The 134750-nt window shown below is 48.3% G+C and overlaps 3 protein-coding genes and 2 long non-coding RNA genes across 8 annotated transcripts; 3 read left to right on the top strand and 2 right to left on the bottom strand.

The window, feature by feature from the left end:
- The first annotated feature begins 14196 nt into the window (after positions 1–14196).
- On the top strand, positions 14197–86076 carry efcab6 (EF-hand calcium binding domain 6). 2 transcript variants are annotated; one of them, XM_042335109.1, is made up of 28 exons: positions 14197–14544; positions 16508–16728; positions 24703–24797; positions 36250–36304; positions 36623–36759; positions 37523–37647; positions 38196–38326; positions 41050–41198; positions 41965–42072; positions 43956–44079; positions 47626–47786; positions 48997–49149; positions 54753–54924; positions 56027–56141; positions 56523–56656; positions 59272–59498; positions 59675–59771; positions 61329–61447; positions 62609–62788; positions 63292–63447; positions 70758–70941; positions 73059–73250; positions 74599–74817; positions 78399–78578; positions 79528–79708; positions 82995–83179; positions 84394–84543; positions 85744–86076. In XM_042335109.1, exons 1-28 carry the CDS (start codon positions 14397–14399, stop codon positions 85864–85866), a joined length of 4221 nt encoding a protein of 1406 aa, XP_042191043.1. In that variant the 5' UTR covers positions 14197–14396; the 3' UTR covers positions 85867–86076. The 2 variants fall into 2 exon arrangements, with proteins under 2 accessions (XP_042191043.1, XP_042191044.1); XM_042335110.1 differs by lacking the exon at positions 73059–73250.
- On the bottom strand, positions 28807–32141 carry LOC121849185. The gene is made up of 2 exons (XR_006085137.1): positions 31362–32141; positions 28807–28994 (listed from the first exon to the last, which is right to left on the bottom strand). It is a non-coding gene; the product is annotated as an uncharacterized LOC121849185 (long non-coding RNA).
- Positions 86077–96476: 10400 nt separating the features above from the next.
- On the bottom strand, positions 96477–125842 carry pnpla8 (patatin-like phospholipase domain containing 8). Of its 3 annotated transcripts, none has more exons than XM_007905138.2 (10): positions 125684–125842; positions 121754–123009; positions 119920–120069; positions 114681–114832; positions 108443–108537; positions 107098–107269; positions 106002–106059; positions 103966–104160; positions 97151–97346; positions 96477–96938 (listed from the first exon to the last, which is right to left on the bottom strand). In XM_007905138.2, exons 2-10 carry the CDS (start codon positions 122630–122632, stop codon positions 96664–96666), a joined length of 2172 nt encoding a protein of 723 aa, XP_007903329.1. In that variant the 5' UTR covers positions 122633–123009; positions 125684–125842; the 3' UTR covers positions 96477–96663. The 3 variants fall into 3 exon arrangements, with proteins under 3 accessions (XP_007903329.1, XP_007903333.1, XP_007903334.1); XM_007905142.2 differs by having other exon boundaries at positions 121754–122872; XM_007905143.2 differs by having other exon boundaries at positions 121754–122282.
- A 117-nt stretch (positions 125843–125959) lies between these two features.
- LOC103186240 lies at positions 125960–128998 on the top strand. The gene is made up of 3 exons (XR_488724.2): positions 125960–126131; positions 127471–127537; positions 128776–128998. It is a non-coding gene; the product is annotated as an uncharacterized LOC103186240 (long non-coding RNA).
- A 4298-nt stretch (positions 128999–133296) lies between these two features.
- On the top strand, positions 133297–134223 carry LOC103186238 (vasopressin V2 receptor-like). The gene has a single exon (XM_042335870.1). It carries the CDS (start codon positions 133552–133554, stop codon positions 133957–133959), a length of 408 nt encoding a protein of 135 aa, XP_042191804.1. The 5' UTR covers positions 133297–133551; the 3' UTR covers positions 133960–134223.
- Positions 134224–134750: the final 527 nt, after the last annotated feature.

Raw genomic sequence — 134750 nt, 5'->3', positions numbered from 1 at the left:
ACACACACACATTAACCTCCCAGTACACACACACATATCGACACAGCTCCCAGCACATATACACACACTGACCCATCCCAGCACTGATCCCCCCAGGCACACACACTGATCACCCACCAGCATACACACACACACACTGAACCCACCAGCATATACACACACTGACTGCCCCCCCCCCCCCCACAGCACACGCACACACTGACACCCCCAGCATACACACACACAATAACCTCCCAACACACACACACACTGACCCCTGAGCAAACACAGACACCCTCCCCAGCTCACACAAACACACACCCAGCGCACACACTGACCCCCCAGCCCACACAAACACACACTGACACCCCTCCCAACACACATACACACACACACTGACCTTCCCAATACACACTGACCCTCCTGGGGCGCACACACTGACCGCCCCAGCACACTCACACACACTGCCCCCCAGCACACATACTGACTCCCCTCCCAGCATATACACACATACTGACACCCCAGCACACACCCAAACCACCCAGCACGCACACTGAACCCACAACACACACACTGATCCTCCAGCATACATACTGAACCCCCCAGCGCACACACACAGACCCCACCCCAGCACACACACACAGACACCCCCCCAGTAAACACACTGACCCCTTCAGCACGCACACACACACTGACCATCCCCTGCACACATACTGACCTCCCCAGCATACACACTGAACTCCCCAGCACACACTCACACACTGACCCCCACCCAGCACACACAATGTAACAATGTAACACACACTGACCCCTCCGGCACACACACACACACTGACCCCACCCCCCAGCACACACACACACTGACCATCCCCTGCACACACACTGAACTTCCCAGCACACACACACTGATTCCCAGCACACACGCTGACCCCCCGGAACACACACTGAAACCCCCAGCACACACACACAGAACCCCCCCCAGTACACACACTGACCCCACCCCCCAGCACACTCACACTGACCACCCCCAGGACCCACACTGACCACCCCCCAGCACACACACACACTGACCATCCCCTGCACACACACTGACCATTCCCTGCACACACACTGACCCCCCCCAGCATACATACTGAATCCCCAGCACACACTCACACACTGACCCCACCCCCCAGCACACACACACTGACCACCCCCAGGACCCACACTGACCGCCCCAGTACGCACAATGACCCTCCATCAGCACACACACACACACTGACGCCCCAGCACACACACTGAACTCCCCAGCACACACTCACACACTGACCATCCCCTGCACAAACACTGACTCTCCCAGTACACACACTGACCCCTCCGCCACACACTGACCCCACCCCCCAGCACAAACACTGACACCCAAAGTACGCACAATGACCCGCCCTCAGCACACACACTGAACCCACAGCACACAACCTGAAACCCCCAGCACACACACAATGATCCACTCAGTACACACACTAACCCCTCCAGCACACACACACTGACCATCCCCTGCACACACACTGACCGCCCCCCCCCAGCACACACACTGACCCCCCAGCACACACACTGACTCTCCCAGCACACACACACACACACTGACACCCCCAGTACAACAACAACAACAACAAGATTCCATTTATTGAGCGCCTTTCACGTTGGGAGGACGTCCCAAGACGCTGTACAGTTGGGTCAGGACCCGAGCAGGGGGGAAATGGTGAGGGGAGGGAAGGGAGGGAGCGAGGAGGGGGTAGAGAGTTGAGAGGGGAGCTGAAGGCACGGTCAAAGAGAAAGGTCTTGAGACCGGCCTTGAAGGAGGAAAGGGAGGAAGCGGCGAAGGCACTGGGGGATAGAGTTCCAGAGCCTCGGGGCTGAGAGGCTGAAGGCCCGGCCACCGATGGTAGGGCAGTTGGGGCGGGGAATGTGGAGCAGACCGGAGCCAGAGGAACGGAGGGTACGGGCAGGTAAGTAGGGGGATAGTAGGTCAGAGAGGTAGGACGGTGCAAGGCCGTGAATGGCCTTGTAGGTGAGGATCTTGAATTCGATCCTCTGGGGGATGGGGAGCCAGTGGAGGCGAGCGAGGGTGGGAGTGATGTGGTCCCGAAGCCTGGTGCGGGACAGTACACGAGCTGCAGAGTTCTGAATGACCTGCAGCTTGTGGAGGGAGGTGGCGGGAAGGCCGGCGAGGAGAGAGTTCCCATAGTCCAGCCTTGAGGTGATGAAGGCGTGGACCAGAGTTTCAGCAGCGTGAGGGGTGAGGTAGTGCCGTAGTCTGGCGATATTCCGGAGGTGATGGAAGGCAGTGCCAGCTGTGGCACAGATATGAGGGAGAAAGGACAGCTCAGGGTCGAACAGAACCCCGAGGTTCCTGACCGGCTTTGAGAGGTGGAGAGTGCAGCCTTGGATGCTGATGCTGTCAGCGCACAGTGACCCCCCCCAGCACACACACACACACAGACCACCCCCTGCACACACACTGACCCCCCCTCCCCCAGCACACACAAACACTGACCATCTCCTGCACACACACTGATACCCCAGCAAACACACTGAACTCCCCAACACACACACTGACTCTCCCAGTACACACACACTGACTTTCCTAGTACACATATACACAGACCACCCCCAGCACTCGCACTGACCGCCCCCCCAGCACACACACTGACCCCCCCAGCACACACACTGACTCTCCCAGCACACACACACACACACTGACCACCCCCAGCACACACACTGACCCCCCAGCACACATACTGACCCTCCAGCACACACACTGACCCCCCAGCACACACACTGACTCTCCCAGTACACACACACACACACTGACCACCCCCAGTACACACACTGACCCCCCAGCACACATACTGAACCCCCAGCATGCACACTGACCCCTCCGGCACACACTCACACACTGACCCCACCCCCCAGCACACACACACTGACACTCCAAGTACGCACAATGACCCACCCCCAGCACACACACACACACAGACCACCCCCAGGACATACACTGACCCCCCCAGCACACACACACACACAAACACACTGAGCAGCCCCAGCACACACACTGACCCCCCCCCCAGCACACACATTGATCCTCTTCCTAGTACACACACACACATACCACCCCCAGCACACACACTGACCGCCCCCCCAGCACACACACACACACAGCCTGGAATCCCCAGCACACACACTGACTCTCCCAGTACACACACATTAAGCACTCCCAGCACAAACACTGACCACCCCGAGGACACATACTGAACACCCCCAGCACACACACTGAATCCACCAGTACGCACAATGACCCCCCACCACACACACACACACTGCCCATCCCCAGCACACACACTGCCCTCCAAAGCACACACACTGACACCCCCAGCACACATACACACACACATACTGACCATCCCAGCACATAGACTGACCCTCCCCCCAACCCAGCAGACACACTGACAACCCCAGCAGACACACTGATCCCACCCAGCACACACACATAGACTGACCACCCCCAGCACACACTGACCACCCCCTGCACACACACTGACCCCCCAGCACACACACTGACACCTCCAGTATGCACAATGACCCCCCCTAGCACACACACACACACACTGGAACCCCCAGCACACACACTGACATCCCCAGCAGGCACACTGACTCTCCCAGTACACACACACTGATCCTCCAGCACACACACTGACCCCCCAGCATGCACACTGACCCCTCCGGCACACACTCACACACTGACCCCACCCCCCAGCACACACACACTGACATTCCAAGTACGCACAATGACCCACCCCCAGCACACACACACACACAGACCACCCCCAGGACATACACTGACCCCCCCAGCACACATTCACACACTGACCATCCCCTGCACACACACTGATTCTCCCAGTACACACACTGACCCCTCTGGCACACACTCACACACTAACCCCACCCCCCAGCACACACACACTGACCACCTCAGGACACATACTGACCCCCCTCACCGCAGCACACATACTGACCACCCTCCAGCACACATACACAAACTGAACCGTCCAGCACACACACACACACACACTGACTCTCCCAGTACACACACTGAATCCTCCGGCACACATTCAAACACTGACCCCACCACCCAGCACACACACACACACACACACACTGAAACCCCCCAGCAAACACACAATGACCCACCCAGTACACACACTGAACCCCCCTCCCCAGCACACACGCACACACACACTGAAACCCCCAGCAAACACACAATGACCCACCCAGTACACACACGCACACTGACCCCCCCCCCAGCACGCACACACAGACTGACCACCCCCAGCACACACACCGACCGCCCAGTACACACAATGACCACCCCAGCACACACACTGACCATTCCCAGTTCATACAATAACACACATACACATTGACCCCCCCTCAGCACACATACTGACCCCCCCCCTCCAGCACGCACACACTGACTCTCCCAGTACACACACTGAACCCTCCGGCACACACTCAAACACTGACCCCACCACCCAGCACACACACACACGCTGAAACCCCCAGCAAACACACACTGACCCCCCCCAGCACACACACACACAGACTGACCACCCCCAGCACACACACCGACCACCCAGTACACACAATGACCACCCCAGCACACACACTGACCATTCCCAGTACACACAATAACACACACACACACTGACCATCCCCAGCACACACACTGCCCTCCAAAGCACACACACACTGACCCCCACCCCCCCCAGCACACATACACACACACATACTGACCATCCCAGCACACACACTGACCCCCCCCAACCCAGCAGACACACTGACACCCCCAGCAGACACACTGATCCCCCCCAGCACACACACATAGACTGACCACCCCCAGCACACACACTGACACGCCCAGTACGCACAATGACCTCCCCAGCACACACACACTGAAACCCCCAGCACACACACTGACCAGCGCCTGCACACACACTGATCCCCCAGCGCACACATTGAACTCCCCAGCACACACACTGACTATTCCTAGTACACACACGCACACACAGACCACCCCCTGCACACACACTGACCGCCCCCCCAGCACACACACTGACTCTCCCAGTACACACACAGTGACACCCCCAGTACGCACAATGACCCCCACTAGCACACACACACACACACACTGGAACCCCCAGCACACACACTGACATCCCCAGCAGAAACACTGACCCCCCCTCCCCCAGCACACACAAACACTGACCATCTCCTGCACACACACTGATACCCCAGCAAACACACTGAACTCCCCAACACACACACTGACTCTCCCAGTACACACACACTGACTTTCCTAGTACACATATACACAGACCACCCCCAGCACTCGCACTGACCGCCCCCCCCAGCACACACACTGACCCTCCAGCAAACACACTTAACTCCCCAGCACACACACTGACTCTCCCAGTACACACACACTGATCCCCCAGCACACACACACACTGACTTTCCTAGTACACATATACAGAGAACACCCCCAGCACTCACACTGACCGCCCCCCCAGCACACACACTGACCCTCCAGCACACACACTGACTCTCCCAGTACACACACACACACACACACACTGACCACCCCCAGTACACACACTGACCCCCCCAGCACACATACTGAACCCCCAGCATGCACACTGACCCCTCCGGCACACACTCACACACTGACCCCACCCCCCAGCACACACACACTGACACTCCAAGTACGCACAATGACCCACCCCCAGCACACACACACACACAGACCACCCCCAGACATACACTGACCCCCCAGCACACATTCACACACTGACCATCCCCTGCACACACACTGATCTCCCAGTACACACACTGACCCCTCTGGCACACACTCACACACTACCCACCCCCCAGCACACACACACTGACACTCCAAGTACGCACAATGACCCACCCCCAGCACACACACACACACACAGACCACCCCCAGGACATACACTGACCCCCCCCAGCACACACACACACACACACTGACCCCCCACCCCCCCAGCACACACACTGATCCTCTTCCTATTACACACACACACATACCACCCCCAGCACACACACTGACCCCCCAGCACACACTAACCCCCCACCAGCAACACTGACCACCCCCAGTACACACAGACACCCCCAGCACACATACTGACCCCCCCAGCACACACACTAAATTCCCCAGCACACACACTGACTCTACCAGCACACACACACTCACACGCTGACCACCCCCAGCACATAAATTGACCCCCCAGCACACACACTGAAATCCCTAGCACACACTTACACACTGACCCCACCCCCGAGCACACACACACTGACCATCCCCAGCACACATACTGACACCCCCAACACACACACTCACACACTGACCCCCCCTCCAGCACACACACACAAACAACCGGCCAGCACACACACACTGACCCCCCACAGCACACACACTGAACCCTGACTGCTCCCAGCAAATACACACTGACCCGCCCCAGCAGACACACACACGCACACTGACCATCCCAATACACACACTGACCATCCCAGAACACACACTGACCCCTGAGTCCGCACAATGACCCCCACCCCCAGCACACACACACACACTGACCCCCCCCAGCACACACACTGAACCCCCAGCCCACACACACACACTGAAACCCCCAGCACGCACACACTGACCCCCCCCCCTCCCCAGCACACACACACACACTGACCATTCCCTGCACACACACTGACCCACCCCTCCAGCACACACACTGAACTCCCCAGCACACACACTGACTCTCCTAGTACACACACACACAGACAGACCACCCCCGGCACACACACTGACCCCCCCCCCCCCCAGCACACACACTGAACCCCCAGCACACACACTGAAACCCCCAGCACACACACAATGACCCACTCAGTACACACACTAACCCCTCCAGCACACACACACTGACCATCCCCTGCACACATACTGACCCCCCAGCACACATACTGACCCCCCAGCACACACACTGACCCCCCAGCACACACACTGAACTCCCCAGCACACACACTGAACTCCCCAGCACACACTCACACTCTGACCATCCCCCGCACACACACTGCCCTCCAAAGCACACACACTGACCCCTCCAACACACACTCAAACACTGACCCCACACCCCAGCACACAAACACTACCCCCCCCCCAGCACATACACTGAATCGCCCCACCAGTCACATTCACTGACCCCCCCAATGCACATACTGACCCACCCCCCAGCACACACACACACACACACAGAATCCCCCAGTACACACAAACTGACCTCCACCAGCACACACTCACATTGACCCCCTCCCCAGTACACACACTGACCCCTGACTGCACCCAGCAAACAACAACAACAACAAGATTCCATTTATAGAGCGCCTTTCATGTCGGGAGGACGTCCCAAGGCGCTGCACAGTTGGGTCAGGACCCGAGCAGGGGGGAAATGGTCAGGGTGAGGGGAGGGAAGGGAGGGAGCGAGGAGGGGGTAGAGAGTCGAGAGGGGAGCTGAAGGCACGTTCAAAGGGAAAGGTCTTGAGACCGGCCTTGAAGGAGGAGAGGGAGGAAGCGGCGAAGGCACTGGGGGATAGAGTTCCAGAGCCTCGGGGCTGAGAGGCTGAAGGCCCGGCCACCGCTGGTAGGGCGTTTGGGGCGGGGGATGTGGAGCAGACCGGAGCCAGAGGAACGGAGGGTACGGGCGGGTAGGTAGGGGGATAGTAGGTCGGAGAGGTAGGAGGGAACAAGGCCATGAATGGCCTTGTAGGTGAGGATGAGGATCTTGAATTCGATCCTCAGGGGGATGGGGAGCCAGTGGAGGTGAGCGAGGGTGGGAGTGATGTGGAGCGAGGGTGGGAGTGACCCACCCAGCAGACACACACACTGCCCCCCCCCCCCAAACACACACACTGATCCCCTCCCCAGCAGACACACAATGCCCCCCCCAATACACACACTGACCACCCCCCCCCCCTCCCCCCTACCCAGTAGACACACACACACTGATCCCACTTCCAGCAGACTCTGACTCTGGACCCCTACACTGTTCACCTCCATAATGCCATCTGCATCGTTCCTAATTCACCTTTTTCTGTAAAGTGCTTCAAAATCTTTCTTCAACGTGAACTAAGCTTTGTAAATACAAGCTGTTAATGTAAGCGGAAACTTAATGTAGAACATCTTGAAACTGCACCTTCTGCCTCTCTGAGCAAATTGTTACACACTTTCCACTGCCCTGTGGGTCATGTATTTCAATCAAAACTTTCTGTTCCCCATCCCCATGGAGATCACCACTAGGACCATTGGACATAGTGTAACAGCCTGGCGCACTCTTGACTCTGAGGCAGGTTGCGGGTTCAAGCCCCAGGTCTTGGAATCACGTAGTCTCCCCATATAGATACTTGGAATCACAGACACTCTCATGCTAAGATCCCATGGTACTATTCGAAAAGAGAAGGGAGTTTCGTCCAGTGTCCTGCTCAACAAATCTTCCAAATAAAATTTGTCAATACTCCATGGCTGTTTGTGGGACGTTGCTGTGTGCAAATTGGACCCCACATTCGCCTATGAATATAGTCACTACACTTTACAGTGAATCTTGTGATGCGCATGGGACGTCCTCCCAACATAAAAGGCGCTATACCAAATGTAAGGATTATTATTAATAATAATTATTACTATTATAATATTACGTCCAGGTTGCCTGAGCTGATAGAACCAGGATTGAGTAAGATCATTCCTTTTCTTCTAAGTTTCTTCAATCTCTTGTTTGTCTGATCTTGAGTTGTTGGGGATACACCTTCTCTCCACAGCTGGGATGTCCTGATCACTTTGGAGGCCCCATAAATCTACACAGCTCAGTTATGTGTATTGTACTTGAATATTGCCTTTGCTTTTACAACAATTCTTCACTGAGAAGCATGGTGAGAGTGTGGAACGCACTGGCCCAAGAGGTCCTAGAGGCAGAATCATTTGGGATGTCTCACAGGGATACTTTGAGAAGCCACAGGTTTAAGGGGTTTGGAGAAATCAGATTTTCCCTAATTTTTTTTTTGATGTAATTTTCCACAATTGTTGGCGGTGCAATCCTTTATCATTAATTCTCTGTCATTTTTATTGTATTTAATGTAAGGTATTTATGGTTTGCTTCTATGCTTCTCTAATGATCCCTTGTGTGTCAGCCTAGCTCAGTTGGTAGTAACTCACCTTTGACTCAGAAGATTGTGGGCTCAAGCCCTGTGTCAGGACTTGCAATCTATATCGACCAAGCTGGTGCTCCAGTGCAGCTCTGGCGGGAGGGCTGCATTGTCAGAGGTATTGTCCTTCGGATGAGACGTTAAACCGGGGTCCTGTCTGTGTGTGATCAGGTGACACAGATAAACTATTTCCTCTGCTGGAAGAATCCAGAACAAAAGGGCATCATCTTAAAATGAGAGCTAGGCTGTTTAGGAGTGAAATCAGAAAGCATTTTTTTACACAAAAGGTAGTGGAAAAACAATAACAACAACTTGCACTTATATAGCGCCCTTCACGCAGGCTAGCATCTCAGAACACTTAACAGTGACAAGGAGGGATTGAGGGAGAGTGTTCCAGAGTTTTGGGGCATAGTGACTGAAAGCACGTCCTCCTATGGTGGGGCAGAGGGTGCGAGGGACGAGCAGGAGGCCAGTGCCAGTCGAGCGGAGGTCAATTGGGGAGTGAGGAGATCAGAGAGGTAGGGAGGTGCCAGAGAGTGAAGGGATTTGAACACAAGTGCGAGGATCGTGAAGTCAATCCGTTTGGTGATGGGGAGTCAGTGGAGCCTGGTCAGAACTGGTGAGATGTGGGTACGGAGTTTGGCGCTATTGGAAAAGAGAGGGAATTTCTTTCTCCAGGTGTCCTGGCCGATAATTCCCCAATTCGTAATAATAATAGGTAATCCCTCGATAATTGAGTAAAATTGTTCATCAGCTTTTCAAATAAAAAGAGGAAATTTGAGTTTTTACTATTGGCCTTGTCTTTAATGGGCATTTAGGACCAATCCTAGAGAGATGTATTTTACCACAAATATGACAGGTGAGAGATGACCAAATAGATGGTGTGGTTGGAGCAGACTGACTCACCTTCCTCTGTCTAGGTTTCTCTTTTTGCTTGGCAATCCTGTCTTGTTCAAAATCATTAACTCCCTGCCTACAGGTTGCAGTCTGGCGGTTTCTTCCCGTCAATTGGTGTAAAAATCGCATTTCTTCAGGTTTGTTGGGTTCAGGGCAATGAACAGAATAAAACTAAATGCAAAATACTGCAGATGCTGGAAATCTGAAACAAAAACAGAAGGCACTGGCAACACTCAGCAAGTCAGGCAGCATCTATGGAGAAAGGAAAGTGAGTCAACGTTTCAGGTCCACGAGCCTTCGTCAGAACTGGGGCACATTGGGAGGGAGAGGTTTTTAAGGACTAACAGGGAGAGGGGAGGCAAGATAACAACTTGGATATCTATAGCGCCCTCCACGCCGGACGGCGTCTCAGAGCGCTTTACAGTAATGGATCCCGGTGCTGAGTAAGGGGGATGGGGAGGAAGGTGACCAAAGGCGCGGTCGAAGAGAAAGGTCTTCAGCAGAGACCTGAAAATAGGAAGAGAGGGAGAAAGGAGTGAGGTAGGGAGTTCCAGAGCCTTGGGGCATAGTGGCTGAAGGCACGGCCGCCGAGGGTGGAGCGGAGGACTCGGGGGACGAGGAGAAGGCCAGACCTAGAGGAACGAAGGCAATGGGTACTGTTTTGAGGAGAGAGGTCAGAGAGGTAGGGGGTGCAGAGGAGAGGAGGAATTTGAAAAATTGCAACAAAATAGGCAAACTGGAAGCTCAGGGTTGTACTTGTGGACACAACGGAGGTGTTCAGTAAATTGGTGGTCGATGTGGTCTCCTCTACACATCGTAAGCAGCGAATGCAGTAAATTACATTGGTGGTAATACAAGTAAATCACTCTCTCACTTGAAATCTGTCTTTGGGGCCCTGGACAGTGGTATGGGAGAAGGTGAAAAGACAGGTATTGTATCTCCTGCGCTGGCATGGAAAGTTGCCGGTGGGAGGAGAGCAATTGGTGGTGGTGATGGAGGAATGAACCAGGGAGTCACGGAGGGAATGGTCACTTGCTCCATGGCTGTTTGTGGGACATCGCTGTGTACACAATATCTGGTGCTTTCGCACACAAAACACAGTCATTGCATTTTACAGTATATCCTGTGAAGAGCTTTGGGATGCCGTCCTGATGTAAAAGACGCTGCACCAAATACAAAAACACCCTGGACCTCCCGCCCCCGCACCCACCCAGGACCTCCTGCTCCACCACCCCCACCCAGGACCTCCCGCCCTCCGCCCCCACACTGGACCTCCCGCCCCCACACTGGAGCTCATCATTGCAGCACAGCAGCCGGTGGGTGGGATTAGAGTCCGTGGGGCGCGGTCTACGATAGCCAATGACAAGTCGGGTTACTCCCGTGTGGCCTATGTGTCGTCCAATTAGGAGGCAGAATCCGGGATGCCTGGCAACTGCATCAAAACCAGGCTGCAGACCCCGAGCCCCGGACACTGACCCCGAGCCCCGCACACACTGACCCCGAGCCCCGGACACTGACCCCGAGCCCCGGACACACTGACCCCGAGCCCCGGACACTGACCCCGAGCCCCGGACACTGACCCCGAGCCCCGCACACACTGACCCCGAGCCCCGGACACTGACCCCGAGCCCCGCACACACTGACCCCGAGCCCCGGACACTGACCCCGAGCCCCGGACACACTGACCCCGAGCCCCGGACACACTGACCCCGAGCCCCGGACACTGACCCCGAGCCCCGCACACACTGACCCCGAGCCCCGGACACTGACCCGGACACACTGACCCCGAGCCCCGGACACTGACCCCGAGCCCCGCACACACTGACCCCGAGCCCCGGATACACTGACCCCGAGTCCCGCACACACTGACCCCGAGTCCCGGACACTGACCCCGAGCCCCGCACACACTGACCCCGAGCCCCGGACACTGACCCCGAGCCCCGGACACACTGACCCCGAGCCCCGGACACTGACCCCGAGCCCCGGACACACTGACCCCGAGCCCCGGACACTGACCCCGAGCCCCGGACACACTGAGCCCGAGCCCCGGACACACTGAGCCCGAGCCCCGGACACTGACCCCGAGCCCCGCACACACTGACCCCGAGCCCCGGACACTGACCCCGAGCCCCGGACACACTGACCCCGAGCCCCGGACACTGACCCCGAGCCCCGCACACACTGACCCCGAGCCCCGGACACTGACCCCGAGCCCCGGACACACTGACCCCGAGCCCCGCACACACTGACCCCGAGCCCCGCACACACTGACCCCGAGCCCCGGACACTGACCCCGAGCCCCGCACACACTGACCCCGAGCCCCGGACACTGACCCCGAGCCCCGGACACACTGACCCCGAGTCCCGCACACACTGACCCCGAGTCCCGCACACACTGACCCCGAGCCCCGGACACTGACCCCGAGCCCCGGACACACTGACCCCGAGTCCCGCACACACTGACCCCGAGCCCCGGACACTGACCCCGAGCCCCGGACACACTGACCCCGAGTCCCGCACACACTGACCCCGAGTCCCGCACACACTGACCCCGAGCCCCGGACACTGACCCCGAGCCCCGCACACACTGACCCCGAGCCCCGCACACACTGACCCCGAGCCCCGGACACTGACCCCGAGCCCCGGACACACTGACCCCGAGTCCCGCACACACTGACCCCGAGCCCCGGACACTGACCCCGAGCCCCGGACACACTGACCCCGAGCCCCGGACACACTGACCCCGAGCCCCGCACACACTGACCCCGAGCCCCGCACACACTGACCCCGAGCCCCGCACACACTGACCCCGAGCCCCGGACACTGACCCCGAGCCCCGCACACACTGACCCCGAGTCCCGCACACACTGACCCCGAGCCCCGGACACTGACCCCGAGCCCCGCACACACTGACCCCGAGCCCCGCACACACTGACCCCGAGTCCCGGACACTGACCCCGAGCCCCGGACACTGACCCCGAGCCCCGCACACACTGACCCGGAGCCCCGCACACACGGACCCGGAGCTCCGCACACACTGACCCCGAGCCCCGCTCACTGACCCCGAGCCACGCTCACTGACCCCGAGCCACGTACACTGACCCCGAGCCCCGCACACTGACCCTGAGTCCCGCACGCACTGACCCCGAGCCCCGCACAGTGACCACGAGTCCCGCACATATTGACCCCGAGCCCCGCACACACTGACCCCGAGCCCCGCACACACTGACCCGAGCCCCGCACACACTGACCCCGAGCCCCGCACACACGGACCCGGAGCCCCGCACACACTGACCCCGAGCCCCGCACACACTGACCCCGAGCCCCGCACACACTGACCCCGAGCCCCGCACACACTGACCCCGAGCCCCGCACACACTGACCCGGAGCCCCGCACACACTGACCCGGAGCTCCGCACACATGGACCCGGAGCCCCGCACACACTGACCCGGAGCCCCGCACACACTGACCCCGAGCCCCGGACACTGACCCCGAGCCACGCTCACTGACCCCGAGCCCCGCACACTGACCCCGAGTCCCGCACGCACTGACCCCGAGCCCCGCACACTGACCACGAGTCCCACACATATTGACCCCGAGCCCCAGACACACTGACCCCGAGCCCCGGACCCACTGACCCCTTGCCCCGCACACACTGACCCCAAGCACCGCACACTGGCCCCGAGCCCCGCCGACTGGCCCCGAGCCCCGCACACTGACCCCGAGCCCCGCACACTGGCCCCGAGCCCCGCACACTGGCCCCGAGCCCCGCACACTGGCCCCGAGCCCCGCACACTGGCCCCGAGCCCCGCACACTGGCCCCGAGCCCCGCACACTGGCCCCGAGCCCCGCACACTGGCCCCGAGCCCCGCACACTGGCCCCGAGCCCCGCACACTGGCCCCGAGCCCCGCACACTGGCCCCGAGCCCCGCACACTGGCCCCGAGCCCCGCACACTGGCCCCGAGCCCCGCACACTGGCCCCGAGCCCCGCACACTGGCCCCGAGCCCTGCACACTGACCCCGATCCCTGCACACTGACCTTGGCCACAAGCCCTACACACTGACCCCGGCCCCTCACACTGACCCCATCCCCAAGCCGCACACACTGACGCTGAGCTCCGCACACTGACCCCAAGTCCCATGCACTGACCCCGGCCCTGCACACCGACCCAGGCCCAGGTATCTCCGCTGTCCGGTCTTTACTTCCAACCTGCCATGTGTGCTGCGATGGCTGCCAATTCGGAGCCACAGCCGGGGCTGTGCCTAATGGGCCACGGGATGCCCATGTCCTTGCGGCCACAGTCAGCCTTCGCCAGGACCCCATCACGGAAAAGCAGCAGGGAAATGCTCCGACCCACTTCAAGTAAATCAGCAATGCGTCTGGAGAGACGGTCCGGGGCAATGAAGGGTCAGCGAGGGTGTAATCAGCCAGTGTTCCTGCTCCTGGTCCCTCTAGCAGCTGGGCATTGGGCGATTATGGCAGCTGGATGGGGAGAGGTAGCACATTTCAGATAGAATAATGCCTTGTAGCGTTTCACAATGGTGCAGGCAGTTGGAGAATAGAGATAGAGAGGTGCTAGGGATTTATGGATGAAGGCAAGGAATTTTAAATTGGTTTGCTTAGCATTGGCCAGGTGATGGGGTGTGGAGTCTGGTTTGGGCGGCAGAGTTTTGGATGAGTTTGTGGACTGGAGTTAGGACGGTGTTAGAGAAACCTGCAAAAATGTGGGTGAGGATGGCTTTTCTATCTTTTCCACATTCAGTTGCAGGAAATTTTTGATCATCCAGGCCTTCATGTCTGACAGAACATCGGTGGACCTGGAGTCAAGGGTGGGAGAGAAGAAATAGATATTGGTGTGATCCGATTATACGTGGAAGTCAACTTCTTCTCTGTGGATCTCGCCACCAAGAGGGAACATGTGGAAGAGAAAGAGTAGGGGCTGAGGATAGAGCCCTGAGGTACTCACTCCGCAGGATAACATCGGGGACTGGAGTTCACGTCCAGGTGGATGCTCCAATACAGTACTGTGGGGAGCGCTTCATTGCTTGTGTGCCATCCTCTGGATAAGATGTTAACAACAACAACAAGATTAGATTTATGTAGCGCCTTTCACGTCGGGAGGACGTCCCAAGGAGCTGGACAGTTTACAGCATTTCAGACCCGAGCTGGGGTTGTGGGGGAAGGGAGGGAAAGGGGGGTGGCCGATGGCATGGTTGAAGAGGGTTTTGAGGCGGGACTTGAAGGAGGCTAAAGAGGGGGCGAGGCAGAGTGATTGAGGGGTGGAATTCCAGAGATTGGGGGCAGAGTGGCTGAAGGCTCTCCCGCCAATGGTGGGGCGGGTGGGTCGGGGGACGTGGAGCAGGCCGGAGCCAGCTGATCGGAGGGAGCGGGCGGGTTAGTAGGGGGTTAGGAGGTCGCAGAGGTAGGGTGGGGCGAGGCCATGGAGGGCGTTGTAGGTGAGGACCAGGATCTTTAACTGGATCCTCTGAAGGATAGGGAGCCAATGGAGTCGGGCGAGAATGGGGGCGATGGGGTCATGAAGTTTGGTGCGGGAGAGGACACGGGCTGCAGAGTTCTGGATTATCTGCAGCCTGTGGAGGGAGGAGTTGGGAAGCCGACAAGCAGGACATTTGCATAGTCAAGCCTGGAGGTGATGAAGGCATGAACAAGAGTTTCAGCGGCCTTTTCAGAGGTGTTAGGTAGTGGCAGAGTCAGGGGATGGAGGTGAGGGAAGGCAAAGCGGGTTGTTAACAACAGCTTGCATCTATATAGCATCCTTCACGTGTGGTAGCGTCCCAGCCAGTGCAAAACAATCCACAATCCAAAGCAATATCCCATTTGTGTTTGACAGTGGAATCTGTTTGCAATTTGGCTGCCATGTTCACCTACACATGTCCACTTTACATTAAAATTCTGTGAAGTTCTTTGAGATGTTCAGATGAGAGTGCTATACAGTATCAAATGCAGGGATTATTATAGTTAACTCAAATTAATTGGATGCTCATTTCAGTTCATCAGATTTCAGGATTAACTGCGGGCTTGCCTGTGAAATAACATCCACCTTGTTTCTGATTGATTCCATTTTGTAAAATCCTTCTACGTCACTCGTTTCTTTATGTTTGCAGAGGCGATCTATCATTCAAAAGTTTTTATCCAAAACAATCCACAATCCAAACTTTTTTTTTAGATGCTGCACTTTTAATTTTTACCCCTTTGCAACAGATCACAGCATAACATTGCACCGTTTGCCTGAGTTTACATATGGTGCGTCTATTGTTCCTAAACAGAAGCTGCTGAAGAATTTATTAAAGGGTCTCTTTCCTAGGTTTAGGCATGACCTATGCCCATGATTTCAAACAGTCCTTTACAAAATTCGAGCAGGATCTTGGTCAAAAAGTGCGGGAAAGGAACAGTGAACTGAGGAGAATTTTCTGTGCCTACGACCTGAATAAAAAGTTGGCTGTCACCAAAAGCGACTTCCGCAGAGTGATTGAAGATTTCCTGTTGCCTCTGAACTGGAGGCAATTCAACACTCTGCTGGCCAAGGTAACTGAGAAGCGTACTCATCTTCCTCAGCATTCCTCTCCCCTCTGAAAGTGTCTGACCACTTCCAGATCCAAACACAGTCACTGTAAAATCACAGTAACATTCGCGGAAGGGCTTTGTCCTCATGTAAAAGGTGCTGTACCGAATACAATGTGACACGTGGAGTCCTGGTGCTTAGTGGTTAGAGCAAGCAAGGACCTGGGTTCGATTCCAAGGCAGGGCAAAATGTTAGGCAAGATTCCTTACTCCATACACCTCTGTTTACCTAGCAGTAAATAGGAACCTGGTTATTAGTAAATTGGCGGATCGCACTCAATTCCCAACTCTTTGTGGGACACTGCTGTGCACAATTGGCTGCCATGTTTCACCCACAAAATATACAGTCAATTCACTTTACAGTATATTCTGTGAAGTGCTTTGAGATGTCTCAAAGACTCGATAAGGTACCATATCAAATGCAAGAATTATTATTGCAAGATTAATTATTTTTATTTACTGGGTATTGATAAATCCCAAGGATTTATCTCATCACAGGATCACAGTCTGGCAAGCTTTCCCACTGCTTGTCCAGCTAGGACTACCAATTGCAAGGTTAACAGGGGCTGAGTGGGATGATTCCCTATCCTCAGTGATTGGTCTGCCCTTCCAGGTCCCGCCGATGAGTCAGGCTGGCTGTGCTGTCATTAGTAGTGCACTGGACCCGCCAAGCTCAGGAACTGGACTTCTGAGACTGCCACAGAAGGCTCTCTCGATTCTGACATTCTTTTGCCAAGCATGTCACCTTGGAGCCTGTTCAGCTCCAAGGAGACCCCGCTTACCTCCCTGCCCCTAAGGAAGATAGTCAAGGATGGGTTTGAGCCTTCACGAGGTACGTTGCAAGGTAGGTACAAGGAACACCCTGTGACCTCCCCAGCGGGCAGTGCATCTCAGCGTGAAATGTGTGAGAGCATTACCATTGTCTTTCTGTCTGCAGCATAGTCTCTTCTCATTGTGCGATGGTTCCACCAAATTAAAGGTGCAGAGTTTAACCTTTGGCTTATTGTTAGGTTCCCTTGTACCGCTGGTATTTTGTCCTCTTCCTTTACTGTGAAATCAAACAAACCTGCCATTTTGTTATTGTCTGTTATAGTCTCACCTATATCTATATTTAATGAGCCCACTCTCTTTACCACTCTTAATCTTCTTCTGATCTTCTTCTATACTAATAATCTATCTTTATACTAATAAAACGACAATGTCTGTCTGTGCTTAAAGATGGATCTCAATAACTGATTGACCGAGAGACATGATTTTTTACCTCATCGGAAAGATCTTCCATCTAGGAGTGGTATGGGAATATTTGTTTTCAGGTGTATCCTATCGTTCATGAGTTATTTCAGTTTTGTGTTTTTTGCTGTAGTTACACCAGGTGGCCGCCGAGTCGAAGTGGCACTGTGGCATCGTCACAGAGCACCTATGTATGTACAATAACAATAACAAAATTACATTTACAGAGCGCCTTTTATGTCGGGAGGACGTCCCAAGGCGCTGAACAGTCGGGTCAGGACCCGAGCATGGGGGAGGGTGAGGGAAGGCAGAGAGGTGGGAAGTGGCGACTGAAGGCACAATCGAAGAGGAGGATCTTGAGACTGGCCTTGAAGGAGACAAGGGAGGAAGCGAGGCGAAGGACTGTGGGAGGAAGTTCTAGAGTGTGGGGGCAGAGAGCGATGGTAGGGTGGATCGGGTTGGAGACATGGAGCAGGCCAGAGCTGGCTGAACGGAGGGAGCGGGCAGGTTGGTAGAGAGTCAGCAGGTCAGAGAGGTAGGACAGGGCAAGGCAATAGATGGCCTTGAAAGTGAGGACGAGGATCTTGAATTCGATCCTCTGAAGGATGAGGAGCCATTGGAGTCAGGCGATGGTGGGAGTGATGGCGTCACAGAGTCTGGTGCGTGAGAGTACACGAGCTGCAGAGTTTTGGATGATCTGCAGCTTGTGAAGGGAAGAGTTGAGATGGTCGATGAGGAGGGAGTTTCCATCATTGAGCCTTAATGTGACGAATGCGTGGGTGAGGGTTTCAGCAACCTGAGGGGTGAGGCAGTGGCTGAGTCTGGCAATATTGCAGAGGTGGTGGTAGGCAGTGCCGGTCATGGCGCGGATGTGGGGTAGAAGGGTCAAATAAGACACCCAGGTTCCTGACTGGCTTAGTGAGGTTGAGTGTGCAGCCATGGAGGCTGATGTTGCTAGCGCCTGAGGTGTGGAGGCGCTGGCGCGAGCCAATCAGGAGGGTCTCGGTCTTGCTGAAGTTGAATTGGAGAAAGTTGTCCCTCATCCAGGACTTGATGTTGGACAGACAGTCGGTCAGGACGCCAGAAGTCCTGGAGTTGAGGGTGGAGGCAGAGAGATAGAGTTGGGTGTCATCCACATACATGTGGAAATTTACCCCATATCTACGGATGATGTCACCAAGGTGTCATGTAGAGGAGGGGACTGAGGACAGAGCCCTGAGGAACGCCGCAAGAGGTGGTGCGAGGGCTGGAGGAGAAGCCGTTTGCAGAGTTGAAGTGGAGGGAGGCAGTGTGAAAGGTAGGACCTGAACCAGTCAAGGACAGAACCTTGAAGGTTGAGGTGGAAGGAGAGGTGGTGGAGGAGGATTGAGTCGTCCACAGTTTCAAAGGCAGCGGAGAGATCGCGGAGGACAAGGAGACAGAGGGAGCCCTGGTCATACATGGTCAGAATGTCATTTATGACCTTGACCAGAGCAGTTTCCGTGCTGTGGGCAGCACAGAAACCCAATTGGAGGGGCTCATGGAGGGAGTGGGAGGAGAGGAAAGAGGTGATGGCTTTCTCAAGGACCTTAGACAGAAAAGGGAGGTGGGAGATGGGCCAGTAGCTGGATAGCTATGATGGGTCAAGGGAAGGTTCCTTCAACGTGGGGGTGATAGTGGCTGTTTTGAGTGGGGTAGGAACCATGCCAGATGACAGGGAGCGGATGATGTCAGCGAGTAATGGAGCAACGAGGTTGGAGCTGGGATTTAAGGAGAGGGGTGGGGATGCGCTCCAGGGAGCAGCTGGTGAGCTTCATGGAGTACATGGAGGATGTGGATTCCTGAGTCACAGAGCAAGCATGTAGCCAAGCGGCGGGAACAAAATAAAGAACACAGACAAAGCTAAGCTGCAGCAACAACAACAAAATTACATTATTAAAGTGCCGAGTCCTCCCACTGAGTCCTCCCAAAAGAAGTCCTCCCATAGGAGGCCTCTCAGATGAGTGTAGATAAAGATAAAATGTCTGTCCTGTGTGTAATCTACATTCCACATTGGATCCCTTGGCTGCAAGTGAAGCTGCAACAGGTACAGCTAGTATATTTATAAAGACTTTCACTGGTTACCCTTGATATGCTTTGAATGTTTTTTCTCATTCCTTTTTTGCACCTTTTTTTAATCTCTTTGTTGCTTTTTATAAGTCTCCCAGTCTGCTGGATTTCTACTTTTTCTTGCATTAGTGTAAGCCTTTTCTTTTAGTTTCATGCTTCTTATTTGTCGACCATTTTGTGTTTTAGGGGGATGTACTGGTTTTGTATTGTACCAAATTCTTCTTTGAATACTTCCCACTGGCTTACTATGGGCTTACCCATTAACAGTTCAGTCCAGTTTACCATAGTTAATTTATTTTTTATCCCTTCGAAGTTTGCCTTGCCTAAATTTAATATCTTGATTTGCGACTCTCCCATCTCCCTCTCAAACCCTCTTCAAAAGTCAATCATATTATGGTCACTATTTGCAAGATGTTCCCTTACAGTCAGATTGTTAACTCATTCTGGTATGTTACTCACCACCAAATCTAGTATGGCATAGTTCCCTTTGCAGTTCTAAAACCTATTGTTTCAGAAAACTATCCTGAATACATTCTAGAAATGTGTTGCCTTGTCTACTTGAGCTATTCTGCTTCTCCTAGTCCATGTGAAAATTAAAATCTCCCATTACCACCATATTGCTTTTGCAACATGCTTCCCTGATCTCTGTATTTATAAATCCTTCCAATATCACTACTATCTGGAGGATTGTAGACAACTCCCACCAGTGTCTTGCCTACTTTGCTGTTCCTTAATTCTACCCATAGTGTTTCCACGGCCTGATCACCCTTACTGAAATCCTTTCTTTCTACTGCTGTAATTGTGTCTTTTATCAATATTGCTACACCTCCTTTCCCAATTTCCCTCCTTTCTAAAGATCTTATAGCCTGGAATATTTAGCTCCCAGTCATGTCCAGCTTGGAGCCAGGTCTCTGGCTATTTTATCATAACCTTTAAACTGAATTTCTCAGCCTGGACTCACTGGGATTATAAGATTGTACCCCTCTCCCCATTATGATCCATGCCACCGGGCTGCCTCACCCCCACCCCACCGCCCACCCACTGTTCACTCTTAGTCTTGGTGTGCGCATTTTGGCTGCCACCACCAACCAGAACTGTCTCTACCCTCCATTACTCCCGCTCAGTCCTCCTCTCCCGTCGCCCTCCCCGACTCCTATCCCTGCTCAACCGTCCAACAGCCTATCCCCCATTCTCATCACAAGGCCCATCGATTCCTGACTACGGCAGTCAACTTCCCTTCCCTCATCCACATCCCCACCCTCCCTGTCAATCCTCCCACTCCCCACCCCCCAAATTCCGTTACCAACTGTCCCTTCCGCATCGGCCTACAAAATGCCCCCACCCTCTCCAATAAAACACTCACCATCCAAGTCTTCATTGTCGACGAAAACATCGACATTCTCACCCTCACCGAAACCTGGGTCACTCCAAGTGAGACCTTCCCCCTGACGGAGGCCACACCACCCCGCTACACCTTCCATCCTACCCCACGACCTAACTGGCGGGGTGGCTCTCATTTCCTGGTCCCCATTTGGCCTATCCCCTTACTCCTCCGAACCTTCCCCTTCTTTGAGCACCCTACCCTTTATCACCCCTCCAACCTTTCCCTCAAAATTCTCCTTATCTATCGCCCCCCTAAAACCTCCCCACATTCCTCTCCACCCTCCTATCTTCCCTCTCCCTCTGCTCCGAACGCCTCCTCATTCTAGGCAACTTCAACCTTCACTTCACCCCCTCCTGCTCTACCTCTGCTGACTTCCCCTCCCTCAACCTCCCGCTCCACATCCACTCCGCCATACACGTCCGCAATCAACCCCTCGACTTGGTGATCACTCAGGGCCTCACCATCATCATCGACAAAGTGATCTCGGACCATCACTTGATCTCCCTTGACTCCTCAATCCTTCTCCCCACCGCCACCTAACCCACCTCCATCACCTACCACCCCTGGAAAAAAATCTTCCCCCCCCCCCCCATCTGAACTACTCCTACTCTGGGCTTCCTCTCGCAATGACCTATCCTCAGTCACTCTCCTCCACAACTCCCTCTCCACCACTCTTGATTCTCTTGCTCCCCTTACTTCCCAAACCATCTCCTACTCACAAAATTCACCAACCACCTCCGCTGCCTTAAAGCACAGGTACGTGCCGCTGAACGCACCTGGCTTAAATCAAACTTAACGGTCCATCGGCAGATCTGGTTGGACCTTATCAAATGTTACCCCTCCGCCCTGGCTGGAGTAGAATCGTTGTTCTACTCCCAAGACAATCTTGGAGGCCAAGGACAACTCCAGGCTCCTCTTCTACATCACCAAACTCTCCCACTACCCTCACCATCACTATAACCCACATGAAATCGACCACCTGCTCCCTTGACCCCATCCCTACCCCTCTCCTTACCTCTCAGCACCACCTCCTTGTCCTCTACTCACAGACATCATAAACCTCTCCCTGTCCACTGGCACTGTTAACCCCCCCCCCCCTTTAAAAACGTCCGTCAAAATGAATTCCTCAGGGCTCTGTCCTTGGTTCCCTTCTATTCAATATCTATATACTCCTTGGTGACATCGTCCACAGACGTGGGATCAACTTCCACATATATGCGGATGACACACAACTCTACCTCTTGGCCTCCAACCTTGACTCCAGGACCATTGTGTCCTGACGGAATATCTGTCAGACATCAAGTCCTGGATGAGAGCTAACTTTCTTCAGTTGAATGTCAACAAGACCGAGGCTCTCCTGATTGGCTCCGTCAGCGCCTCCACACCTCAGCATCACCACCCATGGATGCACACTCCACCTTACTAAGCCAGTCCAAAATCTTGGCATCTTGTTTCACCCTCAACTATGCTTTCTACTCCAAATCCGTGCCATGACCCACTCTGCCCTCCCATCTCCACAACATCGCCTGGCTCCACCACTGTCTCACACCGCAGGCAACCCTCATAGATGCATTCATAACATCCAGGCTTGACTTTGCAAACTCCTTGCTTGTTGGTCTCCCCAACTCCTCCATCCATAGGCTGAAGATCATCCAAAACTCTGTAGCCCGTGTCCTCTCCTGCACCAGGTTCGGTGACCCTATCACCTCCATCCTGGTTCGACTCCCTGGCTCCCCATCACTCAGTGGATACAGTTCAAGATCCTGGTCCTCACCATCAAAGCCCTCCATGGCCTTGCTCCCCCCTACCTTTGTGACCTCCTAACCCCCTAGCATCCTGCCCACTCCTTCTGTTCAGTGGGCTCCGGCTTGCTTCATGTCCCCTGCCTTGCCCACCCCACCATTGGCGGGCAGGTCTTCTGCCACTCTGCCCCCACCCTCTGGAACTCCATCTTGCAGTCCCTCCGCCTCGCCCCCTCTCTTGCCTCCTTCAAGACCCATGTCAAGACCCTCCTCGTCGACTGCTTTCGATCACTCTCCTTCCACCCCTGCCCACCACCCTCCCCAATCCCGACCCCCAGTTCGGGTCCAAAACACTGACTGTCCAGGGCCTTGGGACGTACTCCCAACGTGAAAGGCGCTATACAATGTAATTTTGTTGTTGTTGTTGAATTTGTGCTTCTGATTCACTTGTTTTATTTCTTATGCTACAACTCTCTCTTGTTCTCACTCTCGTTCTCTCTCCCCTCTCTCGTATCTCATTCTTTCTCTCACACTCTTTCTCATTCTCGCTATCTCTCGTTATTTCTCTCATTCTCAGTCTCTTTCATGCAAGCATAGGAACAGGAGCAGGCCATTCAGCCACTCCAGCCAGTTCCACCATTCTATTAGATCATGTCTGATCTCTTCTCCCTCCCCTCCTCACTCTCTCTCGTTCTTTCTCTCTCTCACCTTATTTCTCATTTTTTCCTCTCCCTCATTCTCTCTCTCTTGTTTATACTCCCTTATTTTAAACATATGCGCCGCTCCCCACAACCCGTACCCCCTTAGATCCCAGCCTGAATCTCACTGCCTGGGCGAGCCTTATTTTATATATAACCATACCCACCCCCCTCCAAAACCCCTTGAGGGTGCATGTCTATATATACGCATGTCGTGTAGCATAGTCGTTAAGAGTGCTCGCCTCACAAACGAGAGGACTGGGTTCGATTTCCAGGTGGGGCAAAACCTTAGACAAATTTCCTGACTCCACACACATGCTTCTGTTTACCGAGCAGTAAATTGGAACCCATTTGTTAGTCGATTGGCAGATCGCTCTCCCCGGGGTAATAATCCCTACAAAAACTACTAATAATAATGTGGTCACTCAATCCACAACTGAGGGACACTGATGTGCGCAGTTCGCTGCAATGTTTCACCCACCAAACACACAGTCACTCCACTTTACACTGTATTCTGTGAAGCACTTTGAGACGTCTCAAAGACATGATAAGATGCAAACTTGGCTCAAATTCAAGGATAATTATTACATTGACATTTGAGGTAAATTATATCTTTCTAACTCAATGTCTCAAAGTATCTGCAATTTTCTTCTGAATAGTGTATTTCTTGCCCACACATACAGAAGAAATACACTATTCTGTATGTGTGGTGGGGTGTAAGGGACGGAGGGAGCAGTCAGTGGTAGTAAATCTTTGGTACATGTTGTTGATGTGTGTCTATTGTTTTTTCTTTAAGCTTCCTATCAACAGAGATGGAACGGTTCCTTACATTAAGTTCCTGGATCAGCTTTCAAGCTGCGACTCAAATCCACCGCATGATGGAAAAGACAGGTAGGAATGTGGCTATGCTTAGCTGGGGAACAGCTAACACTCGGTGATTGATGGAGCCAGGCAGATGATTTGAAATGGAACAAGTTGTAGACATAAAAGGCAAGCAAGTAAGTTTCTGGGTTACCAGCAACGCTTCCGACTTCCCCCCCTCCCACACACACACCCACTGGTCGGCTGAACACACTCAGTTTATTGTCAGTAAAGGAGAAAGTTGCCTTTTTGATTTGCAGCGTCTTCCAGCACATCGCAAGTGATTCTTAACAAGTGGCAAATTTGCACTAAAGTCCCATAAACAGACCTTAAGGATGTAAATGACCATTTTTTTTGGAAGCTTGTTAAAACTAAAGGTTGTTGTTTATTTGGAACTCGGAAGACTGAGAGGGGTATGATAGAGGTATACAAGATTATGCGAGGTTTAGACAAGAGTGAATGGGGAGAGATTTTTTTGAACATAGTTTGAACATAGTTTTAGAACCAGAAGTGGGAGATCCAGATGGAGATTAGGAGGAACTTTTTTACCCAGAGACAGTGGGAGTGTGGAATTTTCTGTCACAGTCAGTGGTTGAGGTGGTAACCATGTACACATTGTAAACAACACTGGACATATGGTAAAAGACAATAACAATGAGACATTTCCAGGAAAAGCCAGGATATAGGACAAGGGATGGGATCTTGGATCCCATCTTGGATAACCACTGGTGGAGTACAAACACCAGCTTATTGATGGGTTGAATGGTCTGTTTCTGAGCTGTATATTCTAGAAATCTATCATTGTTGCTCAGGACATTCATGAATCGAATGTTTCACACAGTCACAAAGGGTTCAGCACCTCTTCCTACCATGCCGGGTGACCACTGGAAGAGGTGCAGAAATCCCCTGAAAGTGTGGCACTCATAAACTGGTTCTCTGTACTGAATACCGGTCTGGGTGATGACACCTCTGGGTAGGGGAGTCAAGAGCAAATGGATACACGGGGATGCCGTCAATGCAATTGTCATTGGGGACACAATGGTGAAAGGAGTAGATAGACGTTTCACCAAAAACATGACTCGCATGGTATGTTGCCTCCCTGGTGCCAAGGTTCAAGACATCACGGAAGGGGTGCAAACAGTTCTATAGGAGGAAGAAGAATATCCAGAAGTCGTGGTCCATGTTGGGATCCATGACATAGGGGAAAAAAGGACTGAGATCCTTCAGGAAGAGTATCAGAAGCTAGGGAAAAAGCTAAAGAGTAGGACTTCAAAGGTGGTAATCTCTGGATTACTCCCAGTGCCTCGTGCAAGTGAGTATCAAAACAGCAGGATCAAATACATGAATGCATGGCTGGAGAAATGGTGCAGAAAGGAGGGCTTCAGGTTCTTGGATCATTGGGACCAGTTCTGGGGCAGGTGGGACCTGTACAAGGGGGATGGGTTACACCTGAACAGGGCTGGAACCGAAGGTTTTAAGCTAATTTTGAGGGTGGAAGGGAATCAGGATGTAGCTTTGGAGAGTTACCTAAAGGGCTGGGAGAGACGAATAGCAATGTAATAAGGAGTATTCCAGAAAAAGGAGGGATTAGTCGGGGGAGAAATGCAGAGCAGACTCAGTTGGTCTTGGGAGTGCACATGTGTAAATGCATGGAGTGTGAAGAATAAGATTGGTGAGCTGCAGACTCAAGTTGCCACATGGGGTTATGATGTAGTGGCAATAACGAAAACCTGGCTCAAACAAGGGCAGGAACCAGAGCTGAATATTCCTTGCTACAATGTATTCAGGAGGGATAGGCAAGGAAAAGGAGTGGGGATGGCAATGTTGATTAAAGACACGGTTAGGGCCCTGAAAAGGGACAATGAGGATCCAAAAACAGAATCTATTTGGTTAGAGTTCAAGAGCAGAAAAGGAGCTGTTACTCTGTTAGGTGTATACTATATATCACCAAATAGTGGGAATGAGATAGACAAGCAAATCTGCAAGATAATGGGGTACTTCAATTATCCTAACATGGCAAAATAACAGTATAAAGGGCAAGGAGGGAGAAGGATTTGTTAGATCCGCGAATTATGTGTCTGTATCTGGAGAGAAAAAATCTGATACAAGTAAACTTAAGAAACAAAGAATGGGTTTTTATTTCTACTTGTATACAGGAGCACACAATTGTTCCCGTATACAAATAGGATCTAATGTCTCCCTGTCAGACAAAAGATCCTCTTCTTCGGTACCAATAAGTTTTATACAGGAGTACACAAAATACACAGAAGGGGTGTTTTTCCTTACAGACCAATCAGGTTTGCTGCATGCGTTTCCACACTTCTTGCTTCAGCTTGTTTCAACTGTACTAATCTTGCAGTTTTGCTAGAAGGCCATTTCTATGTTATCACCCGCCGTTCCTTACACTGTGGCCTTCAGATAACGGGATTCTACAATAACAAGTCTAACCTACTTACTTATGTCTGCTTAAAGGCGTTTACACAGCAATAGGCCAGGGCACAAGCTACGATATACAATTAAACATACCATAACATCTTTTTCCTCTATCATTCCCTCCTTTTTATGGTATTTTAAACTGATATTTATGTCCTTTTTCTGTGCATTACATGCAACCTTTAAGCATAACATCAGTAGTCTGATCCTTCTGCAAGTACAGGTTTTAGATCAGACCCATCACAGGTGCTTATAGTTTACTCATTCTGCAGAAAACGTTTTCCCAGGTGCATATCATGCATTCCTCCAGTGCCTTCTTCAAGCTAAGGTTGTCCTCACTCGTCATCATAAATGTGGCGGCAGGAATCATCTTAGAAATAGTACTCCGAATAAGGGGAATAATACAACAGCAGCACAGCATGAGAACAACTATTACTATTAACAGGTACATACCTAATTTCCATAGCCAAGCTCCCCATCCCCATTGAGAAAGCCACTTACTAAGCCAATCAGAGGGTCTCTGAGGTTCCTTGGTGGCAGACCGCATGTGAGAGATGACATTGTCAAATTTTGATGGCCATCGGGAATAAAGAAACAGCAACTGGTCCCGAGCATTTTGCAAACACCTCCTTTCTCAGGCGTAAGCATGTCTATTATCAGATGATGTTGTATGATTGCCTTGTGCATGGCTCCCATTTCCCATCTATCACTGCTTCTACCGTCTCATTAGCCATGGCATGTAACTGAGTCGCTAACCCATTAATTTTTGTCAAGGCACCAGCAGTGCCCACATTAGATATTCACATGCTTTACGGTGGACAGGGGAATAACGTGCAGGCGGGAACTCATTTGCTGACAAATCCAGCAGTGTTTTGTTTCAAGGCTTCCTGCCTGGAGGATCGAAAGTGCGTAAGCATGATTATCATTGCAAATGCTCAGGGCCCGAGTGGCCGATTGAATTTTTTGTTTATCCTCCTCCCCAGAGACTGCCATTTCCTCAATCAATTCTTCCTCCTCAGAGGTGGGAACTTTTGTGACTTCTGTAATTTTTGATTGTTGGGAATTGAGGACATTGATTAAATTTTTTTGGTATAAATCCCCATAAGGTCTTTCTATACCACACCACCAGGTGCCTGCATCCGAATCAGACAGCTGTGTTATCTGAACTCTTGCCCCATCACTGTTTTCTATCTTTGAAATTGAGAACCGAGACCCAATCGAGTGGCCTCGGCGTGTATTGGCCACTACCGAGTGCCAATTGTAGGGGCCACACGGATGTTTGCAGAAATACTTTTCATCACGCTGGTGGCGGAAGTGAACTTTAGTTTTACTCGGATCCCTGTAGGGCCTAGGGTTGCAGTCGAAGGAGATGGTGCTCCCTTTTTCCCCTGAGACATGCTTATCTTCGTTTGCTAGGACAAGACTTCCCACTCCTGTTAATAATAATAATGTAAACATGGCGGGAATTGGGCAGTTACCTGATACCCGCAGTGTTTTCTTGAGTCTTCACTGGGTTGAAGTGAGCATATCCTAGTGCATACACCCCCCTTTGTAACCAGACTTTAACACTTACGTGGTATTTTCCTGTCCAATTCCCTCTGTTACCTTTTTACAATGTGTCAAATGTATCCAAGTAGTTCTTTCTGCAATTTTAACAGCGGTGGTGGGAGTAGTCAGGAGGACTTGAAACGGTCCCTTCCATTTAGGGTGATGCCAGGTCTTTCTTTTTACGTCTTTAATCAGGATCCAGTCTCCCGGTTGCAGCGAGGGGACCAACGATGTCTCGGTGATAGTCTGAGGGGGTAGAATATTAAGCATTTCTTTTTTATTAGATAGCATGTTTCCCATGTAGTCGGCAGGACATGCTTCTTTTAACTACCCCTCGTTGTCTCCCAACTGGGGAATGCGATAGGATTTTCCCTGTACTATCTCGAATGGTGATAGTGGTTTATTCCCTCGGACAATGCGCATGCTAGTAAGTGCCAATGGCAGGCAGGCTACCCATCCCTTGCCTGTTTCCTGCATTGCCTTTTTTAATTTATTCTTAAGTGTACCGTTATGTCTCTCCACTAATCCGGCCGATTGAGGGTGGTAAGCGCAGTGCTTTTTCAGTTTTATGCCTAATTGTTTTCCGACGTGATCAAGGACTGCATTTCGAAACTCGGGTCCATTATCACTATATAGGACTTGAGGTATTCCCCACCTCGGTATTATCTCGCGGCATAATATTTTTGCTACCGTTAGTGCGTCTATTTTTGCGGTGGGGAATGCCTCCACCCACCCTGAGAATGGGCATATCATTACCAAACAATGCTGCTTTCCCTCACTTGGCGTCAAGTGAATGAAATCCATCATCCAAATGAGCAAATGGCTCTGAGGGGGGGGGGGGGGGGATTTGTCCTTTTGGGCATTTTACTCCTCCCTGTGGGTTGTTTTGTAGACATGTAAGGCACTTTTTACAAAAAATGTTTTTGTATAGGATGAGAATCCGAAGGTTGTATATCTACCATTTATCATCGATACTATCCCCCCTTTTGAGATGTGACATTTACCATGGCTCAATTCCGCCGCAGTAGGGAAAAGTGCTTTGGGTAGCACGGGTAGTCGATTGGACCCAACCCAGATTCCTGTGTCTGTCATCTTACATCCCTGGTTTTTCCAGCACCGCTTTTCGAGTGCCGTAGACTCAGTTTGCATATCCTTGACCATCGTGCAATCTATATGTATTTCCTCTGAGCTATGTAAAATTAGCTGTCCTTCTGCCGCTTAGTCCGCGGTTTGGGAGCGTCAAGGATAGCTAATTTCCTATCGGGTAACAATGCTCTTCCCTCCCCTGATATGAGGTGACCCAAGTACTTGACTTTCCGTTGGTACAATTGTAATTTACTTCTGCTAACCTTATGTCCTTGTTCTCCCAAAAATTTTAGGCAAGCGAGCGTTCGAACAGACAAGTTTGTCTATTAGGGGAACAAAGCATTATACCATCCACATATAACAAGAGCTGGCTGCCCTTGGGAGGGTCGAATTTAGCCAGGTTGCTTTCCATACATTGCGAGAATATTGCTGGTGATTCAACATAGCCCTGAGGACAGCGGGTATATGTATACTTTTTCCCCAGGAAGGTAAAAGCAAACCAAAACTGGGAATCTTTTTGGATTGGTATTGAGAAAAATGCATTGGTCAAGTCAATAACTGAAAACCATTTTGCATCCTTGCGCATATCATTTAAGAGCGTGCTGGGATCGGGTACTACAGGAGCCCTTGCTATTACTGCTTTGTTTACTGCTTGGATGTCCTGTACCAATCACCACCCGACGGAGGGAGGGACCTTCTTTACTGGAAAGAGTGGGGTGTTACAAAGGGAATCAGGACACGGAACAATGACCCCTTTTTCTTTTAATTCTTCAATAATGGGTTTAATTCCTTCACGTGCTTCCGGCGAGATGGGATACTGTCTTTGGTATGGTCTGAAGGTGCTTTTAGGGTTAATTTTAATGGGCTCTACTCCCTGCATTAACCCAACATCCGCCGGACCCTGTGACCACAAAGATTCTGGGATTTGGTTTAACGCTTTTTCCAAATCTGCACTGAGCCCGATTAGTCACGGTCTCGCAGGGGGTCCTCTCATGAATCTTGCCCGTATACAATGAGCCACCCAATTCAGTTGTCTGGAGAATACTTTTCCCTTTTCTGAATACCAGATAGCTGGTTTTCCTATCTCCTTCCAATCAGTCAGCCTCCTTCCCTTATAGATACATACTCCCACATTTTCCCATTCCTCCCCAACGGCTTTAGCCACTGAAACATGGGGAAAAGTTTCATTTTTATAATTTAACTCATCCTCGGGCTGCAGAGCGACCAAACATCCCATTGTGGAATCGTTCCAGAAAATTGTTTTCGAGGTAATCCGAGTAGGGCTTTTTAATTTATCTAATCCAAACTTCTTTCTCCACATGAATTCTGGTTTCCCGCTCCCCGTAACTACGGCCTCCATACGTCGGCCATTAGGAGACAATTCCACTTCCTCTACTCGCTTACAACACGTACAACAACCCTCTTTACCATTTCTATTGCCCATGTTTAATTGTATTTGACTTATCTCAATCAGACACTCGTTATTCGCATATATATATATTTGTTTCGGGTAGTCCCGTCACTCACCCACTCTCCCGGTTTGCCCCCAGACCGGCTCCACCACTCACCCCACTTGTACGTCGAGGACGACTTTCTCTCAGGGGGATCCTCACCGATTTGAGGCTGTAGAGTGTTCGAGCAAATTATCCCAGATAATTCTTATATACGGCCTTTCGATCCTTCTCGATCTAGGTCCGCCCAGCGGCGGGTTGTCCCTGACAACTCACGTATACAACTACTGGTCTGGCGGGTTTACTGTAGGGTGCGATGAGATGTTGGGATCCCGGACGAGCCCCCAATTGTTAGATCCGCGAATTATGTGTCTGTATCTGGAGAGAAAAAATCTGATACAAGTAAACTTAAGAAACAAAGAATGGGTTTTTATTTCTACTTGTATACAGGAGCACACAATTTTTCCCGTATACAAATAGGATCTAATGTCTCCCTGTCAGACAAAAGATCCTCTTCTTCGGTACCAATAAGTTTTATACAGGAGTACACAAAATACACAGAAGGGGTGTTTTTCCTTACAGACCAATCAGGTTTGCTGCATGCATTCCCGCACTTCTTGCTTCAGCTTGTTTCAACTGTACTAATCTTGCAGTTTTGCTAGAAGGCCATTTCTATGTTATCACCCGCCGTTCCTTACACTGTGGCCTTCAGATAACGGGATTCTACAATAACAAGTCTAACCTACTTACTTATGTCTGCTTAAAGGCGTTTACACAGCAATAGGCCAGGGCACAAGCTACGATATACAATTAAACATACCATAACATCTTTTTCCTCTATCAGATTCCTGAAATGTGTGCAGGATAACTTTCTGGATCACTATTTTCCAGCCCAAAGAGGAAGGAAGCAGTGCTGGATCTAGTTCTGGAGAATGAAATGGGGAAAGTGGAGCAGGTTTCAGTAGGGAACATCTGGACAACAGTGATCACAACATTATTAGGTTTAGAGTACTTATGGAAAGGGACAAGGAACAATCAAAGGTGAAGATACTCAACTGGAAGAGGGATAATTTCAGTGACTTAAAAAGGGACCTAGCCAAGGTGGACCGGAAAGAAAGATTGGCAGGTAAAACAGCTAACGAGCATTGGGAAGTCTTCAAGGAAGAAATAGTTCGGGGACAGAACAAATACATTCCCACAAAGGGGAAAGGTAGGGTATCCAAAGCTCTCCGGATGAAAAGGGAAATTGGGATTAAAATAAAACAGAAATGTGAAGCTTACGATAAATGTCAGATCCAAAATACAGAAGATAATCAAATAGAATATAGAAAGTACAGAGGAGATCTGAAAAAGGAAATAAGGACAAAGGGATTGTATGAGAAAAGATTAGTGGGTAGCATAAAAGGGAAACCTAATAATAATCCTTGCATTTGATATAGCGCTTTTCACGTCGGGAGGACGTCCCAAAGCGCTTCACAGAATATACTGTAAAGTGAATTGACTGTATATTTGTGGGCGAACGCGGCAGCCAATTGCGCACAGCAATGTCCCACAAACAGTCGTAGATTGAAAATGACCAATTTATTATTGTTTTGGGTTTTGGAGGGATTATTATTAGGCTCTGTGTGGAGTAAGGAAACTTGCCCAAGTTTCGCCCTGCCTGGAATTGAACTCAGGTCTCTCACTTGCAAAGCGAGTGCTCTAACCACTGAGCTACAGGACTAAGGTATTTTATAAGCATATAAAGAATAAAAGGTAGAATAACTAGGTAGCAGAGTGAGCTCTCAGGATGATGCAAAAAGATTGCAACAAGATATAGATAGGCTAGGGGAGTGGGCAAGTAGGTGGCAGATGGAATTCAACGTTAGCAAGTGCGAAATTATTCACCTAGGTAGCAAGAATAAAAGAACAGATTATTTTCTGGAAGGGGAGAAGTTAGATAGTGTTAGTATTCAAAGGGATTTGGGTGTCCTTGTACACCAGTCCCAAAAAGTTAGTTTGCAGGTGCAGCAAGCAACTAAGAAGGCGAACGGCATGTTAGCGTTCATTTCGAAAGGTTTAGAATATAAAAGTAGGGAAGTCTTGCTGCAACTGTGAGACCGCACCTAGAGTATTGTGTGCAGTTTTGGTCTCCTTATTTAAAAAAGGACATACTTGCCCTAGAGGGGGTGCAGCGTAGATTCACTCGGTTAGTTCCTGGGATGAGGGGACTGACCTATGAGAATAGGCTGAATAAACTAGGGCTGTATTCTCTAGAGTACAGAAGAATTAGGGGGGATCTTATTGAAACTTATAAGATTCTTAAAGGGCTGGATAAAGTAGACACAGAGGGACTGTTTCCCCTGGTAGGAGAATCTATAACCAGGGGTCACAGTCTTAAAATTAAGGGTCAGCCTCTCAGAACAGAGTTGAGGAAACATTTCTTCACTCAGAGGGTAGTGAACTTATGGAATTCACTACCCCAGAAGGCTGTAGATGCTCAGTCTTTGAACATTTTCAAGGCTGAGACTGATAGATTCTTGAAAAATAGAGGGATTAGGGGATAAGGGTATAGGGCAGGTAATCAGAGTTAGGTGAGAAGATCAGCCATGATCTTATTGAATGGCGGAGCAGGCACGAAGGGCCGAATGGCCTACTCCTGCTCCTGATTCTTATGTTATGTTCTTATGTAGAATGGGTCCAATTAGGGATCAAAGAGGAAATCTTCTTGTGGAGGCAGAGGACATGGCTGACGTACTGAATGAATACTTTGCATCAGTCTTTACAAAGGAAGAGGATGCAGCCAATGTCATGGTATTGGAGGAGAGGGTAGAGAAATTGGATAAGATAAGAATAAACCAAGAGGAGGTACTAATAAAGTTGTCGGTGCTCAAGATAGATAAGTCACCCAGTCCAGACAGGATACATCCTAGGTTACTGAGGGAAGTAAGGATGGAAATAACAGGCTCTGGTCACAATCTTCCTTGCACACCGCGGTGGTACTAGAGAACTGGAGGGTTTCAAATGTTACTTCTCTGTCCAAAAAGGGGCAGGAGGATAAACCCAGGAACTACAGCCAGTCAGCCTATCGTAAGTAGTTGGGAAACTTCTAGAGACTATAATACGGGACAAAATAATTTTTCACTTAGAAAAATATGGGTTTAATAAAGGACAGCCAACACAAATTTGTTAAAGGCAAATCATGTCTAACAAACCTGAGAGAGTTTTTTGATGAAGTAACGGAGAGGGCAGGTGAAGGTAGTGCAATTGATGTAGTTTATATGGATTTTCAAAAGACCTTTGATAAAATGCCACATAAGAGACGTGTAAGCAAAATAGAAGCCCACGGTATTAAAGGGACAGTGGCAGCATGGATACAGAACTGGCTGGGAGACAGAGAGCAGAGAGTGGTGGTGAATGGTTTTTTTGATTGGAGGGAAATGCAGTGGTGTGCCCCAGGGGTCAGTATTGGGACCATTGCTGTTTTTGATCTATATAAATGACCTGGACTTCGATATCCGGAGTACAATTTCAAGTTTGCAGATGATAGTAAGATAGGAAAAGTAGTAAACAGTGAGGAGGATAGTAGCAGACTGCACCAGGAGATCGACAGATTGGTAAAATGGGCAGGTATGTGGCAGATGAAGTTTAATGTGGATAAATGCGAAGTGATGCATTTTGGAAGGAAGAATGAGGAGAGGCAATATAAGCTAGATGTTAGAATTTTAAATGGGGTGAAGAAACAGAGATACCTGGGGGTTAATATAAGTAAATCTTTGAAGATGGCAAGACAAGAGGATAAAGCTGTTAAAAAAGCATATCGGATACTTGGCTTTATAAATAGGGGCATAGAATACAAAAGTCAGGAAGTTATGAAGAACCTTTATAACACACTGGTTAAACCTCAGCTGGAGTACTATGTTCAGTTCTGGGCACTACACTTTAGGAAGGATGTCAAGGCATTGGAGAGGGTGCAAAGGAGATTTACCCGAATGGTACCAGGAATGAGGGACTTCAGTTATCAGGAGAGGCTGGAAAAGCTAGGATTATTGTCCTTGGAGCAGAGAAAGTTAAGAAGAGAGTTAATAGAAGTTTTCAAAATTATGAGAGGATTTGATAGGGTGGCCAAGAAGTAACTATTTCTGCTGGCGGGTGTGTCGGTAACCTGAAGACACCGATTTAAAATAGTTGTCAAAAGAAACAGGGGAGATGAAGAAATTTTTTCACACAGTGAGTTGTTTGGATCTGGAATGCATTGCCTGAAAGTCTGGTGGAAGCCAATTCGATACCAATTTTTAATAGAGAAGTAGACAATTGTTTGGGCAGGACAAGTTTGCAGGGCTTTTGGGAGAAAGCGGAGGACTGGGATTAATTTGGATAGGTCTTTTCAAAGAGCCGGCACAGACACGATGGGCCAAATGGCCTCCTTCTGTGCTGTATAATTCTGTGATTCTATGACATCAGGAGAAAAGGCAGACGGGACCTCGCTGCAACGTGTCGTCCAAAGGACATGTCCAACAATAAAGTGCTCCCCGAACATTGCACTGGTGCAACAGCCTGGACTATGAGCTCAAAGTCCCTGACATGGAACTTGAACAACAACCTTCCAACCTAGAGGCTATAAACTGAGCCAAGCTGAGGAATAACTTGAGGCACACATGAGAAATGGCTGGCTGTTCATTCACTGTCGGCTGGTATTGTGGATTTAATCCTCTCCTGTGTGAATGAACACTGTACATTGGATTGAGATGTTCAGTCACAGCTCTGGTTATCTCTTCCTCAGTGTCACAGGCTGCAGTCTTCATCTGCTCTTTGAACTGCCAAACGATGCAACTAGCTTTTGTTCACTTGGAGATTGTAATATTTTGGTCTGAGTGCTGCCATGGTCACAGAAATAGTTGCCAGTAACACTGTGCTGAGTTCTCAGCTCATTTCAAAACAATAACTAGTTTGACTGTGCTCTTTTTTGTTTTCTCTTTCTTTAGCACACCTAATCCCCATTTGACGTTAACCCAGTTTGAGAGCCGTCTTAAAGAAAAGGTGAGGTATTGGCAGTATAGTGGATCAAAACTTCTATTTTGTCTGATTCCCCATCCCCCCATCCTTGCCCCCACAGCCATTCCACTTTCCTCCATCTTGCTTGGCAGGTGGAGAGGTAAGTTGGCCTCCTCTGGACTGAGCTGTCTGCAAGGTGACGTGACTCAATAGAATGTCGGATTCTAGTTCCTTTTTTAAAAGCTGTTATGGATTACACGTGTTTATTCATTCGTTCTACATCTCGATCAGCCCTGTGTGGTTCTCCTAACCCAGAGAGTCCCATCAGCACTTCACATGCAGACTTTCTCTTGAATCACACAGATGGCAACGAATTTAAAAAACATTATCAGAACCTTCAGGTTATTCGATTACAATCGGGATCAGTCCATTAAACGCTACAGCGTTCGGAAAGTCCTTGAGAGCTTCTGTTTCACAATGACTGACGCTCAGTTTAACTGGTGAGTACAAGCAGCACAGGCTGGTCTGTGTGTGAGCAGGGAGAGGGCTATGTGTGTGTGAATAGGGAGAGGGCTGTGTGCGTGAGACCAGGGAGAGGGCTGTGTGTGAGCAGGGAGGGCTGTGTGTTGTGTGAGCAGGCTGTGTGTGCGTGTGAGCAGGGAGAGGGCTGTGTGTGTGTTTGTGAGCAGGGTGAGGGCTGTGTTTGTGAGCAGGGTGAGGGCTGTGTGTGTGAGCAGGGAGAAGGCATTGCGTGTGTGTGTGAGCAGGATGAGGACTGTGTGTGTATGCGCGCGAGTGTGTGCATGTGTGAGCAGGGTGAGGGCTGTGTGTGTTGTGTATGAGTAGGGTGAGGGCTGTGTGTGAGGATAGTCAGTCCATTACAGAATAAATCTTCTAGTCATTCCTATAATGTTGAAACATTTGAAAGAGCTTCACAGAGAATTGTAAAACCTGTAAAGTGTGTTTTGTGGACGAACGCAGCAGCCAGTTTGGGCTTTCAATGTCCTACAAACAGCTGGGAAGTGAATGAGCGATTGGTTTGGAGAATTGTCGGCCAGGACACTGGGGAGAAATTGTTTGTGGGCTTTTGCTGTTTGCAGATTGGCAGATGCGATTACTTAGAAATACAGCAATTTGCTGTGAAGCTCTTTGAGATGTTCTGACGCGACAGGCCCTGGATCAAATGCACAAAATATTTTGTTTGTTATGACTTTGTTGGCTACTTTTGACCATTCTCAGTATCTAGCTTTTATACTTCGGCAGGATTTGCCCTCGATCTACTTCCCATTCCGGCGGCAAACAGACAGTGAATTACCAGGAATTCCTGGAGAAGATGGGCTTTGCCTTCGATCCTCCCTGCAAACCCCCCCTGGAAGGTGTAGGGGAAGGTAGGGGCGCTGGCTCACTGAGCATCCGAGTGCACAAAGCCTGAGAGTGACATATGTGCTCACACCTGGCAGAGCCTGGGAGAGACGTGTGTGCTCACACCTGGCAGAGCCTGGGAGAGACGTGTGTGCTCACACCTGGCAGAGCCTGGGAGAGACGTGTGTGCTCACACCTGGCAGAGCCTGGGAGAGACGTGTGTGCTCACACTTGGCAGAGCCTGGGAGTGACGTGTGTGCTCACACCTGGCAGAGCCTGGGAGTGATGTGTGTGCTCACACCTCACGGGGCCTGGGATTGACATGTGTGCTCACACCTGGTAGATCATGGGAGTGACGTTTGCTCACACCTGGCGGGGCCTGGGAGTGACTTGTGTGCTCACATCTGGCAGAGCATGGGAGTGACGGTCTTGCCCAGTGTTGTCTGTTCTTCTGTGACATATGATGTAGGAGACGGGAACAGAAACTGTGTGTGAGGGCTGTTACTGTGATACATGATGCGGCGCCAGTGTGTGTGGGTACAGAGACCAAATTGATTCTTTTCCCTTTTGCCAGTGCTCAATTGGGAAATTCCGCTCCAGGAGCAGAAGCAACAGCTGGACACCTGCGAGGCCTTCATTCAGGAGGAAAAGGCCAACATGAAGGGGTTAACCATTAATGAGCTTGAAACGCAGTTTCGAAAAAAGGTGCCTTTTTCCACGGCCAGTTAGAGTGTATGGCCGTTTGAGTCGTTGGTTTGAGGTGGAAAGTAACAGGTTGATTTTGTGTTCCGCCGTTCCCCCTTCTACTCCCCACTCTCTGCTATTTCCAATCAATTATTCTCTCCTCCCGTCCTCCTCGCCTTTTCACTCTTCTCGACCGTATCCCTCTGCTCCAGCCTGGGCATCCTCCGCCAGGCCCATCATGGCTCTTGGCGATGATTGTCCCAAAACAGCCACCCCAATTGCCCCATCATCCACTCTCCCAACACAGCCGCCTCCCCCACCTCCAAAAGGCATCCACTTGGCTACATCCTCCTCCCCTAAGTCCCATTCTACACCCCCCAGACCGTTTACACTACCCCGTTCTTCTGTCACGATCCCTATCATTCCCCCCTCTCTACACTCCTTTGACCCAATTACTCCCCCCACCCCTTCAACAACCATCTCCCAAATGAAGCCCACCATCTTCTGACTCAACCCTCTGCCGACCCAGCTGCTGACCACTCAACTCCCCAACCTCTCCCCGCTGCTGGCCGATACAGTCAACCAGTCGCTCTCCTCAGGCTCTGTTCCTCTTCCCCCTGAAAACCATTGTCATCACTCTTTCTGTGATCATGTTTCCTTGTGCCTCTTTGTTCTCCAGGATCTCTCTGCCTCATTCGACACACTCGATCACGCCATGCACATCCACTGCCTCTCCTCATCCATATCAGTGGAACTGCACTAATCTGGTTCGAGTCCTACCTAACAAACTGCCTTCACTTTGTCTCTTCCAGCGGCCCCCTCCTCTTTTTCATCTATATGCTCCCTCTTGGCGATGTCATCCACATACACGGGGTGAACTTTCACATAATAATAATATAATAATAATAATCCTTGCATTTGATATAGTGCTTTTCACGTCAGGAGGATGTCCCAAAGCGCTTCACAGAACACACTGTAAAGTGAATTGACTGTATATTTGTGGGCGAACGCGGCAGCCAATTGCGCACAGCAATGTCCCACAAACATTCGTAGATTGAAAATGACCATTTTATTATTGTTTTTGGTTTTGGAGGGATTATTATTAGTCGTGTGGAGTAAGGAAACTTGCCCAAGGTTTCGCCCTCTGCCTGGAATTGAACTCAGGTCTCTCGCTTGCAAAGCGAGTGCTCTAACCACTGAGCTACAGGACTCCACGACTCCATGTATGCGGATGGCACACAAATCTATTTCTCCTCCTCCAGCTGCGACTCCAGGTCTGCCAGTGTTCTGCCAGCGTGTCTAGCAGACATCAAGGCCTGGATGAGTACAAACTGTAAATGTCAACAAGAGGTTACCATGCTCTTTGGCTCCATTACACTATTGGTTGCCGTGCTTTCAGCCATTACACCCCGAAACTCTGGACCACTCTTTTTCTATCTATCCCCTTGCACTTTTCTTCTCTATCTTCAGGTTGTGCCTGAAGACCTTCCTCTTCAACCATGCCTAAGGTCACCTCCTCCCTCTCCCCGGCTTGGTGTTGTGCTCTGCCGCAGTCAAGCACTCGGGGACGCTACCCTGCATGAGGGGCACCATATGTTTTTATTGGCTGCATTTAGGAAATAAGGAGCAAAAGGAGGCCATTTCAGCCCATCGAATCGCCCCATTGCAGAGCCATGTATCACAGCCTCCACTGCTCTTACCCTCTCATTAAATCACTTATTGTCTTTATTCCTCAATTGTCTCCCAATCTGGAAACAGATTGTCTCCCTATCAAATGTCTCCCTATTATTGCTCCCGGTCCTAGATATTTACAATGAGTCATTGATAAATAATAATCCTTACATTTGGTATAGTGCCTTTCACGGCAAGAAGACATCCCAAAGTGCATCACAGGATTTACTGTAAAGTGGATTGACTGTTTTGTGGCACATCTGGCCCTTAATTTGCACTTAGCAATATCCCACAAAAAGCCATGAAATGAATGATCAATTTTATATAAGGGATTGTCAGCCAGTCACACGGCAGTCAATTGTGCACAACAATGACCCACAAACAATCATGGAGTGAGTGACCAAATGTTTTATTTGGGTGATTTGTTGGCCAGGACACCAGGAGAAACTCCCTTCTCTTTTTGAATAGTGCCTTTTGATCATTAACATCCATCTTGAACAGGCAGATGGGACCTTGGTTTAATGTTTCATCCAAAGGATGGCACCTCCGACAATGAAGTGATCCCCCCAGTACTGCATTGGATTGTCAGCTTAGAATGTATGATTCCAAGTCCGTATGTGGGGCCTTGAACCCACAACCTTCTGACTTAGAGATGAGAGTGCGACCGACTGATCCAGGCTGACACAAATAGTTATATCTAGATGGGGAAGGAGGGAGTTAACCCTGAGCTGCTATCAGCTCTTGACTGTTATGATCATATTTCTGGTAGGTGTGATAACTCGCACTGTGATTATAACTATTATAATTACTGCCCTTTCCCCCCACCCCAACATCCAGGTGGAGCGATACCTTGCTAGTCCTATTCCTAGCTCCATTCCATCTGCACGGAATTGGATTATGGCGTTCCCAGGGATGGACGCGTCGCACTTCCCATTTCCAACTATTTGCCAATCCAGACGGTGAATTAAGCTCTGAAACCTAGAAAAATGCTAGCGCAGAAGATGGCTATTTGGCCGTTGGGGTATTCCTGCTGTTGCCAACTCCCCTTCACCTCTTTCCTGTTGGATTAACAGATGCGGAGTGACTGCAAGTACCTGTCTCAAGCGTTCCTGTCTTTTGACTCGACAAGAACTGGCTTCATCCCATTGGAAGATTTCAAATCAATTTTGAGCAGCTTTGTCTTCCCCATGAACCACCAGATCTTCCACACTTTGATGACCAAGTAAGAATTTGGGATAAAGCAAGTTGCAGACCCTTTTTAACCAGTCAGAGCCCGAAGCGCTCTAAAATTTTTCTCTATTATTTCAATACTTTCTGTAAGTACAAAGCCATCAATGTCAGACACATTAGCTGTGAATGGGGTGACAACCACAGTCACAGCTGTCCAGCTCGCTCAGTGATGGCCTCTGGGGTAAAACACCCTGAAATGAGCCACCATGGCAATATGACGACATCAGAGCATTTGTTTGCTCCCCAACCCACTACCGGCTGCCTCCGCTCGACTGGCTCCAGTCTCCTGCTTGTCCCTTGTGCCCTCTGTTCTACCATCGGCTCACGCTTTCAGCCATTACTTCCCGAAACTCTGGAATGCTCTTCCTCTATCCCTCCACCTTGCCGCCACCATCTGCATATTCGGGTCGTACCTGAAGACCTTCCTGACTGTTTCCTCACCTGCTCCCTCCCCTCGGCTTGGCGTTGTGCATTGTCACTGTGAAGCGTAAGGGCCTCTATATAAATGAAAATTGTTGTCTCTCACTGTGTGTGTGTGTTTCTCTCTTTCTCATTGTGTGTGTGTGCGTGTCTCACTGTGTATGTGTCTCTCACATATGTTTCTTACGCTATGTGTGTTATTCTCTCAATGTGTACGTATGTCACTCTTGTCAGCCATGAGACAGCTTCCTGATGGGGCAAGCTTGTGGTCACCTGACTCACACAGTGATTGGTGCTCAACTGATGCTGTCTCTTATGCTCTGTGTCTTGTGGTTCAGGTTCGATGTTAAAACAACTGGTAAAATAGAGTGGCAACAATTTTTGGCTAAGTTTGAAGATCCGGCGAACACTTACAAGACGTCCCTAGCCACCTCCCCAGCACGCAGGTATGCTCAGCCTGGCAGCGAAATAAGCTTCATCACGGGGCTTTTGAGGCTAGTGTTCTTCAGACACTGGTGGGGCTGGAGGGATTTCAGATACTGGCTGGGGGAACAGGAGGTAGAAGACACTGGCTGGTGAGAGGGGGTTAAAGAGTTAGATGATACTTGGTGGGGGTGGAGAGGTGGGTTAGAGGACATACTGTGTCTCATAGTGTATTGAGAAAAGAAGAGTGCATGCACTGTGCAGGGGAGAGCACTCCTGTAATGTGGTTAACAAGTGAGAGAACTCGCCTCGCAAGTGAGAGGTCCCGGGTTTGATTCCGGGCGGGGCAAAAGCTTAGTCAAGTTTCCTTATCTACATAATAATAATAATAATAATCCTTGCATTTGATATAGCGCTTTTCAGGTCGGGAGGACGTCCCAAAGCGCTTCACAGAACACACCGTAAAGTGAATTGACTGTATATTTGTGGGCGAACGCGGCAGCCAATTGCGCACAGCAATGTCCCACAAACAGTCTGTTTACTAAGCAGTAAGTAGGAACTCGGTTGTTATTTGATTGGGGGATCGCTTTCCAGGGGTAATGAAGCCCTTTGACACGTCTCAACAATGCGATGAGGCGCTAAATGAAATGCAAGGATTATTATTATTAGCAGACAGTACAGAGTATTGCCATTGTCTTCAAAATGTAGTATCCAAAAATACTTGCAAAAGAATATCTCTTAAAAAAAATGTTACTGCACCAGAATAACACAAGAACAGCTGATGCAAACGAGAAATAAAATGGTTAGCTTTTGTTTGGGAGCAGCAGTTTTTAGGTGAGGAGAAGTTAGCACTATGTCTGGGCCAGAGATTCTCCTGGGTATTAGACTTAACTCTTCAGATATCTAAAATAACAAAAATAATTGACAGGTTAGAGAGTGGTAGAGCTAGAGGGATTGTTACAAGGGACAGAGCCTTATATTCAGAGCTAAGGTCGGGAACCGTAACCTCACACAGAGAGCATTGTGAGGATGTGAAACATTCGGCCCCAGAAAGCTGTGGAGACACAATCAATAGGGATGTTGATAAGGTGTCAGCTTGGCTCAATTGGTGACACTCACTGAATCAGAGGTTATGGATTCAAACCCCACATTGGGACTGTGCACTCACAGTCCAGGCTGACACTCCAGTGGAGTGCTGGGGGAGCGCAGTATTGTTGGGTGCTGTCCTTTGGATGAGACATTAAACTCAAGTGCCATCTGTGCCAGTTCAGGTGAATGTTACAAATCCCGTGGTACTATTGAAAAAGAGAAGGGTGTTTCTCCGGTGTCCTGGCCAACAATCCCTCAAATAAAACTTCATTCACTCCGTGACTCCCTACAATGCACGTTGTTTTGATTGGCCAAAACGTGCACAAGAGCAGGTTGGCAAAAGGAATTCCTGCACCCAGCCATTTCTCTACCCCTCCAAATCCTGCAGACAAGCCAGGCTGTCAACAATGTGAAATCTTTAGGAACACAGTGTATAAATCAAACAAAGCTAACAACATAGGAGGAGGCCATCAGACCAATGCAGGAGGGAATAGCCTCAGATAAAATCCCTCATTCGTTTCCTGGCTGAGTGTGGATGTTCCTGTGCACAAATTGGCTTCCCCGTTCATCTGCAAAATACAATCACTAAACTTTATGGTAAATCCTGTGAAGCGCTTTGAGACATCTCAGCAGCATGAAAGGCAGCTTTACCAAATGCTGGGATTATTATTATAATAAGATTTGTGGTGGTCTCCATTCCCGGGTGCTCAAGGATTCCAGTGCGGATTGAAGCTAGTTGTTAAATTTCAGCCTAAGGTCTCTGTTCCCTAATAGCCATCCCAATCCATTCAGCTGTTGCCCCTTTATCCTATCACAGAAACACTCCTGTTGGAGGCTCCGGTGGAAACCTCGTGAATGCGAGCAGTGTTCTCCAGGAGCTGCGGAAAAATTTCCGGGAGCAACAACCTGGACTGCGGAGAGTACTTGAAGTATCAGAGAGTGTGAGTCACAATGTTTGCCATGATGGACACCTCCAAACCCACACTGCCTGGAACCGCCCCAATCATGATATACAGAACCTAGCACATTGTGGGTCTGTGTCAGTCTCTCACAATCAAATTGTTCACCTGAGTGTGTATCTCTCTCTCTCTCACTCTCTCTCTCTCTCTCTGTATCTCGCATTCTCTCATCTAAAGTCAGCTGGGTTGCAGGGTAGTGATGGTGGGGGTTGCTGGGGATGCTCAGTTCAGTTTGAAGACGATCATGTTTCCCTGGAGGATGTGGTGGCTGGCTCAGGTTGAGTGGGTTTGCAGTGAGGAAAGTGTTTGTATTTGTAACAGTCGAGACATTAAAATGCATCATCAGGAGCAGAACGCCTTCACCAACTGGCAAAGCTTCCTGCAGCTCCTCAACGCCACGGCCCAAACTGTGCATTTAGAGTACTTGCTGCTCCCCTCCGTCTCTTACTGATCCAAATGAGAACAGTGATGTGAATAATTCCAACACAGGGTTAGAGCACAGTTCCAACTGTGTGGATGGCATGCATGTGCTTTTAAGTGCTCTGAGATGCTACCCACATGCTTGAAGGCCACTGTATAAATGCAGCTTGTTCATCATCAGCCTCATGGCCTTGGGGAGGCACAGGCTCAGTTCGAAACCTTGAGCAATGATGAGACCAGTCGGGGTCTTTAGTCTTAACAAGAAAGGACTCGGAGGGGATCTTATTACAGACATTCAGATATAGCATTTTAAATGGGAATGGCAAAGTAAACCCCCCAAAATACTTGGATACACTGAGCAAATAGAATGGACCAGGGTGAGAAATAGATCATGATCCTCTCCCTACCCCTAGCTCCTCCCACACCCTTATTCTTATACTTACCCTCTCCCTCACCCTTACCCTCTCCTTCACCCTTACCCCCTCCCTTACGCTCACCTTCTCCCTTATCCTCAGCCTTACCCTCTCACTCACCCTCTCACTCACCCTCTCCCTTACCCTCTCACTCACCCTCTCACTCACCCTCTCACTCACCCTCTCACTCACCCTCTCTCTTACCCTGACCCTCTCCTTTTACCCTTATCCTATCCCTTACCATGACCCTCTCCCTTACCCTTACCCTCTCCCTTACCCCTATCCTCTCCCGTACCCTCACCCTCTCCCGCACCCTCTGCCTTACCCTCACCCTCTCCCTTATCCTGTTTCTCTGCCTCTCACTCTCTCTCCCTGTCTCTCTACCTCTCGCTCCCTCTCCTGTCTCTCTCCCTCCCCTCGCCCTCTCATGTCTCTCTGCCTTTCCCTCCTGTGTCTTTCCTTTCCCTGCCCGTCTCCCTCCTCTATTTCTCTCCCTTCCCTTTGTCTCTCCTCCCTCTGTGTCTCTCTCCCTCCACTGACTCTCTCCCTCTCAACAAGAACAAAATTACATTTCTATAACGCCTTTCACGTTCGGAGGACGTCCCAAAGCGCTCTCATGTCTACCTACCTCTCCCTCCTCTGCCCCTCTCTCTCCTCTGCCCCCCTCCTTCCCCTGTCCCTCTCTTTCCCTCCTGCCTCTCTGCCTCTCCCTTCTGTCTCTTTGCCTCCCCGCCCCTCTCCCTCCTGTCTCTCTGCCTCCCCTGCCCCTCTCCGTCTTCCTCCCGTTTCTCTCCCTCTCCTTCCCGTCTCTCTCCATCCCCTGTCCTCCCCTTCTCATGTATCTCTGCCTCCTGTCTCTCTCTCTTCCCTGTCTCTCACCATCTCCTGTTTCTCTGCCTTTCCCTCTGCCTTACCCTCTACCTTACCCTCACCCTCTGCCTTACCCTCACCCTTTCCCGGTGCCTTAACCTCATCCTTTGCTTTACCCTCAACCTTCTCCCTTACCATTCACCCTATCACTCCCTTTCCCTCCCTTACCCTCTCCCTTATTCTCACCCTCTCCCTTACCCTCTCACTCCCTTCTCCCTCACCCTTTCACTCCCTTCTCCCTTACCCCCTCCCTTACTCCCACCCTCTCCCTCCCTACTCCCTTACCATCACCCTCTCCCTTACCCTCTCACTCCCCTCTCCCTTGCCATCTCCCCTACCCTCTACCTTACCATCACCCTCTCACTCTACCCTCCCTCATCCTTTCCCTTACCCTCTCTTACCCTCTCCCACATCCTCTGCTGTCTCTCTACCTCCCCTCTCCTTCTACGTCATCCTCTCCCTAACCTGTCTCCTTCTGCCGCTCCCGTCTTTCTCCCTCTCCTATCTCTCTCCCTCCACCGTCTCTCTTCCTTACCTGTCTCACTCCTTCCACTGTCTCTCTTCCTCTTTCTCCACCATCTCACTTGCCCCGTCCCTCGCCCCTCTCCCTCGCCCCTCTCACCATCCCTCTCCCTCAACCCTCACCTGTCTCTCCCCCTCCCCTCCTCCCTATCTCTCTCCCTCCAACCCCTGTCCCTCTCCCTTCCCTCACTCTCTCCCTTGTCTCTCTCCCTCCCCTGTCTCTCTCCCTCCCCTCTCTAACTGCCCTGTCTCTCTCCCCCTCCCCTGTCTCTCTCCATCTCCTGTCTCTCCGCCTCCCCTGTCTCTCCGCCTCCCGTCTCTCCTCCTCCCCTGTCTCTCCCCCTCCCTGTGTCTCTCCTTCCCTTATCCATCTCCTGTCTATCTGCCTCTCCCTTACCCTCTCACTCCCCTTTCCCTTACTCTTTCCTCCCTTACCCTCACCTCTCCTCCCTGACCCTTTCCCTCCCTGCGCCCTTACCATCACCCTCTACCTCACCCTGACCATCACCCGCTAACTCCCCTCTCCCTCACACTTACTATCACATGCTCCCTTACCCTCTTCCTCCCCTATATCTCACCTCTCCCTCAATCTGCCTCTCCCTTACCCTCTCGCTCATCCTCTCTTGTCTCTCTATCTCCTCTTCTCCTTCTACCTCACTCTTTTCCTCTCCCTAACCTGTCTCCCTCGGCCTCTCCCTTGTCTCTCTGTCCCTTGCCTGTCTCTTTCTCCCTTCTGTCTCTCGCCCTCCCCGGCCCCTGCTTCTCGCCCTCCCCTGTCTGTCTCGCCCTCCCCTATCCCTCTGCTCACTCCCTTGTCTCTATGCCTCTCCCTCCCCTTTCTCTTTCCTGTCTCTTTCCCGTCCCTCTCCCTCCCTTCTCGCTGCCTCTCCCTCCCTTCTCGCTGCCTCTCCCTCCCCGGTCTCGCTGCCTCCCTCCCTCCCCGGTCTCGCTGCCTCCCTCCCTCCCCGGTCTCGCTGCCTCCCTCCCTCCCCGGTCTCGCTGCCTCCCTCCCTCCCCGGTCTCGCTGCCTCCCTCCCTCCCCGGTCTCGCTGCCTCCCTCCCTCCCCGGTCTCGCTGCCTCCCTCCCTCCCCGGTCTCGCTGCCTCGCACCCCTGTCTCTCTCCCTCTCTCGCTGCTGTCTCTCTCCCTCCCCTCCCCCTTCTCCCTCCCCTGTTTCTCTCCCTCCTCTGTCTCTGTCTCTCTCCCTCTCCTGTCTCTCTGCCTCTCCCTCCTGTCTCTCTGCCTCTCCCTTTGCCTCATCCTCTCCTTCTCTTCACTCTGTTCCTCTTCCCATCCTGACCAGGTGGAGGAAATGCTGAGGGACAAAATCACAGGAAACTGGAAAGCCGTGCACCAGGCACTACGTGATGTTGATTCCAAAGCCACGGGTCTGATGAGCTTTGAGAACCTGCGAGGTGTCCTGCACACTCACTGCCTCCCCATCTCTGACCAGCACCTTCAGAAGTAGGTAACTGAGACTGATCCCTAACATGACTAGACATGTGGTGCTGAGTATGCAAGTAAGGGGGTCTCAACCTGTCATGTCAGCTCTCCCCTAGTGCTCTGGTGGATAGGTATAATGTGTGAAGCGGGACTGTCCCAAGCCATCCAGGAAGCTCCCACATTTGGGCTGTACTGGTGACTTATCTTAAGCAGGTGTGGATTCCCCCATTTCTCTGCAAATGGAAGTAACCATGAAATGCAGCGCTGTCCAGCTGGGATGTTCGGTCCCCTTCTCCGACCCTTCCTCCCCCCGCAGTCACTGCTGCAGGAAATGTCCAAGTCACCCTCTGCCCCCCCAAAAACACTTTACGACAACCCTGACTGGTCCCAAACACTCGAGCGCAGGGGGTATAGAACCTGGAATTCATTCATCCCAGAATATTTTTTTTTCGCTTTACATAGACTGCACAGCATGGAAACAGACCCCTCGGCTCAATCAGTGTGTTTATACTTCACATGAATATTCACCTACTCTTTATTCCCTCCCACACCTTTCTGTTCCCTCTCCCTGATATAAAGATCTTGCTTCTTCTTGAATGCATCAACACTATTTGATTCAAGAATACAATACAAAATTGCACTTGTATAGTACCTTTCACGTTGGGAGAACGTCCCAAGCCGCTGGACAGTCAGGGATTTGAACCACTTCAAGGCAGCAAGTTTCATAAACTCAAGTAATTTCCACCCAGTTTCATAAAACCTGGTCTCACCACCTTACTAATGGTACTTTAGGTGTCAGCCCGACTCAGTCGTCACACTCTTGCCTCTGAGTCAGAAGGTCATTGGTTCAAGCCCCATCTCAGGGTCTTTGAGCTCACGGGCTAGGCTGACGCTACAGTGCAGTGCTAGGGGAGCATTGTCAAAAGTGCCATCCTTCAGATGAGACGTCAACAGAGGTCCTGTTTATGGACGTTAAAGATTTCTTGGAGTTATTTGGAAAAGAGAAAGGAGTTTCTCTCTCCCAGTGTGTGGGCAAGGATCCCCCAAAATAAAATTAGTCACTCATTTCATGGCTGTTTTGGGGATGTTGTGTGCAACTTGTCTCCCACGTTCGCCTACAGAACACACAGTCACTACACTTCAGAGCAATTGCCTGTGTAGCGTTTGAGATGTAGAGTGCTGTACTAATTGCAGGGATGGTTATTTTTCTCCCACTGATCTCTCCTATCAGATTGTGTCAGCAGTTTCAGATATCAGAGACCCAGATTCCGTACAAAGTCTTTTTGGACAAGCTGGGGGTGAAGGTGTCCGTTAGTGAACCCTCCCCTCCATCTCCAGAAGCCGAGCATGGGCCATCACGGGGGGCCTCCAGACAAGCTCCCGGGTAAGAACACATGTGCACTCACCCCCAGTGACTGGGCATTGTGATGTGCTCTTTGTATCACTGTTTTAAACTTATGCAAAATTCACAACTTTTACATCATTTAGACTCCCTTTCTCTGTGAATAACATGACACCCCTCCATGATATTATTTACACGCTCCCCCCCCCTCCACAACATCATTCACACCCCCCCATGATATCATTTACACCCCCACCTTTCTGTGATCATTTAAACACTCCCCCCCCACCCCGTGATATTGTTTACCTCCTCCCCACTCCTCCCCCATGATATCATTTACACACACCCATTCCGTGATATCATTTACACACTCCCCCGTGATATCATTTATATACATCCCCCGTGATATCATTTACACACGCGTCCCCATGATATCATTTACACACTCCCCCCGTGATATCATTTACACACTCCCCCCGTGATATCATTTACACACTCCCCCGTGATATCATTTACACACTCCCCCGTGATATCATTTACACACTCCCCCCGTGATATCATTTACACACTCCCCCCGTGATATCATTTACACACTCCCCCCGTGATATCATTTACACACTCCCCCCGTGATATCATTTACACACTCCCCCCGTGATATCATTTACACACTCCCCCCGTGATATCATTTACACACTCCCCCCGTGATATCATTTACACACTCCCCCCGTGATATCATTTACACACTCCCCCCGTGATATCATTTACACACTCCCCCCGTGATATCATTTACACACTCCCCCGTGATATCATTTACACACTCCCCCCGTGATATCATTTACACACCTCCCCCCGTGATATCATTTACACACCTCCCCCCGTGATATCATTTGCACACCTCCCCCCGTGATATCATTTGCACACCTCCCCCCCGTGATATCATTTGCACACCTCCCCCCGTGATATCATTTGCACACCTCCCCCCGTGATATCATTTGCACACCTCCCCCCGTGATATCATTTGCACACCTCCCCCCCGTGATATCATTTGCACACCTCCCCCCGTGATATCATTTGCACACCTCCCCCCGTGATATCATTTGCACACCTCCCCCCGTGATATCATTTGCACACCTCCCCCCGTGATATCATTTGCACACCTCCCCCCGTGATATCATTTGCACACCTCCCCCCGTGATATCATTTGCACACCTCCCCCCGTGATATCATTTGCACACCTCCCCCCGTGATATCATTTGCACACCTCCCCCCGTGATATCATTTGCACACCTCCCCCGTGATATCATTTGCACACCTCCCCCCGTGATATCATTTGCACACCTCCCCCCGTGATATCATTTGCACACCTCCCCCGTGATATCATTTGCACACCTCCCCCCGTGATATCATTTGCACACCTCCCCCCGTGATATCATTTGCACACCTCCCCCCGTGATATCATTTGCACACCTCCCCCGTGATATCATTTGCACACCTCCCCCCGTGATATCATTTGCACACCTCCCCCCGTGATATCATTTGCACACCTCCCCCCGTGATATCATTTGCACACCTCCCCCCGTGATATCATTTGCACACCTCCCCCCGTGATATCATTTGCACACCTCCCCCTGCAATCTGCAATAATCTGCATTTCCCGTGAAATGAGCCCTCTGATGTTGGTGTGTGTGATATGGTACCCCTGATGTTGGTGTGTGTATGATATGATTTCCCCTGGTGTTGGCATGAGTGGTATGATTTCCCCTGCTGTTATTAATAATAATGCTTGAGTTTGATATAGCGCTTTTCATGTCTTCTAGACGTCTCAAAGTGCTTCACAGAATAGACTGTAAAGTAAAGTGACTGTATATTTGTGGGTGAAATGCGGCAGCCAATTGTGCACAGCAGTGTCCCACAAACAGTCGTGAATTGAAGTGACCAATTTATTATTGTTTTTTTTCTGGAGGGATTATTATGTTGGTGTGCATAATATGGTATCCCCTGATGTTGGTGAGCTTGATATGGTTTCCCTGATGTTGATGTGCGTGATATGAACCCCCTCATATGGGTGTGTATGATATGAACCTCCCTGATGTGGGTGTGTGTGATATGATTTTCCTGATATTTGTCTGTTTGATATGATTTCCCTGATGTTGATGTGTGTGGTATGATTTCCCCTGATATTGGTATGTGTGCTATTATTTCGCTGATGTTGATGGGTGTGATATAGTTCATGTCTTCTAGACATCTCAAAGCGCTTCACAGAATAGATTGTAAAGTGAATTGGCTGTATATTTGTGGGCAAAATGCAGCAGCCAATTGCGCACAGCAGTGTCCCACAAACAGTTGTGGATTGAAATGACCAATTTATTGTTATTTTTTTTTCTTGAGGGATTATTATGTTGGTGTGCGTGGTATTGTTTCCCTGATGTTGGTGTACGTGATATGGTTTCCCTGATGCTGGTGGGCGTGATATGGTTTTCCTGATGTTGGTGTACGTGATATGGTTTCCCTGATGTTGGTGTGCGTGATGTGATTCCCCCTGATGTTGTTGTGTCTGATATGATTTCCCTGATGGTGTTATGTCTGATATGATTTCCCTGATGGTGTTATGTCTGATATGATTTCCTCGCTGATGTTGGTGTGTTTCATATGGTTTCCCTAAAGATGGTGTGTGTGCTATGGTTTCGCGGATGTTGGTGTGCATGATATGCTTTGCCTGATGTTAATGTGTGTCATGTGATTTTCTCTGATGTTGATGTTTGTGATATGATTTCCTTGATGTTGATGTGTGTGATATGATTTTCCCCAGATACTGATGTGTGTGATATGATTTTCCCCAGATACTGATGTGTGTGATATGATTTTCCCCAGATACTGATGTGTGTGATATGGTTTTCCTGATGTTGGTGTGTGCGATATGATTTCCCTGATGTTGGTGTGTGTGATATGATTTCCCCTGATGTTAATAATAATAATAATCCTTGTATTTGAAATAGCGATTTTCACGTATCCTAGATGTCTCAAAGCGCTTCACTGAATAGACTGTAAAGTGAATTGACTGTATATTTGTAGGCAAAATGCAGCAGCCAATTGTGCACAGCAGTGTCCCACAAAAGTCGTAAGTTGAAGCAACCAATTTATTATCTTTTGCTGTCTTGAGGGATTATTCTGTTGGTGTATGTTGTATGGTTTCCCTGATGTTGGTGTTCATGATATGGTTTCCCTGATGTTGGTATGTGTGATATGGTTTCCCTGATGTTGGTGGACATGATATGGTTTTCCTGATGTTGGTGTGCGTGATATGATTCCCCCTGATGTTGTTGTGTCTGATATGATTCCCTTGATGGTGTTGTGGCTGATATGATTTCCTCGATGATGTTGGTGTGTTTGATATGGTTTCCCTAAAGATGGTGTGTGTGATAGGGTTACCCTGATGGTGTGTGTGTGATCTCATTTCCCCTGATGTTGGTGTGTGCAATATGGTTTCCCTGATGTTGGTGTGTGTGATATGATTTCCCCTGATGTTGTTGCGTGTGATGTTTTCCCCTTATATTGGTGTGCATAGTATGATTTTGCTGAAGTTGATGTGTGTGATGTGTGTGATGTTTCCATCTGTGACCAGGGCTCCCTCTGCCTCCTCGTCCATCTGTGACCAGGGTTCCCTCTGCCTCCTCGTCCTCCTCGACCTATCGGCAGCATTCGATACGGTCGACCACGCTATCCTACTCCACCGCTTGTCCTCCCACCTCAACCTTCAAGGCACTGTCCTTGAGTGGTTTAGGTCGTACCTTTCTCACCGTCTTCACTTTGTCTCGACGAATGGCTTCTCCTCCACCCCCCGTACTGTCTCATGTGGTGTCCATCAGGGCTCTGTCCTCGGCCCCTCCTCTTCACCCTCTATATGCTCCCCCTCGGTGACATCATCCGCAGACATGGAGTTAAATTCCAGATGTATGCGGATGACACCCAACTCTACCTTTCCTCCTCTATTCTCAACTCCACGACCACCGATGTCCTGACAGCTGCCTGTCCGACATCGAGTCCTGGACGAGAGACAACTTTCTTCAGCTCAACGTGCGCAAAACTGAGGCCCTCCTCATTGGCTCACGTCAGCGCCTCCGCACCTCAGGCGCCGACACCATCAGCATCCAAGGCTGCACTCTCCACCTCTCAAAGCCAGTCAGGAACCTCGGCGTTTTGTTCGACCCTGAGCTGTCCTTTCTCCCTCACATCCGCACCACAACTGGCACCGCCTTCCATCACCTCCGGAATGTCGCCAGACTACGGCACTACCTCACTCCTCACGCCGCTGAAACCCTGGTTCACGCCTTTGTCACCTCAAGGCTGGACTATGGGAACTCTCTCCTCGCCGGCCTTCCCGCCACCTCCCTCCACACTGCAGGTCATTCAGAACTCTGCAGCTCGTGTACTGTCCCGCACCAGGCTTCGGGACCACATCACTCCCACCCTCGCTCGCCTCCACTGGCTCCCCATCCCCCAGAGGATTGATTTCAAGATCCTCATCCTCACCTACAAGGCCATTCACGGCCTCGCTCCCTCCTACCTCTCCAACCTAATATCCCCCTACCTACCTGCCCGTACCCTCCGTTCCTCCGGCTCCGGTCTGCTCCACGTCCCCCGCCCCAACTGCCCTACCATCGGTGGCCGGGCCTTCAGCCTCTCAGCCCCGAGGCTCTGGAACTCTATCCCCCAGTGCCTTCGCCTTGCTTCCTCCCTTTCCTCCTTCAAGGCCGGTCTCAAGACCTTTCTCTTTGACCGAGCCTTCAGCTCCCCTCTCGACTCTCTTCCCCCTCCTCGCTCCCTCCCTTCCCTCCCCTCACCCTGACCATTTCCCCCCTCCTCGCTCCCTCCCTTCCCTCCCCTCACCCTGACCATTTCCCCCCTCCTCGCTCCCTCCTTTCCCTCCCCTCACCCTGACCATTTCCCCCCTGCTCGGGTCATGACCCAACTGTACAGCGCCTTGGGACATCCTCCCGACGTGAAAGGCACTTTATAAATGGAATCTTGTTGTTGTTGTGATATGGTTCCCCTGATGTTGGTGTGCGATATGATTTTCCCTGGTGTTGGTGTGCATGATATGGTTTGCCCAATGTTAATGTGTATCATATGATTCCCCTGATATCTGTGTATGTGGTATGGTTTCCTTGATATTGATGTGTGTCATATGAATTCCCCCTGATGTTGGCTTGTGTGATGTGGTTTCCCATACTGTTGGTGAGTGTGATATGGTTTCCTCCTGATGTTGATGTGTGTGATATGGTTTGCCCGATGTTAATATGTATCATGTGATTTCCCCTGATGTCTGTGTATGTAATATAGTTTCCTTGATGTTGATGTCATATTATTTCCCCCAGATAATGGCATGAGTGATATGGTTTCCCTGATGTTGCTGTGTGTGATAGGGTTTCCCTGATGTTGGTGTGTCTGATATGATTTCCCCTGATGTTGATGTATGTGGTATGATTTCCCTGATACGATTTTGCTAATGTTGATGGTTGTGGTAGGATTCCACTGAGATTGGTGTGTGTGATATGAACCCCCTGATGTTGGTGTGCGTGATATGATTTCCTCTCTGGTGTTGGTGTGTGTGCTATGATCTCCCCTGATGATGCTGTGTGTTGCAGGCCCCCTCAGCTTGCCAATAAGGAGTTCAGACCCAGTAAAACCATGAGTGTGAACGAAGCGATTACTGAGCTGTGGAGCCGCATCACAAACAATGATGTTATCATCAGGAAAAGCTTCCTCAGCAACCAGAAACAGTGCAACAGCAAGATCAACCGGGAGCGCTTCAGGAAGGTGGGAAAGGCTGACCTCCCTTGGTAACCTTGCACTCTCACCTCTGGCAGAAGGTTGTGGGTTCGAGCCCCATGCCTGCACTTGAACTCATGTAGCCCAAGTTGATGATCCAATGTGGTGCTGGGGGAGCGCTGCGTTATCAGAGGTGCCATCTTTCAGATGAGACATTAATCTGAGCTCCTGTCTGCCTGTTCAGGTGGATGTTAAAAATCCTTTGGTGCTATTGAAAAAATGTTTCTCTCTCCTGGTGTCCTGGACGCCATTCCCCCAGATAAATTGGTCATTTGCTTCATGGCTGTTTGTCGGACACCGCTGTGTGCAATTGGACTGCCGTGTTCTCCTCCAATACACACAGTCACTTTACGGTAAATAATAATAATAATCCTTGCATTTGATATATTGCCTTATCATCTTGTTATACTGTAAAGTGAATTGACTGTATATTTTGTAGGCAAAACTTGGCAACTAATTGCGCACAGAAGTGTCCCACTAACAGTCGTGGAATGAGTGTGAAATTATTATTTTTTTTGGAGGGATATATTACCCCGGAAAATCTGCCAATTGACAAACAACTGGGTTCCTACTTACTGCTTGGTAAAGAGAGGCTTGTGGAGTAAAGAAATTTGCTTAAGGTTTCATCCCACCCGTAAATTGACCCCAGGTCCTCTCGTGAGGCAAGCGCTCTAACCAATATGCTACAGGACTCTACAGTTACCCACCTGAAATGAAATGAGGCATTAATAAAAATAAACTGAACCCTTAATGATAAATCCTGTGAAGGGCTTTGGGACAGTCTTCTGATGTGAAAGGCGCTGTCTCAGATGCTTTCAGCCTCTCTGCCCCCACACGCTGGAACTCCATTCCACGGTCCCTTCGCCTCGCTTCCATCAAGGCCGGTCTCAAGACCCTTCTTTTCGACCGTGCCTTTGGTCTCCCTCCCACCTCTTTGCCTTCCCTCACCTCTACACCACCCCTAGCCCATGCTCAGGCCCCGTTCAGCCCTTTGGGACGTCCTCCCGACGTGAAAGGCACTCTGTAAATGTAATTTTATTGTTGTTGTTGTAAGGATTATTATTATGATTTTATTCTCCCTTATCCTCAGCTGTTGAAAGGCTGTGGAATCATTATGACAGATGAGCAGTTCACTATTCTGGCTGATCGACTGGGCTTTAAGAATGGAGACATGAATTTCTGCGAGTTTTCTGGACTCTTTGAAGGTGGATACAGTCTATGAGAGGCCAGAGAGTGTGTCTGAGTCTGTGTGGGAGGATACAATGAGAGAAATAGATCACAGTGAGAGAGGGTGGGGTGGGGGGTGGGGGGAGACACAGAGTGTGAGGTGGTGGAGGTATGGAGAGAGAGAGGACAAGGTGAGAGAGAGAGAGAGAGAGGACATAGCAGGAGGACATGGAGAGAAAGGGCATGGGGAGAGAGAGAAATGACATTGTGAGAGAGAGGACAAGGTGAGAGAGAGAGATACATGGTGGGAGAAAGAGAGTGACAGACATGGTGAGAGAATGACCGATAGAGGACACTGTGTCCATGTGATTGTTGGGGAATTCTCGTCTAGTTAATGTTTTGCCACATGACCTCCACAGATCGGCGGGCAAATAATCCTGGTGCGGTGTTGAAGAGGATGGGGCAGACTGACCAGAACACATGTAACCTGCGTTACATGTCTGCGGAGGAGTGCATCCAGCATGTCATGAATGAGCTCAGGAAGAACTATCTGGTGAGGCCCTGAGAGGAATGCTCTGTTTCAATCTGAATTACCCGTCCATTGATGTCAACAAGAACAAAATGTAAATAAGGAAAAAGGCAGAGGATTACAGCCGGGGGGGGGGGAACAGCGCACGTGACTGCAAGAGAGTTTTAGATTAAGTAGACACCTTGGCCCATTTGTTTTCATTCTTCCAGAATTTCAAAAGCTGAAAGAGATGAAGGAGTATTAGTTGACCCATCGCTCACTATTTTGAAACAGTATACAAGGGCTAGATTGCTAAATCAGTTGAGATCAGATTGGCAGACGTCATGCTCAAGCTGTTCTCCTGAGGCTGCACCTGTACACAGTTCTGGTCATCATGAGATAGGAGAATCAAAGCAGTAGACAGTAACAAGCCTGATCCAGTGTTAGAGAAAGAGGAATGATGGGCTAAGATAGGTCTCTTCAGCTTTGAAAAGAGAGGGGACCTTATAATAAATGCTGAGCAATAGGTGTTAATCATTAGGAAGCTTTCAGGAAGTTCCTGGTACCTGTCCTCCACCCAGTGAGGACTCAAACCTGAGTTGGTCCGATGTCAAATGACCAACTAGTGACTATGTTCCTTGGGAGGCAGGGGGTAAGTGGGGTCTCCTTGGAGCCGCTTGACCTGCTCGGCTGTTAACCCTGCAAGCCAAAGCTCTGACGGGTAGGGTGGTCCTAGCTGGATAAGCAGCTTGCCAGGCGGTGTTTTCAATGGGAAGCTATGAGGTTAGTGCTCCACAATGCAGGGTAGCATCCCAGAGCGCTTGTAAAGTGGGAGAGCAGATCGCCGAGCTGGGGGGAGGGGTTAGTGACTGTAAGCATGGTCGAATAGGAAGGTCTTAAAATAATAATAGTAATCCTTGCATTTGATATAGCGCATTATCACGTCTTCAAGACGTCTCAAAGCGCTTCACAGAATACACTAACGTTAATTGACTGTATATTTTGTGGATAAAACGCAGCAGCCAATTGCACACAGCAGTGTCCCACAAACAGTTGTGGATTGAGTGACCAATTTTTTTTTGAAGAAGGAATTATTACACCCGGAAAAGCAATCCACCAATCACTAACAACCGGGTTCTTACTTACGGTGTTGGATGTGAAAATTGCCAGTCAGTGAGCTGTCTGTGTGTCAAACCTTACATAATACACTCATTCTTTGTTAAGTGAGATTAAGGAAGTTTGAGACTGGGAGCTGCCACACATGTTTAGGCAGGCAAGGCAGGAGGAATGGAATTGGGTGCGGGTATTAAGAGGATTAGCATTTCGCCCCAGGGCTGGGCAGGCCCAGGATAGAAAGACTAGTAGCGTGTGAGTGGGGTGGGTCCAGATGCTGACTGAACCTGGGCAGCTCTTGACTCACAGTTAGGTCAAACTGTCGCTGCCTTCCGTTATACCTTCTATCTTCAATGTACCTTGAAGATAGAAGGTATCTTCCCCTCCACCCCCACCCAATGGAGACAACAACAACAAAATTACATTTGTAAAGCGCCTTTCATGTCGGGAGGACGTCCCAAGGCACTGGACAGATAGAGTTATGGACCCGAGCTGGGGGTTGGGGTGGAGGGCAGGGGGGGAAGCAGGGAGATCGAAGCACGATCGAAGAAGAGGGTCTTGAGATGGGTCTTGAAGGTGGCAAGGAAGGGGGTGAGACTGAGGGACTGCAGGATGGAGTTCCAGAGGGTGGGGCAGAGTGGCGGAAGGCCCGCCCGCCAATAATGGGGCAAGCGAGGCGGGGGACATGAAGCAGGCCGGAGCCCACTGAGTGGAGGGAACGAACAGGATGGTGGGTTAGGAGGTCAGAGAGTCCTGTAGCTCAGTGGTTAGAGCACTCGCTTTGCAAGTGAGAGACCTGAGTTCAATTCCAGGCAGAGGGCGAAACCTTGGGCAAGTTTCCTTACTCCACACGCCTAATAATAATCCCTCCAAAAAAAAAAAACAATAATAAATTGGTCATTTTTAATCTACGGCTGTTTGTGGGACATTGCTGTGCGCAATTGGCTGCCGCGTTCGCCCACAAATATACAGTCAATTCACTTTACAGTGTGTTCTGTGAAGCGCTTTGGGATGTCCTCCTGACATGAAAAGTGCTATATCAAATGCAAGGATTACTATTACTACTGCTAAGTAAACAGCCATGTGGAGATAGGAAACTTGCCCAACATTTCGCCCTGCTGGGAATCAAACCCAGGTCTCTCACTTGCGAGGCGAGTGCTCTAACCACTAAGCTACAGGACTCCACATTGTATTTGGTACAGCGGTTTTACATTGGGAGGATGCCTCAAAGCTCTTAAGAGGATTGTATTGTGAAGTGTAGTGGCTGTGTTTGTAGCTGGAAGTGGTCTAACCTCTAAACTGCAGGACTCCACTATCTTGCATTTGTGTTCCCTGGGTAAGGATTCCCCAGCCAGTGGAACAGCACACAACACAGCTTGATGTGAGGACGGTTGGATGGGGATTCTTGAAGGAAGAGATCCAATGTGCTGAAGGATCTTCTTCACCTGAACCTTTCTAGAGTTGCTAATGGTGCCTTGGAGAAGTTGGCTAAGAGACTGTCTGATAGGCTGTTAATGCAGCACTGACACTTGTTTCTGTTTTGAAAGGACCTGCCCTCAGTGTTTTATAAATTTGACAGCGACCACGACGGCCTGATCACCATGCAGGACCTGCGGGCTTTCCTGGACAGCTACATGCTGCTCCTCACCAACAAGGAATACCGACGCTTTCTGGAAATGATAGGGCTGGCACCCGATGCCTTGCTCACATACACAGACTTCCTCACTGTGTTCGACGTCAAGGCCAAACCCAGAAAAGGCAATGCCAGTGTCAGGTCAGTGTATGTCTCACTTTAGTTAGAGTGACAGATCAGTGTGTGTCTCACTGTGGTTACAGTGACAGGTCAGTTGATAGCGTGCAGTGGCACTCAGAAAAGCTCTACCTTTTGTTTGAAGCTTGCCCTGTTGCTGGTTAGACTCCGAGGCTAATGGTTCTTTCCTTTACTTACAGCCTGATGCAGGACGTGCAGAGTACGTTCCTCGCCTGTGAGCAGGCCCACAATTATCTGGCCAGCAAGGCACAGACCCGAATGCATGACCTCATCAAGGTAACCTGAAACAACATTTGTATAGTGGCCTGCACATGGGCTAGAGTCTTAAACTACTTGATAATGGCTGAATAGTGGTTTGACTCTTTAGCTGGGATAAAAGGGGAAGTGACTATATGCACGATCAAAGAGGACAATCTTCAGATGTGGTCTAAAGAGGAAGCAAGGCGGAGGGATTCAGGCAGAGGGCTCCAGAGTCTCGGGCCATAGTGGCTGAAAGCTTGGGTGGAGCGGAGGGGACAAGGGATGTGCAGCAGGCCGGAGGCGGCTGAGTGACGGGGATGGCAAGAGGAGTGGGGTATGAGCAGGTTGGAGACGTAGGGGACTGCGAGGGCACAGTGAAAGACAGTGAGAAGGCTTAGGGATGGGATCTCACCTCACTGATCTGTTGTCTCAAGCCTTGGTCCCACGTTACACTTGCCCACTTTTGATTCTCTGTCTCTCCTTGGAGATTCTCAAGAAACGGGGAACAGCTGCAGGTTAACCGTGGGCTGAAGCACTTGCTGGTTATTTGTGCATGACAGAAAACCAAACACTGTTTCCCCAAAACTCTGTGATTCACATTAGTGGCATAGCCATTCACAATGTTGTGTTATTCTGTCTCAGGGGAGGTAAAGGGTTAGGGCCATACGTCCGTCTGTAAGGTTGAGCTGCATCTGAGGTGATGCACTATACCTGTGTCCAGTCTGGCAGACCTCAATGCCAGGATGAATTCAAACTTCATCCAGCTAAATGTCAAGAAGATGGAAGCCATACTCCTTGGTTCTTATCAGTATCTTTCTGTCCTGCGGTTCTGACCACCTCAACCTTCCAGCCTATCCCTCAAACTCACCAAACAAGTGCACAACCTAGACGTCAGGTTCAGCCCACAGCTGTCCTTCCTACTCCACATCTGGTCCCTGATCACGACCGCTTTCCTCCACTTTCTAACATTGCTGGCCTCCGACGGTACCTTATCCCAGACGCAGCCAAAACACACGTCCATTTGTTCCTCACCTCCCACTTCGACTATTCAAATGCCCTCCTCAATTGTTTCCCCAGCGCCACTATCCGCAAAATCCAGCTAATCCAAAACTCCACTGGCCGCATACTCACCCACACTAAACTCTGTACCCACTGGCTCCATATCACAGAATGGATCGATTTCAAGATTCTCATACACATCTTCAATTCTCTGGTACCTCCTTACCTCTCCGACCTGCTTACTCCCCAACCCGCTACCCACGTCTCTGCTCAGCTAGCTCTGGCCTCCTGCTCATCCCTCCATTCCTCCATTGGTGGCTGCCACTTCAGCCACTACGTCCCGAAACTCTGGAACACTCTTCCTCTATCCTTCCGCCTCCTTCCCCATTTGCAGGTTGCACTGGAAGACCTTCCTCTTCAACCATACCTACTGTCACCTCCCTCCGTCTTGGCGTCGTGCTCCATCACTGTCAAGCACTCTGGAACGCTACCCTGCCTGAGGGTCGCAAGTTGTTGTTTGTTGTGGTGCGACCTAAGTCCAGTGCTCGCTCTCAGCCGATGGACCTGAAGAAATTAATCTTTGGGATTTTCCAGAATTTCAAGGTATATGATTGCGAGGGAAATCTCATTGTCCGCAAGAAGGATCTGAGGGATGTGTTGTACCGCTTCTTCCTGCCCATTTCACCAAAACAATTCGAGAAGCTGTGGTCCTGGTAGGAAGACTCTTATTGTTTTCTGTCAGTAAATTATCAGATGAGACACAGGAGTTATTTTTCTCCTAATCTGTGATTTTGCTCACATGACTTCACAGTAGCCGGTTGAAGAGCCTTAGTGTCGTGTTTGGCCTTCGGCTGTCTTTCAAGCCTGATATCCGGGCTCTCATTCACTCAGCTTTTCTCTGCCTCCATAACATTGCCTGACTCCACCACTATCACTCTCTCCCCCCACCCCCTCTCCCCTGGCTGCTGAGACCCTCATCCATGCCTTCATCACGTCCAAGCTCGACTAGAATCATAGAATTATACACCATAGAAGAAGGCTATTTGGCCCATCGTGTCTGTGCCGGCTCTTGAAAAGAGCTATCCAAATCAATCCCACTCCCCCGCTCACTCCCCATAGACCCTGCAAACATGTCCTTCCCAAATAATTATCTACTTCTCTAATTGAATCGGCTTCTACGGCCCTTTCAGGCAATACCAACTCAACTCTTCCCTACAAGAGCTGCAGACCATCCAGAACTCCAGCTCAGGTCCTCTCCTCCCCCTCTGGCCTGGCTTGAACTGGTGTGAAGCACTTTGTGACGTTCTCTTGATATGTAAGACCCTATATAAATTGTAGTGTTATTGTTTTTAATATAAACTGTAAGGGACACTCTTGGATACAGTTGGAATATTGTGTCAGTATTGGGCTCCCCATTGGAGTAAGTATGTGCTAGAGATGGGGAGGGCACAGGGCAGATTTCCATATTTGATTTAGCACATTGTCACCCTGAAGAGTCAGCCTACACTGTGAGCTCAAAGTCTCTGATGTGGGACTTGAACCCATAAACTCCGAAATCAGGCTGATAAGATAATATATATATATGTGGTGTCACATTGTATATAAACACTGGTTCACAGGTGTCAGATTGTGTATAAACACACTCAGTTGTTAGTTGTGGGTGATGTGTGAGTTGCTGGTCAGAGTACAAATCATTCGCTCCAACAAGCAATGGTTGTGATGTGTTGATAAAGCTTCTCACTATTTGAAGTACTCAGTAAACTGCAGATACCCTGACCCTGTCTCTTTTCATCTCCCCATTAAAGAGCCAGCCAACACCCATGCTTACTGAGCTGAGTTATATCTCCTCATGGCCCCTGTTCTTCCTCCTAAAGGTATGATCCATTTGGTAAAGGTTTTCTTTCTCATTCCGATTTCGTGAAGAAACTTGATGTGGAGTTTGCTTCTCAGCCACCGGAATTCAATGACCAGACCAATTTAGTGCAGAACGTGGAGAAGCCTCAGAAAGTTCAGAGCAGCGGGCTGGATGTTGGCAAACTGGAACGGCAGCTAAAGTAGGCAGAGCATTCAACACCCAGCCCCGGCCTCCTCTCTCCCCAACCCCGGCCTCTCTCCACCCCAACCCCGGCCTCTCACCACCCCAACCCCGGCCTCTCTCCACCCCAACCCCGGCCTCTCTCCACCCCAACCCCGGCCTCTCTCCACCCCAACCCCGGCCTCTCCTCCCCACCCAAACCCGGCCTCTCCCCTCCCCCAACACCAACTTCTACCCCCCATCCCCGCCCTCTCGCCCTCCAATCCTGGCCTCTCCCCTCTCCCAAACCCGACCTACCCCCCCCACAACCGCGGCCTCTCCTCCTCAGCCCAGCCACTCCCCCATTCCCAACTTCATCCTTCCTCAACCCCGGCATCTCCCCCTCCCCAACCCCAGCCCCTCCACTCATCCTCTTCCCCTGCCCAGCCTGGCCTCTTCCCCCCCCCCAATCCAAGCCCAGCCTCTCTCCCCAACCCTCAGGTTCCTACGATCCCTGTCTAACATTGGTCCTTTGTTCTGTAGGGAGAAGTTCAGGGAACACTATGCAGACTTCTCCATGGCATTTGCCAAACTGGATAAAAACAAGGATGGTTACATAGGGGTGAGTGACCTGCTCAGGGTGCTGCTGGAGCATGGCTACCAGCTGGACGAGGAGCAGCTCAAGGAGCTCTTCTTCAGGTGAGTCACATTAGAGTCTCTGCAGGGAGGTAGGAGACATGGCCGGGAGGGGAGAGCTACACAGAGTGATCTGCATAGCTCCATCCACCTTCCCGTGCCTCACCCATCCTCTCCTCCAATTTCAACTGCGAGGAGATGTTGGACTTCCTCGAATCCAAAATCGAAGGGATTTGTTCGGCTACCTCTCCTTCGACCATCATTACTCCTTCGTCACCTCCCCCCATCCCTCCCTATACACATTCAATCCTGTCTCCCCTCTTCCCTCACCTCCATCATTTCAAGAATGAAGCCCACTACCTGCTCCCTCGACCCCATCCCCACCCCTTGCCTCACCTCCCAGCTCCACCTCTTGGCCCCTCTTTTAGCCGACATTATCAACCTCTCCTTAACTAAAGGCAATGTTCCCAAACCCCTAAAAACAACTGTCATTACCCCATCCTCACCTTCCCTGGACCCATCCCTATTCTCCAGTTATCACCCCATCTCCAACCTCCCATTCCTCTCGAAAGCCCTGGAACAAGTCGAGTCAACATCCATCGGCTTCCACCACCCTTTCAGGCAATGCATTCCAGATATTGCCCCTATCCTCAGCCGACTCCACTGGCTTCCCATCACACAGAGGATACAGTTCAAGATCCTGGTCCTCACTTTCAAAGCCCTACAAGGCCTTGATCCCCTCCTACCTCTGCGACCTCCTAACCCCCTACCAACCTGCCCTCTCCCTCCGCTCAGCAGGCCTGCTTCATGTCCCCCGCTTCGCCTGCCCCACCATTGCCTTCAGCAACTCTGCCCCCACCCTCTGGACCTCCATCCCGTGCTACACAAATGTAATTTTGTTGTTGTTGTCTTTGGATGAACTGGCTCCAAGGTGATGTGCCTGGCAATAAACATTGCAATCGAGTACTTTCTCTGCAACAAGTGAAGGTCCTGCCTAGATCAAGACTGACAGCCCACCAGTTGTCAGTCTTGAGCCGGGCGAGTTTGAGGTACTCCAGGGCACTGCTGATGATAGCACAGCCACCCTAGCTCATTGACGGGACATGGAAGGGAAGACCAGTCACTGGGGGGGCAGGGACACCTCGCTCTCAGCACCTTTTAACCCTGCAAGCCAAAGCCTTAACAGGTCGGGTGGTCCTAACTGGACAAGCAGCGGAATGATTTTTTTTGGTTTCTTAGTTCAACTGTTCCATCACCTCCACTTTGCTTCCTCAAATGGCTTTTCCTCTCACCTTCACGTTGGTTGTTCACTCTGGACTGCATCCTCGGTCCTGTTCTTTTCCTCATCTTGGTCGCGGAATCTGAAACTTGGAGTAGATTTCACAAGTCGTCCAATCTTCTTTCCTTCTGCACTTGGTTTCAGGCTAACTGGTGAGCATGTTGCCTGTCTGACACCAAGTCCTGAATGAGCCTAAATTCTCCTTGGGGTGGCTGGTGGAGATGAGCAGGGTCTCCTTGGACCTGAACTGGCTCCAGGATGATGTGCTTGACAACAGAATGTCGAAATCGAATTCTGGGATTGCTTGCATTGCATGGAATGCATGGAAACCACAGCTTGGTTTGGATACTCTTAAGCATGGTGATGGGTTTCTGCATGTGTCAGACACCCAACTGACCAAAACAAAATGAGCCTCAACTTCCTTCAGCTAAACATGGACAAGACAGAAGCCGTCCTCATCAGCTCCCACCAGTACTTCCTTCCTCTGGTTTTGATTACCTCACTTTTCCTGGCTGCTTTCTCCACCTCACTAAAGTGCACAGCATTTGTCTTCTGTTTAACCCTTGCCTCTCTTACATTACTCAGTCTCTGACCAAGGCCACTTTTCAGCTTCTCCACATCGCCTGATTCAATCCCTGTCTCACGCTCAGTGTGGTCAAAACTATTATATGGCCACTTGTCATTTCCAGACTGGATTTCTCCCAAGCTTGCTCACTGGCATCCACAACTCCATCTTCACACCCTCCATGCTACTCTCTCATTCACAGCTCCAGCCTCACAACCCCCAACTACCCTCTAGTCTACAGCTCCAGTTTCGCACCCTCCCCACTGCCCTCTCATTCACAGCTCTAGCTTCACAACCTCCATACTACCTCTCAAATAGTCTTTGAGATCCTTACCCTCTTTGACAAATCAAATCTCTGACATGCCCTCACTTCTCCCTACCTATGTGACCTGCTCCAGCTCACTCTCCTGCTCACCAAAATCAGGCTGACTTTGCGGCCCACCGCCCCACTCAAGATTAGTGGCGTGGACAAATCTTCAGCCACTATATGTATGCCTGGAACTCCCTCCCTCTCTCTATTGTCTTCAAAAGCCTCTGAATACTTACTGCTTTGATTGTGTCTGCGGCTATCTCCCCCCTCACCCCACCCCCTTAGCTCTGTGTTGTCATACTTTCTGTGAAGTGCTGTGAAATGTTAGCTTACGTGGAAAGTGCTGTGATAATTCAGCTGCTGCTGAATTTGGAAGCAGTTTCTTTAGAAAATGAACTTTCAAATTAAGACTGGTTTTAAGAATTTTCCACGAAGTTGGGTGATCTTAAATTGTAATACAAAATGGTCCCACAGGCTAGGGCTAGGTAGAATTTCAGCCTGTGGAAGTTTGTCTTCAGCGGAGCACTAATACCTGGAAGGGATGAAGCCAGGACACTGGACTCGTTTAACAAACGGTTGGACTGGTGTTCTGAGATCAGATGGCCTGAATGGTCTTCACTTGTATTGCTGAGCCCCCACCCAGTGTGTGAGCCCATCCCTTGGGGGCATTACTCTCCTTGTGGGGAGGTAAGCAGGATTGAGGTGCCTCCCTGATGTGAAAGGTACAAGACAAATATAATTTGTTGTTGTTTTGTAGCTGAACTGGCTCCAAGGTGACATGTTTGGCAACAGAATGTCAGAATTAAGCCAACCTTCTGTGACGGTGTTGGCAGTCATAGCTCCTGAGCCATAGAAACACAGAAACAGGAGAAGGCCATTCCACCCCTCAAGCCTGTTCCGTCAGTCTATAAGATTATGGCTGATCTGCACCTCAAGTCCAATTACTCACTCTTGTCCCGTATCTCTTAACGTATCCCGAATCCCTGACGTAACAAATATCTATCCATGTGGGTCCGCAGCACTCCAGGCAACTGCCGGTGACTCTCGAATCTTGCGCATTCCATTCCAATAATCTATCTCTGCAAATACCATGTGTAGGTGGGAGCATGGAATTCTCAGGTTGGTTTGGATACTTTTAAGCATGGGGATGGGTTTCTGTGGCAGACACCCGGCTGACCAAAAAAAAGAGAGAACTCCTTCACACACCTCTGCTCCAGTGTTAGATCCCTCCCCAGGCTGTGACTACACCTTCCACCCAGGTGAAACACCCTGGAGTTTGAGAGCACATTTTGGGTTGGTCTCAGCACAGCTCCTCTATCTTTCGGCAAGAAGTCCTGCAGCGTAGTGGTTAGGGCATTCGCCTGACAAGCAAGAAGACCTGGGTTTGATTCCCAGGCGGGGCGAAGCCTCAGGCAAGTTTCCTTACTCCAAGTGCCTCTGTTTACCTAGCAGTAAGTAGGAACCCAATTGTTAATCAATAGGCGGATCGCTTTCTGGAGGTAATGGTTTGTTTAACATCCCATCCATGTTTGACTTTCTGTAAGCAATGAACAGCAGCACCATAGACCCATAGAAAATATGTGTCAGCCTGGCACAGTGGTAACACTCCCGCCTCTGAGTCAGAAGGTTGTGTTCAAGGTTCAAGCCCCACGTTGGGACTTGAAATCTCGTATTTTAAGATGACACTCCAATGCAATGTGTTGCGTTTTCAGAGGTGCGGTCCTTCAGATGAGACCTTAAACCGAGGTCCCATCTGCTTGTTCAGGTGAATGTTAAAGATCCCATCACATTACAACAACAACAGCAACAACTTGGATTTATATAGCGCCCTCTACGCCGGACGGCGTCTCAGAACGCTTTACAGTTTCAGATCCCGGGACCGAGCGGAAGGGGGGGGGAAGGTGACCAAAGGCGCGATCGAAAAGAAAGGTCTTTAGCAGAGACCTGAAAATGGGAAGGGAGGGAGCGAGACGAAGGGAGTGAGGAAGGCAGTTCCAGAGCCTCAGGGCATAGTGGCTGAAGGCACGGCCGCCGAGGGTGGAACGGAGGACTTGGGGGACAAGGAGGAGGCCAGACCCGGAGGAACGAAGGCAATGGGTGCTGTTTTGAGGAGAGAGGTCAGAGAGGTAGGGGGTGCAGAGGAGTGCAGGGACTTGAATATGAGGGTGAGGATCTTGAAGTCGATCCTCTCTGGGATAGGCAGCCAGTGCAATCTGGCAAGGACTGGGGTGATCGGGGAGCGGAGTTTAGTGCGGGTGAGAATGCGGGCGGCAGAGTTCTGAACGATTTGGATTTTATGGATGGTAGTGGATGGGACACTGGCGAGGAGGGCGTTGGAGTAGTCCAGCCGAGAGGTGACAAAGACATGGACCAGAGGTTCAGCGGCTTTTAGGGAGAGGTATTGGCGGAGACGGGCGATGCGACGGAGGTGGAAAAAGGAGGTGCTGGCAAGGGACCGGATGTGGGGGAGGAAGCATAATTGGGGGTCGAACCTGACGCCTAGATTGCGTACGGGTTCGGAGAGTTTTGGGGGGGGTCGGGTAGGTGGAGGAGGTGAGAACCATGAGATTTTAGACGTTGACTAGAGCCGAAGAGTATGGCTTCCGTCTCGTCAACGTTCAGCTGAAAGAAGTTTGCACTCATCCAGTCTGACAAGGCAGGCTGACAGAACATCAGGGGACTGGGGGTCGCAAAGTGAGGTGGAAAAGTAGAGTTGGGTGTCATCTGCATACGTGTGGAAATGTACCCCATGTCTGCGGATGACATCCCCAAGAGGGAGCATATAGATCAGAAAGAGGAGGGGGTCAAGGATGGATCCTTGGGGTACCCCGCAGGTGACTGGGTGAGAGCGGGAGGAGAAGCCATTTATGCAGATGTACTGCTGGCGGATTGTGAGGTAGGACTCGAACCAAGCGAGTGCGGTTCCACTGAGGTGGATGACGGAGGAAAGGCGGTGGAGGAGGATGGCGTGATCAACTGTGTCAAACGCGGTGGAGAGGTCCAGGAGGACAAGGAGGCAGAGGGAGCCCTGGTCACAGATAGAGAGGATGTCGTTTGTGACTTTCACAAGCGCAGTCTCTGTACTGTGGGCAGAGCGGAAACCGACTGGAGGGGTTCGAAGAGGGAGTGCGGGGAGAGACGTGTGCAAAGTTGATTGGGAACAACGCGTTCTAGAACTTTTGCGAGGAAGGGCAGGTTAGAAATAGGCCGGTAATGGCTGTGGTTTGAGGGATCTAGGGAGGGTTTTTTGAGGAGGGGGGGTGATGACAGCAGCTTTGAGGGAGGCAGGGACTGATCCGGAGGAGAGGAACTGGTTGATGATGTCAGCCAGTAGTGGGCATAGTCGGGGGAGCTGTGTGACCAGTAAGTTGGTGGAGAGGGGGTCGAGGCAGCAGGTGGTGGGTTTCATGGAGGTGATGGTGGGTGAGAGGGAGGAGGGAGAGATGGGGAGGAAAGAGTGTAGAAAGGGGTGGTCGTAGGAGCAGATGATGAGGAAGGTAAGGGGGGTAGAGAGGGTGTGGTGGTGGGTGACAAGGGGTAGGTGGATGAGGCTGCCTGGCGGATGTTGAGTATTTTAGCAGAAAAGAAGTCCATGACCTCCTCGCACTTGGCATTTGATGTGAAGATTGAGGAGCCCTGAGGGGGGGGCACGAAGGAGGTAGTAGGTGGTGGAAAAAAGGATTTGGGGATTGTTTTTGGCCTCCAAGATGATGTTGGAGTAAAAGGCTGTTTTTGCGCGTGTCAAAGAATGGCTTGGCTGTGGAGATGCTCGAGCCACAGTTGGCGGTGAACTGTCAGGCCAATTTTCCGCCATCTGAGCTTGAGCAGATGGGTTTGGCTGTTTTGGCGGCGGAGATGGTTGTTGTACCAGGGGGATCGGGTGGGTTTGGAGATGGTCCTAGATTTTAGGGGGACGAGGGAGTTGAAAGTGGAGGAGAGGTGATCATGGAGCAGTTGGATGGCTGTTTTAGGATCTCCGCGGGTGGAAGGCCAGACGGATAGGATGTCATGGTGAGAGGGCCTTTGTGAGGGTCTCATGGGGCAGCCTTTTCCTAGAGCGGTAGAGGATGGTTGAGAGCTTGGTGGAGGAGAGAGGGAACTGAGAGGAGAAAGAGATGAGGAAGTGGTCCGAGATGGCCTTGTCCACTATGCTGAGGTCGGAAATGTCAAGGCCGTGGGTGATGATGAGGTCAAGTGCATTACCACGGTTGTGGGTGGGTGAGTTTATATGTAAGGTTAAGGGAGGAGAGGAGGGCAGTGAAATCAGCAGAAGTGGTGCAGGTGGTGTTTAGGTGGAGGTTGAAATTGCCCATTATGAGTAGGCGCTCGGAGCAGAGGGACATGGAAGAGAGGAGAGTGGAGATGTCTGTGTGGAAGGAGCTGGAGAGTTCAGGGGGATGGTAAACAAGGAGGATTTTCAAAGGGAGAGAGGAGTGGAATAGGGTGAGGTGCTCGAAAGAGGGGAAGCAGCCAGAGGAGTAGGGGATGAGGCCAAGGGAAGCTTTGGAGATGAGGGACACCCCGCCGCCACGTTGGTTTGGACGGGGGGGGGGGGTGGGTGTGGTGGAAGGTGTAGCCTGGAGGGGAGGTTTCCACTAGGGGTACGGGGTCATTGGGGGAGAGCCAGGTTTCAGTGAGCCCAAGTTATGTCAAGGTGCTCGTCCAGGATGAGGTCGTGGATGGTGAGGGCTTTGTTTGAGAGGGAACGGACATTTTGAAGGGAGGTGGGAGGAGAGACATTTAGGGGGAGGCTCGGGTCGGGGCGGCAGCCAAAATGCGCACTCAGAGACTGGGAGCGAGCGATCAGTGGGATGGCATCAGCCCTCAGGCTTAGCCTCCCAGGTCATGGCCGGGATGACAGTGCCAGGGGCCAGGACATTGTTGCTGTTGTTGTTGCTGGATTTAAAAAAATATATATTTTTTTATTTTTCCTTATTTATTTTTTATTAACTGGCTGTTATTCAAAAAGCAAAGGGAGTTTTTCTCTCCCGTTGTCCTGGCCAACAATCCCCCAAATAAAATTGATAACTTACTCCATGGCTGTTTGTGGGACATTGCTGTGCACAACTGGCTGCCGCGTTTCGCCCACAAAATACAATCACTCCACTTTACAGTATATCCTGTGAATCGCTTTGGTGAGATTCCTAAATGACATGATAAACAGCTATATCAAATGCAAGAATTATTATTATAATCTCTGCCTGTCTGTGTGGCCCCAGGTTTGGAATCACCATACACAATAACAGAATCTCGGCCTGTGCTTTCCTGAGAGCCATTGATGACAGCACGGCCATCAGCCAGTATCCAGCCATGATTCCCGAAAACCTGCAGTCGCTGCCCCCGGAAAAAGTGATGACAAAACTCAAGGAGGTTGTGACGGCCTCCTACGATTCGTGGTATGAGGTGAGTGAATGAGACTTCAAATTATACACAGGGTCACTCAGCCAGGACAGGCTGTTACAGTAACACATGCACTCAGCCCAGCCAGTCTGTTACAGTAACATAAGCATCAGTAGCAGGAGTAGGCCATTCGGCCCCTCGAGCCTGCCCCGCTATTCGATAAGATCATGGCCGATCTTCTGACCTAACTCTAATTACCTGCCCTATCCCCATATCCCCTAATCCCTCTATTTTTTTTAAAATCTATCAGTCTCAGCCTTGAAAATGTTCAAGGACTGAGCATCTACAGCTTCACAATTCACTACCCTCTGAGAGAAGAAATGTTTCCTCAACTCTGTTCTAAAAGGCTGACCCTTAATTTTAAGACTGTGACCCCTGGTTATAGATTCTCCTACCAGGGGAAACAGTCCCTCAGTGTCTACTTTATCCAGCCCTTTAAGAATCTTATATGTTTCAATAAGATGTCACCTAATTCTTCTGTACTCTGGAGAATACAGCCCTAGTTTATTCAGCCTATCCTCATAGGTCTATCCCCTCCTCCCAGGAACTAACCTCGTGAATCTACTCTGCACCCCCTCTCGTGCAAGTATGTCCTTTATTAAATAAAGAGACCAAAACTGCACACAATACTCTAGGTCTCACCAAGGCTCTATACAGTTGCAGCAAGACTTCCCTATTCTTCTACTCTAAACCTTTTGCAATGAACGCTAACATGCCGTTCGCCTTCTTAGTTGCTTGCTGCACCTGCAAACTAACTTCTTGAGACTGGTGTACAAGGACACCCAAATCCCTCTGAACACTAACACTATCTAATCTCTCCCCCTCTAGAAAATAATCTGTTTTTCTATTTTTGCTACCTTGGTGAACAACTTCACACTTCCCCACATTAAATTCCATCTGCCACCTACTCGCCCACTCCCCGAGCCTATCTATGTCCCGTTGCAATCTTTTTGCATCATCCCCAGAGCTTACTCTCCCACCTAGTTTAGTGTCATCCGCGAATTTAGATATGTTACATTCAATGTCCTCGTCTAGATCATTGATGTAAATTGTAAATAGCTGAGGCCCAAGCACTGACCCTTGTGGCACTCCACTAGTCACATCCTGCCAATTCGAGAATGACCCGTTTATCTCTACTCTCTGTTTTCTACCCGTTAGCCACTCTTCAATCCATGCTAATATGTTCCGATTAATCCCGTGGGCCTTAACCTTGTGTAATAGGCTTTTGTGTGGCACTTTGTCAAATGCCTTTTTAAAATCTAAATATACTACATCTACTGGTTCCCCCCTATCTAACCTGCTGGATACATCTTCAAAAAACTCTAAAAGATTAGTTAAGCATGACTTCCCTTTTGTAAAGCCATGTTGACTCTGCCTAATCTTGTTATGGTCTTCCACGAATCCCATAACGACATCTTTAATTAAGGACGCAAGAATTTTCCCTACCACTGATGTCAGACTAAATGGTCTATAGTTCCCCATCTTTTCTCTCCCACCCTTCTTAAATAGTTTGCAATCTTACAATCAATGGGAACCGTTACAGAAACCAGAGAATTTTGGAAGATCAAAGACAAGCCATCCACTATCTCAGTAGCCACCTCTATTAAAACCCTAGGATGTAGGCCATCAGGTCCAGGGGATTTATCAGTTTTAAGACCTGACAATTTATCTAAAACCATTTCTTTACTAATATTAATTTCCCCAAGTTGCTCACTAACATTGTCTTCTTGGTTCCCCTCTATTCTTGGTAGGTTTTCAGTGTCTTCTAAGGTGAAGATAGTAACAAAGTACTTGTTTAATGACTCTGCCATGTCTTTGTTCCCTACTATAACTCCCCCCGACTCTGCCTCTAACGGACCCACATTTACCTTTGACAGCCTCTTCCTCTTTATATATTTGTAAAAACTCTTGCAGTCTACTCTTGTAACACACACTCAGCCCACCCAGTCTGTTACAGTAACACACACATTCAGCCTGGCCAGCTGAGCGAGGGCTCAGACCTGAGTTTGTCAGATGTCTAATGACTAAGTGGAGTGACTATGATGGGGGGCAGAGGGGGGACTGTTGGGGGTAGAGGGAGATGAACAGTGCTCTTAGACCTCCTGAAATTGATCGCACAGGCATTTCGAACCTTTGACAAGGAAGGAACAGGAAGAATGAAGCCCTTGATTTTCCGTCAGGTGTTAAACAATTTCTGCTTCAGGCTGACAGACAAGCAGTTCAGCCACCTAATTTCTACCCTAAAACTGCACCCGTATTGCACTGTGGATTGGCTCGACTTCCTGCGGAACTTTAACATTTATAGTTACAAGGTTAGTCATGCCGTCCATCTCCAGGATAACAGTAATATTCATGGCATTTGTTACAATGCTTTTTTATCAGGAGAATGTCTCAGTGTTTCACAGGATACACTGCAGAGTGTAGTGTCTGCGTTCTTTTAGGCAATAACACTTGTAATTTGACTCAATGTCTGTAATGTTGGATTTAGTATTAAGTGCAATGACAGTATATTTGTTGGCAGCCAATTTACACACAGTAAAGTCCCACAAACAGCCAAGGAGTGAGTGAACAATGTTATCTGGGGGATTGTCAGCCAGAACACCTGGAAAAAGAAACTCCCTTCTCTTTTCAAACAGGATCTTTAACGTCTACCTGAACAGGCACTGACAGAACCTCAGTTTAACGTTGCATTCAAAGATGGCCCCTCCAACAATGCAGCTTTCTCCCAAGCAATGTACTGGAGCACAAGATTATGAGCTCAAAAGCCCCGATGTGGAGTGTGAACCCTGAACCCAAAGGCAAGATTCCATTAGCTGCCCCACTGAGTCGCCGACCACTATTGTCCCCAAGTCACTGAGCTCCAGGCATCACGTCAACACAATGTTTACTCGGTTCCAGAACTCGAAGACTCAGCATTTTTCTAAACCAATTGTCCAACTGCAGCTCCACCCAGTCAGCTTGATTATGCCGGGGGCAGGTGTGAGGGAACTTGTCCTCTGGAATAGAAACCGTAAAGATCGCTGTACAAACCGGTTTGGCTGAGTGAAGTAGTGCAATAACAACCTTAACAGTTAAAACATCTCTTTTTATTAAATAATAATAATAATAGCTGAGGCTTTGCCCTCCCCACAAGTCACATAATGGTGAGTAACGTTTTCCAATCTGAAGGGGAAAGAGAATGAATTCCCAGCGCCACTAAACGAGGACTGACCATAGTGAGAGGGCCTGTGTTGTCGTCCAGGTTAACAGGTTCACCAGATCCTGTCACATTTTGTCAATTTGTGCCAGCCAGTAGTGTTCTGGTCTCTGGGTCAGAAGGTTTGTGGGTTCAAATGTCACATCGGGAACTTGAACTCCCAGCACACCCTGACGCTCCAGTGCAGAGCTGAGGGGAGTGCTGCATTGAGATGCTGGCATGCCTTTCGGATAAGATGTTAAACCAAGGTCCTGTCTATGCCTGTTCAAGTTAAGATCACAACTCTCTCTGAGGGAGAGAGTGAGAAAGGGAGTGAGGGATGGAGGGAGGGAGGGTGTGAGTGATGGAGGGAGGGTGTGAGTGAGTGAGGGAGGGAGGCAGGTTGTAAGTGAGGGGGTGTGTGTGTGTGTGAGTCAGTGAATGAATTAGTGAGTGAGTGGTGTACTGACTGTGTGTGCCTGCAGGCCTCAGAAGCGTGGGAGGAGAAATTGGGGACGCCAAAGTTGGCCCCACATGTGACCATCGATGACATCTTAACCCGTGTGCGGGAGGTCGTGACTTCTCGTCTCCATGTCATCAATCGGGAGTTTGCTGAGATTGACTATGCCAATCTGAAAGTCGTCTCCAAGCAGCACTTCAAGGAAATCTTCTGCAAATATTTCATGCATCTGACTGAGGAGCAGGTAGGCAGTGAGAGCGGTAGAACGAGAGATGCACAGCATAGGAACTCCAGACAGCCACTCTCACAGTTCTTGCACACACTGACTGCCCTCTGCCTTGAGTGTTCCTCTGGTGTCAGTCTGCCACCGCGGTAACACTTGCATCTGAGTCAGAAGGTTGTGGGTTCAAGTCACACATCAGGACTTGACACAGTCTAAGCTGACACTCCAGTGCAGTGCTGGGGGGAGCACTGCAATGGCAGAGGCGCCATCCTTTGGATGAGATGTTAAACCGAGGCACCATTCAATTGGACGTTAAAGATCCCATAGCAAAATGGTGGAGACTCCCATGTTGGAGTCCTGAAGTTTAGTGATTAGAGCACTCACCTCATAAGCGAGAGGACCTGGATTTGATTCCTGGGCAGGGCGAAATGTTGGGCAAGTTTATTTTCAGTTGTTAGTCAATGGTGGATCGCTTCTCCGGGGGTAATAAACCCTTAAAAAAAAATTTGGTCACTCAATCCACGACTGTTTGTGGGACACTAGTTGTGCAATTAGCTGCTGCGTTTTGTCCACAAAATATAGTCAATTCACTTTACAGTATTTTATGTGAAGCGCTTTGAGGCATCTCGAAGATGTGATAAGACGCTGTATCAAATAGAAACAACAACTCCTTGTTAAGACCTAGCTACCTAGGCTACCTTGCATATAAGGAATACAACATTTCATATAGTACTTTATCATGTTTTCTAGACATCTCAAAGTGCTTCACAGAATATGCTGTTTTCTCCCGGTGTCCTGGCCAACAATCCCCAAAATAAAATTGGTCAGTCTGCGACCGTTCTCACTCCTTGATGTACATGCAAATTTTAGTAATGCTTTAGCACTATGTGGCCTCTGCTCTCTCCTAACTCTGTCGGTGTGAATCCCCATTCAAAGGTGACTCAACCGAGTCAGAGTTACACACAGATCAGTATTCCCCGTTAACTCCAATGTCTGGTAACTGGAATGTCTAATCAGAGTCTGCTCGCACTAGCAGAGCTCCTATGTCGACAGCTACTCTCTGAAGTGCTTACTTCTTTGCTTGTTTTAGAATATTACAGAAACGCGAGAATACATTCAGTAGAAACAATAGGTCTTTATCAAGACCGAGCAACCCTAGGATACCTTACATATAAGGAACATAACAATTTAAGATAAACAACAATGGAATCAAATATAACTGACACACATAACTATATCAACATGCAGCACAATACAACATTAGTAAAGAGATATTAGTGACCATGAGGAGCGCCAAGCATTGCCTTTTATAGGTGTGTGGCTCCTCCCACTGTATGATGCAAATGCTCGGGCCTTTTCCCGTGCTGGCGCCCACGTGTTATTTTACTCTCCAGGCAGCTTGTTAACTGACTGTCAATCAAACAACCCTCGACCTGTACATTGCTGCAGCTCGTATAACTAATGTACTCTCTTGCTACGTCTTTTGCAAGCAGCTTCTGCAACAGAATCCATTTAAAGGGGCAGCCCTCCCCATTTCCCTTAAAAATATTATGTAATTATACATCTATATTATTTGCACATTACTACAGACTGCAGGAATATTGTGGAACATTGTTATGTGCAAACTGGCTGCTGCGTTTCGCCCACAAAATACACAGTCACTCGACTTTACAGTAAATCCTGTGAAGCACTTTGAGATGGCATGATAAATAATAATAATAATAATAATCCTTGCATTTGATATAGCGCTTTTCACGTCGGGAGGACGTCCCAAAGCGCTTCACAGAACACACTGTAAAGTGAATTGACTGTATATTTGTGGGCGAACGCGGCAGCCAATTGCGCACAGCAATGTCCCACAAACAGTCGTAGATTGAAAATGACCAATTTATTATTGTTTTTGGTTTTGGAGGGATTATTATTAGGCTTTGTGTGGAGTAAGGAAACTTGCCCAAGGTTTCGCCCTGCCTGGGATTGAACTCAGGTCTCTCACTTGTAAAGCGAGTGCTCTAACCACTGAGCTACAGGACTCCACGCAAATATCAAATGCATTGATTATTGCTATTACATTTTCATTTAGATCCCCTAGTCTAAAATTTACAAATCGCTGGTTCGGCCTCAGCTGGGGTATTGTGTCAAATTTTGGGCACCACACTTGAGGAAGGATGTCAGGATCTTCGAGAGGATGCAGAAAAAATTTACAAGAATGATACCAGAGATGAGGGACTACAATTATGAGGAGAGACTAGAGAGGATGGGATTATCCTCCTTAGAGCAGAGAAGGTTGAGAGGAGATTTAATAGAGGTGTTCAAAATTATGAGAGGTTTTGGTAGAGTAGATAGGGAGAAACTGTTTTCTCTGGCGGGTGGGTCGGTAACCAGAGGACACAGATTTAAGGTAATTGGCAAAAAAAACGAGGGGAGCCAAGGAGAAATTGTTTTCCCCAGAGAGTTGTTATGGTCTGAAATGCACTGCCTGAAAGGGTGGTGGAAGCAGATTCGATAACAGCTTTCAAAACAAAATTAGATAGGTCTCAAAAAGGAACAATTTGCAGGGCTATGAGGTAAGAGCGGGCGAGTGGGATGAGTTGTTAGCTGTTTCAAAGAGCTGACACAGGCACGATGGGCCAAATAGTCTGCTTTGGGCTGCAAACTTCTATGATTCTATAGTTTTCTTATATATGTGTCCCCTGGTTACAGATCAACCAGTGGAAACAGTCTATTATGGTAACCTGATCAAACTCTTTTATAATTTTATTAAGGGTTTGATAAGGTTAACATAAATAGGCTGTTTCCATTGATTGGGAAGTCAGTAACAAGGGGACACAAATATAAGGTAGCGACTAGGAGATCTAAAAGAGAATTTAGGAGAACTACTTCCTGCAGAGGGTAGTGAGATTGTGTAACTCGCTGCCTGAAGCAGTGGTTGAATCAGATAGTGTAGATGCACTCAAGAGGAAGTGAGACCTTCACATGAGGGAGAGGGGAATAGAAGGGTGTGGAAGGGAGTAAGGAATGGGGGAGGCTCGTGTGGAGTATAAACACCGGCACGGACTGGTTGGGGCAAATGGCCAGTTTCCGTGCTGCACAATCTGTATACTTGGGATCAGTGTCAGTGCTGTGTGGCTTCAGACAGTGTACACAGTTTAGGGTATGTGGAAAGTTGTTAACCCAGTCTGGATTTGGTTTCTTGTTTAAGACGTTTTGGAAAAAAAACTCCAAATTGAGACTGGGTTTAAGGATTCTCAATGTGACAAGTGCTCTCAATGGCAATCTATGTAGTTTTAATAATAATCCTTGCATTTGATATAGCGCCTTATCACGTCTTCGAGACGTCTCAAATCATTTCACAGAATATACTATAAAGTGAATTAACTATATTTTGTGGGCAAAATTTTAGCTGGTTAGACTCTAGCAGTTACCCCAATGAACACTCTGGAGACCCTAAGCCTTGGCTCTTGCTAACCTGTACCTAATACTCAGATAAGATGATTAGATTGCATCTGCCCAGGGAGAGAGCGTGTGTTTTCCTTTCCAGATGGACTTTCTGTGTGTAGATAGCAGCATTTAATACTGTGGCTTCTATCTCAAAATACTTTCAGTTTGAAAACCTCTGGAACCTGCTGCCACTGAATGATTTTGGCAATCTGGAGTACCACAAGTTTCTGAAGCAGTTTACAAGCGAGAAGCCGGCAGGTGCAGAGCCCAGGAGTCCCGGCAAACCTGGCAGCAGCTCCCATGCCGAAGCAGCCACCAGCCGGCCCAGAACCATTGCTGGGAAGGTAACCGTCACAGCGACTCATGGCCAAATCCGGCCAAGCAAAGTGTACACAGCCACTCGCACGCTAGCCGCTTGCTACCGTGTGAGATAAAGCCATGCACAACTCAACTCAGTTCAAAACAAGCAGCTGACCTTCGGATCAGACATTAAACCCAGCTCCCAATTGCTCCTGTCCGGCTAGACATCAAAGATCTCGTAAAAAGAAGGAACTGTCTATCTTACCTTACCCTTAACCCAGGCTCGGTCACTCACCCTCTCACATATGAGTCAGCAGGTTTTGAGTTCAAGACCCATGTCAGGGCAGTTAAAGGTTTGTACCCGAGCTGGGAGTTTGAATCAAGAGGAATGGAGGGTAGGGAGGGTTTAGGTGGGAGGAAGACCGAAGGTGTGGTCTAGAGACGGGCCCTGAAGGAGGCATGGGAGGTGGTGAGGCACAGGTTCTCAAGGATGAAGTTCCAGAAGGTAGGGGCAGAAAAGCTGAAAACCCGATTACCAATGGTGGGGCAGACATGACGGGGGACATGGAGCAGGCCAGTACCTGGAGAGCGAAGGGAGTGGACAGGTTGGTGACGTTTTAAACAGGTCGCAAACATAGGGAGGAGCAAGACTGGAGGGCTTCAAAGGTGAAGACAAGGATCTTGAACTCAGTCATCTGGAGGATGGGGAGCCAGTGAAGCTTGCCCCAAACCACCTTTAGGGGTGATCGGCTCACGGTGTGTAGTGTGAGACGAGATGTTGGTGGACACAAACTGCGTTTGCCTATAATTTATTCTACTCTGAAAGCTGGGGGCTGGGAGGTGGGCGGGCGTAGGGGGCCGAGCGATTCCTGTTGGAGTGATCTGGTTCAGTGGCTGATGTGCCAGGGCACCATCGAGATTGGGGTGAGTTGTTCACCAATAGACGGCAGAGCTTGATGTTACCATGGTTTGGGCCACTGTTTGTGTCGCCAGGTGGAGGAGGGGTTTCCGCGGCCAGGCTCCAGCACCAGTTCACAGACCACACTGAGGAACTGCGAGACCATCGAGCAGAAGCTGAGGAAGCACATGTACATGTTCTGGAAGGAGATCGAGAAGGAATGTAAACACAAGGACAGTGAGCGTCAGGGACAGATTGACATCGCTGACTTCCTGGGTTTGTACCCTATAGTAATAATCATTAATAATAATCTCTGCATTTGACACAGTGCCTTATCACGTCAAGACATCAAAACATTTCTCAAGATTCACTGTAAAATGCAGCGATTATGTATTTTCTGGGCAAAATGTGGCAGCCAGTTGCGCACAGCAATGTCCTCCCACAGACAACCATGAAGTGAGTGACCAATTTTATTTGGGGGATTGTCCGCCAGGACACCGAGAGAGAAATTCCCTTCACTTTTCCAATAGCGCCGCGGGATCTTGTAACATCCACCTGAATAGAGACGGACAGATGGGACCTCGGTTTAACATCTCATCTGAAGGACGGTATTTCTGAAAATATAGCACCTCATTGAAGTATAGCTTACACTATGTGCCTTCAGTCACTCTCCTACCCCCACCCTTCCTGCCTTTAACCCTTCCTGATCCCAACTCAGTGCTCAGGTGCACATCCTTGACTGTCCAGCCCTTTTAAGATATCCTCCCGAAGTGAAAGGTGCTGTACAAATGTAATTTGTTATTTTGTGATTCTCGTGAATGTGTGAAGCTGGTCTGGTGGGAACCACACTATGGTTCCTCACTATGGGAACCACACTATGAGCAGCAGCACCAGCCAGACCAAAGATGGGACATGGGACTTTTATAGCATCAAAGCTCCTTTAAGTACTTCACAAGCAGTTGCTGTCAGGTTATTCTCTCCAACAAAATCCCACTTGAGCCCCAATGTGAACAGCAATACACATAATCCTGTGCTTTGATACAGCACCTGGAATGTCAAAATGACAGCAACTCATCTTTACCCAGCGTCCTTCATGCAGAGCAGCGTTTTGAAATGCTGTACATGGTGGGGTTGGACACAGAGAAAGGGAGAATGTGTATGAGAGAGTTTGTGAGAGAGTGCGTATATGAGAGTGAGTGAGAGACTCTGAGTGAGAGTGTAAGAGTGAGTGTGTGTGTGTGTGTCTGATAGTGTGTGTGAGTGAGAGCATGTGTGAGTGTGACTGAGTGTGTAAGAGACTGTCAGAAAGCGAGCATAGTGTAAGTGTGTGAGAGAATGTTTGTGTGAGTGAAAAGGACTGTGAAATAGTGTGTCTGACAGTGTGAGAGTGCGTGAGAATGTGTGTGAAAGTGTGTCAGAGTTTGTGAGAGGGAGATGGTGTGTGTGAGTGAAAGTGAGAGACTGAGTGTGTGAGACAGACAGTGGGTGTGAGAGCGGGTGTGAGACAGTGTGTGTGAGTGTGTGTGAGATTGTTTGAGTGTGTATGAGTGTGTGTGTGTGCAAGTGTGTGTGAGAAAGTGAGGGAGAGTACGTGTGTGAGTGTATGAATGAGACAGTGTGTGAGAGATGGTGTGTGAGAAACAGTGTGTGAGAACGTGTGTGTGTATGTGAGTGAGCGAGACAGTGTATGAGACAGAGTGTGAGAGAGACAGTGTGAGAGAGTGAGAGTGTGAGGCATAGTGTAAGAGTGGGTGTGAGTGAGAATGTTTGTGTGAATGTGAAAAGGACTGTGAAAGTGTCTGACAGAAAGAATGTGAGTGTGTGTGTGAGGATGTGGGTGAAAGAGTGTGTCTGACAGTGTGAGGGAGATGGTGTGAGTGAAAGAATGTGAGAATGTGTGAGATGACAGTGAGTGTGTGAGATATTTTGTATGTGAGTGATTGTGTATGAGTGTGTGAGAAAGTGTGTGAGGGAGAGTGTGTGAGAGTGCATCAGAGACAGTATGTGTCTTAGTGTATGCATCAGAGTGTGTGCGGGAGTGTGTGAGTGTGCGAGAGTGCATGTGTGTCCGCGCGAGTGTGCGTATGAGTGTGCATGTGTGAGAGTGCGTGTGTATGAGTGTGTGTGTCAATGTGTGGGGGTGTGAGAGTGAATGTGTGCGAATTTGTGTGTGTGTGTGACAGTGTGTGTATGAGAGCATGTGAGAGGGTGTGTGTGAGAGAATGAGTGAGTGAGAATGTGTTTGAGAGAGTGAAAGGGAGTGTATGTGAGATGATGTGTCTGACAGTGTGAGGCTGTGTGTGACTGTGTGAGTGTAAAAGAGAGTGTGTCTGAGAGAAAGTGTGTGTGTGAGACAGTGGGTGTGAGAGTGTGCGAGATATTGTGTGAGTGTGTGTGAGACAGATAGTGTATGAGTGTGAGAGAGATGGTGTTTGTGAGTGTGTATGAGAGTGTGTGTGCAAGAGACTGTGTATGAGACAGTGTGTGAGAGATGGTGTGTGTGACAGTGTGCGTGAGAGTATGTGTGATTAAGAGTGAGAATGTGTGTGTGTGTGTGAGTTAGTGTGTCTGAGAGTGTGTGACAGTGTCTGAGAGAAAATGTGTGAGAGGGAGCATGTGTGTGAGAGTGTGTGTGTGTGTGAGATATTGTGTGTATGAGAGAGAACGTGTGTGAGTGAGTGTAAGAGCTGAGTCTGAGTGTGTGTTTGCAAGAGAGACTGAGACAGTGTGTGAGAGAGATGGTGTGGGTGAGTCAAAATGTGAGTTTGCGAGTGTGACACAGTATGCGAATGTGACACAGAGTGAGTATGTGTGATTAAGAGTGTGCATTAGACAGGGTGTGAATGAGAATGTAGTGTGAAAGTGTGAGTGTGTGAGAGATAGTGTGTGTATGAGAGTGTGAGTGAGAGAGTGGGAGTGTGAATATGTGTGTAAGGGTGTGAGAGTGTGTGTGAGTGGGAGTGTAAGAGTGAGTGTCTGTGTATGAGAGTGGAGAGAGTGTGGAGAGTGTGAGAGTGAGTCTGAGAGTGTGTGTGTGCGCAAGAGTGTGTATGTGAGATACAGAGTGTATGAGACAGTGTGTGAGGGAGAGACGGTGTGTGTGAGTGTGAGTGAAAGTTTGTGAGTGTGTGACAGTGTGTGAGTGTGATTAAGTGTATGACTGAGAATGTGTTTGTGTGTTAGTGCGTGTATGCGAATGTGTGTGCGTGAGAGAATGTGTGTGTCTGAGTGTGTGAGTGAGATATAGTGTGTGTGAGAATGTGCGTGAGTGTGAGAGATGTTGTGTGAGACAGTGTGATTGAGGCAGTGCGTGAGAGAATGTGTGTGTGAGCATGTGTGTATGTGAGATAGTGTGTGAGAGGTGGTGTGCATGTGAGTGTGAGTGTTTGTGTGACATAGTGTGTATGAGTGAATGTGTATGATTAAGTGTGTGTGTGAGCCTGTGAGTGTGAGAGAATGTGAGTGTGTGTGTGTATTCTGAAGAAATAGTGGTGTGATGTACGAGCACTACCCGTTGGGTTGTCAGACAGATTTTGATGTCCTCCCGCCTCTCTCACGGCAGAGATCATGGAAAAATTCTGCATTAAAATCAAACCGGACGAGATGCAGTGCCTGATTGACAAGTACCAGGTTCACAGCAATGGCCGCTTTGGCTACACCGACTTCCTCCATCACTTTGTCCTGATGTTGAAGCCACAGGAGACCAGCCTCCTCCACAGAGTGAAGATCCCGCAGCCTAAAATTCCAGTAAGTGAGCGCGGACACAGCACAGAGCCAGCCAAAGCCAGCAGCCTGACCCCCCAGCCACTGTGACCACCCACAACAGGAGCCATTTCCACACATTGTGTCAATCTCCATATTCACTCCCTCCAATGAAGCTTGATCCCAATTCCTTGTTCTTTCCTGTCCCCTCTAATCCCTTTCCTCCTCAGTCACTGGAGGCAGGGACTCTTCTGGCTCAGCTCCTGTTAACCCTGCAAGCCAAAGCCCTAATGGGTGCTCCTAGCTGGACAAGCAACGGGAAAGCTTGCCATACAGTGCTCTCAATGGCAAACTATGTCCAGCAATTAACCCAGCGCACTCTCTGGGGTCCCTGAACCTTGGCTCTTGCTAACCTATGCCCAATACACTCTGGAATTAGTTAAGTATATGAGAATGCCCCTTTCATTCCAATACACAGGAGTTTCCATGTATAGGTGGCATATATAGAACTCTCTAATTGGTTTGGATACTCTTAAGCATGGTGATGGGTGTCTGACATCACCATGACAGCCAGATGTCTGACACATGCAGAAACCCACCTGGCTAATCACGATGATGGGTTTCCACGTGTCAGACACCCGGCTGGTCATGGTGATGGGTTTCCGAATATCACTCTCTCGGCTGATCACGGTGATGGGTTTCTGTGTGTGTCACGATACCTGGCTGATCATGTCAGACACGGAGACCAGTAACAATTTACCTTCCCAATTTGGACTGCCATCTCAAACAATCTGTGAAGTTGGTCAGACGAGCTAGACTTTTCTGTTGTCATTAGGTTGTTTGTATAGCAGTAATCTTCCATTTTCTTTCTGATGTGTCCATTCTTCTCTCTTCTCTCCCCTTTCTCTCTCTTCTATTCCTTTCACTCCTTCATACCTCTCACTATCTCTCTCCGTTCTCTCTATTATTTCCACTCTCTCCTCCCACTGTTTCTCTCTTCTCCCCTCCATCTCTTTTCTCTCCTCCCTCTTTTTCTCTCCCCCTCTCCTCATCCTTTCACTCTTGCTCTTTCTTTTGCTCTTTCTCCTTTCTCTCTCTTGATCTCGTTCTTTCTTTCTCTTGCTCTCTTTCTCTCACCCCTCTTTTTCTCTTGCTCTTGCTGCTTCTCTTTCTCTCTCTCTCCCCCACCCCATCTCATTTCTTCTCTTTCTTTCTCTGATCCCCCTCTCTTTCTCTCTCTCCCTCTCTTTCTCTTATAGCTGAATCCTGGGGTGCAGCACCTGATTTTCACCCACTTTATGATGCGAATCCAGGCGCGAGTAACGGAATGCTGGAAGCTGATGAGACGAACCTTTAAGAACTATGATGACGATGCCTGTGGCTGTATTTCCCTTCACAGCTTCAAACAGGTCTGTCCCTGTGGAAAGGGGGGAGGAAGCGGGGGTAGATGGGGGGGGAGAGAGGGGAGAGCATGGCGAGAGGGGAGGGGGAGCATGGCGAGAGGGGGAGGGGGAGCATGGCGAGAGGGGGAGGGGGGAGAATGGCGAGAGGGGAAGGGGGGAGCATGGCGAGAGGGGGAGGGGGGAGCATGGCGAGAGGGGGAGAGCGATGGGGATAGGGAGAGGGGGAGGGTCACAGGGGGAGGTCAGAACACCATCCAGTGACCTCCTGCTGCTGGTTGGTCGGAACAGTGAGACATTGCCAGTCCCTGCACATACCCCAGATGTCTGTATTGACAATATGACCTGAGGCTTCGCCGGGGGTTGTAGGTAGTGGTGGGGTTGGGCTGGGGGTACAGGTGGAGGTGGGGTTGGGCTGGGTGTGTAGGAAGTGGTGGGCTTGGGCCGGGAGTGTAGGTGGTGGTGGGGTTGGGCTGGGGGTACAGGTGGAGGTGGGGTTGGGCTGGGTGTGTAGGAAGTGGTGGGCTTGGGCCGGGAGTGTAGGTGGTGGTGGGGTTGGGCTGGGGGTACAGGTGGAGTTGGGGTTGGGCCGGGAGTGTAGGTGGTGGTGGGGTTGGGCTGGGGGTACAGGTGGAGGTGGGGTTGGGCTGGGTGTGTAGGAAGTGGTGGGCTTGGGCCGGGAGTGTAGGTAGTGGTGGGGTTGGTTCGGGGGTGTAGGTATGGTGTGGGTGGGCTGGGGATGTAGGTGATGGTGTGGGGGTGCTGGGGGTGTAGGTGGTGGGTGGGCTGGGGGTGTAGGTGGTGGGTGGGCTGGGGGTGTAGGTGGTGGGTGGGCTGGGGGTGTAGGTGGTGGGTGGGCTGGGTAATGGTGGGGTTGGGCTGGGGGTGATGGTGGGGTTGGGCTGGGGGTGATGGTGGGGTTGGGCTGGGGGTGATGGTGGGATTGGGCTGGGGGTGATGGTGGGATTGGGCTGGGGGTGATGGTGAGGTTGGGCTGGAGGTGTAGGTGGTGGTGGGGTTGCGCTGGAGGTGTAGGTAGTGGGGTTAGGCTGGGGGTGTAGGTGATGGGGTGGGGGCTGGGCTGGGGGTGTAGGTGGTGGGGTGGGGGTTGAACTGGGGGGTGTAGGTGGTGATGGGATTGAGCTGGGGGGTGTAGGTGGTGGGGTTGGATGTGTTTACCGCTGGTGACTGGTGTGTGTGCCTGTGCAGGTCCTTCAGCAATACGGCATCTTCATGTCTGAGGAGGAATATTACCATCTCTCGACATATTACGACAAGGACCTAAAAGGAATCATATCCTACAACGAGTTCCTCCGAGCCTTCCTGAGATAGCGACACCTGCTCCAGGCTGACACAATCCTGGCCATCATTAACACGGGAGATTGGGGTGCAGACAGCTCAAGCTCAGTAGACACTTTAAGCGTGTGACCCCCGCTGAAAAGAAATACACTATAACCAATACACGTTTACAAAGTACTGTAAATGAACCCAAAGACGTGATATCCTCACATCTGGCATTATTAATAAAAGTTACAGATTGAACCACGCTTTGCGTTTTATTGGCATCCTACCCTTGCGATTGTTTTCAGGTCAGCCGGATGTCTGACACATGTGGAAACCCATCACCGTGCTTAAAAGTGTCCACACCAAACTGAGAATTCCATGCATCCCACCTACACATGTTGGAATGGAATGTGCACTCTCTCCGTGGTGATACAACAACAACTTGGATTTATATAGCGCCCTCCATGCTTGACGGCGCCTCAGAGCGCTTTATAGTAACGGTGACCAAAGGCACAATCAAAAAGAAAGGTATTTAGCCAAGACCTGAAAATAGGAAGAGAGGGGGCGAAGCAAAGGGAGTGAGGAAGGGAGTTCCAGAGCCTCGGGGCATAGTGGCTGAAGGCACGGCCGCCGAGGGTGGAGCGGAGGACTTGGGGGACAAGGAGGAGGCCAGACCCAGAGGAACGAAGGCAATGGGCACTGTTTTGAGGAAAGAGGTCAGAGAGGTAGGGGGGGTGCAGAGGAGTGGAGGGATTTGAAGACAAGGGTGAGGATCTTGAAATCGATCCTCTCTGGGACAGACAGCCAGTGTAGTCTGGCAAGGATTGGGGTAATCTGGGAGCGGAGTTTGGTGCGGGTAAGAATGCGGGCGCCAGAGTTTTGGATGACCTGGATTTTATGGATGGTAATGGGAGGGAGGTTGACGAGGAGGGTATTTGAATAGTCCAGCTAAGCGGTGACAAAGGCATGGACCAGAGTTTCAGCAGCTTTTGGAGTGAGGTATTGGCGGAGACGGGCGATGCGTCGGAGGTGGAAGAAAGCGGTGTTGGTACACACCATTTTACATAATTCTGGACTATTAGGCACAGGTTGGTGAGAGCCAAGGCTTGGGGTGCAATGAGGTAACTGCTCCAGTACGTTCTCCATTGATATTGGTGTCTAGCAAGCTTCCGCTTGACCAGCTAGAACCACCCTACCAGTTAGGCTTAATAGGATCTAAGTGGGAGGATACCCTGTCCCCAGTGACTTGTCTGCCCTTCCAGGTCCTGCCGATGCCATCACTCGTGCCCTGAAGTTGTGCCATTTGGTGGAACTCTTGCGTCTGAGTCAGAAGGTTGTGGGTTGAAGCTGCACATTGGGGATTTTCAACTCACAAGTCTAAGCTGGCACTCCAATGCAGTACTGGGGAGGGGCATGCTGCATTGTCAAAGATGCTGTTGTTTAAATATGATATTAAACAGAAGTCCTGTCTGCCTGTTCAGGTGGGCATTAGAGATCCCACGGCACAACTCGAAAAAGGGAATTTCTCTTTCCTGGTGTCCTGGTCGACACTCCCGCAGATAAAATGAATCATTCACTCCATGACTGTTTGTGGGATGTTGCTGTCCACTTCGGCTGCGACGTTTGCCCACAAAATATAGAGTCAATTCATTTGATCCTGTGAAGTTCTTTGAGACGTCTCGAAGACGTGATAAGACGCTATATCAAATGCAGGGATTATCATCATTATTATTACTTTACAGTGAATCTTGTGACGCACTTTGAAATGTCATCCTGACGTGATGAGGCGCTGTATCAAATGCAAGTATTGTTGTTATTGTGATTCAGTCTGATTTTTCCTGTCTCAGGTATAATGAAACCACTGCAGAGGGTAGCCTCGATCCCAAATATTCTGGTGCCAGACACTGGCCATTAAACGGTAACAAGCTCAGAATCGTGGGCATGTTGGTGGGTGGGAAGCCGTGTGGAGTCAGGGGGTCTGGGTGATGTGGTCAGGGGTCCCAGGAGTGAAATGTGGTTCGGGTCAGGGAGTGGGAGGTTGTTTGGGGCATATCGTTGAGGGGCATGACCTGGATAAGAACTTGGGGGGTAAGGGGTGGGGTGGGTGTGGTTGTGGGGAAAATGTGGTTGGCACTCTGGAATTTCTATCAGTTTGTCTTTTGACTGTTTCCTACTGTCCATCACCTCTTCCGAGCACCACTTCCCTGACTGGATCTTTCTGTAACAGATCATAAGTGATCATTCAATTACAGTGCTGGGGTCCGTGACTTGTGACAGCTCACTGTCACACCAACCAGAGGTTAAGTATAATAGTCGGAGGTGTGCAATGTGCCAAAGGTCTTGGTCAGTAACCAGATGTGGGGGAGGAAGGTCAGCTGGGGGTTAAACCCTAGATTGCACACTGGTTTGGTGAGAGTGAGGGAGAGACCAGGGCAGTGGTGCACGGAAGAGGTGATGGATGGTGGGAAACAGTGTCTTTGGGTTGTTTTTGGCCTCCAGGATGACTTTGGAGCAAAAGTCAGTTTTGTCCTATGAAAGGGAGAGGCGGTACGTGCGGAGGTTCTCGAGCCACAGATAGTGGTGAATCGTGAGGCCGGATTTCTGCCATCTGTGCTCGAGCAACCAGGTTTGGGTTTTAAGTGAGGGGAGACGACTGTTATACCAGGATTGCGGGTGGAGTTGGAAACAGCCCTGGATTTCAGGGGAGCCAGGGAATTAAAGGTTGTGGAGAGATAGTCATTCAGCACCTTGATGGTTGCATCAGGATCTCCGTGGGTGGAGGGCCAGAGGGAGAGGAGATCCGAGGAAAAGAGGGCATTTGTGAGGGACTGAGGGGGAAGCTTTTTGCAGGGTCCAAAAAAAATGATGGAGCGCTTGGAAAAGGGGAGAGGGATGTGAGAGGAGGAGATGAGCAAGTGGTCCGAGATGGCCCATGTCCTTGCCCATGATAGACAGGTCACAAATATCAAAGCCATGAGTGATAACAAGATTAAGGGGGTGGCCAAGGTTGAGGGGTTCGCAAGTTGATGTGGAGGGTGAGGTTTAGGGAGGAAAGGAGGGCAGCGAAATCCGAGGAGGTGTTGCAAAGGGAGATTAGGTGGAGATTGAAATCACCCATTATAAGCAGGTGTTCAGTGCAGAGGGTCAGGGATGAGAGGAGATATCGGTGAAGAAGGGGCCAGGAGGTTTGGGAGGTGTGGTAAACTAGGAGGATTTTGAGGAAGAAAGAGGAAGGTTGGTAGAGGGTGAGATAATAATAATAATAATCAAAGGATGAGAAACAGCCAGAGGAAGAGAAGGATAGACCGAGGCAAGCTTGGAAAATGAGGACCATGGATAGAAAGGGCTTTATTGGAGAAGGAGTGGACATTTTGGAGGGAAATGCGGATAGGTTTGCTGGTGGGTGGGGACGGAGGAGAGAGTGGTTATAGAGAGGATTTGGTGTTGTGAGGGAGAAATGACTGCAGAGTTTGAGGAGCAGGGAGAATTGGAGAGGGCATGGATGATGGAAGGGGAAGGGGTATTTGCTTTTTGGATGCGGTTGGTGCAGAGAGAGTGAGTGATTGAACAGTTGGGGTGGCTACTCTGAAACAACCAACGCTGGGAACCACGATCAATCGAGTGAAGATAATGAGAAGGGGCTTGCACCGAACCCTGCTCCCTGACACTCACTGTCTGGCATCTCCCTCAACCTCATGGCCAACGGCAGCAACATCCTGGTTTCAGATTTCAGCTCCAAGGAGGAGGTCAACCAGGTGAGATCCCCCCTCCCCCACAGTCAGGCCTAATTCCACATTGCAATATTTTTTGTCAGCCAGGTGTTTTATAGACAGCCTGCCCTTGTGATTCATTTCAGGTCAGCCGAGTGTCTGACACATGCGGAAACCCATCCCCGTGCTTAAGAGTATTCAAACCAAACTGAGAATTCCATGCATCCCACCTACACATGGAAATCCCAGAGATAGATAATAATAATAATAATAATAATCCTTGCATTTGATATAGCGCTTTTCACGTCGAGAGGACGTCCCAAAGCGCTTCACAGAACACACTGCAAAGTGAATTGACTGTATATTTGTGGGCGAACGCGGCAGCCAATTGCGCACAGCAATGTCCCACAAACAGTCGTAGATTGAAAATGACCAATTTATTATTGTTTTTTGTTTTTGGAGGGATTATTATTAGGCTCTGTGTGGAGTAAGGAAACTTGCCCAAGGTTTCGCCCTGCCTGGAATTGAACTCAGGTCTCTCACTTGCAAAGCGAGTGCTCTAACCACTGAGCTACAGGACTCCACGAAGATTGTCGGAATGGAATGCACATTCACTGGAGGGCCGCATCCCATTTACCTAATTCTATATTAGGCATAGGATGGCAAAAGGCAAGGCTTGAGGACACCAGTGTGCATTGGAGTACTGCTGGAATCTGGATAGTTTTCTAAAACCACTTTGCTTGCCAGGAACCAGACTAGAGACTGCTACAGAGGGCTGGCTTAATTCTGATATTCCGTTCCAAACATGTCAACTTTGCACCTATTCAGCTCCAAGGAGACCCTGCTTACCTCCCCCTTCAAGGAGGATAGTCACTTGTTGGTTGTCTGTCATCCATCAAGGGTGGGTTTGAGCCTCACTCGTTGGATGGTAGGTACAAAGAACTCTCTGCGAACTTCCCGGTGGGTGACACATCTCAGCATGAAATGAGCCGAGTGGGAAGATTCCCAGTGGATCCTATTGTCAAACCCCAGAATGACTATTTAAAATCATAGAATAATCATAGAATTATACAACACAGAAGGAGGCCATTCGGCGCATCGTGTCTGTGCCGGCTCTTTGAAAAGAGCTACCCAAATCAATCCCACTCCCCTGCGCTCTCCCCATAGCCCTGCAAACATGTCCTCCACAAATAATTATCTGCTCTCTTAAAAGTTGTTAATGAATCGGCTTCCACCACCCTTTCAGGCAGTGCATTCCAGATCCGAACAACTCGCTGTGTGAAAACATTTCTCCTCACCTCCACTCTGTTTCTTTTAACAACTATTTTAAATCGGTGTCCTCGGGTTACTGACCAACCCACCAGTGGAAATAGTTTCTCCTTGTTCACCCTATCGAATCCCCTCATAATTTTGAAAACTTGTATTAAGTCTCCTCTTAACCATCTCTGCTCCAAGGAGAATAATCCTAGCTTCTCAGCCTCTCCTGATAACTGAAGTCCCTCATCCCTGGTACCATCCTGGTAAATCTCCTTTGCATCCTTTCCAATGCCTTGATATCCATCCTAAAATGTGGTGCTCAGAACTGAACATAGTGTGATGCCTAACCAATATTTTATAAAGGTTCATCATAACTTGTGTATTCTATACCCCTATTTATAAAAGCCTAGTATCTCATATGATTTTTTACCAGGTTTATCTACCTGTCCTGCCACCTTCAAAGATTTACTTATATTTATATTAACCCCAGGTCTCTCTGTTCCTTCACCCCCTTTAAGATTCTAACATCTAGCTTATATTGCCTCTCCTCATTCTTCCTCCAAAATGCATCACTTCGCATTTATCCACATTAAACTTCATCTGCCACACATCTGCCCCATTTTACCAATCTGTCTATCTCTTCGTGCAGTCTGCAACTATCCTCTTCATTGTTTACTACTTTTCCTAGATTAGCATCATCTGAAACCTTGGAAATTGTACTCCCTATACCCAAGTCCAAGTCATTTAGATAGATCAAAAACAGCAGTGATCCCAATACCGACCACTGCACACTTCCCTCCAGTTAGAAAAACAACTGTTCACCACCACTCTGCTTTCTGTCTCCCAGCCAGTTCTGTATCCATGCTGCCACTGTCCCTTTAATACCGTGGGCTTCTATTTTGCTTACTAGTCTCTTATGTGGCACTTTATCAAACGCCTTTTGAAGATCCATATAAACTATGCTATATTAAATGCAAGGATTATTATTATTATTATCATCAACTGCACTACCTTCATCCATCCTCACCGTTATTTTATCAAAAACGCTAGCAGGTTTATTAGACATGATTTACCTTTAACAAATCCGTGTTGGCTGTCCTTTATTAACCCTTTTTTTAAAGTGAAAAATTATTTTGTCCCAGATTATCGTCTCTAGAAGTTTCCCCAAAACTGATGTTAGGCTGACTGGCCTGTAGTTCCCGGGTTTATCCTTCTTATGTTACTCCCCTTTTTGTACAGGGGAGTAACATTTGTAAATCTCCAGCCCTCTGGCACCTCCACAGTGTCCGAGGAGGATTGATATTGTGGCCAGAGCCTCCGATATTTTCAGCCTTGCTTCTCTCAGTATCCTAAGATGCATCCAGGTGATTTATCTGCCTTCAGCACCGACAAACTTTTTAGTACTTCCTCTCGTACCTTATTCTTATCTTATCCAATTTCTCTACCCTCTCCTCCGATACTGTGGCATTGGCTGCATCCTCTTCTTTTGTGAAGACAGATGCACTCATTCAGTACATCAGCCATGCCCTTTGTCTCCACAAGATTTCATCTTTGGTCCCTATTTGGACCCATTCTACCTTTGACTAACCTTTTATTCTTTATATGCTTATAAAATACCTTAAGGTTCCCTTTTATGTTATCCGCTAATCTTTTCTCATACAATCTCTTTGGCCCTCTTATTTCCTTTTTCAGTTCTCCTCTGTACTGTCTATATTCTATTTGATTATCTTCTGTATTTTGGACCTGACATTTATCATAAGCCTCCTTTTTCTGTTTTAATCCCAATTTCCTTATTCATCCAGAGAGCTTTGAATACCCTACCTTTCCCCATTGTGGTAACGTATTTGCTCTGTCCTCGAACTATCTCCTCCTTGAAGGCTTCCCATTGCTCGTTAGCTGTTTTACCTGCCAATCTTTCCTTCCAGTCCACCTTGGCTAGGTCCTATTTAACTCACTGAAATTAACCTTCTTCCAGTTGAGTATCTTCACCTTTGATTGCTCCTTGTCCCTTTCCATAAGTATTCTAAACTTAATAATGCTGTGATCATTTTGGTCCATATGCTCTCCTACTGAAACCTGCTCCACTTGCCCCACTTCATTCTCTAGAACTAGATCCAGCACTGTTTCCTTCCTTGTTGGGCTGGAAACATGCTGATCCAGAAAGTTATCCTGCACACATTTCAGGAATCCTTCCCCCTCCTTGCCCTTTACACTGTGTTTCCCAGTCTATGTTAGGATAATTGAAGTTCCCCATTATCACCACTCTATTGGTTTTGCATCTTTCTGAAATCTGCTTGCAGATTTGCTCATCTATCTCCCTCACTATTTGGTGGTCTATAGTATACAATGACAGCTCCTTTTCTGCTCCTTAACTAACCAAATAGATTCTGTTTTTGGACCCTCTAACATGCTGTCCCTTTGCTGTAACTGTGTCTTTAATCAATATTGCCACCCACCTCCTTTTTTTCCTTCCTTCCCCTGTGCATTAATTTGCTTTTGACTCCTCTCCCGAGAGTTGTCATCACCCTCACCGGCATTCAGTGCAGAGAACCAGTTTGTGAGTGACACACTACTGCCTGTCCCCTCTCCCTACCATGCCGGGTGGTCACCTACTGGCTCTTAGGGCAGAGAGGACCTTTGAGCTCATGCTTTAGGCTGACGCTCCAGTGAGGTGCTGGGGGGAGTGCTACATACCATCCTACAGATGAGATATAAAACCGAGCTTCCTTTTGTGCCTGTTTTAGTGGATAGTTAACATCCTACTCCTGCCCAGCCATCCCACCATCGATGGTCGATCCTTCAGCCTCTCTGCCCTAACCCGTTGGAACTTTATCCCACATGCCCTACGCCTCGCTCCCTCCCTGGCCTCCTTCAAGGGCCATTTCACAACCCTCCTCTTCAATCATGCCTTCGGCCACCCTCCTACTCCTACCCTCCATGCTCTCCACCCCTCCTGATTCCAACACCCTGCATGGAAGTAAATCCTTAACTGTTCAGCACTTTGGGATGTCCTCCTTATGTGAAGGGTGCTATATAAATGTAATTTGTTGTTGTTGTTGCCCTAAACACATTCATTCATCTAATTGTGAGAGGCACGAGGTCAGGCGTGAGGCAGCACTGGCACTTTGAGAATAAAATTGAGCGTTTTGTTTGTTAAAACCGCTACACAAGTTAAGGATAAACTGAGGCATCGGAGAGTGCCTTTTTCCCTTCATTGCCACGTGGTCTCCTCTCCACACAATCTGCACTGAGGCTGCTTCTTTGTAATACACACGGCTGCTTCAATCACCTCATCATCTGTGACCAGCTCAGCATTTCACAGCTTCTTCAGTTAGCAGACTCAGCTCTCACTCTCCCCCCATTTGTGAAGTTCCGTAACGTAGTGGTTACCGGCCTCCACCCCAGAGTGAAGCCACGTCCCAAAACATAACTCAGTGATTGCGGTTTCGGTCATTTTTCTCCTCCCCCATCTCCCCCTCAGCTCCCACCCCAGCTCGGGTGCTCGCTCACATTTTGGAAAGCCCTCCCCTACTGTGTGAAAAGGGCTGTGTAAATGTGAATTGTATTATCAAACCCCAGAATGAACATTTGCTGCCCTCTAGTGCAGTTACACCTGATCGAATCAATTTCTCTTTTTGCTGAGACCAGTAGCAACAACAAAGTGATTCACAGGATTTCACTGTAAAGCATCATCATTTTGTATTTTGTAGGTGAGCAGCAGCAGCGCTCAGTGGATGGCACTCTCATACCTGAGTCTGAATGTTGTGTCACTTCGGGGCTTTCAGCTCACGCTCTAGGCTGGGAGGAGCGCTACAAGGAGAAAAAGGCAGGTAAATGGGACTGGAAGGATTGGACTTCGAAACCCAGCACAGACAGCCTTCTCCTGTGCTATCATTTTAACAATAATAATCCTTACATTTGGTATAGCTCATTGGAAGGACATGTCAAAGTGCTTCTCACGATTTTACTATGAGATAGAGTAACTGTGTATTTGTAGGCGAAGAAACAGCCATAAAACAAATGACCAATTTTATCTGGGGGATTCTTGGCCAGGACATCGAGAGAAACTCTCCTTTTTTTTCAAATAGTGAATCTTTAACATCCACCTGAAGAAGCAGATGGGACTTCGGTTTAATGTCTCATTTGAAGGATGGCACCTCCAACAATGCAGCACACCCCCAGTGCCTCATTGGAGTGTCATCTTAGACTATGTGATTGTCCTGCCAGGGGGTTGAACCTTCTGAACTCAAGAGGCGAGAGTGTTCCAGGATGACATACAGTTTCTATGTGTCATCCATCTGGGTTTAGAGCGGTGCTGCTGTTCATCGCTTACAGAAAGTCCAGAGTGGATGTTAAGGGTGGGAACTGGTACAGATGGGCAATTGTATGATCCTGCAGCTGGGACTTAGCACAACAGTTTCACCAACTGGTTGCAACTGCTGCGCTTGAATCTCCATGAACTTGTACACTGATGAAGTGTATCATTGTCATTGAAGGATACACTCTGGGAGGGTTTAAGAGGAGATTTCTCCCAAGTCAAAACAGATGCTGGGCACAATATACTGAACTGCTTCCTTCACTGGTGCATTGGTAGCACTCTCAAATGCTCAAGAGGCGAGTGCTCTAACCAACACCTGCAGGACTCTACAAATCCAGGACTCTATAAAGTTGATGGTGACACACTGCTTAGCTTTGACTTAGAGACCATCACACACTGCAATATGGTATTTTGCTGTCAGTCAAACTTGTTGAAGGTAAACTCAAAGCTTGACAGGAATAGAATGATGGTTTGGGCGAACTTTAAACTACAAATTTTTATTGGGGTTAAAGTAGATTATAACAATTCAAAAACTGAAGGTACTGTGAGTGTATATATATATATACTTGCGCTATATATATATACTATACACGCACAAACACAAAAGGCAGGAACAATTTTTTCATTAACCATTCTACATATGAACACTGAGGTCCTACATTAAGAACACTGAGCAGCAATATTGTACTTCAAAATAATTTCAATAGTTGTTTGGGGGAGTTGAATGCTACACTGTACAGTTCAGGGAATAATAAACTAACAATAATAATCCTTGCATTTATCACATCTTTGAGATCTCTCAAACCACTTTACAGATTATACTGTAGAGTGAATTGACTGTATATTTTATGGGTAAAAAGCGAAACCCAATTGCCCACAGCAGTGTCCCACAAACAGTCGTGGATTGAGTGACCAATTTTTTTTATATGGGATTATTCCTACTTACTGCTAGGTAAACAGAGGCGTGTAGAGTAAGGAAACTTATCTTGTGTTTCGCTCTGCCTGGGAATCAAACCCAGATCCTCTCGCTTGGGAGGCGAGTGCTCTAATCACTAAGGTACAGGATTCAACGTGTATGTGCCTTAATTGGTCGATAATCTGACAAACTCCTGGTATAACAGTTTTTTCTAATTTTAGAAAATAAATGAATTGCAACTTTTATCGACATGATCAAATAGACGTTTTCAATTGCATTTAATACTTGCACATATCTCGGCATTTAAATCGGAAAAAAAAAATTCAAATTACTGGCCGGAATAAATAATCCAAGCAAGCAGAGTAGACAAGTGATGGAAGAATACTTAGGGAGAAAGTACGTTGAGAGTACAAAGGGTGTTAATAGAATTTGGGCTTAAGTCAAGCGAAACAAGCAATGATGAGAGAATGAGTAGCGTTTAATCCAGAACCCAGTCGATGTTTCTTTATATACACTTGCACTAAGAGTATTACTTTCTAAATTTAATCTACTCCTTATGACGCCTCAGCTTTCATAGACCGGTTAGATTTATCAGTACTGGCAGAATTAGACTGAAAGAGCTCTTGGAATGGAATCCAAACTTTTTATAGTTTAGAAGTTAGAGGAAGACCATCATACATGTCTGCCTTCAATTTGAACCAGTCGTACATCTTTTGAAATGTGCCCTTCTCTTGACAGAGTACCTCGGCAGCTTTCTTCAGCTTGAGTTCATTTCGTTCGAGATACCGGGTTCCGTCCATTTGCAATTGGTTCAGTTTCTCCCTGCGGCTCTCGTCAAGGACCACATCCTCACTCATAAAGGGGTTGAACCGGAAGTAGGTATTTGGAGGTAAAAGAGCGTCAAGCATGGTGTGAACTTCTGAAATATTCATAGAGCAAAAAGCAACTGAGAATGATTGCCTTTAAGGAATATCATAAATAAAGGATCCATCGGTTAATAATAAATAATCCTTGCATTTGAAATATGATCTGCACACTGACAGAAATTACTTCAGACATGGGCGTTTCATTGTTGATAATGCCAATACTGTACATTTTTAAAATACATTTCAATATGAAACCACCACAAACCTTCTGTATCAGTTGCACTGCTGATAACATTAGTCAGTTTAGTTTTGAGGCTTGTGTAGGTTGCACTGTTTTTCCCCAAGGTTTCGTAGCGTCCTGTTCCGAGAGAGATTACGCACTGAAGTGGTGTGTTTGGCCACAGACACTTGCACTCATGTATAGCCAATGCACAAGGATTGTTAATAAGCAAACCGCCATCCTGCAACATGGGTAAAAGAGAGAAAAATTGCAACAATTCTTAACTGGAACACACTTTAAAGAATCCAAAACATGAAGCCACTACATTTCTGGAACTGAAAAAGCAACCAGAAATAAACTTTGAGCAACAACAACAACAAGATTCCATTTTATAGAGCGCCTTTCACGTCGGGAGGACGTCCCAAGACGCTGTACAGTTGGGTCAGGACCCGAGCAGGGGGGAAATGGTGAGGGGAGGGAAGGTAGGGAGCGAGAAGGGGGTAGAGAGTCGAGAGGGGAGCTGAAGGCACGGTCAAAGAGAAAGGTCTTGAGACCGGCCTTGAAGGAGGAAAGGGAGGAGGCGGCGAAGGCACTGGGGATGGAGTTCCAGAGCCTCGGGGCTGAGAGGCTGAAGGCCCGGCCACCGATGGTAGGGCGGTTGGGGCGGGGGATGTGGAGCAGACCCGAGCCAGAGGAACGGAGGGTACGGGCAGATAAGTAGGGGAATAGCAGGTCGGAGAGGTAGGAGGGAGCAAGGCCGTGAATGGCCTTGTAGGTGAGGATGAGGATCTTGAATTCGATCCTCTGGGGGATGGGGAGCCAGTGGAGGCGAGCGAGGGTGGGAGTGATGTGGTCGCGAAGCCTGGTGTGGGACAGTACACGAGCTGCAGAGTTCTGAATGACCTGCAGCTTGTGGAGGGAGGTGCCGGGAAGGCCGGGGAGGAGAGAGTTCCCATAGTCCAGTCTTGAGGTGATAAAGGCATGGACCAGGGTTTCAGCAGCGTGAGGGGTGAGGTAGTGCCGTAGTCTGGCGATATTCCGGAGGTGATGGAAGGCAGTGCCAGTTGTGGCGCAGATATGATGGAGAAAGGACAGCTCAGGGTCAAACAGAACCCCGAGGTTCCTGACCGGCTTTGAGAGGTGGAGAGTGCAGCCTTGGATGCTGATGGTGTCGGCGCCTGAGGTGCGGAGGCGCTGATGTGAGCCAATCAGGAGGGCCTCAGTTTTACGCACTCAACGTGTGCATAAAACTGAAGAAAGTTGTCTCTCGTCCAGGACTCGATGTCGGACAGGCAGCTGTCAGGACATCGGTGGTCGTGGAGTTGAGAGTAGAGGAGGAAAGGTAGAGTTGGGTGTCATCTGCATACATGTGGAAGTTAACCCCATGTCTGCGGATGATGTCACCAAGGGGGAGCATATAGAGGGTGAAGAGGAGGGGACCGAGGACAGAGCCCTGAGGGACACCGCACGAGACAGTGTGGGGGCTGGAGGAAAAACCATTCGTGGAAACAAAATGAAGACTGTGGGAGAGGTACGACCTAAACCACTCAAGGTCAGGGCCTTGAAGGTTGAGGTGGGAGGACAAGCGGTGGAGGAGGATAGTGTGGTCGACCGTATCGAATGCTGCCGATAGGTCGAGGAGGACGAGGGAGCCCTGTTCGCAGATGGTCAGGATGTCATTGGTGACCTTGACCAGGGCAGTTTCTGTACTATGGGCAGCACGGAAACCCGACTGAAGGGGTTCAAATAATGAATGGGTGGAGAGGAAAGAGCGCAGCTGGGAGGCGACAACTCGTTCCAGGACCTTGGACAGGAAGGGGAGGTTAGAGATGGGCCGGTAGCTTGATAGCTACATTAACTCTATTCAATTTTACATACAGAATGAGAACACCAACACCAATTGCATTTTCACATCAGGGGACGTCCCAAGATGCTAGACAGTGAAGGGTTTGCACCTGAGCTGCAGGCTGGCGTTACGAGGGGTGTAGGGTGGTGGGGTGGCAAGAAGACCAAAGGTGCAGTCGAAGAGGAAGGTCTTGAGATCAGTCTTGAAGAAGGCAATGGAGGGAGCGAGGTGGAGGGGCTCTGGGATGGAGTTTCAGGGGGGGGAGGGGGGGGGCAGAAAGACTAAAAGCCAGATTGCCATTGTGGAGCGGGCAGGGTGGGCGAAGTGGAGCAGGCAAGGACCCGCCAAGCGGAAGGAGCGGACAGATTGGAAGGGTTTAGAAGGTCACAGAGGTAGGAAGCAGGAAGACCAACTTCGGACGTTTAAGCGCTCTGGGACGCTGCCTGGCGTGTACGACGCTATATAAATGCAAATTATTGTTGTTGTTGGTTTTACTCCTCTTCCCATTATTTAAAAACTAACAAATAAATTCTCTTTGTCGTTCAACCTTCCTGTTCACACAGCAATTCCTGTTAAAAAAGAGCAGGCACAGAATCATTCTCACAGAATCATGACTGTGTTGTGAGCAGATGTGCTACAAATGTTCATGGATGTGGGATTAAAGTGGAAAGACAGCACATCAAGGTGAAAGGAAGTGATGCTCTAAAGATAATTTGTTTTCCCCATATTATTCTGAACCTAGTTTTAACAACAATTACATTTGTATAGCACTTTTTGCATTGGGAGGATGTCCCAAGGAGCTGAACAATCAGTGTTTTGGACCTGAGCTGGGGTCGGGTGCGGGAAGGGTGGAGGGCAGAGTGGAAGGAGGGTGACTGAAGGTACGATTGAAGAGGAGGGTCTTGAGATGGGTCTTGAGATGGCTCTTGAAGGAGGCAAGGGAGGGGGCGAGGCAGAGTGGCTGCGGGATGGAGTTCCAGAGGGTGGAGGCAGAGTGGTTGAAGGCCCGCCAATGGTAGGGCGAGTGAGACGGGCGACGTGAAGCAGGCCAGAGCGCGCTGAGCGGAGGGACCGGCCGGATGGTAGGGGGTTAGAAAGTCGCAGAAGAGGAAGCAAAACGATGGAGGGCTTTGACGGTGAGGACCAGGATCTTGAACTGTATCCTCTGTGTGATGGGAAGCCAGTGGAGTCGGGCGAGGATGGGGGTGATAGGATGATGGAACCTGGTATGGGAGATGACATGGGCTACGGAATTCTGAATGATCTGCAGCCTATGGATGGAGGAGTTGGGGAGGCTGACAGGTAGAGAGTTTGCATAGTCAAGCCTGGATGTTATGAAAGCGTGTATTGAAGGTTTCGAGGGCCTGCGGTGTGAGACAGTGGCAGAGCTGGGCGAGCAATGTTGCGGAGGTGGGGGAAGGCAGAGCGGGTCATGGCATGAATGTGGGGTAGAAAGGATAGTTGAGGGTCAAACAAGACACCAAGCTTCCGGACTGGCTTAGTAAGGTGGAGTTGCATCCATGGATACTGATGTTGTCAGCGGCTGAGGTGTGGAGGCGCTGATGAGTGCCAATCAGGAGAGCCTCAGTCTTGTTGACGTTGAACTGAAGAAAGTTAGCTCTCATCCAGGACTTGATGTCTGACAGACAGTCTGTCAGGGCACCAGTGGTCCTGGAGTCAAGGGTGGAGGCCGAGAGATAGTTATGTGTCATCTACATACATGTGGAAGTTGATCCCACGTCTGTGGATGATGTCACCAAGAGAGTGCACATAGATATTGAAGAGGAGGGGACCAAGGGCAGAGCCCTGAGGAATGACGCACAAGGTGGTGTGGGGGCTAGAGCCGAAACTGTTTGCGGAGATGAAGTAGAGACTATATGAGAGGTAGGATCTGAACCATTCAAGGACAGAACTACGAAGGTTGAGGTGAGAGGAGAGGCTGTGGAGGAGGATACAGTGGTCAACGGTATCGGAGTCAGCAGAGAGGTCAAGGAGGACGAGGAGGCAGAGGGAGCCCTAGTCGCAGATGGACAAAATGTAATTTGTCACTTTGACCAAAGCTGTTTCTGCGCTGCGGGCAGCATGGAAACCTGATTGAAGGGGTTTGAGAAGGGAGTGGCGGGAGAGAAAGGAGCAAAAGCTGGAAAGCGACAATTCATTCCAGGAACGGGAAGTTGAAGATGGGTGGTAGTTTGAGAGCTGGGATGGGTCCGGGGAGGGTTTTTAAGGATAAGGAACAGTGGCAGGGAACAGGGAGAGGTTTATGATGTCTGCGAGTAGAGGGGCAAGGAGGTGGAGCTAGGAGGTAAAGAGAGGGGTAGGGATGGGGTCAAGGGAGAAGGTGATCGGTTTCATGCGGGTTATTAGTGGTGGTGGTGGTGAGGGAGGAGTGGGAGACAGGTTTGAAGGTGTGGAGGGAGGGATGGGTAGGGGCTGGGGTGTGAGGGGGATATTGGGAGGGAGTAGTAGATGGAAGGGTAGAGGCAGCTGAGCGGATCCCCTCAACTTTGGTTTCAAGGAAGTCCAGCATCGCCTTGTAGTTGGTGTTGGATAGATGAGCTAATATGCAGGTATAACAAGCAATTAGAAAGGCTAATAGCATGTTAGCGTTTATTGCAAAGGGGTTACAGTACAAGAATAGGGAAGTCCTGTAGCTCAGTTGTCAGAGCACTCGCTTTGCAAGTGAGAGACCTGAGTTCAATTCCAGGCAGAGCGAAACCTTGGGCAAGTTTCCTTACTCCACACACCTAATGATAATCCCTCCAAAAAAACAAAACAATAATAAATTGGTCATTTTCAATTGTGGGACATTGCTGTGCGCAATTGGCTGCCACATTCGCCCACAAATATGCAGTCAATTCACTTTACAGTATATCCTGTGAAGCGCTTTGGGACGTCGAGAAGACGTGAAAAGCGCGATATCAAATGCAAGGATTATTATTATTATTATTTTTAAGTCTTGCTGCAATTGTATAGGGCCTTGGTGAAACCGCACCTACAACAACAACAAGATTCCATTTATAGAGCGCCTTTCACTTTGGGAGGACGTCCATTTGTTGGACCTAGGGAGGACCTAGAATATTGTGTGCAGTTTTGGTCTCCTTATCTAAGAAAGGATATACTCGCCTTAGACGGGGTGCAACGTAGGTTCACAAGGATGATTCCTGGAATGAGGGGGTTGACCTACGAGGAGACTGAGTAGACTAGACCTATATTCTCTAGAATATAGAAGGATTAGAGGTGATCTTATAGAAAACCCCTATAAGATTCTTAAGAGTCTTGACAGGATAGATATTGTGAGACTGTTTTCCCTGGTTGGAGAATCTAAAACAAGTGGTCATAGTCTCGGGATTAAAGGTCAGCCTTTTAGAACTGAGTTGAGAAAACATTTTTTCACTCAGAGTGTAGTGAATTTACGGAATTCTCTACCCCAAAAGGTTGTGGGTACTCAGTCACCAAACATATTGAAGACTGAGATTGATTGATTTTTAAAAACTAAAGGGATTAAGGGATATGGGGATAGGGCGGGTAAATGGAATTAGGTTAGAAGATCAGCCATGATCTTATTAAATGGCGGAGCAGGCTTGAGGGGGCGAATGACCTACTCCTGCTCCTATTTCTCATGTTCTTAGCGCCCCTCGCACAGGGTTGGGTCTCAGCATGCTGAACAGTGGTAGAGCACGACACTGAGCCGGGGGGGGAAGTCACCGTAAACATGATTGAAGAGTCAGGTCTTCAGAGCTACCTGAGGATGGAGAAGGAGGGGGCAAGATGGAGGGATTGAGGGAGAGTGTTCAAGAGTTTCATGGCATAGTGGCTGAAAGCGCAGCCATTGAAAGTGGAACAGAGGGCACAAGGGACAAGCAGGAGGCTTGAGTGAGTTTGGGGAGTAAGCAGGTCGGAGGTAGCGAGATACTGGGGCATGAAGGGATTTGAAGATGAAAGGATCTTGAAATCAATCTGTTCAGTGATGGGAAGCCTGCGGAGTGATAGGTATGTGGGTCACACCTGATGCCTAGATACGTCATTGCAGCCAGTAAATGCCTAAGCAGTGACGGCTTAAGACTACACTCCCCACGATTCAATGTGTCTTGACCCGTCACTACATGTGCACTTACAGCAAATGTTGAAATCGCAGGAAATGGAATTCTTCTGCGTATGCGTCAACAAATGAAAACTATGTTTCCCACGATTCAATGCAGCTGGCTGGTAAGTGCGCCCATGTCGATGGGTCAGGATGTCATTTCCTGCGATCCAAGCAGCCAGTAAGTGTGGGAATAATGACGGGTAGGGGAGCGGTGTTACGAGTTAGGAGGTGATTAATACAACTAGAGTAAAGAAATCTAAGTGGTTTTGATAGGAAATTGACTGGGACTCAAGTGAATGTACGACTTAGGTGAGTATACAAATTTTAAAGAGGAGACTTATGAAAGTTTTACTAACTTCTAGGAGCTGAACTGGTTCCAAGGTTACATGCTTGGCAGTGGAATCAACCCTGAGTGACAGTCTCTAGTCCAGTTCCTGAGCAAGATGGGTCTGCTATACTCCAGGGCACTTCTGATGACAGCACAGCCAGCCTCAGTGACTGGTCTGGGGGCAGGGAATCCACCCCCACTCAACTCCTGTCAACCCTGCAAGCCAAAGCCCTAATATGGTCCAAGCTGGACAAGCAGCAGGAAAGCTTTCCAGACAGTGATCTCAATGGCAAGTTATGTGGTTTTAGCTGATTAGACTCCAAGTTACCCCAGCGCACACTCTGGGGTCCCTAATCTTGCCAACTTGCACCAAATACTCTCGGGAATCAGGTAAGCAGGATGCATCCTCCTGGGAATGCACATTCCATTCCAACAATCTATCTCTGGAATTCCATGTGTAGGTTGGATGTATAGAATTCTCAGTTTCGTTTGAATACTCTTAAGCACGGGGATGAGTTTCCGCATGCGTCAGACACCCGGTTGAGCAAAAAATATGAATGCAAAGCCAGGTGTTTCCAGTACTTTAAAGTGAGCTTTACCTGATGAAGGTCACTGCCTATTGCATATTCTTGAAAATAGCCTGGTGCAGCTGAGGACGCTCTGATTGCCTGCCAAAGTTTAGATTGACAGCCTCCCATATAGTGCGACCTCACACTGGGCAAGTGGTTGTAGTTCCTGAAGACAAATGCTTTCAGAGGTGTCCCTTTGTTCACTATTGTGCTTACAGCAGCCACCTAGAAAGTAAAAGAACGTTTTAAGCAGTAGAAAAAATAATGTTTTATAGCACTTTGTACTGGGTATCCACAAAGTCCTCTTACACCCTGTTACAAAACAGCAATATGAAACTCCGGAGAAGCAGAAACAAGTTGTCACAGATCTATTTCATCTCGTCAATCCATCCATGTTACAGAAGATGTTGTACAGGATCATTATCTGCTGTGAAAACGATGGCGGTCAGACCAATCCTCTTGACGTCTAAATACAATTAAGTACTTCTAAATACAATTATCATCATTCTTCCACATGTTTCAGTTGTTGGTGAGTATAGCTATAGCCAAAAAAACATGGGGGTAACAGGACTTTTGTGGTCAAAAGGTCACAAAGCACTTTCAGGAATTGTAGGCAAAGGAATGTAGTGCATGAGCAAGTGTATATTTCTTCATGTTTGGTGCTCAAGGTGCTGTGCTAAGGATGGTGCTGTTATGCCAGGGGACAAAAAAAGGACATCGGCCACTGGAGACCTGTAGCTCAGTGGTTAGAGCACCCACCTCGCAAGCAAGAGACCTTGGTTTGATTCCCGGGCAGAGTGAAATATTGGGCTAGTTTGCTTACTCCATGCCTCTGTTTATCTAGCAGTAAGTAGGAACCCAGTTGCTAGTCAATTGGCGGATCGCTTTTCCGGGGGTAACAATTCCTTCAAAAAATAATAAATTGGTTATTCAATCCATGACTGTTTGTGGGACACTGCTGTGAGCAATTGGCTGCTGTGTTTCGCCCAAAAAATATACAATCAATTCACTTTACAGTATATTCTATGAAGCGCTTTGAGATGTCTCCAAACGTGATAAGGCACTATACCAAATGCAAGGATTATTATTATTATGCACTCAATACAAAAAACGAACATCACACCAGTGTATCATTTACTTCCACCAATAACTTGCCTTCAGTTTACGTTTGAAGCTCACAATTTTCTCGTTAACAACACAGGTTGTTAACACATCCATTTGATGTGCACGAGCACGGAAGGTAAGTAAAAATGTTTTCATAATGAATGGCACCCAACACACATGGAAAGTGAACACCCGAAACAAGTATTGGGATCACCGTATTCTCCTTACCTCTGCAACAGCAATGTCTATAATAATAATAATCCTTGCATTTGATATAGAACCTTAAAAAAACGCTTCACAGAATATATTGCAAAGTAGATTCACTGTATTTTGTGAGGGAAACGCGGCAGCCAATTGGACACAATAGTACAATAGACACAAACATACAGCCGTGGATTGAGTGATCCAATTTTTATTTTTTTTAATTTTGTTTTTTGGAGGGATTACTACCCATTTAAAGCGATCCACCAACTGATTAACAATTGAGTTCCTACTTTCTGCTAGATAAACAGAGGCATGTGGAATAAGGAAACTTGTCTAACATTTCGTCCTGCCCAGGAATCAATCCCGGCTCCTCTTGCGCTCTATACACTACATTATACGACTCCATATGATGTAGCATTTATGTCAGGAACATCTCCAAATGTTTCATAAACTTTTTCTATCAAGTTTAGTGAATATATCTGTAGAGGAAAACAGCAGCCAATTTGGACACAGCACAGTTCCACAAACAGCCAGGAAATGAACGATCATTTTTTTAAAAATCGCAATGATTTTTGACCAGGATACTGAAAAGAGAAATAGTGCCAATGGATCTTTAAAGTTCATCTGAACAAGTAAACAGAACTTCAGTTAAAATTTGCTCCAAACTGATCTGATCAATATCCAGTTAAGATGAAATATTTATGTTTGCATAAATAAACGAACTAACAAACAAAGAAACAAATAAGCAAGAAACTCACTTTAATACTGTTCTGATCCCTTGCAGTTTGAATCATTAAATTCTCACTCATTCTTTCCCTGAAATTAAGAACATGAAACTGATGTTAATATGACCTCAACACAAACACATCAGCTATACATGTAACGATGCTCAGAAATGGCTGAGGTTAACTTCACATTCCATTTTTCCTTGCTCTACTGTTTGTTGGTGAACACTTACCCTGACGGCAGAGTTAAAATGCTCACCATGCAGTGATAGGAACTGTACTTTGTTCTGCAGCTTTATCCATTGCCACATCAGTGCATCTGCCACCCATATACTCACCAACAATAAACTCCACCCCCCCATCAATCCAGGGTCCACTGGTTCCCTATCACAGAACGCATCAACTGCAAGATCCTCTCTAATTTACAAATCCCTTTCACGCCCTGGCACCTCCCTATCTTTCCAACTTGCATTCTCCCCACTCTACTACCCTCCACCTCCTCTCAGCTCGCTCTGGCCTCCTGCTTGTTCCTTGTCCCCTCCACCATCGGCAGCCACGCTTCCAGCCACTAAGCCTAGAAGCTGAATCCCTCCGCCTTATCTCCTGCTTTCCTTCTTTCAGATCATGACTGAAGCCCCTGCTTACTCCCCTCGGATCAGCGTCAGTCTCCGTCACTGTCAAGAGCTCTGAGATGCTGTCCCGCATGAAGGACGCTTTATAAATGCAATTTGTTGTTGCTGCATGATGGCACCACACTGTCCTTTAGGATTTGACTCTGTCTGTCTTTCATGCAGTTGTGCATCACAAGGTTTCTTTGAACCACAATATGAAAAGCTTTCAGGTATGATATAACTGTAGCTCAGCAACTGGAAGCAACAGCTAAGCAAATTTGCAGAGGGAATTCATATTTTAACTTCTAAGTAAGGAAACCTGCCTAAGGTTTCACCCCGCCTGAGAATCAAACCTGGATCCTCTCACTTGCGAGGGAGAGCACTTATCACTAAGCTATGGGACTCCACATGTATCCAAGTTAAAACATTTCTTAACTGTTAATTTTTCTAAAGGAATTTTTGTGGAATAGAAAACACAAGGAGTGCTTTTTTAAAAAAAAGTTTGCACTTAAACTTACTTCAGTATTTTTTCCCAGGGTTCACTCTCATAAAAGGCATGGCTCCAGCTCATTTTCATTGTTCCCACTATGACATTCTGCTTGAATACATCTGACCCCAGCTTGTGGTACATTTCCTCACATTCGTCCAACGAGATGTGGAACAATCCCAACATAAAGGCTAATATTGCACCTGAAAATGGTAAAAGGTAAATTAGTATATTTTGTGTGGAATCCTGTAGCTTAGTGGTTAGCATGTTCCCCTCGCAAACAAGAAGATCCAGGTTCGATTCCCAGGTGGGGCAAAACCTCAGACAAGTTCCTTTACTCAACACTCCTTGGTTTTCCTAGCAGTAAGTAGGAACCCAGTTTTAGTCAATAGGCGGATCGCTTTCTGGGAATAATAATCCCTCAAAAAGAAAAAAAATACATTCTGTGGCGAGCTTTGAGACGTCTCAACATCATCATTAGAAACTATATCAAATGCAAGATTATGTTATAAATTGCATTTTAAGAGAACTTTCAGCGGTATTTCCTCTGCAGTGTGCTGAATCAGACCTGGGTTCATGCAGTCAAGTGTAATTACTGCAATGACCTAAAAACAGTTTAGCTTGTTCCGGTGGTGATGTGGTGCCAAATTGCCTTATCCACTTAGCTGACAGTATTTTAAAATGGGGCAGGTCGAGGGCGGTATAATTCAATTTTTGGAGTAAGTAGTTAGGGCTGTAGGATCATAAGTAGGTGGGCCAAGGTCATAGAAGCATATGAAAACAAATATGACCTTAAAGCTGTTCCACTCAGAGATACAGAGCCAGTGGATCTAGATCATGATGGGGGTGACGGGCTCATGAGGCAGGAAGGCCGGCAAATATATTGGAAAGATTGATATGTTTAGTTTTACCAAATATTCTATTTGAATGTGTGTTTGAACCTGAACATGCAGTGTGATTCAAAAAACGTCACAAACAGTCTGGACAATGTGAATGAAAAACTCACTTTTGGGCAGGGTCTTAAGAATGGCCTTGGAATAATAATAATCCTTGCATTTGCTATAGCGCCTCATCATGTCTTTGGGGCATCTCAAAGCGCTTCACAGAATATACTGTAAAGTGAATTGACTGTATATTTTGTGGGCAAAAAGCGGCAACCAATTGTGCACAGCAGTGTCCCACAAACAGTGGTAATGGTAAAAACAAACTGTTACATTAAGAGTATGTCATATTTATAAAACAGCATTAAATCAATCATTTTATTACAATTTCACATTTGCGTCAATAAAAAGCTATACAAATGGCACTTTGTAAACTTTCTACAATCCAACAGTCTGATGAGACAAAACAAAAAGTTTTTTTTTTCTTGTACTCACCTGTACTGACTCCACATATATAGTCAAAGAGTTGATAAACTGGTTTGCCAGTAAGCTGTTCCAGTTGTCGCAGAGTCTGAAGAGCAACCAGACCCCTGGAACGAGTAAAAACATATTCAACATTCGATCAATTTTGTAAGCAAACTTCACACTTCTTAAATCCAAGTAGCTGCATTATTCTATCATCACAATCAAGATTTTTTNAAGTGACTTTTGTTGAAATAATTGTTTTTAAACCTTCCCTTTCCCACAAGTTTAAAATTACAAATATATTCTCTATAATATTCAAACCAAGATGTAAATTATTTGAGAAGGAAGCACAGTGGAACCCGGTTACAAGATCCTGCCTTATTATGGGACCTTTCAGCAATTGACAGATCTTCATGCAAATATATAAACAAAATCCAACTCTTTAACAGCCAAAGGGAAACAAAGCTTTTTTGCTAAAATGTGTCTTAAACTCAGATTCAGAATACCTCACCTGTGCCAGGAGAACTGCTTGTACTTTTCACATCTGCGACGTCACAGTTTCTTGGATTAAAATTGGATCCATATCCAGTAATAATATGATGATCTTTGCATTTGATATTGTACCTTATCACGTCGTTGAGAAGTCTCAAAGAGTTTCACAGAGTATATTGTAAAATCGATTGACTATGCATTCTGCGGTCAAAATGCGGTAGTCAATTGCGCATAGCAGTGTCCAACAAGCAGTTGTGGATTGAGTGCCAATTTTTTTGGTGGGGGGGAAGATTATTACCCCTGGAAAGCGATATGCCAATCAACTAACTGATAAGTTGATAACAAAGGCGAATGGAGTAAGAAAACTTGCCTAAAGTTTTGTCCTGCCCAGGAATCGAACCCGGGTCCTCTTGCTTGTGAGGTTTGCTACAGGACTCCACAATGATGCACAATGAACCATGCTGCTAAGGGAAGTAGCCAGGCAGAGATAAGGAAATGAAAGCTTAGAGGCAATCACTTCTGTAATGCCAAGCTGTGAGAAAAAATCAGCTGAAACCCAGAGAATTCCACAATTCCACAGAGAATTGCCAATGACCTACCCTTCTTGGTCACCCTTCTAAACAACTCCCTCTCGGTCATTCCCGTCATCTCCCACACCACCTCCTACTTGCACAAATGCCCCTGGTAAACCAGCCACCTCTGCTCCCTCAAATTTCAGGGGCACTCTGCTGAATGCATCAGGCGCAAATCCAAATTAACAATTCACTGTCAGAGCTGGCAGGACTGCACCAATAATAAAAATAATAATCCTTACATTTGATATAGCGCTTTTCAGGTCAGGAGGACGTCCCAAAGCGCTTCACAGAACACACTGTAAAGTGAACTGACTGTATATTTGTGGGCGAACGCGGCAGCCAATTGCGCACAGCAATGTCCCACAAATAGTCGTGGATTGAAAATGACCAATTTATTATTGTCTTGGCCTCCGCTCTGCCCTTGCCTCAGCTAAGTCATCCTTTGATTCCAAAATCATCTTGGAAGCTAAGGACAATCCCAAACTCCTCTTTTTGTACCATATACCAACTCCTCCTCCTCCTCCAACAACAACTTGCACTTATATAGAGCCCTCCATGCCGGGCAGCGTCTCAGTGCACTTTGTGCACAGTGTAGCCCAAAGGCTGAGCCAGAGCAGGGGGAAGGTGACTGTAGGCGCCATTGAAAAGGAAGGTCTTCAGGCGCCACTTGAAGATGGGGAAGGAGAGAGCATGGCAAAGGGGTTGAAGGAGGGAGTTCCAAAGTTTCAGGGCGTAGTGGCTAAAGGCACGACCGCCAATGGTGGAGCGGAGGTTTCAGGGGCGTGGAGAAGGCCGGACCCAGTAGAGCGGAGGCAGTGGGTACTGCTGTGGGGATAGAAGTAGTTAGAGAGATAGGGTGGGTGCCAAGGAATGGAGGGATTAAAACACTACAGTGAGGATCTTGAAGTCAATCCACTCTGTGACAGGGAGGCAGTGGAGTTTGGCAAGGACTGGAGTAATCGGGGTACAAAGTTTGGTACAGATGAGAATGTGGGCGGCGGAGTTTTGAATTAGCTGAATTTTGTGAATAGTGGAGGTGGGGAGACTGGTGAGGAGGGTGCTATAGACCAGCCGAGAGGCGACAAAGGCATGGACAAGGGTTTCAGCAGCTTTTGGCATAAGGTATTGTCGAAGACGGGCAATGTGGTGGAGGTAGAAGAAAGTGGTGTTGGTCAGGGACCGGATGTGGGGAGGAAGCATAACTGGGGATGAACCTGACGCCTAAGTTCAAAGAGTTTTAAGGACTGGTCGGGTAGGTTGAGGAAGTTGGAGTACAGAAGACGTCAGCAGGAGCCAAAGAGTATGGCTTCCGTCTTGTTGACGTTGAACTGCAGGAAATTTGTGCTCATCCAGCTCCTGTTGTTCGACAGACAAGCTGACAGAACATCAGGGGGCTGAAGGTCACATCTGGAGGAGAAGTAGAGTTGAGTGTCATCCGTATATATGTGGAAGTTAACCCTGTGTCTGCGGATGACATCACCGAGAGGGAGTATATAGATAAGTAAGAGAAGGGGGCCAAGTATGGATGCTTGGGGTACCCCATAGGTAACTGGGTGGAAGTGCGAAGATAAACCATTTGCAGAAACGTAGCGCTGAGGGTTTGTAAGGTAGGACTCGAAACAAGCGAGTGTGGTCCCACTGAGGTGGATGATGGAGGACAGGGGTGATCGACTGTGTCAAATGTGGCAGAGAAGTCCAGGAGGACGAGGAGGTAGAGGGAGCCCTGATCACAGATAAGAGAGGATATAGTTTGTGACTTTCATGAGCACTGTCTCTGTACTGTGGGCAGGGCGGAAACCGGATTGGAAGGGTTCGAGTAAGGTGTGGATGGAGAGGTGTGCGTGAAATTGGTTGGCAACAACGCATTCCAGAGCTTTGGCAAGGAAAGGCAGGTTTGAGATAGGAGGATAGTGGCCGAGTTGGAGGGATCGAGGGTAGCTTTTTTAAGGAGGGGGGTGATGATTGTGGTTTTGAGGGTGAGTGGGACTGATCCTGAGGAGAGAATTTGGTTAATAGTGTCTGCCAGCAGTGGGCAGAGGAGGGGAGTTGAGTGATCAGCAGTTGACTGGGGAGGGGAATTGAGGCAGCAGATGGTGGGTTTCATTGTGGTGATAGTGGAGGGAGGAAGGAGAGATGGGGACAAATGAATGTAGGATGGGGGCCGCAGTAGGAGCTAAGGACGGTGTGTGTGAGGGAGATGGGATGGGGGTGGTGGTAGGCAACATGGGGCAGGAGGATGAAGCTGCCAGGTGGATGTTGTCAATTTTAGAGGTAAGGAAATCCATGACCTCTTCGCACTTGGCGTTATATGTGATGATTGACGTTGCTTGATGGGGCGCATGGAAGAAGTGGTGAACGGTGGAGAATAGGATTTTGGAGTTATTACTGGCCTCAGTATGATGTTTGAGTAATGCACAGTTTTTGCTTGTGATAGAGAGCGGCGGTAGGTGTGAAGATGCTTGAGCCACAGATGGTGGTGAACCGTGAGGCTGGTTTTCTGCCACCTGCACTCGAGTAACCGGGTTTGGGATTTTAAGGAGCGGAGATGGCTGTTCTACCAGTGAGAGCGGGTGGGTTTGGAGACGGTCCTGGATTTCAGGGGAATGAGGGAGTTGAAGGTGGAGGAGAGGCGATCGTGGAGCAGCATGATGGCTGCTTCAGGATCGCTGTGGGTGGAAAGCCAGAGGGATAGGAGGTCTGAGGATGAGAGGACCTTTATGAAGGTCTCGGGGGAAAGCCTTTTCCATGGGTGGAAAAGTATGGTTGAGGTCTTGATGGAAGGGAGAGGGATGCGAGAGGAGAAGGAGATGAGGAAGTGGTTCTGTGATGGTCTTGTCTGTGATTCATAGATTTTCATAGAATGTTACAGCACAGAAGGAGGCCATTCGGCCCAACGAGTCTGCGCCGGCTCTTTGACAGAGCAAGTCACTTTCACTAATCCCAATCACCAGCTATCTCCCCATAACCCTGCAAACCCGTCTTCCCCAGATAACTATCCAGTTCTCTCTTAAAAGCTGTAGTTCTCTCTTAAAAGCTGTGATGCAAAGATCGGAAATGTGAAGGCCACGTGTGATGACGAGGTTGAGGGGGTGGCAACGGTGGTGGGTCGGCAAGTTGATGTGGAGGGTGAGGTTTAGGGAGGAGAGGAGGGCAGTGAAATCTGAGGATGTGGTGCAAGGGGAGTTTAGGTGGAGGTTGAAGTCACTCATTATGTGCAGGCGTTCTGAACAGAGGGACAGGGAAGAGAGATTGGAGATATCAGAGAGGAAGGAGCCAGGGGGTTTTGGGGGGCGATAAACCAGGAGAATTTTGAGAGAGGAGGGATGGTAGAGGGTGTGGTGCTCAAATGAAGAGAAGTAGCCAGAGGAATAAACGGATTGACCGAGGGAAGCTTGGGAGATGAAGACCACCCCACTGCCACTTTGTTTAGGACGGGGGGTGTGGTGGAAGGTGTAGCCAGGAGGGGAGACTTCAACTAGGGGGACGGACACCGGGGGAGAGTCAGGTTTCCATAAGCCCAAGAATATCCACGTGCTCATCCAGGATGAGGTCATGGATAGTGAGGGCTTTATTGGAGAGGGAGCAGACATTTTATATGGAAATGCGGATGGGTTTGCTGGTGGGGGGGAAACGGAGGAGAGAGTGGTATGGAGAGGATTTGGGGTCGTGGGGGTGAAATGACTGTGGAGTTTGAGGAGCAGGGAGATTGGTGAGGGTATGGCTGAAGGAGGGGGAAGGGGTGTTTGCCTTTTGGAGGCAGTTGCTGCAGAGAGAATGAGTGATGGACAGGTGAGTTGGCTGCTCTGGGACAACCAGGAGCCATCCATCCACCCTCCCATGCCTCTCCTCCAATACCAAATGTGAGATGACGGATTTCGAGTCCAAAATTGAGGGGATCCGCTCTGCCTCCTCTACTACCCCCACCCCCACGTCCTCCCCACCTCTCGTTCCCCTTCCAACACCCCCCCATCCCTCCCTCCACACACTTTTGACCCAGTATCTCCCTCTTCGCTCATCTCCATCATTTCCTGTATAAAACCCACCACTTGCTCCCTTGACCCCATCCCTACACTTCCCACCTCCACCTTCTTGCTCCCCTACTAACAGACCTTGTTAACCTCTCCCTGTCCACCAGCACCATACCCATTCCCCTAAAGACAGCCATCATCACCCCTATCCTCAAAAAATCTTCCCGTGACTCATCTCTGCTCTTCAACCATCACCCCATTTCAAAACCTCCTTTTCTATCAAAGGACATGGAACAAGTCGTCGCTTCCCAGCTTCACTCTTTCCTCTCCCAGCATTCCCTCCAATCTGGGCTTTGTGCTGCTCACAGCTCCCGGAAGCGCCTCCTCAATTCAGCCGCTGACACTATCATTATTCGTGGCACCACTCTTCACCACACCGAGCCAATTCGAAACCTTGGTGTCCTTTCCAACCCTCAACTATCCTTCAAACCCCACATCCTATCCTTCACATTCGTGCCGTGACCCGTTCCACCTTTCCACACCTCCGCAACATTACCCACCTCCGCCACTTCCTCTTACCACAGGCCGCCGAGACCCTGATCCATACTTTCATTACGTCCTGGCTTGACTACACCAACTGCCTCCTCATTGACATTCCAACTCTTCCGTCCACAAACTGAAGATTATTCAGAACTCTGCAGCTCTGCACCTCAGGCTCTGGGAACCTATCACCACTGTTCTTGCTCGGCTTCATTGGCTCCCCATCCCTCAGAGAATCGAGTACAAATCCCTTGTTCTTACATTCAAGGCCCTCTACGGTCTTGCTCCCCCCTACCTCTCCGACCTCATAACCCCATCTCAGCATTTCCGCTCCCTCCGCTCGGTGGACGTTGGCCTGCTTCAGGTCCCTCGCACTTCGCTCCCCACCATTGGCGGTCAGGCATTCAGCATCTCTGCCCCTACACTCTGGAACTCGCAATCCCTCCGCCTCACACCCTCTCTTGCCTCCTTCAAGTTCCGTCTGAAGACCTTCCTCTTCAATTATGCCTTGTCCGATGCCCTAGGACGTCTTTCCGACGTGAAGGGCACTATACATGAGTAATTTGTTGTTGTAGTGCATGGCAGATATGAGGCATTAAACAGGGAAAACCAGAATGGGGAAAGAAATGTTACACAAAAAAAACAAACATACCGTTGAAATTTATATGATAAATGCCTTGAATAAATCTTTACCTCGTTCCTCCTCCATCAATTGACAGGACTCGAATGCCATGGCCCTTGACGGGATCTGTATATCCAACCAAAGCCAGAGCTTCCCTGACAGTTTCCTGAAGTACTTCATCGCTTACCTGCCTGAGACGCAACAAGCAGGGGATAACTTTCTCCTGAAAAAAATTAAATAATCCTTTGAAAGAAAATATAAAAGGTAGCCTTTCAACATACCTGGTTGCACAGTGGACCTGTCTCACAGGATTACAGTACATTTGCCTGGGCACCTTTCAAAAAAGTGTAATATGGCAGGTCTTAAAAGTGAACATTTGAAAGGTAAGAGTGATCAATTCTGTACAATTCTATTTCAATTCCAATGGATAGCTACACGGCACTTTTATGTTCTTGATTGTGCATACAAAGGAAAAAAGCAATAAAGAGTGGCAGATGATTTGCACTGCAATACATCTGTACTGAATACAAAGACTTGCTATAGTTTGCTGATGCGCTTTGAGATGTCTCGACAACGTGATAAGGTGGAGTATCAAATATTTGTTGGAAGGAGCAGATTCTCTTTCTTGTCCTATATTTTGCATTCTTTTCTGACTAGTCTTATTTTGTAGATCATGGTAATTTGACAGAATTTTAACGTAACATGTAGGAGCAGGCCATTCGGCCCTTCGAACCTGCCCCGCCATTCAATCATGGCTGATCTTCTAATCTAACTCCAGCAAATAACCTAACCCTGCCTTATCCCCATATCCCTTAATCCCTTTTGCAATAAGAAATCTATCTATCTCAGTCTTGAATATGTTCAAGGACTGAGCGTCAACAGCCCTTTGGGGTAGCGAGTTCCATACATTCACCACCCTTTGAGTGAAGAAGTTCTTCCTCAACTCAGTGCGAAAGGGCTGCCTCTGATATTAAGGTTGTGACCCCTGGTTTTAGTTTCTCCAACCAGGGGGGGAAACAATCTCCCACTATCTACTCTATCATGCCCTTTGATAATCTTATAGGTTTCTATAAGATCCCCTCTAATTCTTCTATATTCTAGAGAATATAGGCCCAAATTGGTCAGGCTATCCTCGTAACTCATCCCTGATACTAACCTAGTAAATCTACGCTGCACCCCCTCCAAGACCAGTACATCCTTCCTTAAATGAGGAGACCAAAACTGGACACAGTATTCCAGGTGTGGTCTCACCAGGGCCCTATACAGTTGCAGCAAGACTTCCCTACTCTTATACTCTAATCCTTTCATAATGAATGCTAACATACCGTTCGCCTTCCTAATTGCTGCTGCACCTGCAGACTAACTTTCTGTGATTGGTGTACAAGGACACCCAAGTCCCTCTGGACGCTAACACATTCCAATCTCTCCCCTTCTAAAAAATAACCCGCTCTACTGTTTTTGCTACCTAGGTGGATGACTTCGCACTTCCCTACATTATACTTCATCTGCCACCTACCTGCCCAATCACCTAACCTATCTATGTCTCGCTGCATTTTTTTAATGTCGTCCTCTGTGTTGACACTTCCTCCTAGTTTTGTGTCATCCGCAAATTTAGATATATTAACTTCGATGTCCTCATCTAGATCGTTGATGTAGATGGTAAATAGCTGAGGCCCAAGGACTGATCCTTGTGGCACTCCACTAGTCACATCCCGCCAATCTGAAAAGGACCCGTTTATCCCTACTCTTTGTTTCCTACCCGTTAACCATTCCCCAATCCACGTTAATATGCTCCCCCCAATTCCATGGGCCCTTATCTTTTGGACTAACCTTTTATGCGGCACCTTATCGAATGCCTTCTGGAAGTCCAAATAGACCACATCCACTGATTCACCCTTATCTAGTTTACTGGAAATATCCTCAAAAAACTCTATGAGATTTGTCAAACATGACTTCCCTTTTGTAAAGCCATGTTGACTTGGCCTAATTATATTGTGCTCCCCTAAATACCGCACTACCACATCCTTAATCAATGATTCTAAAATTTTTCCTATCACTGATGTGAGACTAACTGGCCTATAGTTCCCCATCTTTTCCTTTCCACCTTTTTTAAATAGTGGTGTGACATTTGCGATCTTCCAATCCATGGGGACTGTTCCAGAATTCAAGGAATTTTGGAAGATCAGACATAAGGCCTCCACTATCTCATAATCTACCTCTTTTAAAACCCTGGGATGCAAGCCAGGGGATTTGTCACTTTTTAGTGCAAACAGTTTCCCTCGCACCAATTCTCTACTAATGAAAATTTCCCTAAGTTGCTCCCTGTCCTTATCCCTTTGATCCATCTCTCTTGTTGGCAGGCTTGTTGTGTCTTCCAGGGCGAAGACAGATGCAAAGTACCCATTTAGGGACTCTGCCATGTCCTCGTCCCCCATTACAACTTCTCCTGTCTCTAACTGAAGTGGACCTACATTTAACCTCACTAGCCTATTCCTCTTAATATATTTGTAAAAACTTTTACAATCAGACTTAATGTTCCTAACTAGCTTACCCTTATACTCCTTATTCTCGCTCTTAATGAGTTTTTTAGTTCTATTTTGCTGGTTTCTAAAACTCTCCCAATCTTCAGATTTGCCGCTTTTCTTGGCAGTTTTATAAGCCTTTTCTTTCCCTAACTGTTCTAGTTAGCCACAGATGAATTGCTTTCCCTGTGGTGCTCTTATTCCGCAAGGGAATATGCGACCGCTGAGAATTTTGCACTACATCCTTATATATATTTGCCACTGTAGGTCTACATTTTTACCTCCTAATCTTATGCTCCAGTCTATTTTACCTAAATCTCTCCTCATACCTGCAAAATTAGCCCTATTTAAATTCAGAATACTTGCCTCAGATTTAACTATATCCCTCTCATCCTCAGACCTCCTATCCCTCGTACCCATATGTGTCTATCTGTGCTTTTAATTCGTCAGTTTTATTCTGAATGCTTCGCTCATTTAGCTATAACATTTTTAATTTCCTACCACTTCCTCTACTCGCTGATTCCTTATCTACTTTGCCAAGTTTCTTACTCCTAGTTAACATATTCCTATTATCTGGCATGCTATTCTGCACTGTCATCTTTACTTTTTCTAATGGTTTCTCTTACCTATATATTCCCCCCCTTTACTAGTTTAAATTCCTACTTATTTCCCTGTTAATTCGTTTAGCTAGGACATTTGTCCCAGCACGATTTAAATGCAGCCCTTTTCTCCGAAAGAGCTCTCTTTTTCCCCAATACTCGTGCCAATGGCCCATAAAAAGAAACCCCTGAGTTCCACACCACTCTTTTAGCCATGCGTTCAAGTCCTTAATTTGTCTGTTCCTGTACCAATTGTCGTATGGTACAGGCAGTAGTCCCGTTATTACCACCTTCGATGATCTCGACTTCAATTTGGACCCCAGCTCTTCAAATTCCCTTCTCAAGTCATCTTGGCCTACTCTACCGATGTCATTGGTACCTATGTGAAGTACCACCAACGGATCCTTGCCCTCATATTTTAAATTGTCCTCTCGCCCTGCCGAGACATCCTTCTGGTCGGTGTTGCAGATGATTGTGTCTGTCTCCTAATAGTCTCATCCCCAATGACAACAACCATCTTTTACCCCAGTGTTAGAGGTAGTTTTTCCTTCCACCTCACCGGCTCCCTTGTCGATATAAGTTCCAAGGATCTCTTATTGTTGTTCAAGGTTAATGCCAGATTTACTACCACTCTTTCCGTTGTCCCGCTGACCTCCTGACTGTCCATTGACCTATACTGACCATAATCAAAGTTGAGTGTATATTCCCTCAGGGGAGTGACTGGCTCCAGGATGTAGCTATCCAGGAAGCACTCACGGTCCCTGATACTCCACAGTGTCTGCACTTTGGACTCCAGCTCAGCCACTCCGATCTGGAGCTGCCTCGGTTGCAGACATCTTCTGCAGATGTGGTCACCCGGGGTCAGACTGCCCTCCATCAGCTCCCACATGTCACACTCCTCACATAACACCTGCCCCGCCATTGTCACCTCTTCCAACCTGAGGAGGTCAATCAATTAAGTTTAATTAAGTTAATTAGGTTAAGTCAATTAAGTTTTTAAGTCAATCAAGTTGATCCAATTAAGTTGCTCAAGTTAACTTAAACCAATCAAGGTAAGTTGATCAGGTTAAGTCCATGGTGTGTGATGTGTTGATAGTTGTTAGTTTACTGTTGATACTGACGTCGCTCTGACGTCACTGTTTAAGTTTCTCACTGTTTTTTTTATCCTCTGACACGGCTCTCCTCACTGTGGCTGTATCCCCACTGCTCGGTCTAGGCTCCGCTCCTCGCTCTCGTGCCGCTGACTGGCTGACTGACTGTTCTCCTTAATTTTGTTATTGGTTACACAGTAATTCTTCAATAATAATCCTTGCATTTGATATAGCGACTGACGTCAGGAGGATATTTCATAGCATTTCACTGTAGGCGAATGTAGCAACCAATTTGCGCACATCAATGTGCCACAAACAGCCATGAATCGACTGAACAATTTTTATCTGGGAATTGTTGGAGAAAGAAACTCCCTTTTCTTTTGTGATCTTTAAGATCCACCTGAATAGGCAGACAGGACCTTGGTTTAATGTCCTATCCCAAGGACAACACATCCAACAATGCAGTACACCCCCAGCACTATACTGGAATGTCAAAAACAACAAATTACATTTTTACAGCGCCTTTTACGTTGGGAGGATGTACCAAGGTGCTGGACAGCCAAGAATCCAAGCTGGGCATTGGGATCAGGAGGGGTTTATGGCAGGAAGGGTAGGGTAGGAGGGTGGCCGAAGGCTCGGTCAAAGAGGAGAATCTTGATACAGACCTTGAAGGAGGGGAGGGGGCGAGGCGAAGGGACTGTGGGATGGAGTTCCAAAGCACGAGGGCAGAAAGGCTGAAAGCCCGACTGCCAATGGTAGAGCTGGTAGGGTGGGGTACATGAGCGGAGCCTGTTGAGCAGAAGGAATAGTCAAGTCTGTATGGCATAAGCAGGTCAAAGAGGTAGAGAGGAGAAAGGCCATGGAAGACTTTGAAGACAAGGATGAGGCAATCAAGACAATATGGGTTTGAAGTCCTGACATGGGGCTTGAACCCATAACCTTCTGATGCAGAAGCAAGAATGGTACCAACTGAGCCAAACTAACACCACAATTCTTCCAAGTGTTATGTGTGCAAATAAAAGAAGGAAGCTTGGGGGAAAGCAGGATACCCATGACTTCCTAATCCCTTCCTGAGAAACAGAAATGTCTCTTGTTTACCTTGACAGCCATGGTCCTGGTTTCAGGAAATTCCAGTAGGTGATAATTCAACTCTTCTACCCGATTAATGTAGACCCTGACATCGGAGGCTCTATGCAGTGCTTGGACCAACCCTCTGGTCCGGTTGTCCACACTGACCTTAGCAATGATCTGTTCACAGAGAAGGAATAGTGCTATGATACCACAAAGGATGTTTCACAAACCATAATACAACAGCAGTTTTACACCATTTCAGCACTTGCAAATTCTCTACTTGAAACAATAGGTTACTCTGTTTACTTTAATCGTCAACTCTGCAAATAAATCGATTGTATTTCAGAATACAAATAATCTAGACAACAGGCATTAACTAAAACATATAATCTATATAAAGACAGATAATGGTCTCTCGCTCTTTCATACACAGTGAAAGTTAACCCTCTAAAATCTATATGTTAAATGTAAGAAGCTACTCGCAAGCATTTTAGTAAATATCATTGCCACTTCTAGAAACACAGATAAGCCACAAAATTGTTGCTGAAAATTCCTTTTTTTCAGTTGGAAACAATTTTTTTAGGATTCACAAGTTAATAAACAAGAACTAGCACTTACAATAGCACCTTTCATGTTGGAGAACGTTTTGAAGTGCCAGCAGAGGTGAAATGGGAGTTGAATTAAGTAGTCTGACTGACACCTATGCTAAAATCACTTGTCCCAGATTCATCACAGACATTTGGCTCAACAAACACAATTTCATTTGCCTGCAGAATCTACGTTTTTTGCATTTTGTAATTGTAGTGAACACTTCTCTTTACACATTTTGAACAAATGAAAAAATAGAGACAAATGTAAAATGAGAGAATATTCCAGATCAAAGGAAACCAGTGTGAGATGAGCCCAATGAGCAAGAGGGACTGAAAATGTTCTAGTCAACTTCAAAAATAAAGGTTTCTCTCCAATAGGTACGAATATTAAAATGGACAAAACAACAAATTTCATTTGACACATCAGAAAGGGCAATAAAAATGAAAAATAAATTAAATGCACTTAGAGCAAATCTGATGCATAATAAAAAAAGGATAAAAAATCAGGAAAAAGGACTACAGTATTACTATTTCTACAAGGTATCTAAAAAACAACAACAAACACAAGGAGCAGCACTAAGCAAACTTCTCTCTTATACTAGAAGTCTATAGATCAGCAGTTAGAGCACTCTCCTTGCAAGTGAGAGACCTGGGTTTGATTCCAGGCAGGGAGAAACCTTGGGGAAGTTTCCTTACTCAAAAACAATAAAATTGGTCACTTCAATCCACGACTGTTTGTGGGACATCGCTGTGCGTAATTGGCTGCCGGTTTTGCCCACAAATATACAGTCAATTCATTTTAAAGTATATTTTGTGAAGTGCTTTGAGACATCTAAAGGATGTGAAAAGTGCTTTATCAAATGCAAGTTTTATATAATAATAATCCTTTCATTTGATTAGCACCTTATGTTATTGAGACATCTCAAAGCGTTTCACAGAATATATTGTAGTGCATTGATTGCATTTTGTGGGCAAAACGCAGCAGCCATTTGTGCACAGTAGTGTCCCACAGTTGTGGATTGAGTGACAACTGTTTTATTTATTTTGGGAGGGTTTATTACCCTGGAAAGCAATTTGTCAATCGACGAACAACTGGGATCCTATTTACTGCTAGGTACACAGAGGCTTGCTGAATAAGAAAACTTGCCCAAGGTTTTGCCCTACTCGGGAATCTAACATGGGTCCTCTCGCTTGCAAAGTCGAGCACTCTAACCACTATGCTACGGGACTCTTGACCTTTATCATTAAGCAAAGCAGCTGTAATACAGTACCTTTTCCCTCTGAAGAGAGAGATGCTTCACTTTCTCCTCCACTGCCTTGGACTCTTTTGACTTGTCCTGTTCAACAGATTTTCCTTTATTTTCACACTCAGATTCTTTATTCAGCACTTCAGCATTCCCTTTCATTTCAGTTCGCAACTTTGGCACCAAGTTGCTGAAATAGCTGTCCACAAACGCCTGTACACTGTTGGTTGGCTTTGAAAGTAAGCGTACAAGACTCTTTTTTGAAGATGGTGGTATCGTAGGTGGACCAGATTCAGTCAAGACAGAAGAACTGGCAATGGAATCATTCAACCCTTGATTGTCTAGTTTGTGATCAGTAGTTTGTTCATTATGTTCTCTGTCAGCCTTGAATTTGAAAGATTCTGACATTGCCACAGTTGACCCACCCCATTTCTTTGAATGCAATAAATGTGTCTTTTTGGCCTTTTCTAGATCCATCTGTGCTGCACTCCCAAAATAACTGTTGACATGGGTCGCCACAAAGTTATACGTTTCTTCAAAATTGGTAGTGATATAGCTGGAATGAAAAAGACTTGATCTTCCATCATTTTTATTACCAGCTGCACAGTTACAAGGTGGTTTCTGGTCAGAATTATTAACTTTAGGTCCAGCAGCAACAGGTGAAGTGCCCTGTGACTTACTGACGGTTTCTAAAATCTGGTTGTTGCCCGAATTATCCTGAGCTTCACTGGAATTAGAGGTAGTCAACTGATTGGAAGTTTCACACTTCACCTGAGTCTCAACTTCTGAAGTTTTCCCTGCAACATTTAGACTGGGTTTCAATCGGACTAGCTTCCCAATGAGCTCAGTGTGTGTGCTGCTGACAGCTTTTGAAACAGTGTTGAAGGTACTCTTGATTCGCGACATGCAATGTCTTGGGGTATGGTGCCCTTTGTAGTGTTCTGCTTGTGCAACGGAAATGTGTGTTTTTGACAATTGTTGCTGTTAGTAAAACGTGATGCGTGCTTCCTGCTCCATTTGCACCAACTGTATTTCAGGGAAGAAGTTCTTTCTTTAGATTTGCTGCTTGCATAAAGTGGTTTCTTATTATATGTTTGTGAATTAATCCTTAAAGGATGAGAAGAACAGTACTCTTCTTTTGGATAACTGTTGAACCAAAGATTTGTTTCACTGTTCAGAACATATGGACGGTAATCAAGAACCAAGCGCATAGACATTACTGGAAAGCCTGCAGAATTTGTGAACTCTACTTTGACTCGCAAATCACTTTGTCACCTTTACTTCTGAAAAACAGAAACAATTGTACTTCTGAAAAACAGAAACAATTGCACTGGAAATGTTTAAGAGTAATATGTGCTGCTTCCCAAACATTCAAAAATACAGCAAATTAAGCAAATTTCCTCAAAAATGTGTACCCTGGGGCAAGATTATAACATGTACACAGTGCCCTTTTCACATTGGAAGGACATCTCAAATTGGTCAACACTGCCAGCTGGGTACCTGAGCTGGGGGTAGGAGCTGAGGGAGGTGGGATGAAAAGATGACCGAGAGAGTAGTCAAACAGTTAGGTCTTGATGTGCCTTGAAAGGGAGAGAGGGAGTCGAAGGGACTCTAGGAATGGAACTCCAGAGAGCGTGGGCAAAATGGGGGACATGAAGCAAGCTGGTGTTTGCTGGGCAAAGGGAACAGCCGGGTCGGGCGTACACAGAGGTAGGGTGAGTAGGGGAGTTGGGAGTGAAGGACGTAAAGGAGTTTCTCACTGGGGAAAGAGAGCTTTCAGTGAGAAAACTGCATGGCACGTCGCTTGGTGTCTGTTCTTGGTCACCCTCGCGGCAACTGAGGGAAGTTCCGATTGTCTGTCCTGACAGTGAACCATGAAATGCTGCCCTCAATTCTCCTCTCTCTCTTTTTGTTTGTCTTTCTCCCCCTATCATGCTCTCTCTCTACCACATCTCTCTCAGCACTCTCACTCCCCCTCTCTCTCCTCTCACACACTCTCTCTCCCCACTCCCTCTCCTCTCTGTCTCACACACACTCTCTCTCCCTCTCTGGTTCTTTCTCTCCCCGACTCCCTCACATTCTCTCTCTCACATCCTCTTGCCCCTCTCAATCACTCTTTCTCTCTCACACGCACACACAAAACCTCTCCACTCTCTCATTCAATCACTCTCTCTCCCCACTCTTCTCTACCACCATCCCTCTCCCCCCCAATCAGCCGTGTGGTTCACTATCTGCAGCGGCATGAGCCGGCGGTTGCATCGTTGGAGGTGCGGTCCTTTGGACGAGATGTTAACCCACGGTGCCATCTGCCTGTTCAAGTGGATTTTAAAGATACCGTGGCACTGTCCTAGCCAATATCCCCCAAATAAAATTGGTCACTCACTCCATGACTGTTTGTGGGACATTGCTTTGTGCATAACAGGCTTTTGTGACTATATTAATTTTTTTAATTGTTCCAAACTGCACCAAATTATAATTTAGCAGTAGATACAATTCTAAAGATGCCCACTTTGAAAAAAACAAAATTTTTTGTGATTGTGCTTGAAAACATGAAGCATTTGAAGAAAATATTTACAGTGGTGTGTACTTACAGTAAAGCAATATGCACACTGTGCATAATGCTTTAGATTTCCAGTTTACTAGAAGATTCTTTCCTATATCTAGCTTTGCACCACTTTGGATGGTCAGAGAGGCCTGGATGAGGGTAAACTTCCTGCAGCTGAATATGGACAAGACCGAAGCCATACTCCTTGGCTCCTGTCAACGGCTTCACTCCTATGGAACTAAACTCCTCAACCTCCCTGGGCTCTCCCTCAGACTCACCGAACCAGTGCACCACAACCTAGGCGTCCGATTCGACCCCTAGCTGTCCTTCATCCCCCACACCTGGTCGCTGATCAGGATCATCTTCTTCCACCTCCTACATTGCCTGCCTCCTACTGTATCTTACCCCAAATGAGGCCAAAACCCTTGTGTATGCGTTTGTTACCTCCCGCTTGGATTACTCCAATGCACTCCTCACCGGTCTCCCCAGTTCCACCATTCAAAAGATTCAGCTCATTCAAAACTCTGTCACCCGCATATTGACCTGGACGAAACTCCGTACCCACATCTCACCAGCTCTGAGGTACTACACTGCATGGAGAGCTGTACATAAGTGCAATTTGCTGCTGATGTCTGACAGACAATCCATCAGGACAGCAGTGATCCTGGAGTTGAGGGTGGAGGCAGAGAGATAGAGTTGGTTATCATCCGCAATACATGTAGAAGTTGACCCCATGTCTGGGGATGATAATATAATCCTTGTATTTGATACAGTGCTTTTCACATCTTCTAGATGTCGCAAAGCGCTTCACAGAATATAATGTAAAGTGAATTGACTGTATATTTGTGGGTGAAACGCGGCAGCAGTGTCGCACAGTCGTAGATTGAAGTGACCAATTTATTATCACTTTTTTTTGAGGGAAAGGTTATGGAGCAAGCAAACTTGCCTAAGGTTTCGCCCTACCGGGAATCAAACCCAGGTCTTTTACTTGTGAGGCGAATGCTCTAACCACTGGAGCACTCCGTACAGGACTGGGTAGAAAGAGCATGATGTCACCGAGAGGGAGCATGTAATATTGGAAGAGGAGGACCTCCCCTCAGCTGCTCCCTTCCTCCTACCACCGCTCCTCCGTTCCTTCCTCCACCCCTTTCCCCACCCCTTCCACCAACCCTTCCCCCAACGCTCCTCTGCCCCTTGGCTCCTCACTCTATCTCCTCTCCCCATTTACGATACTCCACTTGTCCTCCTCCGCCCCCTCATCACCGCTCTCCGACTACCCCTCCCGCCCACCAGCGCCCCTCCCACTCCCCACCACCAACCCCCTACTCTCCTCCACCCGCGCCCCCACTCCCTCCCCTCCCTACTCCTCCCCTCCGTCTGCCCCACGAATAACAATATTCCCCTCCCCTGACCTTCAGGAAAGTTCCCCCGATGCTCTGCTCTGCTCTGCTGTCCTCTCTGTGTTCTCGAGGATTTGCTGACGCTCACAAACACACAACCGCTTGGTCTCTGACGACGATAGACAAACCGTCTCCGCGCACCACCGGCCGTCCGTCGCCACTGCGCCTGCGCCACCAGGCGGGGGTGTGGCGGAGTGACAACCGAAAGTCGGCGTCCGATTGGCTACGTGTGACAGGCCATCCGAGCCCGGTCCAATCAGCGAGCGGCAGCGCCAAGTTAGCGCGACGAGCTGTTTCCCCGTCACGTAGGCGCGCGGGTCACTGGCGGTCTGGAGGCTCTGTACGTGTGACGGGCGGGAAGAGGGTGGACGTACGTTTGCGAACGTAAACACTTAATGCTGTGAGGAAACTAAACCCATCTCTTCGAAAGGAAGGAAGGAAGGAAGGAAGATTAGTGGAAGTGAGAGCAAGTTTAGGAATGCAACATTGATATTTGATATAGCGCCTTAACAGGTCATTGGGACGTCTCCTCGTGCTTGACTGAATACCTGGGTATTATGAAGTGATTGACTGTGTGTTTTGTGGGCGAAACGCAGCAGCCAATTGTGTAAAGCAGTGTCACATAAACAGTCATGGATTGAGTGACCACATTTTTTTGAGGGATTACTACAAAAACAATAACTTAAATTTATATAACAGGCTTAATGCAGGGTAGCGTTCCAGAGTTTTTGACAGTGGCGGAGCTTGATGCCAAACCAGGGGAGAGGTGGGTGACCTTAGGAACAGTCGAATAGTAAGGTCTTCAGGTGCAACCTGAAGATGTGGAGGGAAGGAGCATGGTGGAGAGATAGAGGAAGAGTGTTCCAGAGTTTTGGGGTGTAGCTTACCCCAGACGCCGCTGAAACTGCAGTCGAGGACCTTGACTTGGGTATAGAGAGTACAATTTCCAAGTTTGCAGATGATACTAATCTCAGAAAAGTAGTAAACAGTGAGGAGGAGACTGCAAGAGGACATAGACAGACATAGTAGCAGACTGCAAGAGGACATAGACAGACTGGTAAAATGGGCAGACACGTGGCAGATGAAGTTTAATGTGGAGAAATGCAAAGTGATACATTTTGGGAGGAAGAATGAGGAGCGGCAATATAAGCTGATGTACAGTCTTAAAGGGGGTGAAGGAACAGAGAGACCTGGGGGTTCATATACGTAAATCTTTGAAGGTGGCTGGACAGGTAGATAAAGCTATTAAAAAAGCATACAGGATACTAGGTTTTATAGAAAGGGGCATAGAATACACAAGTCAGGAGGTTATGATGAACCTTTATAAAACTGGTTAGGCTTCAGCTAGAGTACTAGGTTCAGTTCTGGGCACCCACTTTAGGAGGATGTCAAGGCATTGCAGAGGGTGTAAAGGAGATTTACCAGGATGGTACCAGGAATGAGGGACTTCAGTTATCAGGAGAGGCTGGAAAAGCTAGGATTATCGTCCTTGGAGCAGAGATGGTTAAAAGATTGAATAGAAATTTTCAAGATTCTGGCTGCTCTGACCTTGCCACTCACATCTTCGGCACTTGATTGCCTCTCCCTAGTCTGCTCCTCTGCTTCTTTCCTCGCTTGCTTGCATCTGCACACTCGCCCCGGAAGGCTATCCAACTAACCACCAGGTTACTGCTAGGCAAACAGAGGCATGTGGAATAAGGGAACTTGCCTAAGGTTTCGCCTCACCCTGGAATCGAACCCAGGTCCTCTCGCTTGTGAGGTGAACATGCTAATTTACAATACAATTTACATTTATACAGTGCCTTTCACATATGGAGGATGTGAAAAATGACTTGACATTTCTGGATGGGCAGCAGAGCTACGAAGGTGAAGAGAGGAAACAGTCAAAGAGATAAGTTTTGAGACGTTCACATTTTTTGAAAAGTTTCAAAAGCAATAAACTGCTCCAATAGAAAAGTGCGGGCTGCAATTTTTCTGCGGAATCCACTATAAACAGCGCCTTCCACTATAAACGTGCTAAAAAATGAAGTTTCTGGTTCCCAGGCGTCTTGCTCTGTTTATCTGAGGCAGGGCGGCTCCGGACTCGGATGCACGGTGCAACACAAGAGGGAAAAGGGCTTTGCTCCACTTGGGGGCCCCACTGGTGTGAATGTCTGTGTGTGTCTCTCTATGTGTTTGTGTCTATGTCAGTGTGTCTCTATGTGTTTGTGAATGTGTCGCTCTCCTCTGTATGCGAGTGTGTGAATGTGTTTGTGTCTCCTCTGACCATTTGTGTCCGTGTGAGTGTGTCTGAATGTATGTGCATGTCATTTCTATGTTTGTGTTTATGAGAGTCTCTGTGTGAATGTGTACATACGTCTGTCTGTGTGTGTCTCTCTCTGAGAATGTGTGTCTCTGTTTCTCTGAGTGTGTGTTTGTCTCTGTCTCTCTCTGGGTCTCTGTGTGCGGTGCCAGGCCCCGAGAGGCAGGAGGTGGTGAGCTCTTGTAGGTCCGCAGTCAGGACACTGGTCCTGAGTGTCTGTTTTTGGCAGATCTCCAGTCTCTTTGGACCTCCGCTATGTCCCCCCTACCCCTGAATGTTTTTGTTATCAAACATATTAATGATTTTTTTGCAACAATGTATTATTTCCTCATGTTTAGTTTTTATCAATAAATTGAAAAAATATAGGTTGGCAGTAAAATGTACCTCAAATCTCCCAGTAATTTGGGGCAAATATTTCCACACTTACTGCCCAGGCAATAAGTCAGCTGAGGCCCAACTTCAAGATGTAAGATTATATTTGCACGACTCCACTGCAAAGCAGAGAAGTCAAAACTTAATTCTGTTGAAAGTTCAATTTCAGCAACAAACTAGCATATAATGTATTGAACATCACCAATGACATGTGTTCCTCTGACTGAAAGAGCACATCTTTTGGAATGGCTACTTTGCAGCCTTTTAAATTCTTCATTTCCTTTTTTTAATGTGATTCCACTGTTGATGAGTTACTCTTCTAGTTTTTTAAACTATTTCTTTAATGTTTTTCTTTAATGTTTCAAGTGCTTTGAGAAGCTGCCTCGCGTGAAAATATATAAATGCAAATGTTGTTTCTTTTTTCTTATAGTTGCTGCCTCAAAAGGAGCAAACATCAAGCCACATCAAAAGTATTGAATGTCTAAGGAGTTTTGCAACAATGACTTGTGAGAGCAAGAAGAGGTTCATAGTGGAAAAATCAGAGCACAATTCATTAACTCATGCATTCTGCATAAACAATCATTAAGTAAATGCAGTTAACTTTGAATTGAGCATTCGGATATACAGTTATGATAATAAAGCACCTTATTACATCGTTGAGACGTCTCAAAGCATTTCACAGGATATACTGTAAAGTGGATTGGCTATATGTTGTGGGCGAAAAGCAACAGCAATATCCCACAAACAGCCATGGATTGAGTGACCAATTTGATTTTTTGGAAGCAATTCCCTTCTCTTTTCGAATAGTGCCATGAGATCTTTATCATCCACCTAAATAGGCAGATGGGAGCTTGGTTTAACATCTCATCTGAATTATAGCACCTCTAACAATGCTGTTCTGTGAAGACTTTTTTGCATTGACACAAAAATGTGAGGGACATCTATGGCAGCTCTTTCATTCTTGGCTTAGATGTATTGATAGTAACCATGGAGAGTAGTGATATTCGGCTCATTCTCTACAAAAATATAGGGATGGATTTTGGCATGGTGCAAGCCAGTTCCCTGGTCTGCAAATGTCAGGTTTATACTGATTTCAAAAGCAAACAACAAATCATTTTTCTCTCTAGCACGTATTACAACAACAACAGACAGCAAATTTTACATGGGAGGACATCCCAAGTCGCTGGAATGTCAAGGATTTTCAAGGTGTCTCCCTGAACTGTAAAAGATGATCAAGTTTGATTTAATTGCTTGAGCCCACACTTGCCTATTAAGATAGAACAGATAATTTGTTGAGCTTGATTGAGTACCTTAAATATACAGCTTTAATGCTTTGCTTCATCAACAGTATGGTGGAATCCTATAGCATATTGGTGAGAGCACTCGCTTTACAAGCGACAACACCCAGGTTTGATTCTTGGGCGGGGCTAAACCTTAGGCAAGTTTCTTTATTCCTCACGCCTCTGTTCACCTAGCAGTAAGTAGGAACCTGGTTGTTAATCGATTGGCAGATTGCTTTTCAGGGGTGTATATTGTAAAGTGGATTGATTGTGGATTTTGTGGGTGAAAACGCAGCAGTCAATTGCACACAGCAATGTCCCAGTTATGGATTAAGTGATTATATTTTTTTTAAGGTGAGACGGTTCTATCACCCTTATATTTGCCCCCATGATATGGCTCGCTCTCCCTCGCAGTGTACTGGGTGGCCTCTGTGTTCAATACTCACTGATGATGCAAGTGCCTATAACTAGGTATAACTTGACTAATGAGTTCTTCCACGATGACAGGTACTACCAATTGCTATTTAAATTAAAGCAAATTGGAAAGCTTCAGGCAATCAGAGATTTATTTACACCTCTGTGACCTAGGCTGAACCTGTTTGTGTATTCCCTCCTTCTTTGATTCATACAGAAAGCTTGAGTTAAGCATGGATAATTTAGCTCAACAGAATTTTATTGTAACTTCAATGAAATCCACAACCTTTGCCGTTAAATCTTAAATGACACGATAAATATCAACAAACACAACTATGAGATAACAAACATGAATCACACTTAAACTACACACACTGGCAGCCACTTGTAATGAAGTTAATTTAAAGTGCATGAAGAACCAACCTCTTGACTACTCATTAATAATCAGAGCACGTACCTTTGTTGTCATCAGGTAGAAAAAATAGTGACCATGAGCACATGGCACTCATTCTTTTATGGGCATTGAGCCTCTCCCTGAATTAGTGTACCCAATGGTAATTGTAGTGCATCAATTACTTGATGTAATTGGTGTTTTTCTTATGGTCCAATCAAAATCATCATTTAAGTGACCCAATAGGAAAACAATACACCTTCCTGACCACTTCTGCAAATTACAGATAGTCAGTTACCCGCCAAATTGCAAACGACATTACAGGCAGACTTGATGGCACCATAAGCATCAAAAACGTTAAATACATAAAAAAATGTATTTAAAGCGCTACTCAATATATTTATAACGTGTATGCGCCAGTTCTACCAAACTTCAGCACTTTCCGAGTTTCCCCAAGCGCAATCTAAGAGAGGCAATATAAGCTAGATGGTGGAATCTTAAAGGGTGAAGGATCAGAGAGACTTAGGGTTTCATATAAGTAAATATTTGAAGGTGGCAGGGCAGGTAGATAAAGCTGTTAAAAAACCATACGGGATACTTGGCTTTATAAATAGGGGCATAGTCAGGAAGATACGATGAACCTCTCTCTAAAACACTGGTTAGGCCTCAGTTCTGGCCTCTCCCAGTCATCTGGCACTGTTCCTTCCCCCCTCAAAACAGCCACTATCACCCCCACCCTGAAGAAACCTTCCCTCAACCCATCACAGCTATCTAGCTACCGGCCCATCTCAAATCTCCCTTTCCTATCCAAGGTCCTTGAAAGAGCCGTTACCTCCCAGCTTCGCTCTTTCCTCTCACTCCCTCCATGAGCCCCTCCAATCGGGTTTCCGTGCTGCCCATAGCACAGAAACTGCTCTAGTCAAGGTCACAAACGACATCCTGACCATGTGTGACCAGGGCTCCCTCTGCCTCCTCCTCCTCGACCTCTCCGCCACCTTTGACACCGTGGACCACTCAATCCTCCTCCACCGACTCCTTCAAGGTTCTGACCTTGACTAGTTCAGATCCTACCTTTCACACCGCCTCCACTTTGTTGCGGCAAATGGCTTCTCCTCCAGCCCCTGCACTATCTTGTGCAGCATTCCTCAGGGCTCTGTCCTCGGTCCCCTCCTCTTCACCCTCTACATGCTCCCCCTTGGTGATCATCCGCAGACATGGGGTAAATTTCCACATGTATGCAGATGACACCCAACTCTATCTCTGCCTCCACCCTGAACTCCAGGACTACTGACGTCCTGACCGACTGCCTGTCCAACATCAAGTTGTGGTTGAGGGCCAACTTTTTCCAACTCAACGTCAGCAAGACAGAGGCCCTCTTGATTAGCTCACGCCAGTGCCTCCGCACCTCGGGCGCTGGCAGCATCAGCCTCCACGGCTGCACACTCAACCTCACTAAGCCAGTCAGGAACAGGTATCTTGTTTGACTCTGAACTGTCCTTTCTCCCCCACACCCGCGCCACGACCGGCACTGCCTACCACCACCTCCGCAACATTGCCAGACTCCAGCACTACCTCACCCCTCAGGCTGCCAAAACCCTCACCTACGTATTTGTCACCTCAAGCTTGATTATGGGAACTCCCTCCTCATCAGCCTTCCCAACTCTTCTCTTCACAAGAGAAGAAACTCCGTACCAACCAGCCCGCTCCCTCCGTTCTACGGGTTCCGGCCTGCTCCACGTCTCCCGCCCGACCCACCCTACCATCGGTGGCCGGGCTTTCAGCCTCTCTGCCCCCACACTCTGGAAGTCCCTTCGCCTCGCTTCCTCCCTTGCCTCCTTCAAGGCTGGTCTCAAGACCCTTCTCTTCGACTGTGCCTTTGGTCTCCCTCCCACCTCTCTGCCTTCCCTTACCCCTACACCACCACTCCCCCCCACCTGCCTTCCCTCACCCTACACCACCCCTCCCCCATGCTCGGGCCCCGACATCTGACTGTTCAACGCTTTGGGATGACCTCCCGACATGAAAGGCGCTCTATAAATGTAATTTTGTTGTTGTTGTTCTCTCCCAATGAATGATCATTATTTATCTCTTCACCTACGAGTAAAAAGCATGCTTTTCCAATCACCTGCACAAGAGATGTAAAGGAGGACAGTACTGCAGATCCCACCTCTATACAAGGTGTTTACAAATTCCTGTTACCCCAATGTTTTTCTTCTACAGTACGCTGACTAAAAACTGAAACGTGGAAGAATAATGATAATTTAGAACAACAAGATTCAACAACAAGATTCCATTTATAAAGCGCCTTTCACGTCAGGAGGACGTCCCAGTACATAAGTACTTAATTATTCAGTAGAAGCATTTAACTATATTTAGACATTCAGAGAATCGGTGTGAGTGAGATAATGATCTGCCACCATGTTCCATGCTACATCTTCCATAACATGGATGGAATGACGAGGACGTCATTGGTATCAGGCATTGTTATACATTCAATCATCTGCAACAGAAATTTAAAAATTCATTATTAGAGGGTAAAAGAAAAAAAAGTAACAGGACTTTATGGACGTCATGTACCGTAATGCAGACCCTCACCTCTGTACATGAAATACAGAGCAGGCGAAATCAAACAGCGCTGAGGACATAATTGAATGCATAAATCATAAATTAGTTTTGCCTTTGCTTAGCTGCCTCACCTCATTTGTTTTTATTCCCAGTGAAAACCCCCACCTCTCTCTCTCTCTCTCCTCTTTGCTCTCTCCTTTTCCTGGGGAACTTAATTTGCAACCCCATGTTCTGATTAGTGTTTCTGTGCCCAGAGAAATGAGATGCCGGCAACTTACAAAGCAGTTTTTCACACAGAGACTCACCACTTAGCACAGTTTGAGTCAAACAAGGAGAGAACACCAAGCCATGAGACCCTGGTGAAACACTGCGGATCACAAAGATACATGTTGTACAACTTTAGTGGATTTTTCAAAAAAAATTCAGTTTGCTTGAACAATGAAGAATCTCTCGTTGCCCTTGACTGAACGTGAAATGCTTCTCAAGCACAGCAGAATGGGGGCTACTACGAACAGGACTGGAGAAGCAGAGATAAACCTGGGCAAACCAACCAGGGATGAGGAGTTGGCCAAAACGGTGCTCGTTGCTCTTTCTGACAGCCGCCGTGGGCAACTGCCTGCTGATCAGGTCTCTGTGGGACAGAAGGAAATGCATGTATGCTTTCCTAATGCACCTCAGCATTGCTGATCTGGTAGTTGCGGTCTTTCAGGTCCTGCCCCAACTGGTGTGGGACATTACTGAGATCTTCCTGGGTCTGGACACCCTGTGCAGAGCTGTCACCTACCTGCAGCTGGTGGGAATGTTGGCCTCCAGCTACACATTATTGGTGATGATCATGGACAGGTTTCAGGCGGTCTGCTACCCCATGGTCACCTTTCAGAAGAGAAGGACTTTCTGGAATGGGGCCACCTGCACCAGTTGGGCCATGTCGTTGCTGCTGAGTCTCCCCCAGGTTTTCATTTAGTCCAAGAAAGAGATGGCCCCAGGGGTTTTGCAGTGCTGGGCTAACTTCATCCAACCCGAGGTCTCGAGGCATTTATGACTTGGATATTTTTAATCATTTTCTTTGCCCCACTGTGGTCTTCACCATCTGTCAGATGAAGATCTGCAGGGCCATCTAGATGAATATTCATGTCAAAACGTGCCAAGATGACCCACAGATGGGAGGGAGTGTTCTCCAGAGCCACCAACATCAACCACGTCTCGAATGTGATGAATAAAACAGTGAAAATGACTGTGGTGATTGTGCTCTGCTATGTGCTGTGTTGGGCTCCTTACTTTGCTGTGCAGTTGTGACTGCTTGATGTCCTGGTGACATCAGTCCAGGTGAGGCTTCACTGTTCCTGACATGAGTTGATCTAACACAGTTGCTCTCTTTAGCACAAACTCTGGTTAGTTGTTTCTATTAGTCAGTCAAGATTTTTCTTTTGTTCATGTTTCATTCCATATGTTTGCAGCCTTGGTCATCTTTTTACCATTGTATTCGCTCCACCATCAGAGGTTGAGCCTTCAGCCTTTCTGTCCCCACCCTCTGGAACTCCATCCCGAAGCCCTTCTGCTTTGTCCCCTCCCTTGCCCATCTCAAGACCTTACTCTTCAACCTCTGCTCATCTTCCCACCCCCACCACCCTTGCTGTCCACCCTGCAGCTTGGGTCCAAACTCTTGACTGTCCAATGACTTTGGACAAATGCAATTTGTTTTGTTGTTATTTCCATCTTGAATTCTGTCTAACTTACTCCTTTCATCCACATCCC

This window comes from Callorhinchus milii, unplaced genomic scaffold, assembly GCF_018977255.1.
Source record: "Callorhinchus milii isolate IMCB2004 unplaced genomic scaffold, IMCB_Cmil_1.0 Scaffold5, whole genome shotgun sequence".
In the NCBI taxonomy this organism is placed as follows: domain Eukaryota; kingdom Metazoa; phylum Chordata; class Chondrichthyes; order Chimaeriformes; family Callorhinchidae; genus Callorhinchus; species Callorhinchus milii.
Note: the sequence above shows the minus strand (reverse complement) of the source record. Positions and strands in the feature narration are given on the sequence as shown.

Excerpts from the sequence above, each read along its gene's own strand:
- efcab6 (XM_042335109.1), top strand. The coding sequence starts at position 14,397 with ATGTGTGCTGCGATGGCTGCCAATTCGGAGCCACAGCCGGGGCTGTGC. Across the intron at positions 56,142-56,522 it reads GTTTTCTGGACTCTTTGAAG|ATCGGCGGGCAAATAATCCT; the intron begins GTGGATACAGTC and ends TGACCTCCACAG. Across the intron at positions 83,180-84,393 it reads TCCCGCAGCCTAAAATTCCA|CTGAATCCTGGGGTGCAGCA; the intron begins GTAAGTGAGCGC and ends TTTCTCTTATAG.
- pnpla8 (XM_007905138.2), bottom strand. The coding sequence starts at position 122,632 with ATGTCGCGAATCAAGAGTACCTTCAACACTGTTTCAAAAGCTGTCAGC. Across the intron at positions 108,538-114,680 it reads ATTGATGGAGGAGGAACGAG|GGGTCTGGTTGCTCTTCAGA; the intron begins GTAAAGATTTAT and ends TACTCGTTCCAG. Across the intron at positions 106,060-107,097 it reads CCCTGGGAAAAAATACTGAA|GGAAAGAATGAGTGAGAATT; the intron begins GTAAGTTTAAGT and ends TCTTAATTTCAG.
- LOC103186238 (XM_042335870.1), top strand. The coding sequence starts at position 133,552 with ATGAGGAGTTGGCCAAAACGGTGCTCGTTGCTCTTTCTGACAGCCGCC.